The sequence below is a fragment of the Mercurialis annua genome, linkage group LG2, assembly GCF_937616625.2.
Source record: "Mercurialis annua linkage group LG2, ddMerAnnu1.2, whole genome shotgun sequence".
Lineage (NCBI taxonomy): Eukaryota > Viridiplantae > Streptophyta > Magnoliopsida > Malpighiales > Euphorbiaceae > Mercurialis > Mercurialis annua.
This window is the reverse complement of record NC_065571.1, coordinates 45,998,309-46,140,719: the sequence shown is the minus strand read 5'-3', so window position 1 is coordinate 46,140,719 and position 142,411 is coordinate 45,998,309. Positions and strand designations below refer to the sequence as shown.

General features: G+C 32.4%; 15 protein-coding genes across 23 annotated transcripts; 9 read left to right on the top strand and 6 right to left on the bottom strand.

Moving 5' to 3' along the window:
* Positions 1-15,323: 15,323 nt before the first annotated feature.
* Positions 15,324-19,702, top strand: LOC126668019 (uncharacterized). Its single transcript, XM_050361212.1, has 10 exons — positions 15,324-15,655; positions 16,326-16,500; positions 16,628-16,786; positions 16,877-16,970; positions 17,383-17,453; positions 17,950-18,001; positions 18,341-18,389; positions 18,489-18,623; positions 19,134-19,253; positions 19,335-19,702. Exons 1-10 carry the CDS (start codon positions 15,354-15,356, stop codon positions 19,468-19,470), a joined length of 1,293 nt encoding a protein of 430 aa, XP_050217169.1. The 5' UTR covers positions 15,324-15,353; the 3' UTR covers positions 19,471-19,702.
* Positions 19,587-27,972, bottom strand: LOC126668020 (uncharacterized). The gene is made up of 10 exons (XM_050361213.1): positions 27,682-27,972; positions 27,277-27,315; positions 25,090-25,216; positions 23,792-23,853; positions 22,331-22,398; positions 21,954-22,003; positions 21,526-21,595; positions 21,285-21,408; positions 20,151-20,267; positions 19,587-19,955 (listed from the first exon to the last, which is right to left on the bottom strand). Exons 1-10 carry the CDS (start codon positions 27,922-27,924, stop codon positions 19,857-19,859), a joined length of 999 nt encoding a protein of 332 aa, XP_050217170.1. The 5' UTR covers positions 27,925-27,972; the 3' UTR covers positions 19,587-19,856.
* Positions 27,973-43,190: 15,218 nt separating this feature from the next.
* Positions 43,191-43,571, top strand: LOC126668610 (uncharacterized mitochondrial protein AtMg00310-like). The gene has a single exon (XM_050361798.1). It carries the CDS (start codon positions 43,191-43,193, stop codon positions 43,569-43,571), a length of 381 nt encoding a protein of 126 aa, XP_050217755.1.
* Positions 43,572-43,582: 11 nt separating this feature from the next.
* Positions 43,583-44,764, top strand: LOC126668608 (uncharacterized). The gene is made up of 2 exons (XM_050361797.1): positions 43,583-43,767; positions 43,852-44,764. The coding sequence occupies exons 1-2, from the start codon at positions 43,583-43,585 to the stop codon at positions 44,762-44,764; spliced, it is 1,098 nt and encodes a 365-aa protein (XP_050217754.1).
* A 1,334-nt stretch (positions 44,765-46,098) lies between these two features.
* Positions 46,099-48,591, top strand: LOC126667890 (UDP-glycosyltransferase 87A1-like). Its single transcript, XM_056104681.1, has 3 exons — positions 46,099-46,618; positions 46,703-47,185; positions 48,176-48,591. The coding sequence occupies exons 1-3, from the start codon at positions 46,105-46,107 to the stop codon at positions 48,589-48,591; spliced, it is 1,413 nt and encodes a 470-aa protein (XP_055960656.1). The 5' UTR covers positions 46,099-46,104.
* A 9,322-nt stretch (positions 48,592-57,913) lies between these two features.
* On the top strand, positions 57,914-61,821 carry LOC130015122 (UDP-glycosyltransferase 87A1-like). The gene is made up of 3 exons (XM_056104680.1): positions 57,914-58,028; positions 59,945-60,427; positions 61,407-61,821. Exons 1-3 carry the CDS (start codon positions 57,914-57,916, stop codon positions 61,811-61,813), a joined length of 1,005 nt encoding a protein of 334 aa, XP_055960655.1. The 3' UTR covers positions 61,814-61,821.
* Positions 61,822-64,557: 2,736 nt separating this feature from the next.
* On the bottom strand, positions 64,558-69,954 carry LOC126667889 (uncharacterized). 5 transcript variants are annotated; one of them, XM_050361016.1, is made up of 14 exons: positions 69,647-69,954; positions 69,355-69,426; positions 69,018-69,185; positions 68,879-68,948; positions 68,112-68,308; positions 67,921-67,996; positions 67,750-67,833; positions 67,606-67,685; positions 67,315-67,441; positions 66,449-66,508; positions 66,291-66,341; positions 66,030-66,188; positions 65,090-65,222; positions 64,558-65,006 (listed from the first exon to the last, which is right to left on the bottom strand). In XM_050361016.1, exons 3-14 carry the CDS (start codon positions 69,173-69,175, stop codon positions 64,837-64,839), a joined length of 1,365 nt encoding a protein of 454 aa, XP_050216973.1. In that variant the 5' UTR covers positions 69,176-69,185; positions 69,355-69,426; positions 69,647-69,954; the 3' UTR covers positions 64,558-64,836. The 5 variants fall into 5 exon arrangements, with proteins under 5 accessions (XP_050216973.1, XP_050216974.1, XP_055960849.1 ...); XM_050361017.1 differs by having other exon boundaries at positions 69,387-69,426; XM_056104874.1 differs by lacking the exon at positions 69,355-69,426 and having other exon boundaries at positions 69,581-69,954.
* A 5,298-nt stretch (positions 69,955-75,252) lies between these two features.
* On the top strand, positions 75,253-79,300 carry LOC126668607 (UDP-glycosyltransferase 87A1-like). 2 transcript variants are annotated; one of them, XM_056104873.1, is made up of 3 exons: positions 75,253-75,763; positions 77,202-77,708; positions 78,803-79,300. In XM_056104873.1, the coding sequence occupies exons 1-3, from the start codon at positions 75,268-75,270 to the stop codon at positions 79,216-79,218; spliced, it is 1,419 nt and encodes a 472-aa protein (XP_055960848.1). In that variant the 5' UTR covers positions 75,253-75,267; the 3' UTR covers positions 79,219-79,300. The 2 variants fall into 2 exon arrangements, with proteins under 2 accessions (XP_055960848.1, XP_050217753.2); XM_050361796.2 differs by having other exon boundaries at positions 78,797-79,300.
* Positions 79,301-81,988: 2,688 nt separating this feature from the next.
* On the top strand, positions 81,989-92,541 carry LOC126670260 (uncharacterized). 2 transcript variants are annotated; one of them, XM_050363950.2, is made up of 15 exons: positions 81,989-82,168; positions 82,262-82,396; positions 82,662-82,748; positions 83,557-83,628; positions 84,475-84,676; positions 85,345-85,463; positions 86,067-86,453; positions 86,541-86,675; positions 87,460-87,597; positions 87,762-87,917; positions 88,385-88,624; positions 88,769-88,911; positions 89,077-89,191; positions 89,906-89,986; positions 92,194-92,541. In XM_050363950.2, exons 1-15 carry the CDS (start codon positions 82,040-82,042, stop codon positions 92,395-92,397), a joined length of 2,343 nt encoding a protein of 780 aa, XP_050219907.1. In that variant the 5' UTR covers positions 81,989-82,039; the 3' UTR covers positions 92,398-92,541. The 2 variants fall into 2 exon arrangements, with proteins under 2 accessions (XP_050219907.1, XP_050219909.1); XM_050363952.2 differs by lacking the exon at positions 81,989-82,168 and having other exon boundaries at positions 82,305-82,396; positions 82,684-82,748.
* Positions 92,542-97,342: 4,801 nt separating this feature from the next.
* Positions 97,343-101,061, bottom strand: LOC126666793 (uncharacterized). 2 transcript variants are annotated; one of them, XM_050359664.2, is made up of 8 exons: positions 100,838-101,061; positions 100,354-100,470; positions 100,201-100,261; positions 100,039-100,077; positions 98,981-99,093; positions 98,407-98,659; positions 97,921-97,967; positions 97,343-97,829 (listed from the first exon to the last, which is right to left on the bottom strand). In XM_050359664.2, the coding sequence occupies exons 2-8, from the start codon at positions 100,453-100,455 to the stop codon at positions 97,653-97,655; spliced, it is 792 nt and encodes a 263-aa protein (XP_050215621.1). In that variant the 5' UTR covers positions 100,456-100,470; positions 100,838-101,061; the 3' UTR covers positions 97,343-97,652. The 2 variants fall into 2 exon arrangements, with proteins under 2 accessions (XP_050215621.1, XP_050215622.1); XM_050359665.2 differs by lacking the exon at positions 100,838-101,061 and having other exon boundaries at positions 100,035-100,077; positions 100,354-100,398.
* A 2,242-nt stretch (positions 101,062-103,303) lies between these two features.
* Positions 103,304-107,102, top strand: LOC126669391 (zinc finger CCCH domain-containing protein 48-like). Of its 2 annotated transcripts, XM_050362849.2 has the most exons (8): positions 103,304-103,409; positions 104,008-104,608; positions 104,929-105,114; positions 105,201-105,308; positions 105,476-105,625; positions 106,228-106,407; positions 106,580-106,677; positions 106,755-107,102. In XM_050362849.2, the coding sequence occupies exons 2-8, from the start codon at positions 104,009-104,011 to the stop codon at positions 106,894-106,896; spliced, it is 1,464 nt and encodes a 487-aa protein (XP_050218806.1). In that variant the 5' UTR covers positions 103,304-103,409; position 104,008; the 3' UTR covers positions 106,897-107,102. The 2 variants fall into 2 exon arrangements, with proteins under 2 accessions (XP_050218806.1, XP_050218805.1); XM_050362848.1 differs by having other exon boundaries at positions 103,321-104,608.
* Positions 107,103-107,724: 622 nt separating this feature from the next.
* On the bottom strand, positions 107,725-112,754 carry LOC126669162 (uncharacterized). Its single transcript, XM_050362545.2, has 11 exons — positions 112,622-112,754; positions 112,323-112,454; positions 111,821-112,187; positions 111,581-111,729; positions 111,253-111,456; positions 110,994-111,161; positions 110,465-110,863; positions 109,763-109,842; positions 109,154-109,508; positions 108,642-108,854; positions 107,725-108,329 (listed from the first exon to the last, which is right to left on the bottom strand). The coding sequence occupies exons 2-11, from the start codon at positions 112,356-112,358 to the stop codon at positions 108,000-108,002; spliced, it is 2,301 nt and encodes a 766-aa protein (XP_050218502.1). The 5' UTR covers positions 112,359-112,454; positions 112,622-112,754; the 3' UTR covers positions 107,725-107,999.
* Positions 112,755-113,713: 959 nt separating this feature from the next.
* LOC130015175 (uncharacterized) lies at positions 113,714-115,301 on the bottom strand. The gene is made up of 2 exons (XM_056104852.1): positions 115,111-115,301; positions 113,714-114,481 (listed from the first exon to the last, which is right to left on the bottom strand). The coding sequence occupies exons 1-2, from the start codon at positions 115,183-115,185 to the stop codon at positions 113,858-113,860; spliced, it is 699 nt and encodes a 232-aa protein (XP_055960827.1). The 5' UTR covers positions 115,186-115,301; the 3' UTR covers positions 113,714-113,857.
* Positions 115,302-119,495: 4,194 nt separating this feature from the next.
* On the bottom strand, positions 119,496-122,524 carry LOC126669921 (CBS domain-containing protein CBSX3, mitochondrial). Its single transcript, XM_050363563.2, has 6 exons — positions 122,317-122,524; positions 121,592-121,861; positions 121,394-121,475; positions 120,360-120,433; positions 120,198-120,258; positions 119,496-119,918 (listed from the first exon to the last, which is right to left on the bottom strand). The coding sequence occupies exons 2-6, from the start codon at positions 121,853-121,855 to the stop codon at positions 119,776-119,778; spliced, it is 624 nt and encodes a 207-aa protein (XP_050219520.1). The 5' UTR covers positions 121,856-121,861; positions 122,317-122,524; the 3' UTR covers positions 119,496-119,775.
* Positions 122,525-136,051: 13,527 nt separating this feature from the next.
* LOC126670746 (uncharacterized) lies at positions 136,052-141,626 on the top strand. Its single transcript, XM_050364566.2, has 9 exons — positions 136,052-136,419; positions 137,178-137,301; positions 138,406-138,494; positions 138,607-138,745; positions 139,999-140,073; positions 140,275-140,396; positions 140,482-140,557; positions 140,822-140,881; positions 141,255-141,626. Exons 2-9 carry the CDS (start codon positions 137,200-137,202, stop codon positions 141,393-141,395), a joined length of 804 nt encoding a protein of 267 aa, XP_050220523.1. The 5' UTR covers positions 136,052-136,419; positions 137,178-137,199; the 3' UTR covers positions 141,396-141,626.
* The last annotated feature ends 785 nt before the right edge of the window (positions 141,627-142,411 follow it).

Here is a 142,411-nt window from a genome sequence, read left to right as displayed (position 1 = left end):
ATGAATAAATATTTTTAGATTTTTAATTTTTTTTTATTTTAGATAAATAAATTATTTTTTGATGATGGTTTATACTGGTTTTAAAGAAAAAAATTATCAAACCAAACCAAACTAATTTTGCTGGTTTATAATATATGTGGTTTGATTTTGGTTTGAAAATTTGCCAAACCAGTATAATTGGTTTGGACTAAAATATCAATGATAAACCAGTCAAACCAGACCATGTACACCTCTAGTATCAGCTATGTATCTGGACTGTGTCACTAATTCATTTTCTCATATTTTTAAAAACAAAAACAAATAAATAAATAAATATATGTGTGTATATATATACACACATATATTATTTTATGTACTATTTATATGTATATGTATAATATATTTTATAAAGATATATGTATCACATGCTTAAAAAACGCATAAATTACGTTATAAAAAAGTATATATATTATATATTATGTATTAAAAGTATATGTATCTATCATATATAAATTATATATGTAGATTGCTTTTAATATGTATTCGATATATGTAATTAAACAATGTGTCTTCCTATTAAATATTTGATGTTTGCTCCGTCCTTTTATTTTTTCATGTTGCACGAGATTTTGCTTTTTAGCTCAATTTATTTTTATATTTATAATGTATTTACGATGTATTGGCCATGTATTTACAGTGTTTGCAAGATGTAGATGATATATCGGTAATGTATTAAAATTTTACTATTAGTTTTTCTCCTCTATATCTATGATGTATCGATAATGTATTTATAATTTATCAGTAATGTATTACGATGTATCGATAATGTGTTGGTCATTTTAAAATTTATTTCGTTAAAATGATCCCAGAAATTTAAACATGTATCATCTATGTATCTATTATGTATCAGATATGTATCATCTATATATCACTAATAAACACATGTATCAGTCATTTTGAAATTTATTTTGTTGAAAATAGCCGACATGAAATATATTAAAAATTCATAATATAGAAGCGAATTTACAATATTTGTTTTGCATAAAATCAGATTTTAAAAATTGTTTAATTATATCTCAAAAACATATCATATACATTTCAGATACATTTTTGATACGTCTCAGAACCGGATCAGCTATATTTTCAAAATAATAAAAAAAAATAGTTTGATAATAGAAGAATAAATAAATTCTTCATTAGTTGACTTGTTTTGGAATACAAAAATATATTTATGAAACGTGTATGATACACATTATCAAACTTACTAAAAAAATGTCAAATACAATATATATACTACTCTGATACATTTTAAATACATATCATTCACTTTTTTTCTTACTTTTTTCTTAACCCTTCATGTCAATATTTCTAACCCGTTCAATTTCTTGACATAATCTTTATCGATATAACATGTAATAAGCTCCGAGAATAAATCGCATAATGATCAAAGCTTTATAGCATTCAAATCTATTTCAAGTTAATAAATGATAATCCATCACTCCCAGTCCCAATGTACATCAATTATAACAAATTGCCATGAAAAAAGATCAATTAATATCATAATTTGCAATAAATAACACTAAACCAAATTTTTCAAAAGCATGCAATGCATCAGAAACCAAAAAAGTTCAATAAACATTGTAATTTTGATCTTATTTTCAATTGTTTTGGTTCCACTTTCAATTAAATCTTCCCAACTGCTTGACAACTCCTTACAGTGTCTTCCTAATCATACCAATCACTCTAACCCAATATCTCAAGCCATCTATGCACCCCAAAAAAGCATCAGTTAACCATGTTTTTAATACCTGCAAACCTTAGATTTATAACTCTGTCAACACCAAAACCAGTTGCTATTATAACTACCTATGATATCTCATGACCTACCTATCTCTTAACCCACCGCCGCTGCTACCTCGACCATCGCACGCCGGTAGAAAAGGAAGAAAGATAAGGTAACAGACAGTTGCTGAATTGGCCATCAAGGTGGAGCCGCAGCGGCAGCGACACCAAAGGATGAGCGGCGAGGCAAAGAAATGAGTGAAAGATGGGTCTGATTGAGGCGGAAGAAGAAATATCACGGCAGCTGGATAGCATAGGAACGAAAGTAAAGGCAGCGGAGGCGCGTGAGAGGGAGATTGAGAATTTGGTGATGGGAAACGTAGAAGACTCCTTTTTTGATTTTTGACACAGAGAATAAATGGGTATAAAAAATACGCTAAAGATGAAAGGATAGAATCTATCCGGATAGAACAATTAATACTTCCATTAATGAATATACAAAAGACTAATATCCTTTTTAAGTCTTCACCTTTATTAGTACTCATTTTACGTGTTCCAATATACTCTTAGTTTATGAGCCAATCCAATAACACAGCTTTAATGCCATTAATGCTAACTCTTAATGATTCTCATATGTATATTAAGTTGGCCTTTACCGATGTAGCATAACATAACATAAACAAACAAATTGTTATCAAAAATATATTAGGTTGGCTATTTTATAATATAGCAATAATATGTAGTTTACAAATTCAAATTTTTAGAAATATAAATTCCATACCTTTTATAATAAATTAATAATTTTTTTATTTATTATCTATAATTATTTTCCGCTTGATAAATTTTTTTTTTTTTGATAAGAAACAATGTAGATTAAATTATTAATAATACTTTTCAATCAAAATTTTGTCATATTAACAACTTATTAGTTTTCAATAATTTTACAATAAAAGAAATTAATTTAAACACTTTGAAATTTGATTTTTCAAATTTTATATCTCTTATATTTTTATTAAAATACAAATTTTCATCTTTTATAATAGATTTAGAGTTAATCTCAATAAAATATCAAACTTCTGTTTCGTCAATTATATTCAAATCTTTTAAAATCGACTAATATTACCAATTTCACGCTATTTTCGAACGGAAAAAATTGCCACCTCATCATCCACATCGCTGCCAACTCAACAAAAGTCATTGAGTGAAGCTGAGTTGGCAGCACCTACAAACCCAACCAAACTAAAGACATCCCTAATCAAACCACACAACAAACAAACCAAAATCAAACCCGATATATAAATCAAATGAATTAGTTATATTATTAAAAAAATTATATATTAAAAATAATTAACATTTCTTAACTAACTAATTTAAAATCTAAATATATATTAAATATATTTTATCTCAGAATATAAATAAAATCTCAAGATAATAACGTTTAATTTAATTAAATTTATTTAATTTAGATTTAGATTTTAAATTAGTTAGATAAGAAATGTTAATTATTTTTAATATATAAAAAAATGTATTAATATAATTAATTCATTTGGTTTATAGATTGAGTTTGAGTTTTGTTTATTTGTCATGTGGTTTTATTAGGGATGCCTTTGATTTGGTTGGGTTTATAGGAGCTGCCAACTCAACTTCAGCCAATGACTTTTGATGAGTTGGCAGCGATGTGGCGGGTGAGGTGACAATTTTTTCAGTTCGATTCTACAAATGGCTAAAAAAAATTAAAATATCGTAAAATTGGCTATACTAGTTGATTTTAAAAGATTTGAATATAACTGACGAAACAAACAAAAGTTTGATATTTTATTAAGATTAATTCTTATATTTATTATAAGTTTTATTCTATTACACACGTTATAAATGTATAAACACACTTCATTGTTTACTCTTTGGTATTTTTATAATATAAAAATTGCTTCTTATATCTATTTTATAAAAGTTTAGTACCTCAAATAAAATTTAAACACTATTCATGTAATTAGTTTCTTAATATAAGTATTCAAGCACATTCATACAATTAACACAAAATCGAAATAATAATAAATAAATATATAATATTGAAATAAAATTTTAGTTTTATTAAAAAAACTAATTTCATTCAAATTAAAAACACATAATTACAGATGCATGTTTTTATTTTTAATTATAATAATATTTATTAGTTTGACGATATTTAAAAAATATAAAACGTAAATTAAGTTTATTATCATCCTATTTTATTCATTAATTTATTTATTTTAAAATAAAAAATATAGCTATAAAAGATTATAATCTTTTTTCAACAATTTTAGTTTAATAAAAAGAATGTACTATGATCCTATTTTAAAGAATTTAAAGTGCGCTGATTCAATTTTTATAAATAAGTGTATGAAATTTTAAATAATATATATAGACATTGAAGATGGAACTAAACTGATTGTTATGTTTTGAAAAAAAAAATTAGCCACTGGTATGTTTATATAACGATATAAGAAAAGAGAAGTATGACTTGACAGGAAAAAATTGAGACGAAAAAAAAAAAGACAAGTGAGGTAATGGAATACAAGTGAGGTAATGGAATGCTAAAATAAATAAGTGGATTAGTGGAGTATAAAATATTTCACCAAATAAACAGTTACGAGGAAGTTTTATCATCTTCCAAGATATTAATGTAATATATCCTACTATAAGGGTAAGACAATAAAGCCACATCACTCATTAATGCAAAAAATTATCTATTATACCCATTATACCCATTCTTTTTTTCTTTCTCAAAGGCTAAAAACTTTCATTAATAAAATGAAAATTACATAAATGAATAGTTCTTCGACAAATTGAAGAGCTAATCTAGAATAATGATGAGAGCTGTTTGATACAGTTATCGAATAGGGCTTTTCCAACCATCAAAAGGTTACCCAAATACATAAATATTGAAAATACGATCTTGAAGCCGCTTGATTCTTGAAAGCTAGATCTCTTGAAAATTCATGTTTTCCGATCTTCATCTTTAAAAAGATAAATTTTTACCTCACAACACCTTCAATCATCAAGAGCATTCAACAAAAACTTCAACAAGTCTTAATAAAATTCTAGATCTAGAAAAATGTATAAATCTAAAAAGACATAAATATAAAGAAAGCCGTAGAAATAGTAATAATTTGGGCGGAGAGAAGATGATTTTCCGATTAAGATCGGAAATCACCTTCTCCCACCCTCTAGATTAAAATGAAGAAAAAGTTTTAGAGAGAAGGGAGAGCTTTTTTTTTTAGAGAGAATGAGCTCTTTTAGCACACCCCAACTTAAAAATTACTATAATTCATTATACCCATTCTATCCGGATAGATTCTATCCATTTATCACTACTCTAAAAAATAATAATTTAGCCAGTTCAGCTATTTGATGTAAAACACCTTTGGTAGAAGAGAAAAATTGTTAATGTGTTGGTATATGAGTAAAATTTTCCCGCTTTTTCAATTATTCCGTAATTTTCTCATATTTTTAATTATTTAGACAAACTACCCCTATTAAAATGTATTGTTTTTTAATATATATATAGTTATTTAAATTATTTTTAAATACTCTAATTATTTTTAAATTATCTAATATTATTTATTTATATTAACAAAACTATAACTTAATTATTTTTTAAAATAAATCATAAATTAATCAAAAAAAAAAATCTAAATAAGTTTAACTAAATATTCCTTCTTATAAAAAGATAATTTTTAATATTTTTATTGAATATTATATAATATAATATATTTATAAATTAATAAATAAAATTAAAAATTATGCTCTTAACGATTATTTTATATATAAACAGCAATCAAAATATATATGGTCTATCAGCTAACAACAACAGCCAATTAGAGCACTTAACAGTACTACATAAGAACGTTTGGCCTGTTGTGAAAAAATTGTTTTTTAATTTGTCCTATTCTTAATTTGTCCTTTTGTGTTATTTCAAAACAACAACAACATAAATCCCACATGGGAAGTGTAGAGCTTCAATAATGAATTTATAAGGGTTTATACAATATAGGCTCATAAGTGTGTTGAGGGGAAAGCAATGGGCTCGCGCCCCCCCCCCCCCTCTCCGGAGTAGGCTTGTGGGTTGGGTTCGGGATGAAAGTCAAGTGAGCTTGTCCGAGACTTAACTAATCTTTTTGCTACCCGGTTTTATTATTATTTATTATTTATTAAATAATAATTATAGCCTTATGTGAGAAGGCCTTATTTTAGCATGTGTAAAATAATTTTTGGTTGAGACCTAAAAATCCGGTAACAAACTTTGACTAAGCTTTATTACCTTCAGTTTAATTAAAACGTTTTATTTAAAATTTTAACCACGTTTTATTACTGCTCCTCCACTAAGATTTTCAGTTTTGTTTAACTTAACCAATCTTATGTCTACATTCATTTACTTGATAATTAAGTTTGATTTTAAAACTTCAAATCGTGGCTTGCTGGATTAGGGGAGATACTTGATTCGTATCAAAGATTTAATACTGCTTCTCATGCTTCCAGTTATATAACTGAAGAGCTTGTTGTATCCTGAGAGATATCGCACATACTGCGAAATATTTCTTAAGGGCAGTGACATCACGCCTCAAGCAATTATCAATAACACTCTATTTTTACAACAATCTTAAGAAATATGTCTACTACTGAGAGTGCTGATGGTGACAAAAACGATGCTCCACCTGCTGTGGCTGTTGCCTCAGGCGTTGCTACGCCGTCTATGCTAACTGCTGTTCCTTATGCGAAGCCGTTCCCAGACATCTCAAAGATTCAAGTCTTTGATGGTGAAAACTTCAGGCGCTGGCAGGAACGAATCTTTACTGTTTTTTTTTTTGGTCAATCACCAAAAGAAGCAATTTTATTGCTTATAAAAGAATACAAGCCCAAAAACAGGCCTAGCAAGAGCTATTTACACAAACTCAAGCGCAACAAAGCTGCTCAAGACAGCTAAACAGCAGAAAAACACTAAACCAGCGCCCTCAGGCTTGAAACTCAAAACTAACTGGCAACAAAAACTCAAACTGCATTCTGCACAGCAGCTCTGATGTTAATGTAGACTTGATACTCTGAAATCTGAGTCTGGTTGAAAATCAGATCATTTCTTGACTTCCAAATATGGTAAATGGAAGCACAGAAAATGGCTTTTCTGAAAGTAGCTAAGGCAGACTTCCCTTTAGTCCTTCTAACAAAGAAACTAACCTCCCTTCTCCATTGAATCCCTTCTCTGTTAATTTGCATATCAACAAGTAATCTTCTCCAGATGGCCTTTGAGAATTCACACTCAAAAAACAGATGGCTTATAGACTCAGAAGCAGCTGAGTTACACAGACAGCAACAGTCATTCTGCACAACTTTCCATTTAAACAATTTATCTTTAGTGAGTAATCTATCATGTAAGGCTAGCCAAGCTATAAAGGAATATCTGGGAATATTTCCTTTGAACCAGACTATTGAAGTCCAAGGAATGACTGGCTCCACAGGATTAATAAACTTCCAGCAGTTCTTAATGGAAAACAGACCATTAGAAGATTTGCATCTAATTTCATCATCAACATTTTCCCTAATCTGAAAATTATTCTCAACAAAATCCCAAATGGAGAGAGTGTACTCATCCATAGGGTCAGGGAACTCCCACTTGTTATTTTTCCACATGCTATTAACAGTAGCTTTCTTATCTACTTCAGAATCTTTAATACTCACTTCAGGATATCTATCCACAATAGATTTCCCAAGAGCCCAGGGATCATGCCAAAAGGACATTTTAGAACCATTGCCTAGCTTGTACTCAAAGAACCCTGCAATTTTGGGTCTAATCTTCAAAATTTGTCTCCAACTCCATGAGGCTTCATGAGGTTTTGCAATACCCCAGAAACTCAAATTTTTAAGCTTGTTAGAGCTAACCCAGCTAGCCCAAAGAGAAGGTTTTAACGAGATAATGCCCCAGACATGCTTAGAGAGAGCAGCTATATTCCAATTATTCACAGCTTTGATGCCTAGTCCACCCCAGCATTTAGGTTTGCAGACCTTAGCCCAATTAACCAGACCACTACACTTGACAGAATTCACCCCATGCCACAAGAACTTCCTGCAAATTCCTTCAACCCCTTTAACAACAGCTGCTGGTAAAAGAAAAACAGAACACCAATAAATGTGCATACTTAACAACACTGAGTTAACTAATTGCAGTCTGCCTGCATATGAAAGACATTTTGCAGTCCATTGAGTAATTCTGGAAGCAATCCTGCTGATTAACCCATTGCAGCTTTCTTTAGTAAGTTTTGTAGTGATCAAAGGGAGACCAAGGTATTTGATGGGAAGAGAACCTTCCTGAAAGCCTAAAATATTCAGCAGATTAAGCTTATCAACTTCTGGAGATCCATTAAAGAAAATATGACTTTTTTGCTGATTTGGCTTTAGACCTGAGCACTTGGTAAAATCATCCAAAACATTTTTAATAATGTTGATAGACTTTGAGTCACCATTGCTGAAGAAAAAAAGGTCATCAGCAAAACAGAGGTGACTAAGCTTTAAGGATCTGCAGCCTTTGTGATACTGGAAACCAGTCCCTCTTTTGGTGTTTTTATACATCAACCTAGACAGATATTCCATACAAAGCACAAATATCATTGGCGAGATGGGATCACCTTGCCTTAGGCCTCTTCCACCACTAAAATACCCTTCTTGCCCACCATTTATAATTATGGAAAACTTTGCAGATCTAATGCAACTCATGGTAATCTTAATGAAGTTAACAGGAAATCTGAACCCAAGTAGCACTTCCTCTATAAAATCCCAGCTAACAGAATCATAAGCCTTCTGGAGGTCAACCTTAATAGCACAGGAAGTATCGTCTTTCCTATGATAATTTCTAACAATTTCATGAGCTAGCATAATGTTGTCTGCAATGTTTCTGTTAGGAACAAAGGCTGACTGAACTGGGCTGATCAGTTTATCAATCACTTTCCTAAGTCTGTTAGTTAACACCTTAGAAATGCCCTTATAGATCACATTACAGCAGGAAATAGGCCTGTAATCACCTATGCTTTCAGGAGCCTTGATCTTCGGAATAAGAGCAATAGCTGTAGCATTGACTTGGCTAAGCATTTTCCCAGACTTAAGGAAATCAGAAATTGCAGTTGTGATATCCTGGCCAATAATAGACCAGCTTCTCTTAAAAAAACTACTGCTAAAGCCATCAGGGCCTGGGGCTTTATCACTATTAATAGAAAAGATAGCTTCCTTTATTTCACCAGGATCAAAGGGATAGTCCAGAATTTCCTTATCAGCTTGAGATAAGATGTATCCTTCCTCAAAGACTCTATGGTCTACAAATTGTCTATTAGGTTGAGTGGACCCAATGAAGTTTTGATAGTGACTAAGGATATGAGATTTAATCTCATCAGGGTCATTGCACCAGCTACCATTACTGAGCTTTAGATACAGAATTTTTTGCCTATCCTGCCTTTGCCTCATACAGTTATGAAAAAACTTAGTGTTTTTGTCACCTGCCTTAATCCATAAAATTCTGGATTTCTGTCTAATAATTTCCTCTTCCCATGTCAGCAAGTTCAAGAGGTGATTACTGCAAGCTTTTTCCTCTTGATGAAGCAGAAGATTAAAAGGGTCAAGAACCAGATTACTCTGAAGGGAATTAAGCATTTCCTTAGCTCTGGAAACTCTAGCTTCAATACCATCATACTCTTTCTTATTAAGCTCTTTTAGCCTTCTTCTTAACAACTTAAGTTTCTCATAAACCTGAAACATAGTAACTCCTTTAACCTCAGTTCTCCACACATCTTGGACAATCTTCATGAAATCTTCATGAAATCTTTACTGTTCTTGATATGCACGGTGTGGCTTCTGCCCTTACTGATCCGAAGCCTCTTCCAACTGCTGTCAAGGAATCCGAAACATGGCTTTATGCCAATAAGGTTGCCGACACACAATAATTAGTACTTTATCTAATGAACTTTTTGACGTTTATTGTGCGTACAAGAAAGCAAAACAGATATGGGATTCGATGATCAGTAAGTACACTGCCGAGGATGCTGGAAAACAGAAGTTCGTGATTGGTAAATTTTACAAATGGGAGATGGCTGAGGACAAGGACATGATCGCTCAGATTAACGAGTACCACAAACTGCTCGAAGATCTTAAGGGCGAATCAATCACACTGCCGGAGGAATTTGTTGCTGGAATCCTGATTGAGAAACTGCCTCAATCATGGAATGACTACAAACAGAATCTTAAACACAAACATAAACAATTGACATTGCAGGAACTGATCACACATATAATAATTGAGGAAACGAACCGAAAGGAAATCAAGGCTGCCCGAAATAAGGCGCTGAATGCAAGGGCGAATATGGTGCAAAGCAAGGGGAACTTCAAGAGGTATGATCAAAAACCCCCTGTAGTTGTTAATACTGATTACAAACCCAAGATAGCTAACTCCACTGTTTTCAAGAGAAAGAGTACTTGTTTTGTGTGTGGAAAACCAGGTCACTTTGCAGCTCAATGCAGAAAGAGACTTAGAAATGGCAATCCTCCTAAGCCAAATGCGAATTTGGTCGAAGGAGATGATATTATTGCTGCTGTCATTTCTGAAGTGAATCTGGTTGCTGATGCGAGAAACTGGGTGGTAGACTCTGGTGCTACCAGACATATCTGTGCAAGCAGAGATGCTTTTACCTCCTACACACTAGTAGGGGATGGAGAAGAATGTGTGTTCCTTGGTGATTCCCGAACAGCTCCTGTTCTTGGAAAAGGAAAGGTTCTTCTCAAGCTCACATCAGGAAAGACACTGGCTCTGAATGAAGTACTTCATGTACCAAATATTAGGGCTAATTTGTTGTCTGTTGCACTAATGGGTAAGGGTGGAGTTAAGGTGTCATTTGAATCAGATCAGATTGTAATGACAAAGAATAATGTCTTTATAGGCAGGGGTTATTGTAATCAGGGTCTGTTTGTATTGAATGTTGCTGAAATAATGAAAAATGCATCCACTTCTGCTTACTTGATTGACTCTATTGATTTATGGCATGCTAGATTAGGACATGTGAATGCTAGCTATATTAAGAAAATGCAAACACTTGGTATAATAACTGGACTAAATAAAACGAACATAGATAAATGTCAAATATGTGCTGAAACTAAATCGACTAAGAAAACGTGCCATTCTGTAGTTAGAGAATCTGAATTACTTAGTTTAATTCATACAGATTTAGGAGACCTAAAACAAACCATGACTAGAGGTGGTAAAAAATATTATGTGACATTTATAGATGATTGTTCTAGATATGCTAGAGTTTATTTATTAAGAAATAAAGATGAAGCATTTGATATGTTCTTAATTTATAAGGCTGAAGTAGAAAACCAACTTAATAGAAAGATTAAAAGAATTAGATCAGATAGAGGTGGCGAATATATAGCATTTAATGAATATTGTGAAAAAGAAGGAATAATACATGAAATAACTCCTCCATATTCACCTGAATCTAATGGCGTAGCAGAAAGAAAAAATAGAACCTTAAAAGAAATGATGAATGCACTTCTAGTTAGTTCTTCTGCTAGTGATAACTTATGGGGTGAAGCTATATTGTCTGCCTGTCATTTACAGAATAGAATACCTTATAAGAAAACTGGAAAAACACCTTATGAATTATGGAAAGGTTATAGACCTAACCTGAAATATTTAAAAGTGTGGGGGTGTCTAGCTAAAGTAATGTTACCTGACCCTAAGAAAAGGAAAATAGGTTCTAAAACCTCTGATTGCTTGTTTATTGGATATGCTGAACATAGTGCTGCTTATAGGTTCCTTGTATTGAAAAGTGATGTACTTGATTGTAATACAATTGTTGAAACTAAGAATGCTGAATTCTTTGAGAATGTGTATCCACTAAAAACTGAGTCAATTTCTCATATGCCCACTGTTAATGAAAATGAAACTGAAAATATAACAGTGAACTCTACTGAGGAGTTGAGACGGAGCAAAAGACAAAGAATTAAAAATTCCTTTGGAAATGATTTTTATACGTATTTGGTTGATAATGAACCTTTAAATTTTAATGAAGCTGTTTCTTCTTCTGAGTCTGTTTTTTGGAAAGAAGCCATTAAAACAGAAATTGATTCAATTAATCAAAATAATACTTGGGTTTTAGTTGATTTGCCTCCTGGCGCAAAACCCATTGGCTGTAAATGGATTTTCAAAAGAAAAATGAATCCTGATGGTTCAATTGAAAAATATAAAGCTAGATTGGTTGCGAAAGGTTTTTCTCAAAAACCAAACATTGATTATTTTGACACTTTTGCACCTGTAACTATAATTGCTTCAATTAGAGTTTTAATTGCCTTAACTTCAATTCATAAACTTTTTATTCATCAAATGGATGTTAAAACTGCGTTTTTAAATGGCGAATTAGAAGAAGAAATTTATATGACTCAACCCGAGGGTTGTGTTGTTTCAAATCAAAAGAACAAAGTTTGTAAACTTTTAAAATCATTATATGGTTTGAAACAAGCTCCTAAACAATGGCATGAGAAATTTGACCAAGTTCTGATTAGTGATGGGTTTTCCTCTATTGAAGCTGATAAATGTGTTTATACTAAAGTGCTTGAAGGTGAGTCCGTCATTATTTGTTTGTATGTGGATGACATGCTTATCTTTGGTACTTGTCTTAGTATAGTACATGAAACAAAGGCTTTTCTTGCTTCTCAATTTGATATGAAAGATATGGGTGAAGCAAATGTAATTTTGGGTGTTAAAATCATAAGGAAGGGTGATAGTATAATACTATCACAAGAGCATTATGTTGAGAAACTTCTTAAGAAGTTTGGACATTTTGATGTCACACCTGTGAGTACTCCTTATGATGCTAACACTAAGTTAATGAAGAATAGAGGAGATCCTGTGGCTCAAACTGAGTATGCTCAGGTTATTGGGAGTCTGATGCATCTGATGAATTTCTCTCGACCTGACATAGCTTATGCTGTGTGCAGATTGAGTAGATATACTCATAATCCCAACCGTGATCATTGGAATGGCATTGTCAGACTAATGAAATATTTGAGAGGAACCATGAATTATGGTATCCTATACAGTGGATTTCCCGCTGTACTAGAAGGGTACAGTGATGCTAACTGGATCTCTGATTCAGATGAGACAAAATCCACTAGTGGTTATGTGTTTACACTTGGAGGAGGTGCGATTGCTTGGAGATCATCTAAGCAAACGTTAATTGCCAAATCTACTATGGAGTCCGAGTTTATAGCTCTGGAATTAGCTGGCAATGAGGCTGAGTGGTTGAAAAACTTCTTAGTCAGTATTCCTTTGGGAATAAAACCAACTCCTTCAGTGTCTATGCATTGTGATTGCCAAGCGGCAATAGCCATTGCTAAGAATAAAGCTTACAATGGAAAGAATAGACATTTACGTCTAAGACATGATGTGGTAAAGCAATTGCAAAAGGATGGAATTATGTCCATTGACTATGTGAAGTCAGAGCTGAATTTGGCCGATCCTCTGACTAAACCTTTGGGAAGGAAAATGATCCTTGAAACATCGAGGGGAATGGGACTTGTGCCAATTGAGTATTAACCGTGATGGTAACCCGACCTCTGTGATTGGAGATCCCATGAATTTGGTTCATACGGGTAATAACAAGTCATGTGTTAGTCCTGCTAGTACTAAATTCTGATTTAGTTCATTCCTATGGTGTGAGTTGTGCTAGAAGCAACTATTGTGAGGTTGAGTTTATAACTCTTAATGATTTCATAGTCCTTAAGGATAGTTTATATTTAGTTGCTATATAAACTTGATGAAATCACCTATGTGAGTGTGGAGTGGGGCCGCTCCTATATGACTTGTGGCTAAGTCGTTAGAGCACTCATGAATAAACAGGTACGCGCACGGCCTAAATGCGCACAACCGCGTTGAGTAGCAGTTTGTGAAAGTATGATGTGAGGGATGAGAATTATAGCTTACAAATGGAATTCTTGGTTCATAGAAGTTTAAAACTTCACCAGGCTTACCGTGAGTTATACCTCTTCTTTTCAGGTTTTGGTTCATAGTCCAAAAGACACCGAAACTGATGCATTTATATTTATAAGAGAAACTAATCCAGCAAGTGTTTTTCTGTTTTGAAATAAGTGGGGGATTGTTGTGAAAAAATTGTTTTTTAATTTGTCCTATTCTTAATTTGTCCTTTTGTGTTATTTCAAAACAACAACAACATAAATCCCACATGGGAAGTGTAGAGCTTCAATAATGAATTTATAAGGGTTTATACAATATAGGCTCATAAGTGTGTTGAGGGGAAAGCAATGGGCTCGCGCCCCCCCCCCCTCTCCGGAGTAGGCTTGTGGGTTGGGTTCGGGATGAAAGTCAAGTGAGCTTGTCCGAGACTTGACTAATCTTTTTGCTACCCGGTTTTATTATTATTTATTATTTATTAAATAATAATTATAGCCTTATGTGAGAAGGCCTTATTTTAGCATGTGTAAAATAATTTTTGGTTGAGACCTAAAAATCCGGTAACAAACTTTGACTAAGCTTTATTACCTTCAGTTTAATTAAAACGTTTTATTTAAAATTTTAACCACGTTTTATTACTGCTCCTCCACTAAGATTTTCAGTTTTGTTTAACTTAACCAATTTTATGTCTACATTCATTTACTTGATAATTAAGTTTGATTTTAAAACTTCAAATCGTGGCTTGCTGGATTAGGGGAGATACTTGATTCGTATCAAAGATTTAATACTGCTTCTCATGCTTCCAGTTATATAACTGAAGAGCTTGTTGTATCCTGAGAGATATCGCACATACTGCGAAATATTTCTTAAGGGCAGTGACATCACGCCTCAAGCAATTATCAATAACACTCTATTTTTACAACAATCTTAAGAAATATGTCTACTACTGAGCTCTTTTAGCACACCCCAACTTAAAAATTACTATAATTCATTATACCCATTCTATCCGGATAGATTCTATCCATTTATCACTACTCTAAAAAATAATAATTTAGCCAGTTCAGCTATTTGATGTAAAACACCTTTGGTAGAAGAGAAAAATTGTTAATGTGTTGGTATATGAGTAAAATTTTCCCGCTTTTTCAATTATTCCGTAATTTTCTCATATTTTTAATTATTTAGACAAACTACCCCTATTAAAATATATTGTTTTTTAATATATATATAGTTATTTAAATTATTTTTAAATACTCTAATTATTTTTAAATTATCTAATATTATTTATTTATATTAACAAAACTATAACTTAATTATTTTTTAAAATAAATCATAAATTAATCAAAAAAAAAATCTAAATAAGTTTAACTAAATATTCCTTCTTATAAAAAGATAATTTTTAATATTTTTATTGAATATTATATAATATAATATATTTATAAATTAATAAATAAAATTAAAAATTATGCTCTTAACGATTATTTTATATATAAACAGCAATCAAAATATATATGGTCTATCAGCTAACAACAACAGCCAATTAGAGCACTTAACAGTACTACATAAGAACGTTTGGCCTGCCCTAGAATTTAAAAGTTAAAAGTTAAAACCAATGCTTAGTAGTGCTGCAGCAGCAACAAGAACCAAACTTTTCATCAGGTGCTTCCACCAAGCGATAATGCAAGACCCACAAAAGAACTTCAAGTTCTCCGTAAAGGCATTGAGCAACACCGCAAGGACAGGACTGCTTCAGCTACAACTACCCACTTCATCATCTTCGTCAGCATTAGAGATTGAAACACCAGCTCTTCTCATTTCTACCCGTAAAGGGTTGCCCCATTTTATATCACCTGACCTTCTTTCTTCTCTCCCTTATCCTCACTCCGCTCTTCTTCAGTTCAGCCCTCTTCACTTGTCAGTACCATTAACTTGTTCTCTCGCTTTTCGCTTAATATTCGTGTGTTTTTTATAGGAATGTCGTACCGTATTCAATTGCATACAAGGTGTTTGTGTTTTTGTCTCTGAGAAAAAACACTGGCAGCTGAAAAATGACTTTCACCTTAGAAAATTACACCGGATAATGGGTGACATTTCAGCAAATTATATCCAGCGGCTGAACCACCCTATGGCTAGCTAGGCTTGGCTGCAGCCCTGACCAGGTCCAAATATTTTTAGAAATACAATTTTTTTTTTAAAACAGAGGTAAATTTATAGAAAGTTTCAGGTTAGATAGAGGTTAAGTTTGGACTGTCGAAAAATTACAGGTAAAATAGAAAGTAAGCCCAAGCTGAAAATAAATTATGATTCCGCCACTGATTACACCGGATTATTAGCTGGTGTATCGATTTGACACATGAAAGTTGGTGTGTATATTTGATATATTATAGTATAAATTATGTTAAATTAAGAAAATGTGTATAGTTAGTGAATTTATATGACATCAAACTTTTTTGTTATTTCAAATTATGAAATGGATTTTTTTTCTTTTTAGTGAAAAAATGTTTAAAATAACTCTTTGTTGAGAAGATTATTATGTTTCTATGTGATGATGAGTTTCTCTCTTTTACTTGCTCTTGTTTTTCAGCTTGGAGGGTGTTTCAATAGAAACAATATCAAAAATTGGAGGACTTCACCGCATGCTTGGATTACATGACTCTGCTTATGTTGCTGTTGCAAGGGATTCCATTCAATGCCTTCCTGAATGTGACTCCACCAATAAACTTGGTGCTTCTTTTGAGACTCCTTGTGGCCGTTGCCTGGTAATTGAACTTTGGCTTCCTTAATTCCTAAGTGTGTTATTGTGGGTATGCATTACTATCCTTTCTCAATGCTGTTTTCCAATAAAGAAATACTTTGTGACTGCTTCTGCCTGGCATTCTATTGCAGATGAAGCCTTCAGAATACATGAAAATGATTTCTTCAATGAGGCCAAATATTTGGGCTACCTTGGCTGATGAAGTGCCTGCATGGGTATCTGTTAAAAGGAACAAGACTTCTGTGGATCGGACTGTGAAATGGCTTGATGACTGCATAGCGCTTAGCCCGGTATTAATTCTTTTACAATAATCAGAATGAAAGATGGAAAAGATGATTTTTTTTCTCTACATTGGCCGTGTCTTGACCATTAAGTTTCAGGCAGGTGGGGTTATATTTGGAGCTGTTGTTGGAGGTTCTGATGTAAGTGAACGGAGAAGATGTGCTCAAGAAACAGCCAAGAGAAATGTATCAGGTGTGTAGTCTTCAAATTAATAATAGATAGTCAAGATTGAGAGAATGCTTTTCTAATGAATGAAAATATATTGTTTTACTAGCAACGACTTTAATTTCAATACTCGTTATATTCTTTTGAAATAGAACTGCGTGAAAATATATTGTTTTATTGGCAGTGACTTTAACTTCATTACTTGTTCTATTCTTTTGAAATAGTACGAATCAAATAACATTTTTTTCTGTTTTAAAATTGTTGGTATTCAAGAATTTAGCAATATGATTAACAATTGGACTTCATTGTAAGAGAAACACGATGAAAGTTGAAAGTGGGATTTGCTAAAGTTATTGCTACAACTATCAAATTTGGCTCTAAAATGATTTTTTTACCTAACATAACCTTTCTCAAATTGAAAAAAAGATTTCTTTTGCAGGTTACTGGATTGGAGGTTTTGGGCTCGGAGAGAGTATGGATGAGCGTCCTGCTTTGCTCGATGCTGTAATTGTAAGAAGCTTCAAGCATGCAACTCTTTGCATAATTTTGTTTTTTCTTCAATTGAGAAAAATTCAAGTGGGAGACAAATGACCACTTAAACTTCAAGTAAACTGACCAGACCAGACCAGACCACATAACTTTAACTAAAAAAATTATTATTGTAAGCAGGATGAGGAAAAAAATGTAACAGAACAGTAAATAGATTGTATTACATTCATTTCCATTTTATCCCCACTAAAACAATGCTAAGTTAATGGAACCCGCATTATTTGGTCAGATGTATTTGATTATGTTGCATTAATTTTGGATTTGTATTGGCATTATGTAGATTAGACTCTGTTGGAGGCATGTAACTTGTGAAATTTGATGCCACTATTATTATTTAGTAGGGCCTGGTGGTCGGGTGAAAGTTCATAGGAATTTTACGGGAGATTTTTTGATTCATTAACATAGTTAACTTTGTGCATTTCTTAGTAATGCTCAAGTTTAACACTTTCCTTCTCAGGATAGTCTACCAGGTGAAAAGCCATGTCTTGTCTGTGGGCTTGGACTACCAGGTATATTCGACACCCCTTCACATTACTGGCTTACTATACATGGGTGCCCTATAATAATGAATTTTTCACTGATTGTGTGTTTATGTTACTAAGTATGGAAATAAAAAGGCTAGAGAGCTCAAGGGCATGATAAACAGCTTTTTAATTTTTATGACTTTCTAAATTCTTGCTCATTGGTAGTGAGTTAATAAATAGTCCTATTTGAAGTTAAAACATTTTTTTTATGGAACTTTTTTCATATAAGAGGACGGAAGAAGTTGCCTGCTTATTGTTTATTTGTTTTTGCCTTTTTGGCAGTTTCAGATAACAAATGCATATTTGTTTTTTAATGTCTGACAGAGGAAGTGTTGCAGGGCGTTGCCGCGGGCATTGATGTATTCGATTCATCGTATGAATTTCACTTTTTAAATTACTTTTTTTGATTTTGCTTATCTTCGTTATTTGTCTTTGAAAGTTGTCATGTTTGATATTTTTGTGATTTTTGCAGTTATATATATAATCTTACAATTGAGGGCTTTGCGCTCACGTTTCCCTTGGACGAGACTGAAATGAGTACTAATTTTCAGTCAACTGAAATGGGACTTGACCAAACCAAGATTAATCTGAAAGCGACAGTTTACAGGTAATGAATTATACCATTTTGGCTTATTATACTTAGAGAAGAGGTAAAATAAATTATAGAGCTTTTTATACACCAATAAATAAGGACATAAAACCTTGTACGGTTTTGTGTAGAAAATTCTCAGTGTTTTTCTTGTGAAGAACTGCAACCAATCAGGTCCTTATATTAAGCAACGACCTAGCTTTCCGAATTCAGTTATCTTAGAGAAAGAAAAGGTCATCAATAGAACAAATAAGACGTGATTAGACATATTTAGTAGAAAATTATGATAATTACAAATCCCAGAACGTCGTACTCTATAAAACATCTGAAAATAGTCTGAACTGGCAATGAGGACAATCCTTTCATCTCCTTTTAAGGATCTTGCTTGATGGTCGTTGCTTGATATGTACAGAAATTTGAAGCAAACACAATAGCTTTATGTGCAAATATTGAGGATTACATAGATTTTATTCAAAATCATTTTGTGCAACACTCAACCTCTTCTGGGAACATTTTATTTTCTTTCAGGAAGGACGCTTCACCAATTCTTGCAAGCTGCACTTGCTATACTTGCTTGAATCATACTAAAGCTTATATCAATCACCTACTCAATGTCCATGAAATGTTGGCTCAGATTCTACTAGAAATGTACGTTTATTTCTGCACTTCCATGTTTTAATTATCATGATGATTCTGTTAATGACAACACTAAATGCTTCAATGTTGCAGTCATAATACTCATCACTATCTTGGGTTTTTCCAATCAATTAGAGAAGCAATCAATGATGGAAGATTTGAGATCTTTCGGAAGATGTTTGTTCAAAGAAGGCGTGATAATCTTAGGGCACTCGCTGTATGCGCATAACTTGTAACCATTCATATTTTCTGCCCTTCTTTTCTTTTCCCTTTACAACAAAAATTCCTATAATTGCACCACATAATGATCTAGAAAATTGTTGGCTGCATAAATGTACCATGAGCTTGTCCGAAAGATCTCATTTCAATGAATCTAATCATTAGAGCAACAAATTTTGCAGGTTTCTGAACCTGTTAATATGTCAAATAACTTTACAGTAATGTCATGATAATTGTCTTCAGACTTTTTCTCTTTCTCCGAAGCCCTAAAATTTCATACAACTTGTGAGGAAAATGGTGATTGCTAATCATCGATTTTTTTAACAATACCTACGAATCTGATTGAACAATAATATGTTACATGCTTCATGTACAAATAGCTTTAGAAGTTTAATACTATGTCGCAGCTGCTGAATATGTCCTGAATAAATATTCCAAGGCCTTCTCGTAGTCACCAATTTGAGCTCCGGTGTTTGGATCAACTAAGAATGGCACCTAAAAATATAAAAGTCAATTGCAATAAGCAGCATAACCTTTTCGAACTACACTATGCATTATAACCATTAAAAGTTTCGAACTATGGCATGCGCTACACAGTACAAGAAGTTGGCATAAGATATTTTGTGCAATGTCAGCTAGATCCAAGGGACTAAAAATATGAAATGTAAATATCATCTTAACAAAACTGACCTCCTGGGATCCTGATATCTCAAGCAGAATGTTTTTTCGCCGAGATCCTACTCCTACATTTTGAAGGACGTATGGGAGCTCCAATTCACATAGTGCCTCGCGCACGATTCTTGCATACTGTATCAAGACATAGATACAGTTCTGGATTTAAGAAATGTTGGCTACTTAAAGGAAAAGTCTCAGAATTGACCGCTTGCAGTGGTGAAAAAATATAGAACGAATCGAGGTAGCGCTGATTGCTAAGTTATTAGCAACCTCAATAATTATTAAGGCAGATTAAAGAAATTAAACTATATATTAAATATATCACTGCTTTAAATCTTAAAGTTTACATCTCACCCTGACATTTAGTGTGTTACAAGTCGAAGAATTCATTCACGAGGACATTTGCATAAGCTAAACATGTATATGCATAGTTAGTAAAGCTCACTAGTTAATATAAAAGCCAAAAGAACAAAAATGCAGGCACAAGCAGCACCGCTTGTTTTTTTACGTATATATCATCAGGGGCGGAGGCACGTTGATGGACCCCTCCCAATATTTGTTTTTCAAATAAAATTAATACTGAAAAATTCAAAAATTATAAAGCTTACAACACATTTGGCCCCTTCCATTTTTTAGTTCTTTATAAAATCTGTTATCATTATGGACCTATTAACAAATTATAAAGTCCATGCTTAAAATCTTAAAAACTATCATATCTAATTTTAGTATTTCACAATTGTAAAAAAGAATTAAACTATATTCGTTTATTAACGATTTCCGCAATCCGAAAGAGAGACGTTTTGTATTTTAATTATTAGTTTGAATTGTAAATATTTGTCAATTATTGGTTTATTATTTATTTTAAAATATTTATTATTACTAATGAATGTGATCAGCCCCTCCCGCATAGAAATTCTGGCTCCGCCCCTGTATATCATGCCATAAAAATAATTCAAAAGAAAGCATATCAAATCAGATACAGTCCACAAAAACAAAGTTTTGGATTTGCTAGAAAGAGTTGTTGCAAGGTATGGCTCCATCTATTAAACTCAGGCTAGGAGAAGTAGTACTAGTTTCTATCCAGCATACGATGCGACAACATTAAAATCATCAAATAAAGTTCTGCAGTATATGAGAAAATTTCCTTACAGGATCGTTCTCATATGAGAAAAGTTCCAACTTCTTAGATGGAGCATCCACTCTGGCCCTTTCCCATTTGGTCATTCCTCTTCCAGCTCGAAGAAGTGTTGGCATCCATCCAGTGAGCAATGTGCTGGAGATGAGTGAATGCAGGAGCGAACAAAAAAAGAGAGAAAATGAACTAGAATACAGCAAAAGAACAATGATAAAGAATAATGAACGATGATCGGTTAGAAATATGTAAAAGCACCTTTCCAAAAGTCCTGTTGAGGGGCTTCGCCCTTTACCGTATTGCTGAAATAGATATTTCACAATGTCACCTATCACGAAAATTAGTAGAAATTGTATTTTAAACAACTATCTAAAGAAACATGGCATTGATGATGGAGATAAAATATACATATCATTTCAATACACAATAACTTGTCATTAATGAAGTATCACTGACAAGCAAATGATTGGCCTAAAATTGTGAGGGATAAAAGAGTAGCATAAGCATCTACCCATAATTCCAATAAACAATAACAAACCATTTCATGTCATGTTGCCGAAAATTCATCCACAAATCCAATATCCGAGATGAATTCAAATCATAATGGAAATAAAAATGGAACAGTAAAAATAAAAAACAATGCAAGAAAAATGTAAAGGTGTGAGAAGGACGGTTGCATTACTTACCACTTTCATACATGGAAATACCAGTGTTTGGATCAATTAGGAAAGGAAACCTGTAAGGAAATAATTTGTAACATGCAAAATGTAGAAAGGGAGAAAGAAAAGCAATAAGCAAGTTTTAAAGATTTTTTGCTTAAACAAACATAAATGAACAGCTACATTAACGAATTTATCAGCATCTAATATTATCATATAGATACACCGACTGGCATGTAATATGATGTGGCGTGTTCCTAATTTGATGTATGTGATGAAATGGATAGGCATGATTCAAATAACATGGATAATCAATCTGACTCAGAGCAAATGCATGAATTCTTCTTATTTCTTAAACCACATTAATAGCTTAATACTGTAAGGCTACTGAAGGAATTACATACTGCTCATTGCCACCAAATTCTCTGACCATTTGCCTATGTCTTAAAGAGCCCTTTGGACAAGGATACACCTACACATTTATATTGAGATGGCAACATCAGGAATACAACATTAATAATGAAGCAGCATACGGGATCAAATTGTCAAAACTGCCATTATACTGAATACTCTTGGCCCTTTATTTTTCGACCTACATGAAAGTTTGACCTTAGTGTTCTGTTAGAGCAGTATCTGGTAAAAAATGGACGATATCCAAATTTTGACATAAGAATGTGGATACAAACTTCTCTATACGCTTTCCATTTAGGAGGCTACATGATTTTATACTTCTTCCTAATTTTGGTCGATAGATTAGTTGGTACTCTGCTACATAAATGATGCTTCTGCACCCTTTCATGGAAGGAAGAGAAAGGGAAAAAAATAGGAGAAAAGGCAGATATTGATGACAGGGAAAACTCCATAAGGTGAAACTGGAAACATGGATTAATGAGGACACATATTTTGAAACTCCTTTTCATTTTCATCAATATTTGAGCAACTAACTTGGACAGGTTATTTCTTGTGGTTATAGAACTATTTCGGTTACCCTCGTTTTACTTTGTACATTTTGGTAAACTAACTTTTATTTTCCTAACGGAAGGTTAGTCAAAGAATTCACACAAATTATCACTTATGTTACATAGCTATCCAACTTTTCCGTTGCCACATAAGCAATTTTTTGCCGGAATTGCTATAGTAACCTCCTCTCTTTGGGAAAATGGAAAAAGGTTTATCAAAATGTAAAAAATAAAATGATGGTAACTGAAGTGTTAAAAAGAGCCTATAGTTCACTAGCTTCAAAAAATGTTAACCCTAATTTGGACATTTAAATTACATCCATCTGCTTAATAACAAAGTATTAGGATGTGATTCATCTTTCCTCCTAATGACTTGCAAAATAACCAAGATCAAGAGTTAATAGGCTCAGAAGATTGTAGTAACATGTTATTTCTGAGAACTTCACACCAAGAATTCTTATATGATTTATCTCACACAATTTACAGAATCTCACACAATTTACAGATAAAATAATAAATTTGCTGATTCTGTAATTTCTAATCAGAGAAGACTGGCAACTAAGAAGTAAAACATGCCTTTTTATAATTACAACGATATTACATTGTTAGTTTGTCTTATGTTTCCAAAACATAAAATTCATTTGATTTTAACTGTGCAAACATACTTTCATGAATGTGCTCCAACACTTTGTTCCTAGGGAAAGAGGAAAATTTAAAGCACTAAAGGCCAGTATCAGAATATTGATGAATCTTACATTTGCACTCCACTAACTGTATTAGGAAACTAAAAGCTCAAAAACCTGTTTGTTTGTAACTGATTAGAGGGAAGAAATTACGCAGCTCACCCAATAATAATGGAAGTTCTGTAAAAATGATTTCTAATTTCTTCAACCAAGTATTGTTTACCTCTACTGATAGATCTAGCTCAGTCAAGGCCTCTCTGACTCTCCTGCAAAAGGGGCATGCTTCTGTAGAAAAATAACATCTTAAAACTTTAGCTTGAAAATTTCTAATGGAAGGAAATAAAATGACTTGTACTAGCTATTAGAAGGAAAAAATTATATTAAAATGTGTGAAATGCTAAAAAACAACATACATCATATATAACTCAACTCAACTATCCTTAATCCCAAATAATGAAAGATAAAAATCTTCTTATTCTGCTTCAGTAATACTTTACATCTATTATCATAAAACATTTAAGTACTATTTTTCCTACTGTATCTCCAATTACACTTTCAAATCTTAATTTAACGTCTTTTAACAAATTTTCAGCCAAATCTGCACATATTCAACTCAGCTAAGCGGGTAAGCCTTAATTATCACAAGTTACATTTATCATTGTTATAAAAGCGTATTGCATTATAAGCCCCAGCGCCTATGAGAAGAACTTTTTAATCCAAATATCCAATAATTGCAACCACTATTTCATTCCCGGCGGATGTTCCCCCGAATCCAAAATGGCATGAGAAATCAACCTTTGCAACATGCCACTAGCACGACATCACAATAGGAACTGCAGCTATGATTTAATACTTAAATATGGAAGACTCTAACAGCATTAGATTATTAGAATGAGTATTGTCAAATAACCATTCAACCCAAAAACTAAACTGTTAGGTGAAACTCCAGCTATAGTTTTATAATCTCTAACAGGTATAAACTAAACCATGAAACAATTTGAACAGTATGAGCTCCTGTTATATCAGCATATGATAAGACCAAGTCAAATTGGTGGCTGGATTCTCTATAAGAGACCTGATCCTTAGCAGTCATTGAGCCAATAGCTCTTACAAACTATGAATGACTTTTCTTCAATTAGGAATCTAACATTAAATTTGGTGCATGTCTAGTGGTGTTCTGAGACAGCAGATTAAAGGCATTGCTTCTGGGTTTAATTATCCTCATATTTGCAAACTATTTGTGAATTTAAAACAAAAGAAAAAAGTTAAATGTAAAACCTAAGAAAGGCCATTAGTACTTGCTGATAGAATATTATACTTTTTGATAACTACAAGATCGGCTACATAATCCTGAAGCAAAATATTTGTACTTCAAAACCATTTTTGAGCCACTTAAAAGTTAAAACTAAAAATATCAATAATACGAAAAAGAATAAAAGAAATAAAGTATTCCTACATGATATGAAGAATGTAAAGAGCAGTATAATGAATGTGGGTCGCAAAAAGCTGAAGCAACTTTACCGAATTCGAAGAGTTGTAAAGGCTTAAAAGAATCAGAAGTTGTCATCTGTCCATTATCATAACTTTCAGATAGTGTTCTTGATCCCCATGGAAGTCTTGCCAAGGTAGACAAGGAAGATGTTGCTACCTATAATCAGAAAAAGCATTGTGTCATCTAAACGGTAAAATCAATAATATACTAAAAGCTTTCTATACGCATTTTCAATCAAATATGACATGGAATCTTATATTTTGCTAGTCCGTATTTTTGAGCAATCAATGCAATAACTTTTTGAAGCCATTTTAATCCATAATGAGAAAGTAACAGCTCTCTTAAAAGAAATCAAGAAATACACTTTTCTTAAAAATTGTGGTTTGGATGACACCATACTTTTTCTGATAAAAATGGGTTCTGCATCTTTCATTTACTTGCCTTTCTTAAAGCTTCAAGAAAAAGACTGGCCAACTATAAGTATAAGCATCTAACGTTTCCAAAAGAAGCTCCTAAGAGTTCCCCAATTCTGTTTATGTTACAAAAAAAAAATGAATATATGTTGTCATCTAGGCCATGCACTTGATCGATCTAGAATTCTATTATGTTAGTTTAATCTGAGACCATTAATTGGGTCCTAAATAAGTTTGAAACAGTAAGTTGGGGGGGTACCACACTACCACTTGAGGGATTTGAAGAGGAACTTTGAAATTTTTGACGACATGAAAATGGAGGCATGGAATTAGCAATATGACACATTCTTTGGACTATGGTAACAATCCTGAACCTTGATGGGAGATAAAGGTAATTGGGTTAAAGAAAATTAAAAATTCTTCATTAGTGGAAAACAAATTTTTCTTCATAGGAATCCTTAACGTTTTTGGCCACCATTAGGCCGAAGTGTATAGTGAATGGAAGAGAAATTGCTATATTATGTTGATGGCATGCTAAATTCCAGGGAATGAATGATGAACAACTATCAGAGAAAAAGGCCAAAGTGAAAAACAATATTTTCATCAACCAAATTAAATTTGAAAATACAAGGTTAAAGTAGATCTCTAATTAGAAGTAGGCAAAAATACTTAAAACCCCCCCACCTTTGACTTTGTTTTCAATTGCACCACCACGTAGGAGAATTTTCAGTTACACCCTATTTAGGGTTTTCCGTTTTCGTCTGTACCCCAATTGACTAAAATGATCTCTTTTTATTTAGAAAAAAGTTTAAAGTAATCCTTCATATACTAATTTATTTGTTTCTTTCAAATGGAAAAAATAATGATACAATCCCTCTATTTAGTTGGTTTTAATAATTTTATCATTAAATTAATTAAATTATCAATTTTTTTATTTTTGTGGTACAGATGAAAACTGAAAACCCTAAATAGGTGGTGGTGGAATTGAAAAAAAGTTCAAAGGTGGGGGAGTTTTCAGTATTTTTACCTTAGAAGTATTTGGTGATTCAGAATCTGTACCAGGAGATTCCCTGCATGTGTAATTGCTGGTGGTCTTTAGCTACTAGGATAGGAAGTTAATTTCAAACTACTTAGTTTGCTACAAATGATGGGAAGTAAAGCTTTTCTCTAAGGTATGCCTGGACCAGTGAAAGGTTACAGAGAAGTTGGTTACAGGCTGAACTTACATGGTAAGAATGGTGGAAAATCTGAAGATAAAACAACAAGGAATTTTTTCAAGGATTCACATAAACAATTTGATTGACCACATGCCTTTCAAGTAGTCTAATCATCAAAAACTCCATCTCATATTTGAAAGGGAAAAAAAAAAGAAAAATCCCCATCTCTAAGAAATGCATGGTACAAATAAACATTCTCTAAAATTTCATAAAGTGCTTACTCAAAACTGACTTTTTAACATTAGCTGCTAGCTCTCCCTCCAAAGGCAGAGGATTTCATAAAGATTATAAGGGAGATGTAGGATGCCGGGAAAAATTCTCATATGTAGTTGAAGAGATATTCTAGGCTACATTTTAAGTAGATGGGCGCCCCTGCTTTGTCAAGCCCCAACATATCAGGTGTCAAACTGATGGGAAGCCCATTGCACATCAGGACACAATTCAAAAATTTAATTGAATGTACCAAGCTTCAAAGGTTTCAGCAGAAGTTATCCAATCTAAACTAAGAAACTAGGATGGGCTAAACATAGAAAACTAGTAAAACTAGTTACTGAGTGTGAAAATGATTACTCCTGAAAGGAATTACCTCCAAAGCGTGATTACGTTCTCGAGAGGGATCTCCTCCCTGGAAGAAAGAAGACAAAGCACATGCTTATTAGTGAAGCGGAAGACCAACATCAAAGTTGTACATCACATACTTTAAACACATGAAAATGTAAGCAAAAGAAGTGGCATTTATAACTACTGCAAATTCAATATGATACATAGAATAGTCCACCATCTCTCCCATCTGATTCAAACAATTAGCATTAAGTTTTCTTTGGATATAAACTGCAGTATTTCCATGGCTAACAATTAATTTTTTTGAGATCTCGTATAAGCTTGATTAAACAGAACAATTCAATTTCTAAGTGAATTACAAACATTCATACAATATAGATAAAAAATGATGCACTTCAAAGCAAAGCTGGAATCTTATGAGGACACTTACAGATAAGAGCTTGAGCAGGGGACAAAGAACAGACAAGAAACTAGTAGGTGAACTGGTGGCACCACTTTCCTGAGAAAGTTTTGACTCTGAATCAGATTCTGCATCTGGGTCATCAGATTTTTTTGCATAGAATCTGCTTCTGCTGCAGAATTTAAGAGATATGGGTGGAAATGAAGTGGTAGTAGCAGTAGAAGTATGCAATAAAGGGAAATTCTTGGACGGAATTAAAGATAACGAATACATTATGATTTTGTTATGTTGAGCGTTTGCTTTTTCTTTCTTTTTATTTTTATTTCTAGATTTATTTTCATATTATTAGAATAAAAAATGATGACCATCAATAACAAGTTTCCAATGACATAATATTATCTTATTAAGTATTTAAAATAAAAACAACTTATTTGAAATACTTAATAAACAGTGATGATAGTTGAAGTGGATGAGTGTGAAATAATAATAGTTTATTTTTGTTATTTAGATAGAAATCATAGAATAGTGAAAATTGAAAAGTGAAGAAAAAACGAGGTGACAATTCATCAATGTTTTTCTATTTACATTTTTAATTTTATTTTTTATGTTTAAAATTTTACTCCTCTCAAAAAGAAAGTTTCAATTTTTACTAGTTTGATTTTTTATCTTTATTATTTTAAAATTATATCTTCTATTATTTAGAGAATGTATATTTGCCCCATTATAAATATATTTTTATATTATAAAAATATTTAACTAATAACAATTAATAATAATTTAAAATTATATTAACCAAAAAGTTTATTGTAATACCCCAAAATATTAAATTATCTAATTGGACCATGTGTCCAGTCTGGATTTGCTAGAGTGGCAAAATCGGAAAGTTTTCCAATAAATAAGTTTTAGTAGGTCGGTTTTGGAAAGGATTATATGCGAGAAATTTAATAATATATTTCGATTCTAAAGACAGAATTGGAATTGAAAAGAAAAATGTTAAAAAAAGTCGCAAAATAAAGTACAGGGACTAAAATGGTAATTTAGCCATATAAATTCCGAAGTGAAAATTATTTCGCCAAGGTCCGCGAAATGTTTTATAATATATGTGGTAAAAGTTTCGGGTCAATCGGAGACCTTTTAAAATTTGGACGCGGATGTGTTTTGGGCTAAATTGCAACTTTTGAAAAGTTTCAAGGACTAAAGTGCAAATTAGTCAATTAAATCTCGAGAATAGTAATTAAAATATTATTGACGGAAAATAATAATTTTGGGTTAGTATTATTTATTTGAATATAAATAATACGTAAGTAATTGAGTTAAAAGGATAATTTAACCGTGTGGTTAAATTAGAAAGTTTAAAAGAGAAATAGTTTAAGTTAAAGAAATGAAGGATTAAAGAGGTAAATTAACCAAAATATATATAATCTTTCCTTTAGAATAAGGAATGAAGAAATGGTCCAGAAGATTGAAGAAGGTCTCAGAGGAAAAGAAAGAAATCGATGATCAATTCCGCTTCGCCGCCGCTTCGCCGTTTCTCGTCCGTTTCCGACGTTTAATAGCTCGAATTGATCGTATTCAAGAGGTGAATCACGGTAAGCTTTTCGTTTACCGTTTAAACGGATATATTTTAAGTTATATCGATTCAAAGTTTTAGGCCACGGAACGATTATATCGTTTTAATCGATATTAGAATTGGATTATAGTGTTTTGAGCTTAGATTAAGCGTTTCGGATGTGTTTGGAACATTTTTACGCTAGTAGCACGTCGGAATGGCCGCGGACGAATCTTACGAGGGCGCGTAACTATGTTACGCGGGCGCGTAACAATGTTACGCGGGCGCGTAACTATGTTACGCGGGCGCGTAACAAACTTGCGCGGGCGTGCAAGTACTTTGCGCGGGTGCGCAACAAGACTATGCGGACGCATAGTTTATGTGAAGCACCTATACGGTATTTTCACCCCGCTATGACCCCGTTTTCCGACTTTAAGAGTGTCGGACATCAAAAAGGAAACACGGACCCCAAAAACAAGAAATTTGGATATCGAACACGACGTATTCGATTAGGGTTTCGAGATATAAGAAACCTATAATTAGAAATCGATGGATAAGAGATATAACAAGTATCTCGACTAAGTATTAGAACACGATCAAAGTTAAAAGACATATATAGAATAGGATCGTGTTAACCTAAGTTTATAACTTAGGATTTTAGTATTCAGTTTACGTTTATGAATTAAACGTATGAGTAACGTGAATAGGTGAGCGACGTACCGACGAGCTACCAGGCTAACGAGCTGGAATAGCTACGAGAACGACGCATGGAGCTTACGTTTACGGGATTATAATAATGCGGTTTTGGATAGCGGTCACGGTGAGTTGCACTTTACTTTCGTGTATTATATATTAAAGTTATTTTATATAAATATATATACTGTTTACACGCATCGCATTATATATAATTGATTGCAATGTTATATGTTTACTTAATTTCTATATACGAGAACTAGTATGCGATCCGAAAAAACTAGCTACCTATTAGGTGTCAATAGGCTGTGTGATCACCAGTATTGAGTCAGTCTAGTGTGTTTGCATTTGAGAAATGATGTGACACAGCTGGGAGCTGATGATGATTATGAAATTTACGATTGGGTATATGATTTTGATACGAGTGAACACTCGGCTACGGTGTAGTCTGGAGTCCCCGTATCTAGTGGATGGGCCACCAGCGAGTTGGACTCGCAATTGATATTTACGATTGAGTTGAATGATATATGATTATTCGAGAGATGTGTCGCATGCTAGGATATTAGTTTCGTACGGATCAAATACCTGTTTATATGTTTTATATTATTGTCTTCTTAAGATGCGATGTTATATTTTATATTAATACCGTTAGTAACTTGCAAGCTCACTCAGTATTTCCCAAAATACTGACCCCCTCACAGTGTTTCCTTTCAGGTGACCGGAGTCGGATCAGACAGACCATCTCCTTTGTGTCGGCAGCCTTTTGGCTTACACAAAGTACGAGTTTTATAGAGCTGCAGTAGTCAGTAGGTGTCAGTATTAGGTTTATGATTCAATTTCAAACGGTATTTGAAAAGTAAACTCTGATATAATTTAATAAATGAATTGTCTAGAAAGATAGCGTTTATCCGTTTGAATTTGATACCAATTACCGTGAATGGAATTGGTGATGTTTGTGATCACAAACAGGGCGGTGCTGGATATGAGATATCGCTCGGTAAGACCCTGGTTTCTAGGAATTGTTTCGCGAATGTTTTCAGAAAAGGAATACGATATTTTTATAATTGAATTATATTATTTAAAGAAGATTTCTGATAATGTATTATATATAATAAAACGTTTTAATCGCGAAAAATTTATAGTAGTTTTAGGCTTGCTACGGGTTCCGGAGCTACCACTCCCGTTCCCTAGCGCCGGTCGCGGCTTAATAATTTGGGTCGTGACAATTGTGGTATCAGTGCAGTTGGTCCAGTTACCTCTGCTAATATGTGTTTTGTTAGTTAAGTGACCTAGGAACTACTGCAGCTATAGAGTTAAGTTCTGTCTGATCCAAGTAGTTTGCATTGTTGTTTTGCGATAAGTATAATTGATTGGTTTGTGAAGTGCTTGTTTGTTTGTTGCGACACACGTATATGAGATACACGCGCATATTTCGTTTTCGATAAGATATGCATACGTGATATGCATATCTAGATGGAACCTCGAGGAGATGAAATTCTACGATGAGGCAGTTCATGTTTTGGCACATTTAGGCTAGATACTGTCGAGAGGATCGATTGAAACGCCAGGAGGCGGATAACGAAGAAGTATAAAGCTACAGAGGTGAGAGAACTTGCCGGATACAGAGTTTAAAGGTCTAGAGAGCTTACAAAACTCAAAGTTTATAACTTTCTAAAGTTGTTTTGTTTAAACGATTTTGAAAGCATAATTGTGCCTAGACCCGAGATAGTCATTAATAAATGCCACGACATTGATAGAAGTGCATCACTACATACATTGCTAATGAAAAGAACAATAAATGAATACATGCATTAATAGTACATGCATCATATGTATTATGCTCAGATGAAAAGGTGAGATGTGGCAACTCTTTGGGGATGAGAGACGTCATCACCCTAGTGCACAATTTTGCTAAGATTTAAATAAAATTTCGATTTACATTTCGAAACGAGATGTTTTATTCGAAAGAGTTTTCAAGGAGTTTTGTTTTTAAGTAAGTATACCTAGACCAGAACTCTGTGACGGAAGTGAAATGCTCGCGAGCAAGCTGTGATCAAGGCCATGAAGCAAATGAATACGTATAATTACGAGAATATAGAAGTTATGCTTCTAGGATATGAACTTAGCCATGAGTTAACGAGCTAGAATATAGCTAAAAATCGCAGATGTATTGGAAAGTGACGCGTACCAGATTAGTGGTAAGCTAGAAAGTAAGTATCTCTTTGACAGGACATCAAAGATATTAAACTACGATATAAGGGAAGAAGTATATAAGAAGAATGAAGTTTATATACAAGAAGCGAATGGTAAGATGTATGTGAGTAGCAAAATGTAACTAATCGAACGATGAACTGGGATGTTCCCATCTTTAAACGAAGTGATTAGAGCATCATGTTACCACACCATAGAAGTAAGAAAGAGGATAGTCGAGCATAGAAATAGACTCACAGTTTATACCTTGAAGATAGAAGATTACTCTTATGAAAGGATAATGTGAATATTGCGTAATATTAGAAAGTTGTCAGGTTTAATAAGATCGTGACAACTCTTTATTGAACCGTTGGATCAAGTTGTCACTGGAACACAATGTCCCTAAGACGGTGACCTAAGTGTTAACTATTACAATCGGCAAACCAAGAACGTGAAGTAGATTTCATAAGAATATCGATAATGGATATATGTCGATAAAGTGACGAGCCAAGTAGACAAGTGACAAGAATATGAAGTACGGAGCATGGAATTGGATCAATTAAGTATAGTTAACATCAAGTCCGCATAGAATGTAGTGATTTGAGAAGCATGATAAGAAAGATCAAGAGGTAAACGACAAGAGTTGCAATAAATGAATTAGGAGTTGGAACTTCCACCACAAAGTTACGATTATAAAGTGGATGAAAAGAATAGAACAAGTATAAGTGTAAATGATGTGCGCGAAGCACGGGATCTTAAGTTTTAAGTTCGGCTAATAAGGAGTAGAGTGCATGGTGCGATTGATGTGAAAGATTAATAGTAATCCCTGAATGGTTAGGATGCAATATATAGCATCGAACGTATTTGATACATAGATGAATCTTCGTGCATCGAGGTAAGTGAAAGGATGTGAAGAAGAGACTCAATAACAAACTTGAGCTACATATATTGGATCAGTCGAACTATGACATGAGAGATGAAAGTAAGATACCTATGAGAAGGTATAAGAACTCAAACAATGAAGTTAGTTACGGAAATCGATATAGAGAAAAAAATTTGCTTGCGTACGTTGCAAGAAACTTGATAAGAGTGATCGAGGAAAGGAAAAGAGAAAGTCACACGGAAAATTAACGAGAGGATCCACTAGATTGGAATCTATGTAGTCACGGACACATAACAATGAAAAGAAATAAAGAGGACAGAGACATAGGATTGGATCCACTGACAGTTAAGTTGTCAGTAAAAGTACGATAAGACGCAAGTAATCAAGAACGTACCATGTCGAGGAATTCAGACGAAATAGGCTACGATCACCACTCATGCTCGAGGTTGTGAATGTTAAAAGAAGAAGTATATGATGTACAGGATGCAATGAAGAAGAATGCAAGAAATGTAACAAAAGATGATCGAGACACATGATAAGAGCGTGAATACGGAACACAAGAAAGGTACCATAGGGCTATAGCATTACGACTATTAATCCTATTGGTTGATTAGAAACAAGAAGTCAAGGAAAAGATATGAAGGAATATACCTACGTTATAGGTAGAAGAGTGAAGTAACAACTGTAAATAACAAGACTATAGATAATAAGGAATAAACCTCACACCACGCTATGGAAAAGAGATATAGTTTGGAAATTAAGAGTCAAACTAAGATACGATATTAGAAAAGAAGAATGGAATAGAATAGTGAATCGTGAAGATGAATGCTAAAAGCATCCTTAAGAGTCGTAAGACGATCAACGTTAAGAAGACGACGAAAGAAAGAAGAACTTAGGTAAAATGAAATGAAAAAGTAAATAAGAAGTTAAGGACAAAATAACCAAAGGTTAATACTAAGGTCAACATTTAAGTTTCAAAAGATGGAATACCATGAGGCGGATAGTGAGATACTCACTAAAAGAAGGAAGGATCAACTAATTGAAAGATTAGTGAGAGGTATACGCGATAAATGAAGAGGATAACAGTGACGACACTATTCAAGGCAATACTTGACAACAAAAGTTGAAAGGATCAAGGATCCTTATTAGAAAAGAGTTAACAAGGTACATTGAATAAGTCGGAAGTAAAACTTCAATGTAGCAACAATCGTTGCTCCCCTAGTACGGAGATTGTATACGTAACAGCTGTGCCTGAACCAAGAAGGTTCACAAAGAGATTAAACATCTCTTTCCTACAGGACATCAAGCATTGATGCACAGGCAACTGTGGTGTAAAGAGACATAATGTAAGAGGAACAATCTTTAAAAGATAATAGCAAGGATCGTAAGAGGAAGTACATGACATGATAACAAAGACAGTTATCCAAGGTTATAAAGAATGAAAAATAAGACAGATTGATGAAAAGAAAGAAAAGACTAGAAGTTTTAAGAATAGTGCATCACTCTTAAGAAAAGGAAGTAGATCGATGAATATACAATGAGTAAAGGAGTATACGAGAAGTAAAGACGCAAGAAAAAGGTTAAGTAAGCCCTACAAGAAAAGTGAAGACCTCATAAGGATACGTCCTGAGGACTTACCTCATGGATAACCATGATAAGTGACGTTAGCGAAAGAATCTTCCTACGAGAAATGAAGTAATGAGACAAAAGAGGATAACAAATGGTGGAATAAGCTTTTAGCACGACAACAAATAACAATCAGACGACGGCAACAGAGACTACGTAAGTAGTGAAGCACGAGTTGTTTGAGTGTCCACATCACTCAACAAGGAACGATGATAGGATTAAATATGTTGGACAACAAGAAAAGGATCGAGAACGAAAATGCATGTGGGTACGACTAACATCGTTATAGAAAGAAGACTTGGAGATCAAGATCAAGTCGTAACCACGATTAAACAAAGCAAAAGAATCTAAGAGTACGAACTAATGGATCATCTACATCATTCGAATACGAATGATCAAGCTTAAGAGTGGAGATTATCGTTAGTAATAATCAGACATTATTAGGACAAACTAGTATTGAATATCAGTATTAAACTGAAAATTCAATTACAAAGATAAAAGCTCATAGTATTGAATGTCAAACAAAGGACAAACACAACGATTGTGTTGTAAAATTAAGAGAAGCAATCAAAGGTAAGAAGTTATAGTACATAAGAAAATGGCTAAAAACACTATGAAAGACGGAGACGATATGAAAGGTCGTCAATGACGATTAACATTAATCTACAAAGAGTACAGAAATGGAGTGATGAATGAAGTTCAAAAGGTTAAGGGTTTAAGTTAAGTCAAGGAGTTATATGAAAATTCGAGGACGAATTTTTATAAGGGGGGAAGAATGTAATACCCCAAAATATTAAATTATCTAATTGGACCATGTGTCCAGTCTGGATTTGCTAGAGTGGCAAAATCGGAAAGTTTTTCGATAAATAAGTTTTAGTAGGTCGGTTTTAGAAAGGATTATATGCGAGAAATTTAATAATATATTTCGATTCTAAAGACAGAATTGGAATTGAAAAGAAAAATGTTAAAAAAAGTCGCAAAATAAAGTACAGGGACTAAAATGGTAATTTAGCCATATAAATTCCGAAGTGAAAATTATTTCGCCAAGGTCCGCGAAATGTTTTATAATATATGTGGTAAAAGTTTCGGGTCAATCGGAGACCTTTTAAAATTTGGACGCGGATGTGTTTTGGGCTAAATTGCAACTTTTGAAAAGTTTCAAGGACTAAAGTGCAAATTAGTCAATTAAATCTCGAGAATAGTAATTAAAATATTATTGACGGAAAATAATAATTTTGGGTTAGTATTATTTATTTGAATATAAATAATACGTAAGTAATTGAGTTAAAAGGATAATTTAACCGTGTGGTTAAATTAGAAAGTTTAAAAGAGAAATAGTTTAAGTTAAAGAAATGAAGGATTAAAGAGGTAAATTAACCAAAATATATATAATCTTTCCTTTAGAATAAGGAATGAAGAAATGGTCCAGAAGATTGAAGAAGGTCTCAGAGGAAAAGAAAGAAATCGATGATCAATTCCGCTTCGCCGCCGCTTCGCCGTTTCTCGTCCGTTTCCGACGTTTAATAGCTCGAATTGATCGTATTCAAGAGGTGAATCACGGTAAGCTTTTCGTTTACCGTTTAAACGGATATATTTTAAGTTATATCGATTCAAAGTTTTAGGCCACGGAACGATTATATCGTTTTAATCGATATTAGAATTGGATTATAGTGTTTTGAGCTTAGATTAAGCGTTTCGGATGTGTTTGGAACATTTTTACGCTAGTAGCACGTCGGAATGGCCGCGGACGAATCTTACGAGGGCGCGTAACTATGTTACGCGGGCGCGTAACTATGTTACGCGGGCGCGTAACAAACTTGCGCGGGCGTGCAAGTACTTTGCGCGGGCGCGCAACAAGACTATGCGGGCGCATAGTTTATGTGAAGCACCTATACGGTATTTTCACCCCGCTATGACCCCGTTTTCCGACTTTAAGAGTGTCGGACATCAAAAAGGAAACACGGACCCCAAAAACAAGAAATTTGGATATCGAACACGACGTATTCGATTAGGGTTTCGAGATATAAGAAACCTATAATTAGAAATCGATGGATAAGAGATATAACAAGTATCTCGACTAAGTATTAGAACACGATCAAAGTTAAAAGACATATATAGAATAGGATCGTGTTAACCTAAGTTTATAACTTAGGATTTTAGTATTCAGTTTACGTTTATGAATTAAACGTATGAGTAACGTGAATAGGTGAGCGACGTACCGACGAGCTACCAGGCTAACGAGCTGGAATAGCTACGAGAACGACGCATGGAGCTTACGTTTACGGGATTATAATAATGCGGTTTTGGATAGCGGTCACGGTGAGTTGCACTTTACTTTCGTGTATTATATATTAAAGTTATTTTATATAAATATATATACTGTTTACACGCATCGCATTATATATAATTGATTGCAATGTTATATGTTTACTTAATTTCTATATACGAGAACTAGTATGCGATCCGAAGAAACTAGCTACCTATTGGGTGTCAATAGGCTGTGTGATCACCAGTATTGAGTCAGTCTAGTGTGTTTGCATTTGAGAAATGATGTGACACAGCTGGGAGCTGATGATGATTATGAAATTTACGATTGGGTATATGATTTTGATACGAGTGAGCACTCGGCTACGGTGTAGTCTGGAGTCCCCGTATCTAGTGGATGAGCCACCAGCGAGTTGGACTCGCAATTGATATTTACGATTGAGTTGAATGATATATGATTATTCGAGAGATGTTTCGCATGCTAGGATATTAGTTTCGTACGGATCAAATACCTGTTTATATGTTTTATATTATTGTCTTCTTAAGATGCGATGTTATATTTTATATTAATACCGTTAGTAACTTGCAAGCTCACTCAGTATTTCCCAAAATACTGACCCCCTCACAGTGTTTCCTTTCAGGTGACCGGAGTCGGATCAGACAGACCATCTCCTTTGTGTCGGCAGCCTTTTGGCTTACACAAAGTACGAGTTTTATAGAGCTGCAGTAGTCAGTAGGTGTCAGTATTAGGTTTATGATTCAATTTCAAACGGTATTTGAAAAGTAAACTCTGATATAATTTAATAAATGAATTGTCTAGAAAGATAGCGTTTATCCGTTTGAATTTGATACCAATTACCGTGAATGGAATTGGTGATGTTTGTGATCACAAACAGGGCGGTGCTGGATATGAGATATCGCTCGGTAAGACCCTGGTTTCTAGGAATTGTTTCGCGAATGTTTTCAGAAAAGGAATACGATATTTTTATAATTGAATTATATTATTTAAAGAAGATTTCTGATAATGTATTATATATAATAAAACGTTTTAATCGCGAAAAATTTATAGTAGTTTTAGGCTTGCTACGGGTTCCGGAGCTATCACTCCCGTTCCCTAGCGCCGGTCGCGGCTTAATAATTTGGGTCGTGACATTTATATACTTAAATTTTTTTAAGGACTTAATAATTTAAAATGTTTTTTGAATAGTTAAATATCATATTAGCAATAATGAAAAGGTTGATATGTATTTGAACAATTATATTATACGATACATTAAAGCTAAGAGTCAAACGACATCATGCCCCACCGACAAAAGAAACAGCATAAAATTATAACTGATATAAAGAAAAGGTTGTCATTCGAAATAAAAGGGCTGTTGTTTGCCAAATAATATAGGCCAAATGTTGTAAAAAGGCCAAACCTTTCACAAAAGTTTCACAAAAGTCCCGACCTTTTAATTTTGTCGATTTTGGCCAAAAATTGATTATTTGGTTTCAAAAAAGTCCTGACCTTTCAATTTTGTCGATTTTGGCCAAAAATGGATTATTTGGTTTCACAAAAGTCCTGACCTTTCAATATTTGGCATGTCACATAGGCGTCACATAGGCTCCATATAGGCAAATTGAAATCAAATTAAGAGTTGGCCACAATTGAAACCAAATAATTTGTTTTTGGCCAAAATCGACAAAATTGAAAGGTCAGGACTTTTGTGAAACTTTTATGAAAAGTCTGGCCTTTTTAAGACATTTGGCCAATAATATAACACTTATCCTTATATGTGAAGTTGCAAAAGAAAAAGGCTTAATCACTGAAAATTCCCCCACCTTTAGCCCCTTTTCCAAATATACCCCGACGTATGAATTTCTCTAATTGTATCCTAATTTACCATTTTATGTTTCAATTGTACCCCAAAGCATTAAATTGACTTTTTTCACTTATAAAAAAGTTTAAAATAATTTTTTATTTTTTATATTATTAATAATATTAGAGTCTAAATGAAATATAGGTTAAAAATGGAGGATTATTTTAAATATTTTTTTAAGTGAAAAGAGATTAATTTAATACTTAAGGTACAATTGAAACATAAAAAGGCAAATTAGAGTAAAATTGGAGAAATTCCTACGTCGGGGTATATTTGCAAAAGAGGCTAAAGATGGGGGGTTTTAAGTGATTAGGCCAAAAGAAAACACACATGTAAACTAATTGGAGGAACACGTGATTGGAAGGACATTGAAGGAGAGAAAGGTTAATAATAACTCAAGTCCCTGTAGTTTTTTTAAATTTTAAAATCCCTATATGATGATTTATTTTTTTCTTTTATTACCTAATAATATCCATTATAATTTTTAAGGTCATTTACTTTACTTTTTCTTAAGCCTCATCAATTTTTATTTAAGATTATATTTATTAATATTCTTAAAATTCAAATTGTTGTGTTTATAGATATATTATTTGTTATGAATTTTTTTTTTTTAAAAAGAATATATTGCGATGAATTTTAATAAACATTATTATTTTTACTTGCTAAAATTATATAAAAGTGAAAAGTCGTGAAAATTATAAAATTAAAAAGAGTAAGTTTAAATATTTATGCAATTTTATTTAAATTAATAAAAATTATATTTCAAATTTTTAAAATATAAAGTTACTGATATCTATTTAATTTAGTTGTATAAAATAGTATTCTATGATCTGCATAATAAAAGTATATGCATGATAATTGATTTTTATATTAACAAAAGGTTTTTCAATTTTGATGATTACCATAAAATTAATAATTTCAATGTTATGAACAACTATATAGAGATCCGTACATATCAAGATTTAAAATATTTTAAGATTTATTAACATTTATAAAAAATTAAACAATTTATACATGGAATATAAACTTAATTAATATGAAAACAATAAAAAATGCACTTCAACCATTATACTGTATATTAAAGTGATATTATAATGATATATACGCGATAAATACTTTAAAGGACAGTAAAATATTTATGATATTGATGTTGTTAAATATAAAAAAACTACTTACTATTATTCTCACAAAATACAAAATTTATATGTAAATAAATACAATAATTCCATACATAGTAACATCAAATTACTTACTACAAAAATCTCAACATCACTACATAATTATTAATTACATGATTATAGATATAAAAAAACAATATTAAAAAAATAATATTAACATCCATATATTGAATATCAAAAAATTAATAATTTTATTATTAATACTTTCTGTGAATTTAATTTTATTGTACTTTGCATAATTAATACTGTATATAATTTTTAATAGAGTTACATTTTATCTACAATTTTATCTATAATGAAATATTTCAAAGAACTTTTCTAATACATAGTCTTGATTTATATTTTCAATTTGCACCTCAATCTAATAAATTTTATTGATGTCTCTTTTTAATGAAACCATCATTAAGATATTTTATTATTAAATTATATTTTTTAAAAATTAACAATAGTTAAAAGAAATTTAGAGTTTTCATAAAATATGTTTTATTTTAAATTTTTTAATTTAATATTAATTTTTTTATTATTGTTAATTAGAAATTTTCAAGACAATACTTGGCCATTTTGCTAGTAATATGTTTTTGATTTTGTGGAGCTATTTGCATTTATATGCGCAAAACAAAAAATTAAATTTAAATTTGGCTTTATATTCATAGGATTCCTTTTTCAAGCTTACGTTTTTTTCTCTTTTTTGATAAGGTCAAGCTTACGTTAATAGAATTAAATTCAGTTTGTCCGACACATACTTTTAGGGTGGCGATTTTCTCACTCCAATAATTTATAATCACACTCCACATTCATTTATTAGACTAATATACCCTTCAATTAACATGAGAAATATTCTTTTATCTTTATTTTATTATACCATTTAAATTTGACTTTCAATTGCTTGCTTAACAATTATGAATTGCATTTTTTTTTCATTTATAATTAAAATTCTTCAATTTTTTCTTAATTTTATTGTTAGTTTCATTGTGCTCTTAAAAAAATTATTATTTCTATGTAAAATTTACTATTATTTATACGCATCAATAGTAAATAATTATAGACACAAAATAAATTTTAAAATAATCAAAAATATAAAATCCGATACAAATCACAAAAATATATTATGCATGAAATTTTAATTGTTCAATGTTTAATTTATATTTTTATATGATGTTAGTATGAATTAATATATAGCACTTTGTTCTAAATTTTTGTTAGCATTTATATCTAATTTTATGTTTTTTATTATTTTTATATTTATTATTTGTCTATAATTATTGACACAGATATGAAAAAGAATTGAATAATAATAAAGTTCAATGAAAAAATAATACTAATAAATGTATATCATGTGATGTTATGCTATAGTCCAAAAAGTGAATATTTTCATAGAAATAGTGCATTGAACTGTCAAATTAAAAAAAAGAATAATTTTTTTTTTTAGAATAAATGACTAACTAAAATTAAATTTAAAAGTGAGTAAAATGAAGAAACTAAATTATTTGAAATTAAAAATTAATCTCTAAATAAATGAGGCATATTTAAAAAGTTAAAATAATCGTGATAAAAAAAGCAAATGTGAAATATTAAAGATAAAAAAAGTAAATAATATCTATTAAAGGATGTTATAGTCATTTACCATTAAAAATGGAGTGCAATTATAAATAGTGGAGTGTAGAAATCCTCACCCATACTTTTAAAGGAATCTGATTAATCTACCACTACTGTTTGAAAATAGTTATTGAATTATATCTTTTATTATAAATGGATGTCCATAAATTTCAAGACGTAGATAAGTCGGTAAGGCGCTTTTTTAACTTAAATGAGATCGTGGGTTCGAACCGTAGTCATCTATGCAGTCGTTTGAAATTTGGAGTCATAGCTTTACCTCCCACAAGGGACTTATCCGACTCGAGTGGAGATTAGTCTGAATATAAAAAGTTTAAAGATACCGTTTTATAGTTGGAATCCGTTCAGGACATCTCATGATCAGATAAAAAAATATGAGTGTCTATATAAAAAAATTGAATTTTTCATAAATTTTAAAAAAAATCACTAATTTATATTTTTTATTATAAAAAGATCGCTGAACTATGTTATATTTTGTATTTTTATGTAAGTAAAACGTTGTATTTTATATAAGTAATATTTCTTTATATCAAAAGGCATAGTTTTGTAATCATTTTATAATAAAAAAAAGTTTAGTGATTATTTTATAACTCTAGGTGCTAATGATCCATGAAGTTTAATAACCATTATTTGTACATAACATTTACCAAAAATCAAAGAGAAGTCAAATTTTTGTATGCAATCTTTTCTTTGACAACTAACCAAATTGAAATCATACACATGCAGTTAAATCAACTTTAAAAACAACAATTGAAGTGAGAAGTTATTGTCTCAGAAAGTTTCAGCCTACAGTTGCCTATGCAGCCCGATACTGAATCAGTCTATAAACGTGTTCTGATGTTTTCCGCTTCGTCTAGACTCTAAAATCTATTTGGCCTAATGGACTCGCGTTGGCCAGAAAAACAACTTCCATTCTGTATTAATATACAAGTGATAAACAACAGTTAGACACCACAAATAGAAGTTTAAAAGTATTTTTATTCTTGTATGTGTATCAGTATGAGCATGTAAAAAAATATTTATTGCTTTTAGATCTATTTTAATTGAGTTAATCAGAAAATTATCATGCTAATTAGCTAAATATTAATTCGATAGATATAAATTTTAGGACAACCATGAAATTTATAATTAGTGACTGCGTAAGTTATTCAAGATGGCAAATAAATTAAAATAGACACTTAAGTTTTATTTTATATTTCTAATTAAAATTGATAATTGCACTCTAAAATTATTTTAGACTTAAATCTTTAATATTGTACTATGTTTTATTTTATTGCTTCTTTAATGTAATTATTGGTAATAGTGAAATTGCATTCAAGTCGCATGATTGTAGTTAATTAGTCTAATTAACCAAGTTTGATGTTTAGATTAGACTATTTAACGCTCAATTAAAATTAATTTCACTTAGAAATATTAGAGTAAATTAGATTGTAATTAAAGGTTGTATAAATCATTTAAAATAGTAAGTTTTAAAATCATTATGCTTTTAGATCTATTTTTTCTCCTGTGGAGGAAAGGAGGTACTGTTAAAGGTTGTGATTGAGGGTATACCAAACTATTACATGAATGTTTTTAAGATTCCAAAGAACCTGCTTGAGGAAATTAGCAATCTTTGTAATAGGTTTTGGTAGAGTGGGACAAGAAACCAGAAGAGTATTCACTAGACTACTTGGAAGCAGATGTGTAAAGCTAAGTGTGAAGGTGGTATGGGGTTTAAAGACCTGCAAAGCTTTAACAAGGCTCTACTGGCCAAGCAAGGCTGGAATCTGTTGAAGAACCCTGATTCTTTGTTGGCCAGAATATGGAAACAAAGGTATTTCAAAGATGGGAATTTTTTAAATGCAGGTTGTCCAAGAATGGCTTCTTATACTTGGAAGAGTTTGATGTGGGCTAGAGAGGTGCTAGTAGAAGGCCTGAGGTGGAGAGTGGGCTCAGGAAGAGACATTCTCATTTACAGAGATAAATGGCTTCCCAGGGAGTCAACTTTCAGGGTTTTTAGCCCTCCTGTGTTGGGTTTGAATGCCAGAGTTTCTGATCTTATGGCAGGAGATGGGATTTAGAGATCCTTCGTATGGCTTTTCATAAGGAGGATGTTGAGAGCATTATAAGTATTCCACTGGCTAAATCTGAGCAGGTGGATAGGTGGCACTATGACAAAGAAGGAGGTTATACTGTTAGGAGTGGTTATAGGGTGGCAGTAAGCATGCAGAATAAATGTTCTAATTTTAGTCCCGAGGGCAATATTAGATGGTGGAAGTTTCTCTGGAAATAGGAGCTGCCTTCAAAAATTAAAATTTTCATTTGGAAGCTTTATTTTGAATGGTTGCCTGTTAAAATTAGGTTAATTAGTAGAGGCATGGATATTAATTGTAATTGTATGTGCTGTAAGAATTGCCCAGAAACAGTTATGCATACAGTTTGGTTCTGCAGGAAGGCCAGGGAAGTATGGGATATGTGGCCTGTTGTGCGTAAAATTTGCCCTAAGAAGGATTGGAATTCTAAAAATCTACTGCTTCAGGCTTATTCAACTCTAAATAAGCATGACTTTAGTATTTTTATGATCATCCTGTGGCTAATTTGGCATAATAGGAACTGTTTGTTATTTGGAAGGCAGGGGAAGACTGCGAGTCAAGTTCCTGATTGGGCTATGGCTTATGCTGAGGAATATATGGGGAAGGAGTTGAAGAAGAGTCAGGACCCTAGTTCAGGAAGTATTCACAGGAGAGGATCTGATGATGCAAGATGGATACCTTCAAGAGAATACTCCTTCAGTGTTAATGTGGATGCCGGGTTTAATAAGCAACAACAGGTGTTTAGTTCTGGAGCGGTTATCAGAAACTGGAGAGGAGAAGTTGTTATTGCTGGAAGCAGGAAGTATGAAGGTATGGTGGATGTGCAGATTGGGGAAGCTATTGCAATCCGAGATGGTTTATCCATGGCTTTAGAGGCTAATCTAACTCCCTTTAGCATTAAATCTGATGCAAAGGTAGTAGTGGATTTCTTCAACAACAAACAAAAGTCTTGGAATGAAGTTGCTCTCTTAAAAGAAGACTGTGTGAGGTTAGCTAGCAATTATCAATGTACTGGGTATCAGTTTGTAAGCAGAAATGCTAATAAAGTGGCTCATTTTTTAGCTAGGAGAGCCCTTCAAGGGAGTGAGTTTCAGAATATATGGGTGGAGTATGTTCTCCCTGAGATTCTTCAATTTGTATTGGCTGATTACAGCTTAGGCCATGTTTGGTTCATGGAATAGGTGCGGAATGGAATAGCTATTCCGTATAGAATGTCAATTCTTTTCTTTGGTTCATAGAATAGGTATTCTAAAGAATTTCTATTCCATGATTTTGTGGAATAAACACTCCTCTCAAAAACTAAAGAATGGCTATTTCATTCTTTATGGAATAACTATTCTATTCCATGCTATTCTATTCCATGAACCAAACATGGCCATAGTTTCTTAATATAATCTCTATTATCCTCAAAAAAAAAAAATAACAAAATAACATTAATATGTAATTAGATCAATCTTAAACAATAAAAATAGGTAGGAGTGAGCTACTGTATGTACACATCATTTATCGTTTTCAAATCAGATGTAATTAATTGAATAAATATGATAAATTAGAATAATAGTAAAAAATTAAAGTCTATACACAAATTATTAAATATTAATATTTTAACCTTTGCCTCTGGTTGGTCATGTATTTACTAGTTTTATGATGAAATCTGGTCACTGCTCGAATTCAGAAAAAGTATTTCGATTTCACCGGGTGATGACTTCTAATCTTCACTTTAATTTTTGTAAAGTCTCATGCTTTAATGAATAATAGTGTCGTGATCGCTAAAATATTAAGTGCGCGTTTCATCCCGCCTCTTATAATAATATAAATTCAGTTTCCAGTTAGGTATACTAGTATTTTAACCTCTGCCTCTAGTTGGTGTGTTTACTAGTATTCTATGATGAAATCTGATCATTGCTCGGATTTAGAAAAAATATTTCGGTTTAAGTAGGTGGTGACTCCTGACTTTCCCGTTAATTTTTGTGAAGTCTCATGTTTTAATAAACAACAGTTTCGTGATAAAACTTTGAGAGAGCGCTTTATCCCGCCTCTCATAATAGCACAAATTCAGTTTGCAGTTCGGTTCGAATTTATAAAAATTTAAATTAAACCAAATAAAAATAAACCGAAATGAACCTGTTATTTCAATTCGGTTCGATTCAAATTAGAAAAATTATTGCACACAACCGTTGCGCCATGTCATTCGTGCAACAAACCAATTGTGCGTTAGCCATGTGGAAAATTGAATGATAAAAAAAATAAGTAATAATTAAAACATTCCCTATCGCAAATGCTCATTGGCTTGATGTAAAAATGACGTGGCGCAACGGTTGCATGAGATAAACACTCTTCAAATTATCAGTTTCAGTCAGTTTTTGAACGCCACCACAAGAAAGAAACACCTCATCCTCAAGTAAATTTATTATGAGAGTCATGACAACTGACAAGTAAGTGAATGAAACAAAATGAGAGCCCAAAGTGTAACCGCCATCACATATATATAATTGAATTCTCCGCTTCGAATTGTTCACCAATGGTAATGGCAATGGCAATGGCAATGGAGGTTCCTGTGAGCTTAAAATCATCAAGCCCCATTTTTCACATAGTAGCTGTGCCTCATCCAGGCCAAAGTCACATCAACGCCATGTTCAACCTCTGCAATATCTTAGCTTTCAAGAAACCTCACAATAATAATCTTCTCATCACTTTTGTTCTTACCGAAGATCGGCTATCTCAGTTTAACAATTTTAGCTCTAACACAATCCGTTTCGAATCAATCCCTAACGTTCTTCCGTCTGAATCAGCTCGATCCTCGAATTTTGAAGTGTTCTTTGATGCAGTTCAGACAAAAATGGAGGCTCCTTTTGAGCAACTTCTGGATCAGCTTCAGCCACCGGCGACTCTTATTGTGGCGGATTTTGTATTAAAATGGATGCCTGATTTAGGATCTCGAAGGAGTATTCCGGTGGCATCCTTCTTTTCTATGTCTGCTATGTTCTTTTCGGTTCTTCTGTTCCAAAATGAACACCACCCTCTGCATGCATACGGTAATATTTTACTTTTACCAGCTTGTTTTGTTTAAACTTTCAATTAAACAATATGAGTCATATTTGGTCATGGAATAAATGTAGATGAAATTGTGAACAACATCCCTGGAGTTTCTTCATTTCGTCGCAAGGATCTTCCAAGTTTAACAGCCCGATACGCCAGTGTTTTCAACGAAACAATGGACGCAATCTCATCCATTAGTCGAGCGAAATGCCTGATACTTGGCACTATCTACGAATTCGATCCTCAAGTTATTGACATTTTAAGAAGAAGATTTTCATTTCCCGTCTATACAATTGGCCCTGTAATACCCTACATGAACCTCCAAGATCATCATACCGCAACTTCAAGTGTAATCTACGATGATGGAACCGACTACTTCACATGGCTGGATCGCCAACCTAATGATTCCGTCTTGTACATTTCTTTCGGCAGCTTTCTTTCAGTTTCCAGTGTTCAAATGCAGGAGTTTGCAGCTGCTTTAGCTCAAAGTGGTGTGAAATTCTTATGGGTTGCTCGCCAAGAAGTTTCAGTGTTAAAAGAAAAATTTCATGATAATGATAAAGGTACATCATGGTTTTCATTTGATTGGTTTAGTAAACTGTTGTTTGTATTGGCGTTATATAATTTGTTTTAAACCCAAACAAAACCATAGAAATAGGTTTTGTTTGTTCTGGAACTTATTTCTTTAAACTTAGTTTGATTTGAACCCTGATTCAAATAATTATTTCATTTGTCATACAAAATATAAAATTTTAAATTATTTATTTATCATAAACATATATAATAAATTACCATAATAACTAACTAATGAAAAAATATATACTAGAAAATGATTTTTTTTTTTGAGATAAGAAAATGATTTTTTTTTTGAGATAAGAAAATGATTTAATCATTTTGCCTAATATATTTCTAAAAAAATATTTTAGACCTTTTGTAAATTTTACAAATCGGGACAAATAATTAAATAAAAGCCTCAAATACCGACCTTTGAAATTTATTTTATAAATTTTTAATTATATGGATGATTGTTTTCAATAATTTATCTTTAATGTTGGTTCCGAAAGTATTATTTTGGTTTAAAATGAGAATAACGTGCCCAAAACTAGGTTTAAATTGAAGGTTAGATACCTTCGTCTCAATTCGCAAAAATTGAGAGACCATAATGTCCGAATTATATTTTAGGGATAAATTTATTAAAATTGTCAAAATTGAGGTATAAAATAACATTTTCTTGAAATAATGTCCTAATATTATTGAAATCAAAATTTATCAATCTACAATAAATATATAGATGAATATTAAAAAAATTAAAAAATAATAATGACTGATCAATACAAATCGCCTGTGAAATCATAAAAAAACTCTCGTAATATTTTCATAAACTATAATTGTAAAAACATTGTACTATTAATTAATTTGAAACCGCACACCAAACAAATAATTATTTTCGTTTATTTTTTCAAATCGAAACTAAATTGATATTTATACAAACCATATAATTTAATTTGATTTGGTTGAAAAGTTTGATTTGAATTTTTTTTGTAAAATGCTAGATAACGGGTTGATAGTGTCGTGGTGTGATCAATTAAAAGTGCTTTGCCATCCTTCGGTTGGCGGATTTTGGTCCCATTGCGGTTGGAATTCTGTGCAAGAAGGAGCTTTTGCTGGTCTTCCGTTTCTTACTTTCCCCATTGCATTCGATCAACAATGTAATAGTAAGCTGATTGTGGAAGATTGGAGAACTGGTTTGAATTTGAAAAAATATGTTGGATCGGATAATTTGGTAGGAAAGGAGGAAGTTGCTAAGATTGTGAAGGAGTTCATGGATTTGGAAAGAGATGAAGGGAAAGAAATGAGAAAAAAAGCTAAAGAGCTTCAACAAATATGTCAAAGTGCAATTGCAAAAGGTGGATCTTCAGAAATTAATATCGACGCCTTTTTTGATGACATATCATGCCAAGTTCTCTAAATTTCTTTCGAGGTGAATTTCCTTTGTGTTTGTCTTCATTCGGTCATTTTATGAGGATGTAAGATTAACATAAAAATTATCTATTTTGTTTATGTTTGGTTTGCTAGGTAATATATGAAAGTTTTTTATAATTGTTTATGCTTACTTTAAAGGTTTAATTATAGATGTTATAAAGTTTGATTTTTTGAAAATCTATCCAAAGTTTTTAAGAGATGTAAATCTATTATAATATTATAAATTTGCTAAAATATTTAATTAATTTTTTGAAATTGATTTAATTATTATAGTATCTTGATGGAGATTTTAGAGATGCGATAATGCCAAAGATGATAGTCACAGAGAAATTGTCTGACTTTTTTTTTTGATGAATAGAAAATATATTAAAAGCCACAAGAAGTGGCAAAACCGCTACACAAAGCTTTCGCACAAGAAGTGGCACATGTAAAATGGCACACTAGAGGCTTAGGCAATTGTCTGACTTAGAATGAATGATTTTTTAAAAATAATTTTTATTTTGAATTAATTGAACATTTTCGAAGTTTATAACTAATTTGTAATTTTACAAAAGTGATTTTAATCTTTTGAAAAAGTTTATGGGTCAAATCAAAATTTTGTGCACCTAAATACAAACTTCTTTTTAAATGGCAGTTAATTTGTAATTGTATGGATTAAATTACAAACTTTAAATATATGTGATGAGTCAATTTTAAATTATTAAATGTCCGAAAATATTCTCTCCTTTTTACTGACTATTATGTCACGACCTGAATTTCATCTGAAATCTCGAGTCAAGACCGACGTTAGGGAATGAGAGTGGTAGCTCCAAACCTCGTTCAATCCTAAAAACCTCCTTAAATTTTTCGCGTTTTGAAAAATATAAAAAAAATTGCAACTGATTTGCAGAAACACTTTAAAACTTTTATTGAAAATGCGACTGTAAAACCATGATTGTATTTTTAGAAACCAATCGTATAAACATGAATCTCTTATGACGCGATACCTCCTCTATTTCTAATACAATGCTAAAATGCTAAAAACATAAAATCAGTGTAAATCTTTGAACAACTGATAAAAGCATTTTAGATGAACACGCAACTTTTCAAATATATAGCATATACAGTAGTTCAAATTAGAATTTATCAAAATATAGTGAACTACTGAAAACTAAAGACATAAGTAGCAATTAGCCCCTTTAACTTGTAAGTAATGAGCAATTAACACATAAATTAACTTTGTTGGCAAATCAATACACGAACTTGATAATTATGGGCAATTAACCCATTTTGGCAAGTTAATTTACAAGTTAAGGGGGCAAATTGCCAATTTAGGAGACAATTAACTTACAAATTGAGGGGGCCAATTTCCCATAATTACTAAGTTCGTGTACTGATTTGTCCACAAAGTTAATTTATGTGTTAATTGCTCATTGTTTACAAGTTGGAGGGGCATATTGCCACTTAAGTCGAAAACAAAATGACAGACTTCCCAATGCCCAACTACGTACTTGCAGCTCTAGAGTTAACGTTGACATTGACTTCTGGAGTTATTATGGAAGGTCGGCCTCATAACTTGATAACCTGAAAGGGGAGACATTAGGGTGGGGGTCGGAAATATAAATATATATGAGTGATTTCACTTTACTAATGCATATTAAATAAAATAAGATCGCATATAAAAATCATTTATAATCATAGTCAAACTAGGTCGATGCATGCACATTGCGCGAGTTTGATAATAAAATCTACAACAAATTTATTTTCTTATACTATCTTATTTGATACATGAAAAATTGGAACGGTAAAAAAAATTAAATAATTTTTTTTCATTACATGATCATATATAGTTGTAAAGCTAAGAATATATGTAGAATATGATTCATGCATATCACCACCAAATAAAAAAAAATCATTCGAACATGCTTCTAACTATAAATTAACAATCTGCATGTATTAATTTCTCTTACAATGAAAAGATAAGAATTACATATCTTATTTTTACTCGCAAAGTGCACACATTATATAAGATAAGAAATTAGTTACAAATTTGATTAATTATAAATTTTTAAGGTCATTTATTATGAAATTTAAAAAGTCTTGTATACTATAAATATTTATAAATTATGAAATATTAAAAAACAATTTATTTTATATATAACTGAGAAACATCAATAAAATTTTATACACATAATTTCTTATATTTAATTAAATTTATAGTTATATATTTTATATCATACTTTATAAAAGTAAATAATTAAACCAAACTCTTTAAAAAAAATTATTTATATTAAACTTGTTGAATTTTATAACTATATATTTATGGTGTGTTTATAAAATATTAATTAAATTATATAAATAAGAATCATAATGAATTTGAATATAGTTGTACAAGTGAATGAAATATAGGAACACACTTGGCGAAATTATATGAAAGCTCTTTTAGAGCTCAAGATTATAATATATATAGATAGATATAGATAGATATAGATATAGATATTCAATCCGATCAAAACTCTATTCCCAAAAACACATACTATACTCATATTATACCGTATCAAATTAACTTGAACCAAGTGGCATATTCCTAAAAATATCAACAGAGTTATCTATACTATTTCTTAAATTCAAATTGTGAGTCTCGAGAATCTATATCGAGTTATTCACTAGATACAGATCCCGAGAATTTTACTCCTACCGAGACCCAATTCCCGAGAGCCTCTACCGAATTAACCTCATATCAAACAAACGATGTCCAACTTATACTATTACGGTTCACTGGACACGGACACATAAGATTTAAACCAACATTGGTGATCACACAGTGCTGTTGACACCTAATAGGTAGCTCGTTTCTTAGGATATCAATATAGATTTTCATACTACTTTATAAAATACGATATAATAAACATATGTCACGACCCAAATTCCACCCTAATCCAAGTCACGACCGACACTAGGGAATGGGAATGATTGTTCTGAAACCCGTAGCAAGCCTAGAACCTCTAGAAATTTTTCGCAAATATTGTTACTGGAATGTACCTCGCGTACGATCCGTTTTCAGAAAACACCGTTAAAATTTTTCCCGTTTAACGCAGACACATTTTTGAAATTATACATATAAGCGAAATCTGGTTTTCAGAAGTACTGGTTGGATAACCTCGTTATCTCAACCCTCGCTTCCTTCTAAAAACCTGGCGTAGTGATTACTGGAAACCAGAGACTTATCTTTCGCTTGCCTTAACACACAGGCAGCCCTGTTCCCAGCCAAACACCACTGTTAATATGCTTAATAAAATAAGCGGACACCTTGCGTCTCGCAACGGTAGTATTATACATATTAAAATACACAGCGGACCAGTTACACGTAGCCGGCGTATATAAAACATACTGTTTTTGACCCTCACAAAAACACACGAGGCCGACTCGGTAACTAGATACAATATGCCGCTAAGCAGCCACCCAGAAGGTATACACACGTGCACTAGATCCTATCAGAGTAACTAAACAAAGGACTAGTGGCACGGCTGCTGGCACATTACACTTATACTATTGCAGCATACTAAGAGTACAAAATCCTATGTACATTACCAAAGAAGAGCTTTCCTGAAGAAGGGATGTGGAAGCTCGACTGACCACAAAGCTCGTTTTCTAAAAAATGGGAAACAACAACGGGGTCAGAAATATAAATATTTCTGAGTGAGTAGACAGTTTATAGATAAATACCAAAATCGCATAATATATATAAAACAGTTATATGTATAAAATATTACCAATACGTTGATCCATATGAAACCCTAGTCCACAATTTTCCTAACAGACACACTCATCTCACGAGCTTATAGACAACAGAATAAAGACCGTGACCCGAGTCACTGCCGTCCAATTCTGTATCTATGGTACCTGGACCGTAATCATGAAACTGCCATCGCGGTTTGACCCGCGACCGTAACTGTATTACTGTCGTCTCAGGGTTTACCCATGAAGTCAGGGCATCTACTTTCCCAATGACTTACACGACAGACATACCTCTATACCTCGACAGAAGTACATCTAGAAATCGGTGTTGGTGATCACGCAACCCTATTGCTGCCCAATAGGTAGCTCGTTCCAATGGACCTTTCTTGGCTAAGTTATACTACTGCGATTATGGATTTAAAATAGTTGAATACTGATATTTAAAAGTAAACACGTAAGCTCACAGTACTGCTAAGTTACTACTTAGCACCGCCGTATGTGTGACAGACTCCCCTAAGTCCTGGTCTGACTGCTGGACAGCTAGTCGGATCAAACATACAAAACACACAATACAAACATCAATACTTATTTCTGGTATAAACAACTAAGTCCTGAAACCTAGGTCCCGACAATTCATACAAACATATAACACATCTCACGTATGGTCTTTTTATTTTTAAAAACCATATAAATCGTTTTCACCTCGAGAAAACGTTTTGACTTCTCTTAGAAGTCATTTTAGGTATAACAATACCTAATTAAAATCATTTACTAGTATTGACTTGATTGCCAAACCAATTCACAGTCGACTACTAATTATTTAGCAACATCGTTTGCTAAATCTTTTAAACCGGTTAAACGTCGAGTTTAACTCTTTTAAAGTCCTTTTTAAACGTTTAACTTTACTTTTAAAATCATATTTTAAAAGTCTTTAGTTTAGGTTTAAAAACTCTTTTCACTTTTTTTCAAAAGAAGTTATCGTTTTTAAACGTTTTAGTTCGACGAAACTACATCAAACGGATAGGGCAAAAAGTCCGAAAAGAATTTGCCCCTTTGGCGTCGGCATGGTGCACGTCCGTGCACCTTGGGTGCACGTCCGTGCACCCCTTACTAGTGCACGATCGTGCACCATTGTGCACGATCGTGCACCCTGAATGGTGCACGTTCGTGCACCTCCAGATTGGTGCACGTTCGTGCACCATTTGTGCACGTCCGTGCACAGCCCCGGGGAAACTCGATTTCCGGGGCATTCCGACGTGTTACAACCTCATTTTTCCGCTCCTAACACGTAGATACAATCAAATCTATCCATATTCACATTCGGAACGTAAAAATAATAGGTATACGTTCGATTCGATACAGTAACTGTTTATAAACGAATATATATTCGAATTATATCAAAATATATTAAAATATACGTTTAATACGGGTTTAATACCTCGATTATTTGAGTAATCGTAGAAGAAACGGAGTTAGAATCGAGAAACGGACAAAACAGTTCGGAATTGCATAAACCCTAACTCTCTCATGTTTCCTTCTTTGAAAGAAGGAAATGAATTTGCTGTGCAAATTCTTTAAATGAAGTTGTATATATATAAGTTTGATTAATTTCTCACTTTAACTCAAATTCTTAAATAATCGCCCGTAGCTTAAATGGAAATGACTTTCGAATTTTGTGAAACTTTATCCAAAAATCTAATAAAATATAATGAGAATAAAAATATAATTTTTATTCTCATCCGACTTATATTTTTATTTTCAATAAATCTCGGAAGATTTATTAGGTCCAAATCAGTCCTGTTTGATTAAAATTACGACGTCCAAATTTCATGAAACTTTGACGGTAGCTTCGTCAAATTATTTCGCGAATAATGACACCAAAATTATTCGCTCGGGACTTATAAATCTTTTTATCTTAATTTTGACTAATGAATAATATTTAATTAGTTTATAACTAAAACTAATAAAAGTAAAGAATCCAAGGATTAAAGGAAACATTTTTTCCTTCTTATCATCATTTCACCACCGCCTCACACATTTCTTCTTCTTATCATCAGTTTTTTCTTTTTTAATATATATATATTAATTTATATTCGTTAATATCTCGTCGAAACTTTCGAATTTCGACATTTTTAATTTCGAGGTTTTATCCGAAATATTTAACTCTTCGATAAGAGTGGTATATTGATATATTAATTATCAATATTTTCTTTATCTTACGACTCCAGTCGTATTTCTTATTCTATTAGTACCGTTCATATCCTTTTATTAAAATTTTAATCTCCGATTTAAATTTTAACTTCTATTATTACGATATATTTTTAGGGATACTTATAAATTAAATTTACACTTTGATTTAATTTACGTATTCCCGGCTAATAAAATCTTTATATGTAGCTTATAAAAATAGGGGGTATTACAACATAATATATAATATCGTGTGATATGCGATGCAATTATTATAATAATATAATAAATAATTTTAATATTAATACGTAAAAGTAAACTGTAAACTCAGAACACCGATATCCTAAAAACCGTATGCTCATGATACTTCGTTAGTCAAACACCTTGGTGTCTTGACTCGATAGATCGACTACTCGTCGGATCTAATTAAGATTATAACGTTAAAACATAATCAAGTATCGAATCCCTAACTTTAACCGTATGTATAACTTATAAACTTAAACAAAAACAAATCCAAACTCAGCTTGGCATTGAACGAACACCTTATTTAACTTTCTAAACGTCCTCATTTATGTTTATTTGTCAGTTATACTCAAACTCGAAAGTTCCGTTTAAAACGTCTACTTTTTTTACTTTTAAAACCTCTGTTTATAACGTTTTCGGATCTATGGAAAACACGTCAAACTGCTCGGACAAAAGCCCCCAAAAGTCTCTGTCAAACCCGCTATACGTCCGCACAGCGTCATCTAACGTGTCTTGCCAATAGATCATGATTATGTGAATAATTCAATTACCATAAACGGCCTAGAAGACCCAGATCTCACGGATCTCACAATTACATTTCTACTTGGAAACATATTCCTATTTGGAAGACTAGTCTTATTTAGAAAGACATTCCTAAATAGGACTCTAGTTAAATAGGAGTCATTTTCCTATTTGGATTCATACAACTGAATATAAATCTCTTTTATATTCAAACTAAAAGGTATTATTCCATGATTACTATAAAAGGGACTTGATGTATGCTTATACACATAACTACATTGAATAAGCATCGTAAAGCTCACCGGACAATCACCGTCCGATCAGCCATCTACTCTATTTTGCATCTCAATCACCGTTGAAAAGGCAGACACCTTAATAAGGCTAATTGTAGACACCTTTTTCGGACAATTAAAAATTGATAAGGGATTGAAGTGTGCGATGATGGGTTTCAAAAATTCTCGTTCGGATGACGAGCTAGCAATCCGCATATTTGAATTCAAGCGGACTAAATCACTGCACAATGATGAACTTAAGGGATAAAAGCGCAATAATCGGCAAAAAGCCAATAAATGTCCAAATGAGTCACAATAAAAATCCAAATAATGGACTAATTTCAATGTTTTAAACGTTTATGGGCCAATTTATAGTTTGATGGACTCAATTGACCATACCCAAGCCCTTATAGCTATAGAAGTCATTTTTGATACGTCCAAGCACCAAAATAGCCATTTAGCCGCCTTTTTTTTGGCACTTGTCGTTTAATATGAATTTAATTGATTAATTATTTATGTTAGACTTTCAACCTAATCTAAACTCTCTATAAAACACTCCTAACTTAACTTGAATGTTAGATAACCCTAGACCTAATAATCCTAATCCTGTATAAAATAACCTTAACTCCCTAATTGAGGTGGGACGAACAAAAAACGCATAAACCCTTGGCCAAACCATACACCCTCCAAGAACATCAAACCGCATTTAATCTCAGTTCAAAATCAAGCTAAATACAATGCAATTATGATTTTTTAACCAAAAATATGATTTATTAAATATGATTTCTCGACCATAAATAGTTTTTAAAATATCTCAAAATCAGGATTATAATTATTGTAACCATAAATATCTCTTAAAATATCTTAAAATCAAGCTAAATATGATTTTTTAACCAGAAATAGTTTGAGGCGGAGGATTTGCCACTTTAAGGTGGCCAACTGTCCATAATTAAATAAAAAAATTCAATTTTTTTCGATTTGATATATTATGAGTCCAAAAACAACCCAACGAAAAGTTATTGTCTCATAAAGTTTCTGTCTGCAACATCCCACAACAACCCAACGCTGAATCGCGTTTCTTGCTCTATTCGAAATCTGAAATCTATTTGAACCAATGAACTCGTACTGATTAGAGGAACAACTTTCGTATTTTTACAAGATCCTAAATCTACCTATTTTGACAAACAAGTAACAAACAACCGCCAAACACCATTTAAGATTTAAAAGTATTTTAAACTTATAAGTATGTCAACTAACCAATGAGCTCTAGTTCAAATGGTATAAGCGCTAGGCAGCAAACTGTTAGGTCGTGGGTTCGATTCCTCCCACAAGCGTCCCCCCCTTTCAATTATCAAAAAAAAGTATATCAACTATTGTATGAGCATTAAAGTTAATATACAAATTATTAAATATTACTATCCAAACCTCTGCCTCTGATCGGTGAGTTTGCTAGTATTCTATGATAGAATCTGGTTCGCTCGGATTTAGAACATATATTCCAGTTTCATTGGATAGCGACTTCTAACCTTCACGCTATTTTTGTGAAGTCTCATGTTTTGATCAATAACAGTATCGTGATCGCTAAAATTTTGAGTGTGCCTCATCCCGCCGCTCATAACAATATAAATTCAGTTTTCAGTTTTGTTTGAATTTATAAAAAAATCGAACCAAATAAAAATCACAACCGAACTGCACCTACTATTCTGGTTCGGTTCGATTCAAAATATCAATTTCAGTAAGTTTTTGAACGCCCCTTGATGATCACAAGAAAGAAATCTCATCCTAAAGTACATTTATTATGAAACTGACAAATAAATCAATGAAATTAACATTCGTCAAAAAAAGAAAAGTCAATGAAATTAACATTCGTCAAAAAAAGAAAAGTCAATGAAATTAACAACCAGTATATAAGAGCCCAAACAATAAACACCATCACATAACTGAACTCTCAGCTTCGAGTTCTTCACCAATGACAATGGCAATGGCAATGGAAGTTCCTGTAAGCTTAAAATCATCAAGCCCCATTTTTCACATAGTGGCTATACCTCATCCAGGCCAAAGCCACATCAACGCCATGATCAGCCTCTGCAATATCTTAGCTTCCAAGCAACCTCACAATAATAATAATCTTCTCATCACTTTTGTTCTTCCTGAAGATCGGCTATCTCAGTTTAATGATTATAAATCGAACACAATGATCCGTTTCGAATCAATTCCTAAGGTTCTTCCGTCTGAATCAGTTCGAGCCTCGAATTTTAAAGTATTCTTTGATGCAGTTCTGACAAAAATGGAGGCTCCTTTTGAGCAGCTTCTTGATCAGCTCAGCCACCGGCGACTCTCATTTTGGCGGATTTTGTGTTAAAATGGATGCCTGATTTAGCAACTCGAAGGAATATTCCGGTAGCATCATTCTTTTCTATGTCTGCTATGTTTTATTCTGTTCTTCTTTTCCAAAATGAACACTATCCTCTCGATATTTCAGGTAAGCTCTGATTTTACTTCTGCATGCATACACTAGTAGACTAGTAGTATAATTTATTTAACTAAAAAAATACGGCCAAGTGCATATTCGGGTCCTTGTACTATTACTTTTTTTCAATTTGGGTCTTTATATTCAAAAATATTAAAAATATGTCCTACACTATAACAAACATCTATTCTAAATCCTTATTATTGCGCGAGTTAATGAAATGTGGATGACTTTAACAATTAATAGAGGAAAAATTTATATTTGGATCTTTACATTATAATTTTTTTTCAAATTGAATCCCTGCATTAAAAAACTTTTAAATTAAATCCCTACACTATTAGAAACATATTTTAAGTCATTCTGTCACATAATTCAAATAATATTAATAATTTTTTTTATTTAATTTTATTTAATGTTGTTAATTATTTTTTAGCATTTTCAACGTTAAATCTGTCTCCGACTATTAATTAATTTTAAAAAATCTAACTTATAATTATAATTATTTTAAATTTATTAATTTAATTAAATCAAATAAATATTTATACATATACAATTAATTTATTTTTAAATTAAATATATTAAAAACCGTTCATCTTTTCCGAAACTTGATCTTGATTGGTTTCGAGGAAGAATAACCAGATCTGGTTCACACAAACCAAATCTGGTTCGTTTGTTCGTCTTCCTCCCATGGAAGACTACACGAACCGGATCTGGTTTGTTTGTCTTCCATGGGAGGAAGATGACTCCATGAAAGACTACACAAACCAGATTTGATTCGTGTGAACCGAATCTGGTTCGCCTTCTTCGAGACAAATCAAGATCGGTTTTGAATTAGACGAACAATTTTAATAAATTTATTTTTTTTTAAATTTAAAATTGAATAAATTATTAAATATATTTATTTTGATTTAGTTAAATTTAATTTTGATTTTAGATTTTAAGTTAGATTTATAGTTCAGGGACTCAGTTGGAAAAAAGTTATAGTTAAGGACCCAATTTAGCAAAAAATTACAATGTAAATACAACAAGCAAAAAAAGTCTTTAAAAGAAATCTCATTTGCCATTTTCCCAAATGAGATTTCTAAAACAGGACAGAAGACTGTAGATATTTAAAGACTTTCAAAAAAAGTCTTTAAAAGACGATAAGACTGCAGATATTTATAAATTTTTATTTGTTGAAAGAAAAAATATTAATAATTAATAAGAAATAATTGAATCGATAGTCAGATATGTAATCTTTTTAATGATAACCATATGTTAAAGATTAATTAGCAACATAATTTAAGGATTAATATCAGAAAAAAACATGAATTTTAATTTTTTTTTTCATTTTAATCACGCGGTTTTAAATTTTGTCATTTTCATGCACGAACTACCACTTTTTCCCAAATTCATAAACGGCGCTGAGGTAGCACTCATTCATTGGTGTAAAATGACCTCCACCCAATAGAGTCGTGACACTTCAGCACCGAAAAAGTGGTAGTTCATGTATGAAAATGATAAAATTTAAACTGCGTGATTAAAATGAAAAAACATGTAAAGTTTGTAATTATTTTTGACATTGTCCCTAATATAAAGTATGTAAAATAGGGCTCAAAATACATGAACCCTAGAAAACAACATCAGACATATAATTTGATTCCCGAGGTAAGATGTGATAATCATATTTGCTGATTTTCTAACAAAAACTATCAACATACTGATTAATTAAACAAGTTCTTACAATTTTAAATTATACATTCTAAAATCGATAATCGGAGGGCAACATTTTGCATTGGAAAAGAATTAGAATGCTATGTTAACTCATTTACTATTTTTTTATGATAACTTTAATATAAAAATAATGTTGTATTGGAGATGTGACTTTCGTTAATGTTATTATTATTATTTTACAGCTTTAGTGTATATGTTATAATTGGTTGATGCAGAAAATGGAGATGAAATGATGAACATCCCTGGAGTTTCTTCATTTCCTCGCAAGGATCTTCCAACTTTAACAGCCGAAGACTACAGTCTTTTCGACGAAATAATGGACGCAATCTCATCCATTAGTCGAGCACAATACCTCATATTTGGCACTGTCTACGAATTCGATCCTCAAGTTATTGACATTTTGAGAACAAGATTTACATTTCCCATCTATACTATTGGCCCTGTAATACCCTACATGAACCTCCAAGATCATAATTCTTCTTCAAGCGTCTACGATGATGGAACCGACTGCTTCGCATGGCTGGATCGCCAACCTAATGATTCCGTCTTGTACGTTTCTTTCGGCAGCTTTCTTTCAGTTTCAGGTGTTCAAATGCAGGAGTTTGCAGCTGGTTTAGCTCAAAGTGGTGTGAAATTCTTATGGGTGGCACGCAAAGAAGTTGCACTATTAAAAGAAAGTTTTCATGATAATGATAAAGGTAAGAACTTACATGATTTGATTTGATTAATTTAGTAATACTGTTGTGCTAACCGAAATTAATTTATTGGCGTGATAATATTTTAAACCGAAACCAAACCAAATAAATTAGAATAGTCATAAGTGTTGTTTGTTCTGATTTTTATTTCTTTAAACTTAGATTAAACCCTGATTCAAATAATTATTTTATTTGTTATACAAAATGTAGGATTTTGAATTATTTATTTATCATAAACATTTATAATAAATTACCATAATAACTAATTAATGAAGAAAAATATGCAAGAAAATAACTTTTATATATACAACTTTGGTCATTTTGTCTAATATATTTTTAGAAAGTATTTTGGATGTTCTAGTCTACATAGTTTGCAAATTGGGACAAATAAATGAAGAGAAAAGGGTCATCCATGCTTCTAACGTTCGATTTCAAGTAAACTCTCAACGTCCGAAAAGGTTCAAATATGCCTACAACGTCTTAAAAAGTGAACAATCAGGTCTCGATTTTGACTTAAAAATGAGACGTCGGGGGCCTGGTTGTCGAAATTGGAGAGACGGTGTCTGGTTGTTCAGTTTTTAAGACGTTGGGAGCATATTTGAATCTTTCCGGACTTTAAGGGCTTGCTTGATCATATAGCAAATCTTGTGGGTATAAATGATCCTTTTCCGATATATTAAAGCCTCAAAGTATACCTATTTTGAATTTATTTTTGTAAATTTTTAATTTAATGAATGATTATTTTACATAAGTGATCTTTAATGTCATTTTTTTAAAAAAGGGTTATTTCGGTTTAAAATGAAAATTATGTGCCTAAAAATAGGTTTAAATTGAGGATTAGATATCTGTCAATTAGTAAAACAGAGGGACCATAATGTTCATATTTTGGTATAAGAATTTTTTTTTATTAAAAACGAACTTAATTTGAAGTATAGCTCGTTGGTATTTGTTTGAAATGATTAATTTGTAAATTTTTTTATAGATAACGGGTTGATAGTGTCGTGGTGTGATCAATTGAAAGTGCTTTGTCATCCTTCGGTAGGCGGATTTTGGTCGCATTGCGGTTGGAATTCTGTGCAAGAAGGAGCTTTTGCTGGTCTTCCTTTTCTTACTTTTCCGATTGCATTCGATCAGCAGTTTAATAGTAAGCTGATTGTAGAAGAATGGAAAACTGGCTGGACTTTGAAAAAATATGTTGGAGCGGATAATTTGATAGGAAAAGAGAAAATTGCTGAGATTGTGAAGAAATTCATGGATTTGGAAAAAGATGAAGGGAAAGAAATGAGGAAAAGAGCTAAAGAGCTTCAACAAATATGTCAAAGTGCAGTTTCAAAAGGTGGATCTTCAAAAATTAATATCGACACCTTTTTTGATGACATACCATGCTAAGTTCTCTAAAAAAAATTGAGGTGAATTTCCTTTGTATTTGTCTTCATTTGATCATTTTATGAGGATGAAAAATTAATATAAAAGCTATTTATTTTGTTTATGTTTGGTTTGTTAATTAATATATGAAGTTTTTTATCATTGTTTATGCTTACTTTAAAGGTCTAATTAAAATGTTATAAGTCTTGTCATTTAACGTAATTTTAGAGATGGATTGGTTGGCACAATATTATGCTAATGTCGATTGTGGGAAGAAAGTGGTAAGTTTTAATTTTTCTAAAGAGACGACATTTAAGTCAAATTGGTAACTTGGATTCGACTTTTAGTCTTGTTTGAACAATAAGAGCATGGCGAATGTGAATAAAGGATGTTAAGGATTTCTAGCTGTAATTAGAGATGTAACGGTTGAGAAAGGAAGTATGGATATTGTACTAGTGGTATTGGAATTCCAGATATTTTTCCTGAAGAGTTGTGTGGATTACCATCCGAACGAGAAATCAAATTTTGTATTGATATAATACCTAGAAATGTTCTAATATCTATACCACCATATCGGATGGCTCCGGCAGAATTGAAAGAGTTAAAGATTCAATTGGAAGAAATGTTGAACAACAGATTTATTTGACTAAGTATTTCTCCTTGGGGTGCACCGACATTATTCGTGAAGAAAAAGGATAGTACTTCTCGACTCTGTATCGACTTCAAACAATTGAATAAAATGGCCATAAAGAATAAGTATCTTTTACCCTATATTGACGATTTATTCGATCAATTACAAAGAATTAAGTATTTTTTAAAGGTTGATATACGATAAGGATATCATCAACTTTTGGTTCGAGAGGGCAATGTTCCAAAGACAGCGTTTAGAACCCGATATGGGCATTACGAATTTCCAATAATGACATTTGGTTTTACGAACGCTCCAGCAGCATTTATGGATTTGGTGAATCGTGTATTCAAGCCATTTTTGGATTAATTCGTAATTGTGTTCATCGACGTTATTCTCATATATTCTAGTAGGGAGGAGGAGCATAAGTATCATTTACGTTTATTACTTCAAACGTTAAGAGAGCATTAACTACAAGCGAAATTTTCAAAGTATGAATTTTGGTTGGATCAAGTAACGTTCTTAGGGCATGTAGTGTCTAAGGATTATATATAAGTTGATATTCAAAGAAGATAGAGGCGGTAACGGAATGGAAGCGACCCACTACAGTTACGGAGATCAGAAGTTTTCTGGAATTGACTGGTTATTATTATCTCTTTATGTAAGATTTTTCAAAGATCTTTGAACCATTGACTATCCTAACTCAGAAGAATGCTAGATTCGTATGGACGGATAAGTGTGAAGAGAGTTTTCTCAAGTTAAAGGAGTGTTTAACAACAGCTCCAGTTTTGACACTTTCGAAAGGTACAGAAGGATTAGAATTTTATTGTGATGCATTCAGAGTGGGACTTGGATGTGTGCTAATGCAAAATGGTCGAGTTGTAGCATATGCTTCTCGGCAATTGTAAAAGCATGAGGTCAATTACCCTACGCATGATTAAGTTCGGGAGGGTAATGTTCCAAAGACAACATTTAGAACCAGATATGGACATTACTTATATGGTTCAAAATAAATCTCTCATATTTAACATATATTTATAATAGTTTTCAATGTTATAAATATAACAAAAGAAAACTTCTTCCCCAAAAATTCAATAATTAATACTAATACTCTTTTTATTATTCAACCCGACATTTTAACACCTCAGAAAATTTTAACGCTTCCGACTTCGCCGCCGCCTATCCCGCCACCTTGAGGAAGACGAGCAAATCTTCTCTGTTCGACGGCGGGCAGTGGCAGATTCGAGGAAGGCGGGGCCGATTCAAAGTCGGAAGTTGACACATGTCAGTTTTAAATTTATTTAAAAAACTAATTAATTATATATCTAATTAAATATTCACTTAGGACTTATTAAAATTTTTTAAAAGATAAAGGACTTGTTCGAATTTGTCCAAATAAAAAAGAATATGATATTACCCTTAAATTTAGTTGTTTTGAATGTTTTCATCCTTATAACAATAAGATCGTTTAAATTTTTCAATTTAGGATGCAATTGAAAATTAAATATACGATATATGGTAAAGTTTACTGGTTTTCAACGTTGGAGCGCAATTCAAAAAAAAAGTTAAAAGTCAATATTTTTTGACACGTTGCGTATTACTATTGCACATTTAAATTTTGTGAAGTAAGATAATATAAGAATGTCATTTTGAAATGTTTATGGAAACAGCCCTTTCTTGTATACATCGACGCTTTTATTCAGATAAATCCTACTCAAAAAATTTGGTCCCTCTACTTGTGATTTTGCAATTTTGATCCCCTTTTCTATGTTTTTCGATCTCACCTATTTTATTTTTCTAGTCACAGAAAAGGGCATCAAAATCAAAGAAACGACAAGTAAAATGACCGAGAAAATAAGTTTTTAGAGTTCAAAGCTCACTGAACAAAAATGTAAAAGTACAGAAGACTCGGGATGAATTTTATCTTTCTTTAATCTTAAATTCAGCATGGAAAAACATACAGCAAAAGAAAACAACAAAATACAAAATTATTATATTTAAAATTGAAACATATACAGTGAATCGATGCACTAATGCCAAATATGTTACATAACAGGATACATAATTGATAGTCTATAAAGTGATGCATAATTGTTAGTATATAATTCTTTTATTTTGTTAATTAAAATAATAATTGAGATATCTTTAAACGAAATATATTATGAGCCACGTGTTCACATATAAACTAAGAAGCTAATTATAGGGTGATTTTAATATTTCTTTTATCTATTATGTACAAGGTATTTGACTATTAATAAACTATTTACATAAATATTGCAAATGCCATGACTAATATCCTGTGTCCTATGGTAATGTTGCCTAAAAAAGAAGCGTCTTCTAAATGAATAAACAATGGTAATGTCCGCGTGACTTTGCAAACCAACTGACCGAAGTTAGGCTGGAAACAAGCAGCACATTGTCACTCCAGAAGTGGTTCCGTCAAGGGCTTGGGATGCAACGTGTGGAGGTTCATGTTGTATGTCACAACCACACCAACAAGCGAACAGAAAGCTGGAACCAGGCCTAAACCGCATCTTGTGACTGAGATATGTTCCGTGGAAATAGAATCGTGGACTTTCGGTGAGATGGCTGCAACGACATCGCAGTGACAACGAAGTACTTAAGTTGGGCATTGCATGAATTAAACAAACATGATGTAGAAAGCAACTTACTTTGGAATGACTGAAGAGCATAGAGAGCAAGCCCACATGAAATTTTGTCTAAAAAGCTTAGTGATCCACAAACAAATGCACACCCATCAAGATCTGACCCGACTAGAACGCTTTGCATGCTTACTCCAGTTACCTGTTGCCGGCCATAGAATTTTAAGTCATCTGCTATAACATGCTCACACCCAGAAACACAAAAACCAAAAGGTAGATATAATAGAACAGAAGCAGTCGATCCAATTGTTACGATATTCATTTGATTACTAAAACCTATGTGGGTAATAACTAATTCCATTTGCTTCTTAGAATCAAGAACTTTTAATTTTACCAATATCTTTGAAACCACAAAAGCTGCCCCACTGTCAATTGATACTAAATTAAAAAAAAAATGAATTTGATTCCAGTTCAGCACAGTTAGTGACAACCCCTGATTTTATTACTAGTTAACAACCACATTGTTAAAGTGGGAAATCCCACATTGGTTGTGTATGTGAGTGGACATGTGTTTATATATTGGTTGGGCACCTCCACTTAATACCAATTGGTTTTAAGATGGAATCTAACATGGTATCGGAGCCTTGTCCATTCACACAATTTGAGTTTGGCCCGGCCCACGTGAGATTTACGTAAGGGGGGACTTTGTTGCTCGGCCCGTACACGCTACGCGTGAGGGGGAGTGTTAAAGTGGGAAATCCCACATTGGTTGTGTGTGTGAGTGGACATGTGTTTATATATTGGTTGGGCACCTCCACTTAATACCAATTGGTTTTAAGATGGAATCTAACACACATGACATACACAAAAATGGAAGGGAAGGAGACGGGCATAATAAAAAGCTTACCCTTGCAAAAACTAAATTAATAAAAGAAAAACGAATAAATGATTGGAGTTTATCATCATTCATCATAAAGCAAATGTAATGATACACAGTCCAAAAACATACCGCTGTCAGAGCATTCGCTATCCCAATAAATATAGATATGATGTACATGAATCCACTCATGTTGCTAGGTAAAAGAACGATGCTTGCACCACAAAACATCCAAAGAATGCCACCAGCAGAATAATAGGCTTTCAGGCGTTGTCCAGTCCAAGATATTTCCTGCAATTATAGATCATAACCAAAGCATAATTATTGATAAAAGCATCAAATAAGAATAAATAACTAGAAGATTTAAATAAATATTCCATAGTAAAAGAGCACCTGCATAATGACAGATAATATAAAGCTGCTGATGTAGATGACTGCAGGCACCTACCCCCATATTTAGAAAAGATATTAGCCTCATTCAAAACCCAGATCAAATGTATTTTCATAAGAACACAAGTTTGAATATTAAAACTTAATGTATGTGCACCTACCAAAGCTTTGGCTGATTGGGCCATTCGCAAGTCATTAATCACATAGAACGCGAGATATGCCTAAGGAAAAGAAGCACTTTAATGTAAGAACTTCTTTGAAGGAACACCAAATTCTTTTGGGTACATGGATTTGAAATTCAATTTTTTCAATTCAAATTTTATATTTCAAATTCATGAATTTCAAATTTCTTGTTTGGAAAACCAAAAAATACTCTCAATATAATTGAAAATTTAAGGATTTTTATGCTGCATATAAAACTGCGGAGAAATATTTTCCTCCAACCCAAATCATTTTGCTTATGATTTTTTAAGTGTTTAAGCAATGATTAATTATAGAGCAAATTACTCTAAAATCCCTCACATTTATCATAATTCACACTTTGGTCCCTCTTATTTGAAATCAAACAATTTGATCCCTCACTTTTGATTCTATGAACAATTTAATCCCTCCATGAGTCCGTCTATTTTTGGTGTTAGTCAACCAAGTCAAAAAACTTGGCGATTAATTAATTTCAAATTTGAGGGACGAAATCGTAGATAAAAAAAAAGTGGGGAACCATATCGTTTTTTTTAAATTAATTTATTTTTTGATTTAGTCCTTTGAAACGGTTGACTAACACCAAAAATGGACAGAAGGACTAAATACGGAAACAAAAGTGAGGGACCAAAATCAAGAGGGACCAAAGTGTAAGTTATGACAAATACAAATCCAACAAATTCTATAATCCAAATCCACCCTTATCCAACCAGACTCTAGAAGGATTAAGCTTTTCCCAAAGATACATATTTGCATAATAATTTTTGAGGGAAAGTACTTATAGGAAATTTAATGAAATATGTACCATGTGATAAAAATATATGCTAACCTGTGAAACATTTTGTACAAGTCTGGTAAGAACGTATACAAGTCCAACTTGATAGTATAATATTTTCTTGAACCAGTAGGTCCATGCTATCCTTGTATAACTAGTTCCAGATACACACAGCCTTAACCTACAAGTAAAAGGGTAAATCTTCAACATTGAAGAGAATCATGAATGGTGAACATGATTTTTTTAAAATACAGACCGATGAAAATATTAAAATCCAACTCTATAACAACTTCCATTGGTCGTATGCTCTTATCAATAAGGTTTATGATGTGTAGCAAGCAATACCTTGGCTCCTTGGTTCCAAGATGAAATATTCCTACAAAGCAGCACCCAACAAAAATCGACAAGTATGCAATCCAACGGTACTGCATGTTTGAAACCAGTGTCAAGAGGAGTATAAGAACTTCCTAAGTGTTAACGAACATATACCTGATTCTTGACATCAGCAGGTGTGCTTGCTTTAATGAAAAAGAAAATTACTAAAGCAATAGCATAGAGACTGAGATTGGCAACCTACAAAACATTTCTCAAGTGAGCACCATTTTCAATATGATATTATATAACTGAATCAATAAATAATAAAAACAAAATGTCATTCACCATTGTAAAAGCATTTCGACAGCTTGCCATCACCACCCTGCTTGTAGAATTCAGGGAGATGCAATTCACCATAGACCTTCAAAAATTTAATAAACCATATGCCTACTTTAGTACATGGGATTTTATGTCAGTAAATGCAAGCACTGGGTTTACTCTGCTGGTTAAGCAACAAGAATTACACTATATATTACATGTGTGAAACTTGAGTAGCAGCCCAACCCACATTGAAAATTGCAGCAAAGGTGCTATAGGAAACTGTCTCCATTGTTAAGGTATTAGTACCGAAGATTTTACATGGTAAGCAACCACCAAAAACAGAAGAAAATGATATGGCAACCAACACAGATCCTGCACCATGCCATAATTTGAAATGTCCAAACCTGTCTATCTATCAATTCAAACCATAGAAAATTATTAATTCCAAAACACAGTTACCCAAAACTATAAACATCCAAAAGCTCATACTACCATGAAATCTTATTAGGAAGTTCTCAAAATATTATAAAGAAGCTCTTCTCTTTGTTTAAGTAACTAGAAGTCTAGAAGCTACATTTTTCAGGCACAACAGAAGTTTCATAACTGTAAACACTTTCAGAGAGTTAGCCTCCATGAGTCCATGATGAAGGATATGGAATCTGAAATTAGGATTTCAATTATTAATTATGGAGGTAAATAATTTCCTTTAAATTATTTATGAGGCATTAATTATTGGCTTATTTTACAGCTATTCATAATCACTTCCCTAGTTAGTATTAGTTTATATTTTCCTAGTTCTAGTTGTATTAGGTTTCTTTTGAATCTATAGAAACCTAGCCTTGTATTGATTTATTTTGCAGATAGAGTGAGACCCGATAAATTGGACTTGGACCCCTTTAAGATTGATTGCCTAAGCTATTATTCTATTCCGGACCTATTCCATGAACCAAACATAGCCAAAGAGTTATGATGAGTGTGATACCAGTTCAGCAGCGAAAATGGTTGCGAATCCATCAGCTATCTGACCCGAAAGCATTACGACAGCGGCATCTCTGTGGAATTGTGGGATGTCAAAATTAAGAAAAATAAGAGATAAGCAAAGCATAGCATTTGATACATACTTTGGGGAAAGTCCAATCTGAGTTAAGAACAGCAAGAGATAAGTAAACCAACAGGCAGAAGTGATGTCGTTGAGCATGTGGCCGACGCCATAATAAAAAACACACCATCTTCCAACAGGCTGGGGATAAGAACAATCATCTTCCATATCATCACCCATTTATACTATCCTGTCAATTCAGATGAATTGATTTCAAACAGCAAATTAAGAAACCACCATAGCAGTAATTCAACCAAAAAATGGAATTATGGAAACCTAATCAAATCTCTAATTGACAATCACAATCAACCATACAACAATGAAAAATACAACAGAAAAAGAAGGAAAATCTCTATTACAGAGCAGCAACGGAAGTTTAATTATCGAAGACCTTTGAGTTTTGATTGGGTATCAACTTCTCTGTCGTACCGCTGTTCCAATGAAGAAGAAATAGCAGGCGGTGAAAGAGGATTAAATTTTTAGGAAAATTGAAAAATACCCAATTATATTAAAATAATACCAAAAATAATGATGTTTTTTTTAACCGGGAACAATAAAGGTAAATAAATTGCAATAATACGTTACTTATGAAAATTGAAAATTATTGCAACAAACACGTGAATTGAGATTTCTTCTCAAACGATGGGATACCCAATTCAGATCCAATATCAGCAAGTGAGCCGCAGAACAAATCACGGAGCCGGCCGATGTAACATCGGAGATAATTTTTCCGACGTAGAGTCTATATCAGTCAATAACAGCACAGTGGTAGCTTTGAATAGATTTTGTAGCATGTGTTAATGGAGGGAGGCCGTCGACTTATCCGGAAGATGATGAAGTAAATGTTGGGTTGAGATGCAGCGAGTGATTGGATATATGGAATTGAGAAATGGAATAGTGGGAATCTTCATGATAATGATGGTGATAAATAGATGATCACACCACCTATATTCATTTTCTGCTCCATTTGTATATCAAAAAATACATAATGTTTTACTTTATATCTATATTATTAGCATAATTGATTTTAATTTTAAATTTATATTGTTGAGTAGAAATTTGATATACATTGTCTATAATTTATATGTGTTATTTTTTATATAATTTAAGTATTAAATTATACATTCGGTAATATTTTTTGTTTTCGATAAGAATGTATTAATAGAATTATGTTTATTTGAGTAAGAATGTACAAATAGATTCCAGATTTTTTGCATAATTTATGTATATTTTATATATATCGAAATTATGTAATCTCTGTATATTTTATGTATACCGAAATTATGTAATCTCTGTATATTTTATGTATACCGAAATTATGTAATTTCTGTATATTTTATGTATATCATAATTATGTAATTTCTGTATAATTTATGTATATCATAATTATGTAATTTCTGTATAATTTATGTATATTTTATGTATACCGTAGTTATATTTTTATATATATTTTATGTATAGTATAATCATATAATTTATGTCTATTTTATGTATATCGTAATTATATAATTTTTGTATATTTTATATATGCCGTAATTATGTAATTTATATATATTTCTGCCAATAAAATGTGAAATAATAAATATCTCAACTACGAACAAAAAAAATTTATAATAATTAAACAACCATTTTTTTATATTAAAAATATATTAAAAATTAACTATTTTTATATAGTTGTACATTGTTTGTGTACTTTTTAGTATATTTTTAATATATATTATTTGTATATGTTTAATATATCTTATGTATACTTTATGCATATCTAAAATATACTTTTTACTTTTTTAGTTTATATTTATAAAGTGTTTGTATATTTTATATTGTATGGAGTTTATGGTGTCCCATTCTAATTGACAAAACTAACATAACTATAATTGTTTTCTTTAATTTTCCATCTTCACACTCATTTAAAGTCATGTCTTTTATGGAAAAATGGTGAATATTTAATGAAAATTTGACTAATAGCATTAATTAGCTCTATTATCAATAGAAAGGTATACAAGTAACTCTCTATGTCATTTATTAGTTTGTATTGGTTATTGTAATTTAGTTATTTTGTCAATTAGAGTGCGACAGAGGGAGTATAATTTATGTTTTTTTTTAAAGTGTAAATTTCCTAATACCATTTAATACAGATAGGGCTAACAAAATCACATATATTTATTACAAAGAATGAAAAACATACTTTCATATTAAAGTTAAAAAGGGGACATGCACATCCAACACGTTCCAAGTGTATAAAATACTATGTCAGAATGCAATAGGAGCAGTCCTCTCTTTTTAAGTTTATGAAACAAGAATTGCTCATGATAAACTTTTACTACCTCTCAAGCATTTCACCAAACATATTAAGTGCAACATAGAAGCCATGAAATCAAATTAATATGTTTGTTCATATAAACATCTTATTATACCAAATACATCATGACATAGGGCTGGCCATGTGGTAGTAGCGGCGGCGGATGAAGATTTTTGTGGATACTAGGTTAGGAGGCGGTGGCGGTTGCCGTGGAAGGAAATGATCAAGAGTAGGTCTTCCACTAATGAATTGTCTGAGATCTATATTATACGGGTTATGATGATTGTGATGATGATCTTCCATTTACATTGATTTTCTTAATTCTTGAATTCAAAAAATATCAAGAACAAGAATAAGAAAGAGAAGAAATATCAAAAAAGATAAGAACAAAAGGATTTTGAAAGAGTGAAAGGAAGCGGCAGAATCAGGTCGGTAAATTAGTATGTGTTCTTGCAAAAATAAAAGATCCAGCACGTCTTTTTACAAACTTGAAAGTTTCACTTTTTAAGTGCTTTGTGTAATTACCTTTTAAATTTTAGTTTAATTGCAAATTAAAACAATTTACTTTGATTTGCAATTACAACACAAATTTTAAAATTTGATAATTATCACATTAATTTTTAATTTTTTAGCAAATTGATACACCGACAAATTATACAACAACATGTGGCTATATATTAATATATCCAGTTAGTGTTTTTTTAGTTCAGTGTACCAATTTGTCAAAAGATGAAAGTTGTTGTGGTAATTGCATAATATTAAAGTTTGTGTTATAATTATAAATTAGGATAAAGTTTGTGTATTAGTTTACAATTAACCCTTAAAATTTTAATTAGGGTTAATGGAAAAAATTCCAAAAAAGTCCTCTAAATTTTTAATTTAATATGAATATGATATTTGAACTATTAAAGTTGTAAGGATGAAATTATTATTTGACAATTATTCAGTGTTAATTTGATAGATAAAATAGAAATAGAAATTATTTTGATTTTTTTATTTTATAATGGAGAGATTGTTTTACTTTATGCGGTGAGAGTTGGAAAGGGGAAACTTTAAACGATTTGACATAGTTATGGATTGAATTTATCCATTTTTACCAACTTGTACTTTTTTGATATTTCGTGCCAAATTAAAAGGTGAATATCCTTTATTCATAAGATTAAATTATTATAAATATCGGCACTTGGATGGAACCACAATACAATTCATTATTTTTTTGTTTTTATAGATAATATTTTTTATAGTAAAATTAAATATATATTATATATTTTTTTGGTGGAAACTCATAAATTATATAAATAAATAATTTATATAAATTGAAATTATATAAAACTTGATTATTAGTTTTAATTTTTATAGAAATAATAACTATAATAAGTAGTTTTTTTATAATTGTGGAGGGTGAGTGCTTTTCGGAGAAACTGAACCCACAAATAAGCAGGATGTTGCCTAGTGCTTATTTCATCAGAACTATATCAATTGGTTAAACTAAGTAATTTATATGTGGACGTCTTTTTTCCGGACAGGTAGAAAAGTGATAAGAGACTGAAGCGTAGAATAATATTTTTCAGACACCCATCCGGATAATGAGTTAGAGATTCACATGTTTGAATTCAAGCGAGTTAGATCAGTGCACAACATCAAAGTTGAAGAATTAAAGCATAATTTGCCGCAAATAACCTATAAAATCCAAAAGGATGATGATAAATTTATGAGAAATTGGACCAATCACAGTGTCTTAGAAGTTTATGACCAATTTATAAATTTAGTGGACTAAATTAACCAAAAGCAAACCCTTAGTGGTCTTGAAAGTCCTTTTTGATATTTTCAAATTCCAAAACCGACCTTTTGCCACCTTTTCATGGCATGTGTAATTAATTCCGAATTTAATTAAGTAATTACCTATAAATATGTACGAAATCGAGCACATCAACTTTACAATCTGTTCCTCCTTCAACAAAAATAACTTAAATCGAGCACATCAGCTTGTTCTTATCTTTCTTGATTTAAAAAAAAAATTACAATCTGTCCCTCCTTCCACAAAAATAACGATAGAAACCACAACATATTAGGCAAAATGCTCACTTTGTCTTTTAAGATCAGACCTAATAAGACCCTGATATCGAAGTTTGTTCAATTACCACCCTAAATTGGTCCAAATTAGCTCAATTATCACCCTCAAATTGTCAAAAATGATTCACAGAACACCGAACGCTGACACCGTTTGTTTTTTCCGTCTATGGCACCTATAAAAAAAGTTCAAAAACATCCTTAATGTTTAAAATACTTACCAATTTTATATTTATATTCTTTTAACCATTTCCACCCTCTTTTTCATTTAAATATCAATAATTAAATAATATATAAAATTAAAATATTTATTAATATAATCGATACTCAATTAAACACTTCGAAACTAATTAAACACTTTGAAAACCAATTAAACACTTCAAAATCCAATTAAACAAATCGAAACTCAAATTAGATCTAATTAAAAAAAAATTTAAATTAAAATATTTATTAAAACAATCGAAACTCAATTAAACACTTCGAAACATAATTAAATACTTCAAAATTCAATTAAATCAATCGAAATTCAATTAAACCCATCGAAAATTCAGATTAAAGCTAATTAAAAAAAAATTAAAACTAATTAAATCAAATAGAATTAAATATTCTTAATACTTTTAAATTTTATTAGAAAAAATTAAATGTTTTTTGCATCGGATAAGACGAACGGGACGACCCGTTCATCTTCTCCAAAGAACAAACCCACGAGTCTGCTCTTCACTCTTAAAAGAACAAACCCGTTGGGTTAGTTTTTCTCTGGTGATTGGGTCTATTCTTTGTCCCGTTTATTTTTTTCGATGAAAAAAATTTCAGAAATAGATTCGGTAAAAAATCGGCGGTGATTTAAAATATTTAATATTAATTTTAGTTGATTAAATTAGAATTAATTTTAATTTTGATTGGTTTAAATGAATTTTGATTGGTTTAATTGAATTTCGATTTGTTTAATTGGATTTCGAAGTGTTTAATTAGGTTTAGAAGTGTTTAATTGATTTTTGATTATTTTAATAAACATTTTAATTTTAAAAATTATTTAATTATTGATATTTAAATGAAAAAGATGGTTAAAATGGTTTTAAAAAGTTATAAATATAAAATTAGTAAGTATTTTAAACATTAAGAATTTTTTTGAACTTTTTTTATATGTGCCACATCATCATTAGACAGGAAAACTAACGGAGTCAAAGTTTCAAGTTGATGTGAACCACTTTGGACAACCTCAGGATGTTAATTGAGCAGATTTCGGCCTCAGAGTCTTATTAATTCTTTTAAGGGCTAAAGTGAGCCTTTTGCCTATATTTGTATATATGGTACTTCATATTAAACATCAATTCCACATTATAGAAAATGAAGTAGATATTTAGTAGATATTTTGCAAGCACAATAACAACGGGTTGTATCAGTCGGTTCGATTATTGGACCAATTATAAAATTAAAACTGGTCGAATTTTTAGACTCAAAAAAATTGAATCAAAATAAAATGAAAAATTAGTTTGGTTTTGTTGATAACCGATCATTCTAACACGTAGTCATATATTTACCGTAATTTTTATACAATACAAATTCGATTTTCAATTCGGTTCGCATACATAAAAATCAAACCTAACAAATGAAAATAGCAGTCTAACTGTACTCACTATCTTAATTCGGTTCGATTTAATTCAATTCGATTCAAAAAAAAATCTATTTCGATCAATTTTTGAACGCCACTAATAATAACCACAAGAAAGAAACGCTTCATCCTCAAATACATTTATTATGAAACTGACAAGTAAATCAATGAAATTAATAACCAATGAGTATGAGACCCCAAACTGTAACCACCAGGCACCATCACATAATTGAACTTTTGGCTTCTTATTCATAAAAAAAAAAAAAAAAAAAAAAATTGGCTTCTTTCCCAATGGCAATGGAAATTCCTGTAAGCTTAAAATTATCAAGCCCCATTTTTCACATAGTGGCTATGCCTCATGCAGGCCAAAGCCATATCAACGCCATGATCAACCTCTGCAATATCTTAGCTTCCAAGAAACCTCACAATAATAATCTTCTCATTACTTTTGTTCTTACTGAAGATCGGCTATCTCAGTTTAATAATTTTATCTCTAACACGATCCGTTTCGAATCAATCCCTGATGTTCTTCCGCCTGAATCAGTTCGATCTACGAATTTTAAAGTATTCTTTGATGCAGTTCTGACAAAAATGGAGGCTCCTTTTGAGCAGCTTCTTGATCAGCTCCAGCCACCGGCGACTCTTATTATGGCGGATTTTGTATTGAAATGGATGCCTGATTTAGGAACTCGAAGGAATATTCCGGTAGTATCATTCTTTTCTATGTCTGCTACGTTCTTTTCTGTTCTTCTTTACCAAAATGAACACTACCCTCTCGATATTTCCGGTAAGCAGTGATTTTACTTCTGCATGCATACATGATACAGTATAATTTTACTTTTACAGCTTGTAAGGTTAGGTTTATACTGTTAATTAAAAAATATGAGTCATATTTGGTCATGAAATAAATGCATTAACTAATATAGTTTGGTATGTAATTATATCAAATAAAGTTTTCTTTTTACTAATATTTAATTTATATAAACAAACCATTCATTTTAGTTTTTGTTTGCTGAAAGAATTTTTTTTATAATTAATAATAAGTAATTAAATCCATAGTAAAACAATTAGTTATTTGGTATGCTTATAATATATAATTAATGAAAATCTATATAATTAAATTAGAAATGTACTTGGAACATAACAAAAAATATCTGATTAGCCATTATTTTTAATTTTTTTATGAATTACGTGCAAAATATATTGATAAAATCCATTCCGAGGTCTATACTTTAACACTTTTGTTCATGAAGTACCTACCTCGAAAAATTTATCTTTCCAATCTCTTTATTTATCGTTTTCGTGTTTGAAGTGGGGATTTTCTAAACAAAATTGTTAAAACATAGGTGCCTCGGAATAGGTTTAGCCAAATAGATTTTATCTATCTTTATGGATTGGAGGAAGTAGAAATACACAAGCGGAGATAAATTCACAAAAAATTTAAAATAAGATTATTAGAGACTTGCTTTATTTGTTAGAGTGTTTATCAAATGCAGATAATAAGGCAATGAGCACTTGTGACAGATAATTTTTAACTATTATTTATTTTTTATCATTAACACTTCTATATATGATCAAATGCATCATTTGTTTGTTATACGAATGATATGGCAAACCGTTTGTATAATTATTTTTAGTGTTACTATTACTTTACAATTTTAGTGTATATTATAATATAGGAATAATTACCATTTGTCCCATGAGTTTAAGTCTGCAATACTACGTTTTCTCATGACATTTTAAAACTCAATTGTTTCCTTCCTTGATGTTTGATCAAATTCATTATTTTCCCCTTTATTAGTTGATTTGGTGTCAAAGCGTCCAATTGTTAAAAAGTATGGTCAATTGAGCCCCTGAATTATTATTTTTTTCAAAAGAAATCCATAAACTCGTTTCACAAAATTTAAAAAATATTAATAAACTATAATATATTTACTATGATATATATTACTATTAATATGTATAGGGATTTTCAATGATCTTATGGAGTTTTTTGAAAGAAAAATAAAATTAAGTGTTATATTAAATTTAATTTTTAACAATAAGACACTTTGATCAAGTCAACTGATGGAATTAACCGATAGAAGGGGAAAATGAAGAATTTAAGCAAACGTTAACGGATAAACAATTAACCTTTTAAATGTGAGGAGAGTAATAGTATTTCACACTTAAACTCGTGGAGTAAGTAGTAATTATTCCTATAATTATATAACTGGTTGATGCAGAAAATGGAGATGAAATTGTGGACAACATACCTGGAGTTTCTTCATTTCGTCGCAAGGATCTTCCAACTTTAACAGTCGGAGATTCGAGTATCTTCAACGAAATAATGGACGCAATCTCGTCCATTTCTCGAGCACAATACCTCATATTTGGTACAATCTATGAATTTGATCCTCGAGTTGTAGACATTTTAAGGACAAGATTCTCATTTCCCATCTACACCATTGGCCCTGTAATACCCTACATGAACCTCCAAGATCACCATAATTCTTCTTCCAGCATCGCAACTACTAGTGCAATCTACGATGATGAAACCGACTACTTCACATGGCTAGATCGCCAACCTATTGATTCCGTCTTGTACATTTCTTTCGGCAGTTTTCTTTCAGTTTCCGGTGTTCAAATGCAGGAGTTTGCAGCTGGTTTAGCTCAAAGTGGTGTGAAATTCTTATGGGTGGCACGCAAAGAAGTTGCACTGCTAAAAGAAAGTTTTCATGATAATGATAAAGGTAAGACCGTATATGGTTTGATTTGATTGATTTATTATACTGTTGTGCTAACCAAATTAAATTGATTTGATAATCTTTTAAACCGAAACTGAACCAATTATAGATTAGAATTTAGTATGTTTTGTTTGTTGGGATAATTTTTTCTTTAAACTTAATTAGTTTGAGTCGTTATTCAATTAATCATTTTTTTTTGTCATATATAATATAAAATTTTAAATTATTCATTTATGGCTAAATGTACAATTTAATTTGATCTCATGTTTTTTGGCTCATTTTTTAATTGGACCTTACTTTATTTTATTTTTATAAAGTGGTTTCCAACTACACAAAAAATGACAAAAAAAACTCTCCTTTAATCGATGTGGCTCAAACATGGAATCTTTTAATTAGAACATGAATGATTTATTTCAATTTTGAAACTTGACGTTATAAAAATATATACAAATTGGACCCTATGTCAATGTCACGTGTATATCACGCATTATCCACGTCAACATGAGTAGCAGTTAAAAAAATATGTTAAAGGACTCCACTTTGTTCTTTTTTAATAATGGTAGGTACCACTTTCAAACAATATTTTAAAGGTACAAATTGAAAACCGAGTCAAACGGAAGGGTTTAAATTGTACATTTAGGTTTTATTTTTTTTACCAAAACTATCATTTCATTTTATGGATATCACTTGTCGAAAATTGATGTCAGGTTATCATTTTTTTTTTTGATTTAAAATTTTAGTTTATTATTATTTTTAAAATCAAAATTTATAATTCGATGACCTTTTTGAAATTAAATTTGAAATTAAAAAATAACTTTTCAGTGGGTACCTTTCTAGTGAAACGAAATGATAATTTCAGTAACCAAAAAGAAAAAAAAAATGCTCATTTTGTAATTAAGTGAAAGTTTAGTAAATTACAGAATTGAATACCCGTTTGGTTTATTTTGCTTTTAATTTTTAAAACTGCATAACAGACTAAACTTTTTTTATTTTCCTTTTCAAATCAAAACCAAATTGATATTTATTCAACCCATGATTGAATTTTCTTTGGTTGAATTTGTTTGAAATGATCGATTTGAACATGTTTTGTACAGCGCTAGATAGCGGGTTGATAGTATCATGGTGTGATCAATTGAAAGTGCTTTGCCATCCTTCGGTTGGCGGATTCTGGTCGCATTGCGGTTGGAACTCTGTGCAAGAAGGTGCTTTTGCCGGCCTTCCGTTTCTTACTTTCCCGATTGCATTCGATCAACATTGTAATAGTAAGCTGATTGTGGAAGATTGGAAAACTGGTTTGAATTTGAAGAAAAATGTGGGAGCTGATAATTTGGTAGGGAAGGAGGAAATTGCTAAGATTGTGAAGGAGTTCATGGATTTGGAAAGAGATGAAGGAAAACAAATGAGGAAAAGAGCTAAAGAGCTACAAAAAATATGTCAACTTGCAATTGCAAAAGATGGATCTTTAGAAATTAATATCAAAACCTTTTTTGATGACATTTCATACCAAGTTATCTAAATTTGTTTTGAGGTGAATTCCATTTGTGTTTTTCTTGATTTGGTCATTTGATGAGGATTATAACATTTATTTATTTTATTTATTTTGGTTTGTTAATAATTCTTTGAATTTTTTTAAAAATTGTTTATGCTTACTCTAACGATCTAAAGATGTTAAACGGTCACATCTTTTCAATTCCTTAAAAATCTATCAAAGGTTTTTAAAAATTATAAATTCATCACAATTTGATATATTTACTGAAAATTTATTCAATTTTTCAAAATTGATTTAATTATTGTAGGCTCTGTCATCTTGATGCGGATTTTAAGGATGCGGTGATGCTCAACGATGACAACTAGAGAGAAATTGTGCTACTTAGAATGAATGATTTCTTAAACATAATTCAATTTGAACTACGTTTTCAAAATTTTTGATTAATTTGTAGTTTTACAAAGTTGATTTTAGGTTTTTTTTAGAAAGTTTAGGGGTCAAATTGTAATTTTGTGTACTTAACTGTAAACCTCCTTTTAAGTGGGAGTCAATTTGTAATTTTTTAAATTTAATTACGGGCTTTAAAATATGTGATGAGTCAATTTTAAATTATTCTCTTTCTTTACCACTAACCTAATTTATTTTTCTATTTAAATACATTAATTACTCATTTAATTGTTCGTTTGGTTTTAAATTAGGATTATATGTGATTGGTTAAAAAAGATACAAGATTGAACTTGTTATCCAAAAGAAAAAATATATTCTTTTTAACTAATTAATTAATTGAATAATTATATAATTGCTTAATTATCTGTAATTTATTGATTTATTGAATTAAATATATAGTATTTGCTAACTTGATCTCATGTCTTTCTGTCTAGGAAGCAGAGCGACCTCGTCTTGCTTGCTTCTGGCGGAGCTTTTGTAAATTATTATTAATATTAAGCGATTTTTTCTATTTAAAATTGAAATAAAGTGAATTATATTTTGATTTGGTTTTTCAATATCCATTTTTTTGTGATTTTTTTCATTTTTGTAAATGTATTTAGTAATAAATTTTACGCAGACGCGAGTGTTGTATTTTTATAGTGGTCTGGCACCACAGTTTGGCATACCAAGTGAAATACATTGTAGGAAAACACTCCCTTTCACTTATTTCGAGACTTTCAGTTCCACTCAATCAAAAAGAGAAGGGGGAAGAATTTTTTAAAAGATACAATAAAGAGAGAAAGTATAATTTTCCACAAACAACCAAAAATACCAAAACAGCAATTATGTATTTTTTACTATATTTTCATCTCTGCTCAAAACAAAGAGCAACAAATCTTCATTCTGATGAGCATCTCTGGCGCCGTTAATCGAACGACGGCACCGCCAACCATGACGATGGCACCATCGTCTTGTATTTCACCGTTGTTATTAACGTGGTTGCCTCACGACGGTGCTGCCATCCAAGCCATCGGTGACGCAGCTCCTCCATGGATGATGTCATCCGCCCGACATGCTTCCCTCTAGCCATTGTCCGCTTCTAGTCCGCCGCAACCGATTTCCAACATCTCCGCAATTTCGGTTTATTTTATTTTTATTTACTTTTGTAAATATATATATATATATATATATATATATATATATATATATATATTTGTGATATAGTAGACAAACCAATGCATGATCGATTTTATTTTAAATCAATTAATTTAAGTTTGTGTCTAGGTTAGACAATCTGAAATGTAATTAAATAAATTCATTTAACAACAATTAAGTTTAAATCAAAAATATAATTAGTGGTTTTATAGGTTATTTAAGACGATGTGAGTGGAGCGGGTTCTGGGGTCGCTCGTCCAGACTTATGGCAGAACTTTATTCTGGAAAAAGGTTTGTAAAAACATCTTATCGCCACCTATCTCAGCTAGAAATGCCTTTTTATATCAACTGAATGGTCACCCGTTTATATGTGAGATTATCGTACGACAGAACAAAAGACCGGGTTCGTGTACATTGTACCAAAACTCTTATACTTGACTTATTTGTTATGTTTATTTTAGAGGCTGAATTCGTTTTATATATCATGCAGTTCATAGTATAAATTGCGGAAATTTAAACACATATGAAAGCAGTAAAGAAGCCCAATTTAAGATGGGCATGTGACTCGATTCTGACGTGTGAGGCAAGCAGCAGATATTCTTATACATTCATCTAACCTTAGAGGTTTCTAACCAGTAGCAGATAATGGTTGGTTTGAATTCATTTACATGCATAAACCTAAAAACTAGATGCCTACTTTTAATTATCTTTTCATTGCAGTTTTATGATTTTTAAGTGGTTTGCTGGTGTCGATTGATTTGATTACTAAATTAACATGGATAATTTTTATTTTTTTATCCTGTTAATATTAGATTGGATCATGCTTTTAGAAAGCGTTCTAAGCAGTATTAGCATACACAGGGATAATTGATATACATATAAGATTGGAAATACTTTTTAACCTTATAGAACGTAGTATCTTACATTCGATGCGATTTAGTCATCAGAGCGGTCGGAATCTGAACTCAGTCATAATACAAATTGATCTAAAAAATTAAAATAAACTTTTTTAATAGAAAAAACACAAATTTTGATTGTAATTGACCTAAATTTTTTTAAAATGGGAGGCATAAATTTGAGGGCTGCGTTGACTCTTATTAAAAAAAAATATCCAAAAAGCTATATAAAAAAAAAAAAAAAAAAAACCCAAACGGATAAGCGTTTTGTCGATTTCTTATCATACGGCACTACAAACAACGATGGCGACTGATTAATGTGGGAACCTTATTTATAGTTCAATTTTGAGTGTATAAGCTTACATACGCAAATGGAGAGACTCAAGCTAATGATTCCCGACAGTATTAAACAGATAATCACAAACAGCAAAACTGATGATCTTACATCATCATCGTCTGCTCTGCTCCATTTCCTCATAGATTTGCCACTCTTTCACCAGGTAAACTTTATTTTTTTATCCTATTGTTCTTTAATTTTCCCGCTGGCCTGTTTTTTTGGTTAATATGTTTCCAATTTTGTGTATTGTAATTAGATGAATAGTGATTTGGTGGATTCAGAGGCTGCACTCTGTGCTAAGAATAAGAATGCAGCTATGGAACTGAAGCTAAAAGCTAATAAATGCTATGTCACTGGAGATTATAATTTGGCTTTGTCTTGCTATTCACAGGTACCCTTTTATGCTCCATTATGTTTCTTCTTCGGTGGGCATCAGACACGGCGAAACTGTGTTATTTTGAGGTTTCCTTTGTAAAATATGAAGTTTTTTTACGAAGTTTCGTGTCCGAAATGTCAAGTGTCGGGCACATTTCCGAAATGGGATACATTGATTGAATGAAGTGTCCATGCTACCTATGTGTATGGTTTCTTTTGTAACTAACTCTTAGTTGGATTTGCTTATATATCTGTGTTTTCTCTTCTCCACATTTAATTAGGCATTGCGTGTTGCTCCAGCAGATGCTTTTGACATGGACAAAAATGTGGTTGCAACATTGTATCTGAATCGGGCTTCTCTGTTTCATGTGAGTTTGATAACTCCTTTTTATTTTGGTTTCCGTATAGCGAAATATTGCTTAGCTCCCATGTCTAGTCGCTGCACAGATCATGTAGCAAACGGAATTTATGGTACATGGAAACTTAATTGAGTCTTACTTTTCAGTGTGTCATTTCTGTTTCTAGAAATCTTCTGAAACTCCCAAAATTTATTTTTATAAGCCATTCATGTAAAAATGCCCTTTCACCATTTCACATTACAAAATTTTTCGCTTTAACATTCCATTTCCGTGCAGCAGGAACAGAATATACCAAAACCAAGTTAGCTTGGTGTAACGTTTTACTTTATGCAGCTCCTTTCAATATGTATAAGTTCTAGTTGTATTGAGTTTGGTTGTATTGATATTTTTTTCAACCGAAGTCAATGCAATTTATTGCCGATTCATGTTATTTCAAAAGTCAAATCAAAGAAACCATAGTATCCAATTTTTTTTTGAGGATAAGATTGACATATGAAAAAAAGTTCTCAAAATGCTAAGCTTGTGGTTGTGGCGTTGTAATTGCACTTGTGACAGATTGTTTTTGGTATAGGCAACCATAAATATGCAACTCAATGATAGAAATACTAACTCTAACACAGTACGGAAATCTCACCTAAAACTTCTTACATGAATATGCAGGTCCACCTTGTTTAAAGTAACTATAACATGATTACTGAGATATTAATTGTAAAATAGAAAAGAATGCTTCTGCAAAGTCGCATATTTTCATTGCATTGCATGCAGAACCTAAAGAAATTCATCTTTCTATTCTATTAATACTTCGATGTTCCAACAGAAAATGGGACTTCTGCCGGAATGCATTAGAGATTGCAACCGTGCGCTGAAAATTTCTCCAACCTATGCAAAGGTCAGTATACTTATCTTGCAGCTTGAATTCCATTTCTTAAAATGATTATTAGCGATTGTTTGAGGTTTATTTTTGAATTTTTTGTACTATGGCATGGACTTATCTTCAAGTAAACACATGCATAAATAACTAATTTCATGTACTCGAAGTATTTTTGCTTCAGCTGGCTCCTCTCTGGTCATTGAAGCTTAAATTTTAACTATACCAAAGGTATAGTGTGAAAATTGAAAATCAAGTGGGAGATAAGAAAACTTTTATTATATGGTTAAGGGGAGAAAAAAAAGGATCAAAAATAGAGCCATCTAATGAATGCACTGTTACTCTAGTTGTAATATTTTGTATGCTTGATCTCAAGTTTATGTGGGTGAGTTATATATTCATTTTATTGGGTTTATGATTCTATTCAAAGGCTCACAGAAGAATTATATTCCATTGGCTTTTCCTTGGACAATTATGTATTAATCATGCTAATTGTGCATTAAAGGAGTTTGCAACTTAATGGACTATCTGGATATAAATTAATGCTGTTAGGTGCCAATTTTCCACCTCTAGTGATACGCTTTGATTACCTAGTATAATGTTAATGTCAGGGTAGATCATACTCAATTTGAGGACTTGTGGATTTTCTTTTTAGATATTTTATTTGATTTTTGGACAATCCTGGACCTGCTTGATTGGGAAACCAGTAATTATCATGTGGTTCTGTGCTTGAGAGTATGTTACATATGCAGTTGCACATCCATTTATCCAGTTACAAGAGGTGAAGAGTAATATGACATTACAAGTATTATGTTCTGGATACTTTGTTACATTTGTCATTCTGAAAATTACTTTACTGTGTTGCAGGCTTGGTACAGGAGAGGCAAGGCAAATGCAGCTTTAGGCAACTATAAAGATGCAATTTGCGACTTAAATGTTGCTAATAATGTGGAGTTGTCATCCAGCGGAAAGAAACAAATAGAAAATGAACTGATGATAATTGCAGACCGATATAAGGGCACAGCCAATAGATCAGTTAAAAATACTGAGAATAAATTTGAGAGTTTCAGTAAGACATTTATAACCTTTTTCACTAGCCAGCTACTTTAATTAGACCTTTCAGTACTGTTCTGGCTTTATCAAGATCCGTACTTGCATCTATTGAATTCACTTATGACATATCTAGTCAATTGGTCACTGTATCCCCAAGAATGACATTATGCTATCTAATTTTCTTTTTTTCCTTATTTCCTTTGCTTTTTCTTTGATAAAAATTGTTTTAAGTTATAAAATTGATGCCAAGTTAAAATTCTGTAAAAATCAAATATTTTGCTTGTATCTATGTATGGGGTTCATTTGGTGGGGCGGGATTGCATTTAATCCCTAGTGCATGAAAGTGGCAAGAAAGCTCGTATGCTATTTCTCTCTTTCTTCCTTTATTCTTTTTTTCTTTTAAGGAAGATGCCCATGTAAAAAGATAAAATGAAAATAGAAATAAATGAAGCTTGCTAGGAAGATAATCTGAGTGTGAATTGTTGATATGTAAGTCATAAGTTTGAAATGAAATGTATTGAAAATTGAAATATTTAGTGCATTCTTTACATGTACTGTTTAAGCATCTTTAGTTTGTAACTTTGAAATGAAATGTGTATTAACCTTTAGGGTATTTTGATCTATATCTGAGAGGATTTTTAGGTTTTAAGTTTGAAATGAAATTCGTATAGATATTCATGTCAGATGACCCACACCAAATAAAGATATTACGTGTCACCACACCAGACAAAGGAAGAGGCATGGCTTCAGAATCTGACATTCCTCAAGCTTCATTGGTTCATTCAGAAAAACCTTATGCATTGGTACAAAATGAGTTTTTCCTGTTGATGTTATTATACATATGCATGTATGATTTTCTCGTGTATTATATGCTTGTAAAGTACCATCCAGTTCATAAATTTCCAATAAGCTAGGATCCTTAGTTCTGACAATTCCATTTCCCTATACCCTCTCCATTTTCTAATAGTGTTGCGTTGTTCCTTAGGCTATTTCTTGCAACTCCAAGTTTGCCGTTGTCAGCAATCCTCGACTGTCTTTATTCTAATCCCTCTCTTTTACCTCCAATCCTTGACAGTTTTTCCATTAGGCACCAATAACATTTAATTAACTAGTTGCATTACCATTCTCTAGATAATTAAATTACCACAGTGAGAGAGGAACTCGACTCTCAAAAAAGCTTGCTGTGCATTTTCTTGAAATCGTAGTAATAATTTTGATAACCAATGTATTTATTGAGCACTTCCTCTGGCTCCATCTCCTTTTTTCTCCATGTTTTTCTCTTTTGTTCTGTTTTGATTTTTTTTTTCATTTGGCTAATATTTACTTGTACTTGGAAATGTTCATGCATTTGTCATCATTACATTTCTCTGATAAGCAGTACGATTTGCTTGTTCTTTGTTTGGCAGATTATTTTGAAGAGTTGCCGAGAGACACACTGTCATTACTGCTTGAATGAATTGCCAGTAGACACAGTCCCCTGTATGGCATGCTCAATACCAGTTTACTGCTCCCAGCTTTGCCAAGTACAAGCTGGAGGAGAAACAATCAGTTACTGCAGAACTAACAGTGTAATTGATGGAAGTCTTCCTGAGGATGCTAAAGAGCATATTGCAGAGGTCACAGTGTCCAGTAATTCTGATCTATATGCTGAAAGCTTTTCTGAACATAAACATGAATGCCTAGGTGTGCACTGGCCTGCGGTATTGCCAACTGATATAGTTTTGGCTGGCCGTATACTAGCAAAATCTGTATCTCAAAGAGGTTCTGTTGATTCTAACATTCTTCAAACTGTGGTAATTTTTAAACCATATTGTATATTTCCATTGTATATGATAGCTGTTTATATAATATATTTGACTTACGAGTTCATGGTCTTGTAGGATCTTTCTCACAGTTACTCACACATTGATCCAGAAGGCAAATTGGAATTGCACGTATATGCTATTGTATTGTTGTACTGTCTTCAACGCTCTTTTGTGTTTGACCTTCCAATAGATGGAGTCTTTTTATCACAGGTTCTCTCTCTCTCTCCCTCCCTCCCTCTTTTTTGTAGTCCGAGTCAAATCTTTATTCTCTTCGTCTCTCTTATCTTGCTCCCTTTTTAGTCTAAATTGAATGCTTCAATTTCAGAATTTTTTTGATCTAAAACCAAGAGAGAATGGACCTCAGCTTGACCAAGTATTATGTTTCCTCATCAAGAAACTTCCAGATCAGTTAATCATCTCATTTATTCTATCAGGATTTTCAATACAGAGTTAGATTCCATCTTAAAACCAATTGGTATTAAGCGGAGGTGCCAACTAATACATAAACACAAGTCCACTCACACACACAACCAATGTGGGATTTCCCACTTCAACACTCCCCTTCACGCGTAGCGTGTACAGGCCGAGCAAAAAAGTTTCCCCTCACGCACATCTTACGTGGGCTGGGCCAAACTCAAATTATGTGAATGGACAAGACTTTGATACCATGTTGATTCCATCTTAAAACCAATTGGTATTAAGTGGGGCTGCCCAACTAATACATAAACACTAGTCCATTCACACACACAACCAATATGGGATTTCCCACTTCAACATAAAGGAATGAAAAAAATTCAAGACTTAAATTAGGGTCATGAAATGAACACGTGTAATTGTAGAAAGTGTTAACAATTTCAATTGCAAAAGATGTGGCCCTCAAATGTTTCCTTTTTTAATAATTTATTTCTTAATTCCAATTTGTCTTTGTTAAATCTTTTGTTTTACAATTTGATTGCTTTCTGGTTTGAAATTCCCTGTTCTTCTGTATTTGCAGACCATCATACTTGTATCTCAAATCAGAGTAAATGCTATGGCAGTTGTCCAAATAAAATCTATTGATGCTCATTGCATATCAGAGAACTTGGTGAAATCTTCTCATATTGGAGATGCTGTAACAACTAGTTTGGAGCAGGTTCATGCTTATGCTTTGACTGTTCTTGACTCCTTATATACGTAAACCGAGTAGGAAATTTTCTACACACCATTTCAAAGTACTCGTGACTTATGAGTTTTTGAAGTTGAGACTGAAAAACTCCTATATTCATGCAAGATTGACTATGCTGTAATCTTTCATAGGTTCCAGTGGGTCAAGCAATTTATACAGCTGGGAGTTTGTTCAACCATTCTTGCCAGCCAAACATCCATGCATATTTCATTTCTCGCACTCTCTTTATTCGCACAACAGAATTTATAGCCAAGGGCAGTCCTCTAGAGTTGTCCTATGGTCCTCAGGTACATTTTTAAGATTGCTTACTAGCTTATGTGTGCATTGTTATATGATCAATTATTATCAATGAAAGTCCAATTTACTACTCTGCCCCATTTTAGAAGTCCAATTTACTACTCTGCCCCATTTTAGAAGTCCAATTTGCTTTTACACAAAAATTAAGAAAACATTTATTACCCGTCTTTTCATGTTTTGCCCCTATTTTAATAGTGGAATTTTCAATAGAGTTTCTTTAAGATGACTAAATAATGGGTAAAAAGAGAAGTTCAATTAAATATTCTAAAAATAGAAATGGGACTTTTAAAATGCGACATCCCAAAATGGCAAATGGGACGGAGGGAGTATTAACTATTCCTGCATCCATCTTACAGAAATTTTAGCTATTTGAGATTTTGTTTGTGTCATGAAGTATGAACACAAATTTAATGCAATTAGCCAGTCCAATTGGTGACTGTACAATTATGTTTTACAGGTTGGGCAATGGGACTGTGAAGACCGCCTTAAGTTTCTACAAGAGAAGTACGCATTTAGATGTCAATGCAAAGGCTGTTCGACACTAAATCTATCTGATCTGGTTCTGAATGCTTTTCATTGTGTCAATCTGAATTGTGATGGAGTAGTCTTGGATAGCAGCATGAGTGACTCTGATTTAAATAAAATCAAGAGCTTAACCAGAGTTCAAGACACACACAGCTCAGACCCTTGTTTGCAGGTATTGGGTTTTCTCAATATTGTTGTATTGTTCTGTAACAATCACTGCAGTCTTTTGTTAGAGGTACAAAAGTACTGATACATCTGTAAGAGCTATCAAATGTTGAAGCTTTATCTGGAACCCAATATTGTTGTATTGTAACAGGTTGATGATTTAGCAGTCGTTGCACCTAAACTAAGAGATAGCTCTGTGCAAATTCAGCCTGGATATTGTTTAAATTGTGGTTCTTATTGCGATCTGGAAACTTTAGGGGAAAGCCAGAGGAAAGCTTGGATTTATTTCAAAAGGTATCCTTTTATTTCACTCAAAATTTCCTTTTTGTGTGACTGCAGCATGTCTATTCTTAACAACAAGCTGCATAAGAAATACAATGTGGTAAAAAATGAAATCACACATGCATAGACAAACTCGTATATTTCGTTCTCTGATCTGAAACATGCAATTCTAAACAGATTGCAAGATGCAATATCTTCAAAAGAGATTTTGACTACTATTCTTTCCGATGCTTCAAGAGCTCTTGGTGTTCTGAGGTCAATATTGCATGCGTATAACAAGCACATTGCAGAGGTGAGTTTCCAGTTCAAGCTAATACTCCCTCCGTCCCACAAAGTTAGGCAAAGTTTGGTTTTCACAAGGATTTTGTTAACTTTCCATTGTATCATGAATTTAATTATCTAGATATTCTAAATATCATTAATTATATATTTTGAAAATACCAATTATTTTTTTAGGTTAAAATAAATTTTGAAAGCTAAGTTTGTTTTTGTATTGGATAAAGTGACAATTATTGATGATTAAGAAAATATAACAAGTGATTGAAATTAATGAAGGAGAATATCGGTATTCAAGTTATTCAAACTAAAATAGTAAGTTTGCCTACATTTTGGGGTATGTGCAAAATAAAAAGTTTGTGTATCTTTATAGAACGGAGAGTAATCTCTAATTTTCCAAGGGTCAATTTGTTTCATGATTATATCATTTCCAAGGGGCACTTTTTTTGCTTTGTTTAATTTTGTAGAATTTTGTGGGGGCTTATTTTCTGGGAAGAGCTTAATAGACATGGATATATGTGAGCCAACTACATCTAGATTGGGACGGGGACTGTTCTGTTTATTTTTAGGAGACATTGGATCTATGGTTTTGTTGGAATATCAAATTGTCTGATTAGTTGGATGCAAAAGTGTCGAATGTGAAAAACAACTCCACCTGTTTAAGCCAGTAGAAAATGGGTAGAGTATAACCGGTACTCATACCAACTATGGCTACTGATGGCATTTGCAGGCTGAAGACTGTCTTGCACAAGCGTTTTGTCTGGTAGAAGACTTTGAATCTGCAAGAGAACATTGTAAAGCATCAATCAAGGTACTTATGTGACAGCACATTTGCATTTCTCCTTGAGCATACATGAATAGAATTGTTTTTCTAATTTTTCCTCCAACGATTAAAAAAGTCTCCTCTTTTGCTTCTGTCAATGATATCTCCTTGGACCATGATGCTCTCTGAATTTAGAAGAGATTACTAATTTTGTATAGCATGTAATCTGAAACAAGTATTAGATTTAAAATTCTAGTTGGACTGCAAATTTGCGACTATTCATAGTTTGATGTAGTTATCCACCCACCGATTCTGAATCCAAAGATTCAAATGTCAAACTAGTCCTTAGTTATGGAGCATTGCCAAATTTGGTTGGTGAATTTTGTTCATATACTTTCATGTCACCATTGACGAACCCTCTATCTATAATATAGAATTTCTAGGTAAGTGTACCTATTATTTTTTCTAGTGTAGCATCTCCTAGTACTCGCTCTCTTTCTGTTATCTAATAGTAAAAAAAAATAGCAAAATGGAAACAGCCTAATCTAAAATCAAACAGAAGGAAGGAATTTAAATAATTCATATGAAAAGCAAGATCTGGACGTAGAACCGTCCTAGAATTCGCTTGTGTTGGAATAAACATAATCTGATACTAATTCAACGTTTTATAATCTGTGCGATAACCGATAAACAGTGGCTAGCTCCTTGTACTATTTCTTGATGTAATTTTGACCACATTGCTTGTGAGATTCAAAATATAGTAAGTTCTAAATTATACAAGTTTTCATCAAATAATGCAAAAGACGGGATGAATTGATCATAAAAGACACATGTAAGTGACATAATACCAGTCTGAAACTTTGAAGTCATGTCGTCTCTAATTTTGTTTATATAGAATATTTCTAGATGATCCTGATTAGACATTAAAAGTATATTGAGATCTTTCTCCAATAACCAAATACTTTTGACTGTAAATATTGCATATTTAATTCCATCCTTAAATTTATTTTTTTCCCTATGAGTTCTGGTCTCAACAAGGATGCTAGTTCTTACTGGCACTATAAGTTGTAAAACTAGTTGTCTTTCATATCGAGCCATTGAAGTAGAGCATCAGGCTATAATAGGACAATTCCATCTTGCTATGAGTGGACAACTCCAAATCCAAAGTGAAGAAAATCAAAAAATGAATTAAAAACATATAATTCATATTTCTATCTCTATAGATATTATATAGCATTTCATCTAAGTTCTAGTAATCCTTTTTAGAAATCGAATACAACCGGTCTTATACATACGCAAGATTCAGGTTTGAAAAAAAAATTGAAATTCATGAGAGTCTCCATTAAAACAAAATTAAGCTTTTAATAGAATGAAATTATTGCTGTTTAATTCAATTTTCCGTCCTGTTAGTTTCATAATTTTGTTGAAATTTTATTACTGTTTATAGGAAAAAAAATGAATTATTTGGGTCTAAGTTGATTACTTTTACTGTTATATTTTATCAATGATGACTTGCAAAAGGATTTTGTTTTTTCTGAAATCATTTTGAAGTTAAAAATGTTTTGGAAGTCAGAAGCAGCCCTAACTGTAAATATGCGGATTAAGTTGAACATTGGTGCTAGGGGTGTGCAAAAACCGAATTGAACCGAAAAACCGAACCGAACCGAACCGAAGTTTCAAGATTGGTTCGGTTTTTTGGTTAAAACGGTTTAATTTGGTTTTTGTCAACCTAAAAATTTGATATTCGGTTTTCAATTTGGTTTTAGGTTTTTACAAACCGAACTGACCGAAAAACCGAATAACAAATTATTTTTATTTTTATTTTGAAAAATTTAAAATTTATATGTTTATTTATACTTTTTTAGTATTTATTCTTTAATAATATGTAATATATAAGTTAATAAATTTATTATAATAGATAAAATATACAAACAACATATATAAAATTATTATTAATCAATGTTTTTTTAATTTTTTATATTAAAAAACTGAAAAAAAAAATTAAAAAAATTGGTTTTCAACCGCTTTTGGTCTATTTCGGAACCGATTCGGTTTTGGATTTTGGCCTATTTTCGGTTTCGGTTTTTTCGGTTCGGTTCACCGAACCGACCGAAACCGACCGATGCACAGGCCTAATTGGTGCAATCAAATGGACAGTTCTTAAGATAATCTATGAAATATAATGTGTAATTAGCTGTAATATTGATGCACAGTCTAGCTAATAGATAATTAAATGATTTTATGGGAAATGGCAGATACTTGAACGGCTTTACGGGCAGAATCACATTGCCATCGGATATGAACTAGTTAAGCTTTCGACCATTCAGCTATCAACGGGAGATGCTTCTTCTGTGCACAGCGTAGAGCAGTTGGACGCGATATTTCAGCGGTATTTTGGATCACACGCAGACTTCATTTTTCCATATCTTCAATCACTGAGAGAGAAGCTTGTAACTTAATTGAATAGAAAGATAACACATTGTTGTGATTTTATCTGAACTAGTTTTGTGTTTCCATAATCCAAGCCGGTACTGTTGTTCAATGTACAAATCTTGCCTAAGCATTAGATATGGAATAATTATATGTTATTTTTCAAACTTCAATTCTGGTAGTCCTTTTATAATTTTTTTTTCTTCCATTTGATAGCTTATTGATTAGCTTCATGGAGGTAGTGACCAATATCCTCCCTTAAATCCAACTATCATTCTCTACTAAAGCTAGCCAAATTATTTTTAAGCTATATCCATATTGTCAAAATTAATTCTCTGTGCTTGATTGATTCTATATAGATTATGACTATGATTTTGAATTGCAACTCCCACCGTATATTGTCGATCCAAACATAGTCGCACTTGAATTCTCCTTCTACGAACTTCTTCAACGCTATATTCATTACCCGCCTGACCAAAACAAAGATTTTAGGCTTTTTCCATAAGATCTATTTCTAGTCGGAACAAACCAAATAAATATTACAATCAATCATTCGGCGAATACAAATCAAAAGGCGATGAAGGAGCATGCAATGAAATAAATTTACAGTTTGTATTTATGAGATAAGAAAGATGGATGGGAAGGTAATTATGAGGACTACGAAGACGAAGAAGAATTAACAACGGAAGAAACAGAGTCTATAAGAGACTGAGATATCCATAATAAGAATAATAATACTGCTACAAAATCATCTATTGATAATTTGAAAAGGGTGGTGTTTAATGAGACTGCAGATTCGTTGAAAAGCTGTATAATCTGTATAAAAAGAGATTGAAGTGGGGATGGAGGTGATTCGGATGCCGTGTTTGCATTTTTATCGTAAAGATTTCATTGCGGAGTGGCTGCAGAAGTATAGTTATTCTTGTCCGCTTTGCCGTTACTAGATGCATGTATAACAGCAAAAATAGTAGACGTTTTAGCAGTAGAAAATAAATACTGTTTTTGTTATGAGACTGATCAATTTTGCCTAATGAGAAACTTCTAGTATTGTTAAAGATAATCCCACATTACCAATGGGAGTTGGTCCAAGTGGTAAGCGGCTTGGTATCGCTTAAGCAAGGTCTCGGGTTCGAGTCCTTGTGAATGCAGAAAATTCCCACTGGAAGACTCACCCACCATGCTAGGTGCGCGACACGGGTCGGATCCGGATTAGTCAGGGTGGAGCCTTGGAAACCGGATGGGCTTACCAAAAAAAAAAAAAGATAATCCCACATTGCTTAGGAGAACAAATATAAATAAGTTTATAAGTGTAAAGGTTCAACCACCTATTAACTAGTTCTAGTTATTAAGTTATGGTTGAACCTAAACACTCTCATAAGCATGTGGGTGGATTGCCACATTCTCACCAATTAATAATTAATTACTCCAGCCAATATTTCTAATAAGTATGCTTTGTAAATTTTATTTCACCACTACAATATCATTGTCATTCATTTAATGGATTCTTATTTATGAATTGTTTAGTGGTTAAACATGCACTAATTATCCATTTATAAACTTAAAGCACATCATTTGATCAGGAGATATAACCAAAAAAAAACGAAATTTGTGCATTGTCATTATCAAAACGATAATATTTTCACACTATCATTATGTATTTATCTTCACACTATTGTTATCTATTTTCTCACATTAACTTTATTGTTTCTAAATTTATATAAATAACCTGCATTACTTATTTTTGTATTGTTTTCAAATGAAATGTAGCTATACGTTTGCTCTTTTAAGAAATTAATGAGATTTTGGAGCAAACTAATTTGTACTCTCTCCATTTCTAAATAGGCACACAATTTAATTATATTTTTAAGATTTTGATTTAATATTTGCACGTCTAATCTGAAACGGGTTTGATGCATAAAAGGATTGACTGCCAACATGTTGGGTGAATGGTGCAAGCGCCATCACGTATTGGATGTTGAAATTCTGAGGTGCTTGTTCACTTCAAATATATGAAAAACCCTGTTATAGGCTATAATCTTGTCGGGAATGACAATAATAAGAAGAAACTGTAATGATATGTATTTCCATGGATTTTTGATATTTGGGTGTCTCATAGACGGGTTTTTTCCTAAACAATTCCCCTAAAAAAACATTATTCCTAAATAGTTCCTTTGCATGGAATCCGCAACTCATTGTTGCGGATCCATCATGAATCCGCAACTCAATGTTGCGGATTGCATGCAAATCGTGATTAAGGGGTTAATCACCCTAATATATATAAACTACCAACAAAACTTCTAATATATATTAAAAAAATCAAATCATGCCAAAATATATATATATATATATATATATATATATATATATATATATATATATATATATATATATATATATATATATATATATATAGTCTAGCAAAAATCATTCAATTATTGAATATACGAATTCATAAAGATATGAATTATATTTTTGAATACACTTTAAATTAGATAATAATTTCTTTATAAACTCTCATATTATTAAATTTTTTAGTGTTTTTAAAAAAGTTAGAAAAAAACTATTATAGTTTAAAGAATTTAGTGTTTAAAAATGTTAGGTAACTTAAAATTTTTAGTATTTTATTTTAGTGTTTAAAAATGTTAGAAAACCGTAATTGTTAAAATTGTTGATTTATTATTTAGTGTTCGTAAAATGGTAAGCATTATTATAATTTAGCGGAATTTTAAATATTATAAAATTTATCATAATTTAGATTAATGGTAAGTATTATTAAAGTTTAACAGTATTATTGTGACTGATACCTCACGCCACCGACGGACTCAGCAAGGTTATGACATGAGGACCCGAATGCGGTGACCGGGCATACGCTGTATTTTTTTTCATCATTTTTTGACATGAGGACCAGGCATGCAACGACAAATTATAATAAAGTGGGGTTTTATTAAAATAAATTAAATTTTATAATATTTAAAATTCCGCTAAATTTTATTAATACTTACCATTATTCTAAATTATGATAAATTTTATAACATTTAAAATTCCGCTAAACTTTAATAATACTTACCATTTTACGAACACTGCATAATAAATCAACAATTTTAACAATTACAGTTTTCCAACATTTGTAAACACTAAAATAAAATACTAAAAATTTTAAGTTACCTAACATTTTTAAACACTAAATTCTTTAAATTATAATAGTTTTTTTCTAACATTTTTAAAAACACTAAAAAATTTAATAATATGAGAGTTTATAAAGAAATTATTATCTAATTTGAAGTGTATTCAAAAGTATAATTCACATCTTTATGAATTCGTATATTCAATAATTGAATGATTTTTGCTAGACTATATATATATATATATATATATATATATATATATATATATATTTTGGCATGATTTGATTTTTTTAATATATATTAGGAGTTTGGTTGGTAGTTTATATATATTAGGGTGATTAACACGGGGATTTGCATGCAATCCGCAACATTGAGTTGCAGATTCATGATGGATCCGCAACAATGAGTTGCGGATTCCATGCAAAGAAACTATTTAGGAATAATGTTTTTTTAGGAGAATTGTTTAGGAAAAAACCCCCTCATAGACACCCAAAATTCCAATCCAGTGCCTCTTTGGAATTTAATTCCAATCCAGTGCCTCTATGGAAGTCCGGCTTTATACTTGATAACCTGAAAGATGAATATTTGGGGGTCAAAAATATAAATATTTCTGAATGACTCTACACATTTACAATTGAATATTCAAATTGCATATATATAAAATATTTATTTTATATATATATATAAAACATTTATATATATATATATAAAAAAAATATTACCAATTAATCGATTCAGATGAAACCCTACAAGGCAGACTATTGTATGGGTCTCAACCTACACAACATAGGCCTTAGACCGTGAACTGAATCACTGCCGTCTAAGCCGGGTGTCTGCACCGTAACCATGAAACTGCCATCACAGTGTTACCTATGACCGTAACCGTTACTGCCATCTCAAAATGTTACGTCAAGGTCGCTAGCACTTCCAACGCCCAATAACTTAACTGATCTCTATGTCAGACACAGGCTCATATTGAGAACACTACTGGTGATCACATAGTTCTATTGAAAACCAATAGGGAGTTTGTTCCAATGGATCTTTCATGGTCTAATTATACTATTGGATTTCTTAATTAAAAACAGCTCAAATATATATACTCGAAAGTAAAAACCACAACGTGAACTCACAAAACCGTTGTGCCCCAAAATGTATGCTCCTCGTAGCCCACTAGTCAAACACCCTGGTGTTCTGACTTGGCAGATCGACACTCATCACATAGTTAGAATTCAAATGTCGAAACAACATCAGATATCGGATTCCTAATTTTAGTCCCATCGTATAAATGATAGACTTTAACTAACTCTCGTATATAAACGACTATTTTATTATATCTATTTATTAGATTGTAACATCCCGTATTTTTTAGGGATTAAATATTGCCACGCGTCTAATGTTTTATTAGACAGGAGTACATAAATTAAATTTAAAGATAAATTTAATTTAAAAGTGTCCCTAAAAGTATATTGTGGCGATAGGATTTCAAATTTAAATTTAGAAAATTTAAATTTGGATATTTATATAGTTAACGGGGATAATATAAACTTATGAATTGGGTGCAGAATAATTCATAAGTCCCGAGCGAATATTTTTGATGTCAATATTCGCGAAATATTTTAAAAAGATTATCGTGAAAATTTGATAAAACTTGGAAGTAGAAATTTTATCAAGCGAAGGATAACAGTTGCAGTAGAGACCCGACAAGTCGCTTACCACGCAACCAGTGCATCAGAGTTGCATTTCATGAAGCCAGCAGGTGGCGAGGTAGATGAAGGAGATGAGACACAACTGTATAACAAACTTGATCCGGAGAAGCACAAGACCCATTCCACACACATTCATTACATGATTTCCAGATCATGCTTTCATTTTCAATTACTAACTCTATATCTAACACCTGCAAATCTTTCTCCAATTTGTTTTAAATATTAGTATCTTTAAATTAAATAAGAATTTACATTATTTAGAAACAAAAAATAGGGCATCTACAATGTAACTTTAGAGATTCACACCAATTTAGTGTGAAAATTGGTATCCGGTTGGACACCAATTTTACACCAAAAATGGGCGTTTAACGCCATTTTTAATGCCACTTTTGGTGTTGATTGCAGATACCCTCCATTCTTAGGGCAAAACTAAGCACATAGTAGTAGTAGATGCTAAAACTTAAACAAATTCTTGTGAACCTTCAAAACTGTTCGACAAGTTAATGAAACTCTGCTCCTAGTCCGATGGATAACCTTGTGATCTCCATCTTCCACTGTTTGCACATCTTGATCCAACCCCAAAGTCTGATCAACCTTGTTGATTACCAAGTCGTCTACATGATTTACAGCCTGAAAAATGGCATTTGTGATAACACCGGGTTCAGTTAGCCTGCCACCTCAATTAGGAACATCTACTAACTTTTATCTCATCAAATTTTACCTCATCATATCGATGCACCTGACAATCTTTTATACCATGTAGGTAATCTAGAAAACACAGAATAAAAATGTCAATTGCGAGCACTTCGTGAAAATATGGACAATTAAGAGTGTAAAAATCAAATTAAACCAAATAACTCAATCAAACCGAAAAATTTGATTGGAATCCGGTTTGATTTTATAAATTCTAATTTTGCAGCTTGGTCAGTTTGAAAAGTAAAAAAAATCAGTTAATTTTTAGTTCAAACCGAATCGAAAAACCAGCCAAACTAACTGGTTTGTTTTGGTTTGGTTTGGTTCGGTTCGGTTTGAAATATTGTAAATTCTTATAATATTCAGATCGATTCAGTTAAAAAAATTCAAAATTTTGAGCCAGTTCTATTCAGTTCGAACCAAATGCACACCTCTATACACAGTAACAAAGCTAAAATGCAACCAGAACTGCTCCTACGCAGCCAACATAAGCAAATTCAAAATAGGCACCCACCTGAATAGGCATTAACCTTGAAAATCAGTAGACTACGAGGCATCAAGACAACAGAAAAAGCATGGTGATTATCCATAAATTTGTCTGTCTCAGTTGCTAAAGCTTTTTCACTGGGTCCTTTATTTGCAAGGTTACTTGTTAATGCATCCACGGACTCTCTTAACCTTGCATGTGGAATAAAGTCCATGACTACAGGCGATTCAAGAGAGAGAATAGCTACTACAGGAAAATATGCAGGCCCATCCTGGTGTGGCTGTATGAGAAACAATGGCATAATAAGCAATAAAGTCAGCTACTATATTCAAAAATGCATGAGAAACTTCAATTGCGTTAAGAGATTCGAATCTTTCTGAATCAAATAAAAGACATAAATGATCATACAAGTGAAAACACAAAAATGTTAACAAAAACAAGAAACATAAAGAGTCCAAAGTGTTAGCCATATGCACTTTGCAGGCTTATAATATGCTACTAAACTTGCAGGGCATTTTTGAATGAGGCGGTGGAGGAGAAATTCAAAACATTATAAGAAAAATATAGATTTGTTAGAATATAAAAGTACTTTAGTACACACCATGATACCCTGATCAGGAAGGTACTCATTAATGAGAACATGATTGATGGCTGAGGGAAACAGCCCTGCTTCCTCACGTATTCTTTGTGTAATCTTTGTTAACCAAGGGGGCACTGCCATAGAGTTATATCAGTGGATTATGAAAATAAAACATCACTTAAAAAATAAAAACTGAAAAGCTGAAGATTAACATATAAACGCATCCCAATTTTCAGGCTTTTGTAGCGTATTTGATGGTGCATCTAACCAGCATAATTCAATAGCAGAGTAAATGCATTGAGATGTAATGAATGCAACAGCTACTAGGACAAAAAATAATATAGCTAAAAATTAATTAGTAAGAATTACACAAAATCAAAATCAACAAATGGATGACAAGACCATCATACAAAAACGAAGTAATCACAATAATTTATCATATCTATATGCTTAATATCCAGGGTCCTTCGAGATGCTGTGCTACTTTCAAAAAAAAATAGTAGGAAAATGCAGTAAACAATGTCTCATTTAATCGTCCAAAAATTTCATTTAAATGGTTCAAACGGGCAAAGGAACTACCCCGTACTATATGCAACCCATAAGAGTTGCAAATATGTATGAATAGTAGATTTGTATTGCCCAAATCCAATTAAAGCCTTAACTATGACTAATAAAAGTACTGTCATTCGTAGAAAAAGAAAACATACTGATAATAATGAAATACAGAACTAAAGATAATGAGAACCAGACAACAAACCAAACATGTACTATTTCTCAGTTCATGGTTAAAGATTTAGTTTGTGTATTCTAAATTCCAACCAGAACAAATCAAAGGTTGCAAACACTTTCTACTAATAGTGTCAACGAGCACATGGAAGATCCGAATCAAACCCACAAATTTGAATGATACTCTGAAAGAAAAGTAAACCAGTAGCACACAAAGTGATTGCATTATAACATAAAAGACACGTATCTAAACATAGCATACTTTGAAACTTTTCATGCTTAACTAACTCAAATGACTAACATCACGAGATTTTAAAAAAAAAAAACCTAGATAGATATATTTACTCACTTACAATCTTGCGGTAGAAGACCCTTCTCATGAACAACACCACCTGCAAATTATCAAAAACCCGGAACAGACAAGAGCAAAGAAATCACTGACAATGTATAGAAAAATCTTATGCATTTAAGTTGTTCGAGTATGCTGTGAAAATTTCAAAGAGCCATCTGCATACCCCAATTTTGAAGTCTCCTATTCTTCAAAGATTTCCACTTTGATTGTGGAGCTCCATAAATCTGTATGACAGAAAGAGACCCATTTTAATAAAATTAAAAAAAAAAGTTCGAGGAATAAAGAACGAAAAGAAAAGAAGGTATCAGATTAAAACCTTTTCTAGGAGATGGGATTCTTCAGTGGCAGTGATGAAGTCAGGCTTGTATATAACGGTAGGTAAATCTCCTACTCTAAACTTATTCAAGTTTTCTTCCATTTTGATTACCTGAGGCTGAATCAATATGATTCAGTATCAACAGATGCACAACACCTTTAATTCTACTCTAGAATTCATCACACCAGAAAATAAATTCAATTTAATAGTTCATGACAATGAAAGTTATTTTAAGTTTTCCATGTAAAAATGAAGTTTTGTGTCCGAAACCTTCAATTCTAGTCCAAAATTGATTGCATTAGAAAATAAATTCGATTCAAGAGTTCATCGAAATTAAGCATGAAGAATTCTATAAAATTACAAATTACAAATTTTTGACAACAAAGATTGAATCAACGTTTTTCTATTGAAAAACAAATCAATAGCAATGATAAGATAATTAAAGAGGATTAGAATCATAAACACATTAATGCTTAAAGCTTACCTTATGAACTGAAGCAATTGCAACCAAAAAAACAAATATTAATTTGTTTCTTCTTCTTCTACTACTCTACCGACTACTGGCAATGATTCCGTACATCATAGTATAAAAAAGATGGGAATAATTACGAAAAAAGAGCCCCTGAAATTAAGTCAAAATAACTAAATCACTCCCACATTTAAAAATTATAGCTTTTTCCCTATCTGATCCAATTCACCAACCCTCCATTTTGCCAGTTAAATTACGTCAAGGCTCAATTATTAAAAATAAAAATTTAATCTAATCTTTTTTACTAGGCTTAATCACTCTTTTTCAGTTGCACGCTGACGTTGTAATTTTGTCAGTTGCACCCTAATTCGAACCTTTGGATTTCAATTTCACCCTCAAAATCAAATTAGACTTTTTTCACTCGGGAAAAAATTATAAAAACCTTATAAAGTACTCGTTTGAACTCTTTTTCACATGAAAAGTTAAAAATTGATGACTTATTTTAACTTTTTTCAAATGAAAAAGAAATCAATTTAGTACTTGAGGGTGGAATTGAAAACCAAAGGTGCGAATTAGGGTGCAACTGACAAAATTGCAACGTCAGAGTGCATTTGAAAAGGGGTTAAAAGGTGGTTTTTTTTTGTGATTAAGTCTTTTTACTAAAAGTAATGTTCAATTTCAACTCAATCAAAAAATTTAACTTTATTTTTATAAGGCTAATCACCTCAAAAACTACCGACCTTTCATTTTTTTTTCAATAACACCCTGACCTTGCAATTTCGTCAATTGCACCCTATTTCGTATTTTTACATTTCAATAGCACCCTAAAGTATTAAATTGAACTATTTTCATTTGGATAAAGTTCAAAATGAATCCTTCATATTTTTTAAAAACTCTAAATATCATATGATGTTTAACATTATATGTACAAACCCTCTTCTCTATAATAAAAAATAATTAAACTAATAACAAAAAATAAATAAATCCGTTCGAACGCCGCCGCTCTCCGTCACCACCTCCGTTCAAACGCCGCTCTCCGTCACCGGTCTTCCATGGAAGACGAGCTGCGCGTCTTCTATGGAAGACCTTCCTTTGGGGAAGACGAGCTGGTCTTCCCCAAAGGAAGACCAGCAGCTGGTCTTCCCGGCCATGGAAGACCAGCAACCAGCAGCTGGTCTTCCCGGCCGTGGAAGACCAGCAGCAGCTGGTCTTCAACAGGAAGACCAGCAGATCTGCTGGTCTTCCACGGCGAGAAGACCAGCAGATCTGCTGGTCTTCCACGGCGAGAAGACCAGCAGATCTGTTGGTCTTCCACGGCCAGAAGACCAGCAGATCTGTTGGTCTTCCACGGCCAGAAGACCAGCAGATCTGCTGGTCTTGGTCTTCCGGCCATGGAAGACCAGCTGGTCTTCCACGGCCAGAAGACCAGCAGATCTGCTGGTCTTGGTCTTCCGGCCATGGAAGACCAGCTGATCTTCCATGGCCGGAAGGAGGCCAGCTGCTGGTCCCGGAAGCGGCGGTGGGTGGTCGCGGATTCAGAAGCGGCAGCGGGTCGAGCAGAAAAGATGTCGGGGAAAATAATTTTTTTTTTAATTTTGAATTAATGGAGAAGATGGTTTATTTGAACATATTTTAAGTTAAGGGACTTGTTAAAATTTAGCCAAGTAGAAAATAGTATAAAATGATCCTTAGATTTGGTTATTTTATAAAATTTAATCCTTATAATCATGAAATCATCTATTTTTTTTAATTTAGGGTGCTATTGAAATGTAAAAATACGAAATAGGGTGCAATTGACGAAATTGCAAGGTCAGGGTGTTATTGAAAAAAAAATGAAAGGTCGGTAGTTTTTGAGGTGATTAGCCTTTTTATAATTAGCAAAGAAAAACGCTTGTAAGAGAAATTGAACCCACAATCTAGCCGTTTTTTCCCAGAACTTATACCATTTGAATTATAATTCTTTGATAAGAGACTTAATTAAAAAAAATTAATAATGCCGTTAAACTTATTTTGATATAAATAATTGTTTAATACATACAATTCAATTGATTTTACTTTTTTAAAAATATCTTTTAAAAAAATTAATTTTTTTTACTTCATTTATATTTTAAAACTAAAAATAGAAAAAACAAAAAAGGTATTCTTTTCAAAAGATTAAACATTTATTAAAAGATTAAATTACTATCAATAAAATATTAAATTTTATATAGTACAGTATTTATTTATACATATTAAAAATTCTATATTTAGAGATTAAATTAAATTTGAATTTATTTTTTTAATATATCCTTTTGATTAATAGTAAAATTGAATGTAAGGATTAAAATGTTAACAAAATTAAATAATAAAAAATCAAAGAGGATGAAAGTGTAAAAATAATTTGCTCGTAAACCACTTGGATGTGTGGCACTCTATCATTGGGTGGCTCTACAAATGTACTCTTCACGCAACCTAATTCATGTCTATATATAATCAGTTTTTTCTTTTTGCTCAATTTCCTTGCTGTTGTATTTCATAAAAAAATTCTTCGGTTTTAGGTTATCTCTGCAAAATAAATTTCAAGAGTTTCAGATTTCAGTATTTTCAGGTTTGTTTCTTCAATAGCACTCGTCTATTTTCCTTTAGCGGTATCGTCTTCATCATCATCGTCTGCTAGGGTTTCAGCTATGGCGTCGACGATGATCGGATTCGGTTTATTTGCTACTCTGCAATTTTTAGGGTTTCGTCAGATATTATTCTTCTTGTTATTATTTTATCTTTAATTTTATTCAGCTATTGGATTTCCTGTGGCTTATTTGTTCATCGAAGCTCGACCAGATAGATGCGATCGTTATTATTATTTGAAAAAATTATAGCTTATTAATTGTTGTGTTATATTTACGGGTTTCTCTTGATATGAAGATTTTACTGCTGAGAATCAGTGAATTAGTAATTTCTGCATTTGGATAGTATAAAAGCCGAGATCAATCAAAGGTTCTCGTGATTTGGATTTTCGATTGTTATGTTATTGTTATGCTTTCTCTTGCTCAATTCCTGGGGGATGGAGTGTCAAAGAAATGGAATGAAATGAGCTACTGGAGAGTTTGGATGTTTGGATTAATTGAATTACCGTTGTAGCGTGGTACTGGAGTGGTTCCTCATAGTAATGACGCTGCTGCTGCTGTTGTGTTTTTGTGTTTCTGTAGTATGGATGCTAAGATGGCAACAAAATCAACCATTCATGATCGACTCGGACGTCAACCTGTTCCTGCGAAGCACAACTACTACATCAATCGTAGCGTTTGTAAATACTGGTTGGCTGGGAAGTGCAGTAGAAATCCCTGTAAGTTCATGCACACTGAAGTACGGGCTCCTAATAAGGTTTACCGGAGACCTGATTACCAATCCAATGCTGTACTGGAGGAGGTAAAGAAACATAAGAAGAGCTTTAGTTGTGGCCCCAACAATTCACTGGCTTTGAGTCATCAGACTCGGAGTATATCTGATCATGTCAACAAAAATCTACCTGGGAAACACAATTCACTGGCTTTGAGTCATCAGACTGGGAGTGTTTCTGATCATGTCAACAAGGACCTACTTGGGAAACAGAACAATATGAAGACTAATATAGTCTCAACCACTGTCAGTGGTGCATCTGAAGATATATCAGTTAAGGAAACTACAGAAAAAGCTTGTGTTCAATGGATGTCAGGCACCTGTGCTAAAGGCGATGGGTGTCAGTTCCTGCATACATGGTTTTGTGGTGATTGGTTTTCGATGCTGGCTAAACTTCAGGGACACACTCAGGTAATAATTTAGGTGATATATTTCTCTTTTACTTTCTAGTAATCTAGATCTGTTTATTGATGATAGCTTAATTCTATCTTCTTTTACTAGCCGACAAGATCATTTGCTCACTTGCCTGCTTTTATAAAACTATGTAAATTGGTTGCGATGGGACAAACTTGTAGATTGTATGATTGTGCAACTGGAAACCATAGTTTACGTACTTTGTTTTGGATTTAAATTTTATCAAGCTTTTGAAAGAATCTTTTGTTGGTTCTTCAGTTTTCATATTAACCCAGGTCATATTTATATGATTTTGCTGATAAGATTTTGTTTTCCAGGCTGTCTCTGGAGTAGCACTTCCTGCAAACTCCGACAAGCTTTACTCAGGTAGCAGCGATGGAACTGTACGTGTATGGGATTGTCATACTGGCCAGTGTACAAGAGTGATAACTCTTGCTGACAAAATTGGATCTGTAATTAGTGAGGGTCCGTGGATTTTTGTTGGCCTGCCAAATGTTATCAAGGTTAGCTCCTAGATGACTTTGAAATCTTCATCTAGCTGGAGTGGTTTTATTCCGGATCTCATAGGGTTTTGTGCATGATCTTGCAGGCATGGAATCTTGAGACAATGACTGACTTCAGTCTGGATACACCTAAACCATGTGGGCAAATTTATGATATGGCTGTTGGTCAAAATATGCTGTTTGCTGGAACCCAGGTAGTTACTATGATTAATTCTACAATTTCTTTTGCAACCATCCAATTGGTGTTTAATTGCACTTTTATATTAGTTATGTAGATTTCTTCAGCCTAATCATTTTTTTATCATTATGTGTTTTGATTTCAAATAGAGTATTGAAATCTTTTTCATCTATGGAAATGCAGGATGGTTCCATATTTGTATGGGAAGGCAGTGCTGAGAACTCAAAGTCTTTTCAATTGGCCACTTCCTTGAAAGGCCATGCTAGTGCTGTAGTATGCTTAATTGTTGGAGAAAACAGATTGTATTCTGGTTCTATTGACGGAACAATTAGGGTAAGGTTTTTTGATCTTTTTTTCATTGTTGCTGTTTCATGTTTCGCATTGTGATCCTTAAAAAGAAAAATTCGCAATTTTCCTTTGCTCTTTTATTCTGTTGGGATTTAGCATCGAGGATAGCTTTTGAATTTTTAGTGATTTGATGTTCAATGTCATCTGTTTTTATGCTAATTTATGTTTCAGTTTGTTTACTGTACAACTTTTTCATTTTCCTTTTGGGGGGTTTGCAATTGACCTCAGACACACAATTGTATAGTTCTGTTAAACTTTCTTGCTAAACCTTAGAGTTCATATATGACTTCAACTGCTTAACACGCTTGGATTGAGATTGTGTGTAATTTTGTTAGCTTGAGGCTCACATGCTGCAAAAATAGTATTATTACATGCTACAACAATAGCCTTTGACAGATAGAAGAAATATTTGTCTAATCTGATATATCTGCTTTTATTTTCTTTGAGTTGATAAATTAAATAAGCTTTTGTGCATTTGTTGATTGGGATCGAAGGAAGTATTACTTACTGCTAATGGTTTCCTCAGATTTTATCAAGTTGTCCATTTTCCCTAAATTTGAAATTCATTCTTATTTTACCTTTGGCAGGCGTGGGACCTCACCACTCTACAATGTGTGCATACACTGAATGGGCATACTGATGCTGTGACGTCTCTTATCTGCTGGGAGGAGTATCTTATATCTTGTTCTTTGGACCGGACAGTAAAAGTCTGGGCTCTTGGAGTAGATGGCAACTTGCAAGTAGTATATACACACAGTGAGAAACATGTAAGTTGTTTCGTATCCATTTTGTGATAGACTTGCTTGGATATCTTTTGAACCTTATTTGCTAATCTTGGAGATTGACCAAGTATGAAGCATATAAATAAAATACTCTTAAATAAGATGAGTATATACTGCTGTAAGATACAGTGAACTAATTAATCATTTATTGCAACAGGGAGCTGTTACTCTATGTGGGTTATATGATTCAGAAGCCAAACCAATTCTCTTGTGCTCTTACAATGACAATACTGTTCACTTGTATGAGCTGCCATCGTAAGTGACTGATACTACTCTTGTGTAATTAAACAATTTTTCTTTTTCTTTCAATTTATAATTCTTTTCTTTTTCAGATTTAATTTGAGGGGTAAGATTTTTTCTAAACAAGAAGTTAGAACGATAGCGGCAGGACCAAGTGGTCTGTTTTTCACAGGCGACGGAACAGGAGCTGTTAGTGTGTGGAATCTGACAGAGCAAGGCAAAAAGATATCGTAATAATGATATGCAATCACTTATCCTGTAAATTTTTGTCTGAGTAGAATCTTTTCCAATGGTGCTTGGAGGTGCATCTCGACCTCGTGAGGGCTCTTTTTGGCTGGGGTTTGGGGGTACTTGTGTAACAAATGTTGATTCTTGAGGAAAGTTGTATTCATAATTATCACATTTAAAATCAATGAAATTGATTTCTTCTTTATCTTTAATACTTTATTCTATTTCTATGTCTTGATCTGAAACCCAAGTCAAAATTTGACTTGATAAATAGAGGATGTATTATTTCTTTCTTTGGGTTGTCAATTTTGAATCCGCACTGTAATAAACTGGACATAACAGTTTCTTTTTTAAAAGGTTTCTAAACTTGTTATCAGGTCAATAACAGTTTCAGATATACCGTCTTAATGTGATAATTTTGTAAGTAAAATTAGTTGAATAGGGATGGTTGCTGCAAAAAATTGACTTATAAAATAGTAAGAGCTTTCCAGTTCAAATATGTGCAAAATTGAATAAAACTTATTAAAAATGGTATCAAGTTTGAACTCAGTTTTGATAGAAATGGAATCCAAAAAATCAACACAATGGATTTGGTTCAATTCAATTATAAGATTGATCTGATGAAAAAAAAAATTATATACATTATATAGGTACACCAACATGAGTCAATTCTATGGATTCTTCCGAAAAGTGAATTCCTAAAAAACAGTTAATACAAAAAAATTAGCAGTTAATAAAAAACATAACATTTTTTTTTTGGAACAAAGCTTATATACAAAAACTAATACATTGGTAGATGGGATGTATTCCTAAAGCCAAAGGCTGTAAGGAGCATTGTATGAAAATGATAACGCGATCTATCAAAAGAGAATCGAAAAAAAAATAGGTAATTTACATACAGATATGTCCCCTCCCGTCTAATCTTAGTAGATTCAGCTGCCTGCTAAGTACATTTGTTTTCATGTAATATAAGATAACTAGGCCAACACGGTCAAAATCATAACTACCCGACCAGACATTTAACATTGGTGGCCATCAAGGAACGAGTAAGGTGGAACTACAGTTTGATCAATGGAAAATTGTATGTCACCGCTAAGCTTGAATGTTTGTCAGTCGAGCTGTTTTGTCCAGTCAAACGATTCCCATTCCCGTGCAAAATTTACAACGGCCTGCTTTTGTGACTCCACTGATTCATGTCTCCGGCGACGGTACATGTCCTCATCTGCCAATTCTAACATTCCTCGTATTACATTTAGGCCCAGGCTGCTTTTAAACTGTGTCTCGTCATCAATCACATGGACAAATCCCTTGTTTAGACCAAATTCGACATGGAAATAAGGGAAGTCCTTGGGAATTGAACCCCGTAGCCCCTTTTGGCTTGTATCAATCAACTTCTTTGCATTGTGTTGGCTCCATTCATCTTCAGCCTCATCAATTGCCTGAAAAAGTATTATTTAAAAACTTGTCCAAGAATATCCAGACTGCCTACATTACATTTCCCTAGAATGTATGGACACAATACATGCAGCTGCTATATGGAATACCAGGGAGAAACCAGTAATTTTGACCTAAGTTCAGAGGTTGTAGTAACTATCGTATCAAAGAATCAGAATACTTCCAAATAAATTTCTCCTATCCATTGAATTCTGGCAAAGTCCCAATATCTAGTCTAATTCGAAAAGTAAACAAGTCGATGATGGATTATTGCAGCTCAGAAAAAGAAAAGAAAATATTAGAAAAAGAGAAGCTACCTTTTTAAAATAGAGAGGAGCCTCCTTAGCAATTTCTTGTGGCAGGGGAATGCACTCAATTAAACAGTGGCGGCGTTGTTGTGCTAAACCCATTACTGTTTCAAGAAACACTACATCCTTCTCTTGCTTTGCAAACATCATTATAAGGCATTTCTTGAAATTGCGAATTTCTTCCCATATGTTATTGTCAACATTTCTTGTGGCCGAGTCATGCTGCAAACAGAATATAACAGAGAATCCTTTATCAAGGTGATGAATAAATTTAACAAAATACTTAGCCTTATCCTAATATTTATGAAAACGATTATGTATAATTTCATTTTACCTCCTAGGTATCTAAACTACGATTTTCTATGTTGTAGATGCTTTCAAGATGTCTTAATTCAAAAAGTTCTCAAATATCATATCTAATCATGCTGAATGCAATTGAATAAGTAACGAAGTTTCGCTAAAAAAACAAATAATGGGCAAGCTGAGCATATTCTATCATTAAGCATATAAATTTAGCTTACCTGCATTGGTAAGATACAGCAATGACCAGGAACAACAGACTGCCACTGAGGCAACATCAAATATGTGAAATTTGCTATGGACACAACAAGATGTTTCGGCCTATTTGGATTCTCAAAGCAAAAAAGACATCGCTCTTGCTGGGTCAAGATGCGCTTGGTGAAAGTATTCTTCTCTGTGGACTTCTGATCATGTTTCGTCTCCTTCTTCTTTGACTTTCTGCTTGGGCCATCCTCAAAATCATATTCATCATCAGCCCGACCAGATAAACTATATTGTTTATTCTGTATTATCTTTTGTGCCAGATTCCTATCAGCATCTTCCTCCCTTCTCCGGGCAGAAATATCTTGTACGTGCCTATAAAGAAGAAAAGGAAAACAAACTTAATCAAGTGAGGACCAACATTTGCAATATAGTCAGAATAAGGGCAAAGAATAACTGGAAATTGAAAATGTCACGGAACTTGGCAGAACTGAATCAGGTTAAAAAAATGTTCAAACTCATTTCTGAATTTGCATTAAGAAATCAAACAGGAATAGTCACAACTAGCACTACAGAGCACAGAGTATGCAGAAGAAATTGCAATGCAGATTCACAAGTTCCAAGATTACCTGTTGGTATTCAAAACCCTTGGGGTTCTACTTGAACTTTCTCCTGCATCCTGATTAACCTTCAACTTCTCAGCTTCTTCCTAATAAAAGAATGCAAAAGAAAATGGCTCCTATAAGTCACTGACCAAAAGCTCACATACTAAAATACACATTTGTTTCTCAAATAAAGGCAAAAACTTTTCCTCGCATGCACCAATGAAAACGATGCTAGCTGCATTTTCAAAAAGGTAATGGAAAATCCTAGAGGCTTCAACTGATGCAAAATTAGGTCTCAACCAAAATCCAGTTCTTATTCTCAATACAAATGATACCAAAAGTTGACAGGTGGAATTTGACCCAGGTCTGAGTGATGCTTAAGCAAAAAATCGAACAGAAGTAATAATTGGCACCAACTAAATCTACATAAGAATCAGAAGAAAGACATCTTCCTTTCTCGATCTTACAACATAAGCACAAAACAATCAGCAAAAGAAGTGTTTTCTTGAGGTTATACTTATAGCATCACAAGAAATATAAAACAGATTTTAGCATTTAATTTTAGACGACTACTTTGAAGTAAACAATTCCAAGATATACAAATAGCAAATTATTGGAGGAAGTGCTAATTACTGACAAATTTTATAATCAATAGTTAAAAGCACAGAAAAAAAATAAAGCGAAACAGTATAGCAGAAAATTAGAGCAAACAGAGGCATGTCTAACCATAAGTTTATCAGCCTCTTCATGTTTTCCCTTCATGCGCAGCTGCAATGCCTTGGCAGCAAGTTGGTTTGCACTTGGTGCTTCTTTAGCTACTGCAATGCCTTCACCAATTCTGCTCCTTTCAAATGAAGTAACTTTTGACTCCAAGTTTTTTTCTAGGTTTGTGTGGGAACTAATTGGACCAACAGGACCATCCTGCCGATTAAGAATGTTGCTCATAAAACTTCCATCATCAGAAAACTTATTTAAGCTAGACACTGCAGCAGAAATGAGGCTTGCATCCTCAGAAGACATTTTTTGACTTTTTCGTTTTCCCCATATCAACGAATCATGAGCCTTGGGAGACCTCATTTCAGGATGTCGGGCAGAAATACGCTTCAAGTATCCTCGATCTGCATTCTGTGCAAAGCAATCAATGTTGGAAAAAAAATTAATATCCTTTAACAAACTTTAGCTCTCAACAAATTCATGAATTCATGAATTCATGAATTGTATGAATAAAAACAAAATCAAAGAGTTGCACAAATACCTTCTCTAGATGTCTCTCACTTTGGCCATCCACATTAGATTGGGGTTCCTCTACTCGGCCCCTTTGTCTACTTTTTATGGCATGGAGATGAGCCCGAGCCGGGGCAGCAGTACGAGATACTGCAGAAACAGTCAACTGACCAAGAGAATCCCATCTTTCCTCTACAACCTGGAAATTTTATTATATTAAGATAAAGTCAATAAAGGGTATAGTCAGTTATTAAAATTAGGTAATATAGTCAATTATCTAAAAAAACCACCTGTTCGAGCTTCCTTCCTTCTCGAGCTGCTTGCTCTTGCGCACGTTTCAAAGCTTTTAGTCTCCAGCTTGCACCCCCGTCTCCAACAACTGAAGAGGAAGGTAGTTGTTTTGTCCCTGCTCTTTGTTCTTCTGCTTCATCAGGGTACCCAGATCCATCATCCTTGAGATACGGATTCAACTCCCTGGGATTCACTTTTTTTACCTAGTAGAATTTGTAGGGAATGAGGGAAACATGAATAGGTCATGCAAAAAAGATCTTAAATCCTTAAATAAAAAACAGAGATAATCATTAACAAAGTAAGAATGAACTATAAAAGAGCCCTTACCTCCTCCTTATGAGGTTCCTCTGGCTGATCATCAACATTATCGGCAGACTGTTTATCAATCTTGTCCGCAGGCCTAAGCATCCAATCCAACCCCAATTCTTTCCTCATAACTTCTCTCTCCTCTTGAACACCAGAACTCCTAGCATCCTCTAGAAGGCAGTAATTAGAAACACAATCAATTTTGAATCCATCAGGTATAAGAAATGAAACATTAATATAAAAACTCCAAGAATTACATACCGGATAAATGAATACTCGAATCTTTTTCTATTTTTCCCTTTTTCTTCTTGCTTCCATCCTTTTTGCTCCTCCCTTTTCGACCCTCATCTTCAGAGGCAGACGACGAATAATCCTCAGACGAATATTCTTTCTTACGATTCTTTCTTCTACTCTTGTGTTTCTTTCCCTCGTTTTTGCTACCACTTGAATCTTCTGATGTATACTCATCAGAAGAGTACCACTTTTCCTTCTTCTTCTTCCTCGACCCTTTCGTTATTTTCCCGATATCATCATCTGAACTACTATTCGTTTTTCTCCTATTCTTTTCTCTTTTGCTACTCGAATTCTTTCTCTTTTTATTAGAACCATCCTCAATTACACCTTCTGCCTAATGCCCAGCAAAGTAAAATCAGAAACATGTCTAAAATTGAGTAATTTAAAAAATGAAAAGAAAAAACTGTACATTATACACTGAAGTGCAGTTAAAAGTAAGAATAAAGTAGAAAACTCAAGATTTACGAACCTGATCACGAGGTATAAACTTGACCCCAGAAAGCATATTTTGGATTATCTAGTAACCCGATTTGGACGAACAAATCGAGAGGCGCCGAGTTCTCAGGTGGGCGATTATTGGGCGGCTCTTTTCAGTCTTATTCTGCGTAAATTTGATTATTTAGAAAGATTTAGGTCTAAAAGGCGGTGGAAGTTAGGTTTTGGGTTTTACAGCACTGGTATGATAAAGATGGGCATACTACAAATTATTGAATGAAATTAAGAAATAATGTAGAGCAAAAATGGGAGATAAATTGAGATTAGTCTGACCTGCAATAGCAAAATTAGCAAGGACGAGGTAACTCCACCGTTAGAACGTGCCTGAAGGGAGCAAGAGCTTGGGGTTGGTGGTTCAGGACATTGATGCAGATGGTTCTTTGTTTCATGGACTGTTTCATGCGATCCCTCAAGTGTTTTCAGGCGATAAAATAAGTGGACTACTATTTACCGCCCCAAATTACTACCCACCGCCCCAATTTTGACCAAACTACCCCTAATCCTTTTTCAACTCAAAAAACAAAAAAATCATCCTCTCAACTTCCTCTCAAACAAAAATCCATTACAAAATCTCAAACAATAATCGAAGCCGATTTATGTCGGAATTGGCGAAAGATAAAAGACGGGGACCTCCGGTAAGTAATTTAATTTCAGTTTTCAATTTTTTTAATTTTTTTTTTTACGGAAACCGGTCATCGTCCGGCGATGGCGATGACCGGTTGCACCATCGCCATCGCCCGGCGATGGTCTGCTGCACCATCGCCATCGGCCGGCGATGGTGCACGCCATCGCCCGGCGATGGTCTGCTGCACCATCGCCATCGCCGGGCGATGGTGCAGGCCGTCGCCTGGCGACGGCCAGGCCGTCGCCGGCGATGGCCAGGACCCGCCGGCGTCCGAGGGCCGTAAATCGATTTAAATTTTTTTTATATATATTTTTTAATTTAAAAAATTAAAATTAATGGATTTAATAAATAATAAAATAACCTAAAAATTAATTAAAAAAAATTAATTGAAAAATACAATTAAATTTTATTAGTTATAGGTGTAATTAAATTAAATTTTATTAGTTATAGGTGTAGTTAAATTAAATTTTAGTAGTATAATTTTAGGTTGTATAATATAATTTTTTATTTAATTAAATTTTATTATATAGATTTAATTAAATTTAATTTTGATAGTGATATTATTTTAGATTTTAAGAAATAATCTTTAATTTTACGGACTAAATAAATTTAGGTATTTACAATTTAGAATTTTATTAATATATTTTTATTTGCTTAAGTTTAATAGTATAATTTAATTAATATTATTGATTGTAAAATTGATAATTGCAGAAAGAAGGACCCGGTAATGGTGGCAGGGGAAAGAGTAAGCCTATTATAGCTGAAGCTGATTTTGAGGAGTCGGGACAACGAAATGTTCGAAAGCGTGGTGTGAGTGCCTCAGTCCGACGACACAAGAAGGGGACTCCTGCTATTGAGGGAGCTAGTGAGACGCCAGTCGATGATCAGATACAGGATGATCGGATGGAGGATGATGACATGGAAGACCGTCGGATAGACGATGCTGATTTTGAGACTTCTGAGGACGAGAGTTTAGGACCAATCGTGAACATTCGGCGGAAAAAGGGGAAAGATGGACGGTTGTCAGATGGAAATTTTTCTTGAACAGCCGCCAAAATAGCACACGGCTTAGCTTGTGCCGCACTCATATCCCGCACAATCATTTTGGCCGCAGCGCTCAGTCCGCTCATCTGACGGTGTCCCTCAGGATACACAGCTAACGCATGATTGTGCATACTTGAAATCCCAGACTTCGCAAGAACAGTCCATGTGCCATTAATAAATTTCACCACAATCCTGAAAGGGCATTGGCAGGCCTTCGTCTTCGTATTCTTTCGTGCAAAAGAATCTAAATCTGTGTGTGACCCTCTATATCTCTCACCCCGACAACATCTCAAAAGTTTTACCAACCCCCCTTTCTTGTGAGACGAAATAACCAGCTCAAACCCAATCTGTATAGCAATTCCCTTTGCCCAATTTATTGCTTCGGTATCACTTTCAAATCCGTTTTCATAAAAAAACCGTTCACTGTAATCGATACCGTCACTGCCATAATCTTCTAAATGAACCTGCAAAACGAAAATAATTGTAACAATTTTCAGAAAAATAAATTAAAATTACACTAGTTAAATAAAATCACAATTATAAAATAACATTAAACACATGAATACAAAAATTCGCTAACAAAAAAAGTTAAATTTAATCGAAACTCTAATTAAAAACACTAACAAATAAATAGTAGTCCACATAAAATTTAATTAAAACACTAAACTTATATTATAACTAATAGAATTTAATTGATCTCTAACTAATAAAAATTAATTAATTTAAAGACATTTAATTATTTATTTCATTAATTAAATTCATTAATTAAATTCATTAATTAAATTTTTTTTTTATTTATTTAAATTAAAAAAAAAAAGAAAAATATTGTCCCTCAGGGACGGAATCGTCCCCGAGGGACCCATGGCCGCATGGGCCATCGCCATCTTTGGGCGATGGCCCATATGGTCCATCGCCGAAAGATGGCGATGGACCATATGGGCCATCGCCCAAAGATGGCGATGGCCCATGCGGCCATGGGCCATCGTTGGGCGATGGCCCATATGGTCCATCGCCATCTGTCGGCGATGGACCATTTAAAAATATTTAAAAAAAATTAAAAAAAAATAAAACGAACGTAAAATAGATAAAATACCTCGGCAAATCCGGATACGCTAGTTTCGGATGGTGGATATTCGTTTCCGGACGAATTACGAGCGTTATCCGTCATTTTAATCGAATTAGTAAATGTGGACTACTATCATTTGAGAGAACACATTTTTTTTTTGGTTCAGAATTTTTTTTTTTTTTACAATAAGGGTAAAATGATAATTTTTGGGGCGGTGGCCAGTAATTTGGGGCGGCGAATAGTAAACATGGCTAATCACCTTAAAAACTACGAACTTTCATTTTTTCTCTAATAACACCTGACCTTACAATTTCGTCAATAAAAAATAATTTAAAGACCGGATAAAAAAATATATACTACTAATTATTGAATCAATAACTCATTTCTAAATCCTTGAACAATATATTTTTTTACCCGGTCTTTAAATTATTTTTTATTCTTAGCTGATCTTTCAATTTAGTGAAAAATTATTTTCGAGTCCTTGATTGACAAAAACGATACCGTTTAAGGTAACAAATCGCATTTTCAAAAATAACAAAATAACGTCGTTTTTATTGTTTAAGGACTTGAAAATGATTTTTCGCTAGTTGAAAGACCATATAAAGATAAAAAATAGTTTAAGGACTGGATAAATAAAATAGGTATAGTTTAGGGACCTGAAAATAGGTTATTTTTTTTATATTTTTTGATGTTTCAAAAAGAATGTTGCTTGTATTTTATTAAAGTTGTTATTTGTTTACCCTTAACATCAATGAGTTTGCTGAATAGAAATTAATAATGAATTTGACTATATTATACTATTTCCAAAACAAAAAGTAAGTATATGAAAGAAATTTTATCTAGATTTAAAATAGGTGTGACTTATGGTCATACGAGAGAGTGACTCTAAAATTTAAGGTTTTGAATTGAAAAAATAATTGTCTTACGATTTACTTGATTAGGATTGATAATTTTTCGAAAGCTAATAAGATCGGACCTAAAAAGTAAAGATTTTCAAAATGGGAATTAAAAACTGGATAGAAAGTTGGATAGAGTTTTTTAAGTCCGTTTTGAAAAGCTAAGAATTTCAAAATCTAAATCTGTTCAGAAAAAGCTGATTTTGAAATCACATTTTGAAAATGACCTTTGGGATCTTACATTGATATTAACAAAACTTGTATTTACCTCAGCAACTCAGGATGCTTTCAGCTCACACATTCAGCATGATTCTACACATGCTGCATCTGCTGACTTTGAAGATCACAATACAGAAGCCATGTCAGCAATCCAAGTGTTATCATAAAAACTCATGTGACAAGTGTGTATAGTTTATTAGCTGGCAATTAGCTATCAATTAGCTGTCATTAGTTGTAGTTAGTTTGAAGAGAGCAGTTACTCTCTTGAGCTTGTATAAATACTGAGCTAGTGCTCACTTTTCCAATTAATGAAAAATTTGATTTTGCTCTCAAATGTTCTAGTTTCCATTATGGTATCAAAGTATCTCCTGGTAGAGGTCTGTTCTTTTCCTCTTCATCAACTATTTCCTTACAAAGTTTTGCTGATTCTGAATGGGCTGCCTGCACTGAAATAAGAAGATCAGTTTCTGGTTTCTGTATTTTTCTTGGAAAGTCTTTGATTTCATGGAAATCCAAGAAACGGACCACTGTATCAAGATCTTCATCAGAAGCTGAATATAGAGCTCTAGCTTCCCTTACTTGTGAGATTCAGTGGTTATTGTATTTGTTGCGTGATCTCCAAGTTTCTCATCCTCAAGCTGCTACAATTTTTTGTGATAACCAATCTGCAATTCAGTTATCACACAATCCAGTGTTCCATGAAAGGACTAAACACATTGACATTGATTGTCATGTGATCAGAGAAAATCTAGTCAAGAAAGTGGTTCATCTCTTGCCAGTTACATCTGTTAATCAGCTTGCAGATAGCTTCACTAAGGCTCTTCCTCCTGCTTTGTTTTCACTTGCTATAGCCAAGCTGGGCTTACAAGACTTGTATGCTCCAGCTTGTGGGGGGATAACAAAACCTGTATTTAGCTCAGCAACTCAGGATGCTTTCAGCTCACACATGCTGCATCTGCTGACTTTGAAGATCACAATATAGAAGCCATGTCAGCAATCCAAGTGTTATCATAGAAACTCATGTGACAAGTGTGTATAATTTATTAGCTGGCAATTAGATGGCAATTAGCTGTCATTGGCTGTAGTTAATTAGAAGAGAGCAGTTACTCTCTTGAGCTTGTATAAATACTGAGCTAGTGCTCATTTTTCCAATTAATGAAAAATTCGATTTTGCTCCCAAATATTCTAGTTTCCATTAGATATGCCTCAAACATAAATAGTATATTGTATATTTTCTTAAAGGAAAATGATTAGAGTGAGATTCATGTGGGCTGAGTCAAAGAGTATGGTAGTAACCAGTTTAGATCTACAGTAAATATATCTCTGATAGATCTCCTCAATCACGAGTCCATACTTCTTTTTAGTCATTGAAAATCTAATAGAAGATACACGAGTTGTAGATTGTCGTCGATGAAAGATTTCAAACAAATCTCTGTCCTCAGATCGGCGCCCTTATCGTGGCTCACTGGATCGTTGTTCATGTCGTGGCTCAGATCGTTGACCCAATGGTTTCAACGGTGATGGGTTATGAAGGGATGGTAGCAACTGTTGGGACTGGAGGGGAGGGTGATTATTGTTGGGGGGAAACAATCATGGATCCAGGTGATAGTAGGTGGTGGCGATGGTTAGATTTTTAGTTTTAATGTTTTAAGTGTATTTTGAGTATTTTGAGTTTTTGAATTTTATGATAATGTGTAAGGTGATAGAAATTGATTGTATGTGTATTGTTTTATTAGAGATTAATTGCAAATTTAATCACAAATTTTAGAGTACTTGCAATTATAATGTAAATTTAAAATTTGGCAATGTCGGATACCAAATTTTATCTTTTAGTAAATCGAAGCATCGTTTGTTGTTCAATGTAAAATTGCTGAGTTGGAAGCCGAAATTGCCATGTATACTAACACACTGAATTTTAGTAATTGCCACATATGCTAACACGTTGCAAATTAAATCGCGAACGTAATTTGCAATTACAATAAGGACTTTAAAAGTTTTATAAAATCAAGCATCAAGTTTCACTTTTTGGAAAATCGAAACATTGTATATTTTTCAGTGTGCCTGCCTACGTGGCAATTTCAATTTCCAACTCAACAAATTTATATCGGAAAGGACCGGTATTTCGATCTGTCAAAAAGTGAAAGTTGGTATCCAATATTGTAATTGTAAATTGCATTAAAATTCATGATTTAATTTGTATTTAGCCGTTTTACTAAACACCACATCTTAGATGTTTAACAATGTTAAAAAAAGACAATAAATAATTTACCGACTCTAAAATCAACTCAGAAGGTTAATTAACTGAAGTTGAAAATAAAAAATTTAGGAAGAGAGAGACCAAAAATCATAGCAAATGATTCTCTTTCTACTTGAAAGCCACGATTTGCAATATTTTAGCCCCTTTTAAATAATAAAGGCCTCCTCTTTCCAACCAAGAAAGTCTCTGTTAAAAGTCAGGTTCAATCATGTAAAATTTGACAGTTCGAAAGTACATAACTAAAACTGATAAGAAGTGAAATACAAAATGAACGAATATATCTCTCTCTCTCAAAAAATTTACTCTCACTTCTCTTTAAAACACCTCTTCTTCATCTTTATCCTTTAAATGATGTGAGGAGATGATTTTCCGATTTGACTCAGAAATCACCTTTTCTTCGCTTATAAATAATAAATATGATATAGTTTTAATCTTCCTTCCAATAAATCTCTTCGATATGAAGTTTTATCTATACGTAATGGATTTTATCTCTTTCTTTAAAAGAATTTTTATACTTGTTTGCTTATTTTATGATTTGTTTTCTCCGGTCGTTCAAAAATCTCTAGTGATCGTTCGGACTTTAGTGTCAGTTTCTTGTATATCTAGATTTGAAAGGTTGTCCATCTAACTTTTACGAATCTTATTTTAAATCCTATAAAAAGAATCGAAATTAAGAATTTAATCAAAAACAAAGAATATAATTATGATACATTTAACAACTTACATACAATGAAAAAATTATTTTACATTTTCTAAAAATGTCATTTAATATTAGATCTTTTTTTTTTTTGAAAATTCAACTTTAAAAAAAATTATACTTAATAAACCTCACCGACCATCTTTTCCATAGGGTTCACTTTATTTCAATTAGTTTAATTCGGTGCACAACCAGTTACCTCCCCCCCACTCCATTGTAATAAAAAGAGATTTTGTTAACAAAAACAAAATATTTTCAGCCCTGTGAACTCAAAAATGAAAATAAACCAATTCCACAGAAATTAACAATATGAACATAATAATAACCTTCTCTGCAATATAAATTGGCATTAAGAGGCCATGATAGATCTTCAAAATTAAATGTTTTTGAATATCATAAGTTTGCAGCCATCCATAAGAAGGCACTGGCCATGTACATGAACCACATGACAATGCTTATTCTTAAGTCGTTAGTCCACATGATGTTATTAAATATCAGATACTCTGATATGGCAAGTAGGTAAAAACCACATAACGAAAGGCGCATACGAAACGCCATATTTACAGGGTGTGCATCGAAACGAAGGGGCATCACCGGCATTTCATCATGTTTGTCGTCATCATCTAGTAACCTCCTTGTATGTAAGCATTCAAGCGGTCCAACTCCTCCCGGTGCTCAGCCACCACAGCACGGACAACATCTCCAATGGAAACCATACCCATCATGTCCTTGTCATGAATGACTGGAATGTGCCTGATACGGTTATCTGTCAAACATTTAAAGAAATCCTGTTAATATTATCCATATAATAAGAAGCTTTGCAGCACAAAAACAAAAACACAGAAACGCAAAACGGCGAAATGGAAAAATGACAGACAGGAGAATATGTTATAATTATAGAGTTTTGGAGTTTCAGAAACATTTCAAGAAACAGAAACGAAATCTCAAATGATAAGATTTGAGAAATTTCTGTCGAATAAAGATATAAGAATTGAATGGAGCTGGCAACTAAAAATGTCAGGTGTAGATGAACATGGCGTAATACCTGTCATCAGTTGCATAGCTCGCAGAACTTTAGTATCAGGAGTGACCGTGATAAGCTTATTCTGCAACAACCATATACATTTACATAAATCTCAATTTGCATGCTTGCTATGGAGATGGAAGCCAAAATTATGAAACTCTTAGAAAGTCGACAGCATTTTACCTCTTCGGTCATAATATCCCCAACCTTAGTTGACTTGGATGATCTTCCTTGTACTATGATCTTCCTCAGATAATCTACAAGTTGTAAACATAATTAACAGTAATATTTTGAAATTCATCGTTTGGGAATACAATTGCACCACCAGAAAACAAAAGGCATAAAAATTTATCAAATGGACAAAAGCAAAGCAGTAGATCATTATTCTCATAACTTGTTTTAAATGAAATATATTCTCGGTATATATCCAAATTTTAATTGTCGGAATTAGATGAACAAGTGCTCCATGTGTGCATGAGAGAGAAGTTATCATTTATTAATTCCACCTGCCTTTCTACCCTCATCTCAAAATTCTATAGGGACCGCATCATAGGCAGCCCTGAGCTAGTAGCTGACTGCCTCTGCTTCTAACAGAATACAATTGGATTTCAGTTTATGAAAACTATAGTGATGAGTGCTTAGGAAAAATAAAAAAGGTCACAGCTGACCTAAGTTCGGTGATTATCAGCTACAACTATTGGATTACTTCATGTGTTAGGCCTCTAATATGCCAATATGAGTTGATACTTGATCGATTATAGTTGCAGAACCTTAAAACTACGAAAAACAAAAGATAACTGCCGTATTTTGGGGTTCTGCAGTTCATCTATCATTTCCTTCCGAAATGGACTAGAAACAAAAGACAAGATACCAGAAAATGAGAATTGGATCATGTGAAATACACATTCACTGATCCGCAAGGAAAACTAAATTAGTATGCAACATAGCAAAACAAACCATCCGTGAAGAAAATGTACGGTAACGAGAGTATAATATAAACATACAAGTTATAAACACTTCTAGAATGAAAATCGAGTGCAGTGATAACGCTGAAGGACAATTCATATTTAAGAATATCATAGAGCTGTCTTACCAATTGCTATTGGAACTACTAAATTGATCACAAAAGATGCAAACGGCAATCATGCTTTAGATGTTAAAATTTTTAAATTCACATATATTTCTTATTTACTAGACACTTTAATAATTCAAAGTACCTCTCTCTGTGATAATTCCAGCAATAGTATTCTGCTCTCCAGGTTTCACCACCACCAAAGCTCCAACATTGTGCTGAGTCATCTGCAAGAAAATTACTCTAATCAGAACAAATATCACTCAGAACACAAATCCGGTTGTAACGAATTCTTCTAATCGACCACAACAACAACTAAATAGTAATAGCGGAAGATTCATACCGATTTGACGGCGTCATACACAGAGTCATCAGTAGTACACCAAAGCCAAGAACCATCAGCACTTTTGCCTTTTGCTTTCAAAATGTCAGCAATAGTAGTGCTTTCAAAGCTTTGCTCTTCCATTCGGGCCGATGACACAGATTCAAATCTTGAAAAAACAACAGGCCTTAATAATGGAACAGCAACATTAACACGGACATGTTGCAAAACTGCATTTTTGACTACATTTCCACGGCTCATGAATGTATTAGCAACCCTTTGCATCTTTCCCTGAAATTAAATAGCAGATCAAATAAACAAACAAAAAAGTGAATCCTGGTCTCTATAGCATAAAAATAATACAAAGTTATGCATTAGTACTAAAACAGATAAATTTGTTACTAAAGTCAAAGTCTTTGAAATGTTGAAAATCAGTTCAAGGAATTAGAAAAACAAAAAAAAATACATTTACTAGAAAGTCAAGAGCATAAATAGGGTCACATAGAAAGAAAAACAAGAAGTGAAAATACAAAATAAAAAGGGAAAAGATCTAAAAAAAGGTTACAAAAATAAGCAAAAAAAAAGGTGAAATATTTTTCAAGATTTCCCATCAACTAAAACATAAATCTTGATCATCATCATCATCATGAACAACAACATCAAGAACAATAATACCATGATCAAGAATATTAAATATAAACCTAATGAAAGAACAAATAAAAAGAAACTATAAAAATTAAAGATACCTGATTTGGAGAACTGAAGCAAGAAACTGAAAACAAAGAATCCCAAGAACAAAGATGCTGCAACTGAGAAGAAGAAGAGAGATGAAGAAGCCCTAGAAGAAGAACAAAAACTAGTTGTTGAAGTTGAGACAAAGTGACAGTGAAAGGTGATGATAAGTTTATATTAATATTTCATAGTACTATAGTATTATCTTACTATTTATCCATTCATTCACCTCACTCACTCTTGTCTACTTTATTAATTTGATTTGTTTAGTTTTGGATAAACATCACAGAATAGGACAATGCAACACACACCTGACTCTAAATCTGTGGGCTATCTTTTAATTATTTAATTAGTTTCGATCAATTTTGTTAATTATGTATTAAAACTGTTTTTAGTCAAAAGTATAGTGTGTTTATTTATTGATATTTGATAACAACTTATGATTTGACTATATAAATAAAATCCAAATTCAGTTAAATAGTTAAAAATTACTTTAAATGAAAAATTAAAATTATTAATTTTAGATTTATTAAATAACTTTTACATTTTTAATTTTATTTTAAAATTATTACTAATAAATCATTGTTGTCTCATATTAGCCCACTTCCCCTAAAGGCCCTTCTCCACTAAATGACCTATTTCCAACAAAAGCCCATAGTCAAGATAAAAGTCCATAACTATAAATTATAAATTTATACTATATAAAAATACGGAAAAAGGAGACATACACATCTACGTTAATATTTTTTTTACTTATAAAATATTATTATAAATTAAAAATCTATTAAAATAATTATTAAAATTAAAATATTAATTAAAATAAACTATTTATAATATCATGTCAAAGTAATTATATATAGTAATAATTAAAATAGACTATTTTAAATATTTAATAATTTTTATTTTAATTACTATTTAATCATATGAAATTTGAATGAAGATATACTATTTTTAATAAATTACTAATTTAATTATTATTTGATATTTTTTATTTATATTCTCTATAAATAAGGTAAACTATTTCTAATTAATTATTTTTGACATTTTATACTTTTTTTATGAATTGACATTTTATACTTAGATACAAGGCTAATAATCACCCATGGCACCTCAATTTTAGGGGTACGGGCGCTAAATCCCTGATGTTTAAAAACGGGCGCTAAACCCCCTGATCTTTGTGGCGGCGCTCACTAAACCCCTTTTGGACGAAATATGACCAAAATACCCCTGGCGCCGTTTTTCCTGGTCAACTGACTTTTTTTTCAAAAAAAAAAATAAATAGTGCTGCCACGTCACCAAACTACCCTAAAAAATTAAAACACCTAAAATACCCCTAAAACACCCAACCCAATCAAATCAACCCAATAACATCCAACCAAACCACTTTCACCCGAACCACCACCCCACCGCTCTCCGGCCACCACGTCCGACCACCGCCATGGACGAAACATTTTCCGGCCGGTCTGTTCTTCGTGATCCCAGGCCTGTTCTTCCACGAAGAACAGACCTTGGATCTGTTCTTCGTGGAAGAACAGCGTCGTCTGTTCTTCCACGATGACCGGAAAATTTTCCGGTCATCTCGGAGAAGATGACCGCAAAATTTTCTGGTCCGGCGGTGGCGGCGGTGGCGGCGGTGGCGGCGGTGGTTGGGTGGTGTTGGCGGTTGGGTTGGTTAATTAAATGGTTAAAAGTGGGTTGATTTGTTTTGTTTTTGTCTTTTCTAAATTAAATTAGGGGTATTTTAGGTATTTTAATTTTTTAGGGTAGTTTGGTGACGTGGCAGCTGACGTGGCAGCACTATTTATTTATTTTTTTTTTGAAAAAAAAGTCAGTTGACCAGGAAAAACGGCGCCAGGGGTATTTTGGTCATATTTTGTCCAAAAGGGGTTTAGTGAGCGGCCCCACAAAGATCAGGGGGTTTAGCGCCCGTTTTTAAACATCAGGGGGTTTAGCGTCCGTACCCTTATAGTTGAGGTGCCATGGGTGATTATTAGCCTAAATACAATTATAAGTATAGAAATAATTATTAATTAAATATTAATATAATACTTGACAAGTCACACTATGAGCCACGTGTGAAACACTTAAGTGAACTAGTTTAATAAAAAACGTGGAAATTATTTGAGCAAATTGTGCATTGGAAATGATGGAAACCGAATCCTATTATAACTAATGGAACCGAGTCGCAAAAGTTGCAACCTCTGGGAGAATATCAGTTCTCGCCTAAAATATAAGAATCTGATAATATCGGTGGCTTATGAGATTCGCCATGTCTGAAGATCAAATGAAGAATCATCTGAATTCCCAGGATAAGCCGGAATTCCCGAGGACTCAGAGAAAACGCATCGCTTGAGGGATTCGCCTAAAGATCAGATCTAACAGAATATCTTTCCTATTTGGATATAAACTCCAACTTAGGAAGATAAGTTTATTCAGGGAAATATTCTTGAACAAGACTTTCTCTTGAATAAGGATTCTCTTTTCTATTCAAGCTCAATCCCTATTAAATAGGAATCACTTTCCTATTCGAAGTCTACTAGGTATTCTCTAAACTACTATATAAAGAGTTTGAGGTATGTCTAAAAACACAATTACATTCATATACTCAAAACGATACTTAAGCCTAAACTGACTTTAGCATCAGAGAGTTATCCGGACCAAAACCGTCAGATTAGCTTCTACCATGTTTTGCAGATTACAAACCGGATCAAAAGGCAGACTCCATCAAGAAATTAGAAAAAAATAGGCCATTAAAAGCATGTAGAAGGCTAGATATGTGGAAAGTTAAATTTATTGAGGTTGAAAACTTAAACATGTACAACAATTATAATAATAAAGATGGAAATTGTATTGAACTTTGCTTGAAGCTAGAGTAGTAACTGTCGTAGGTTGTTTGAGATTTCAACTGCCACTGTAGCTGGTATTAAAGGAAGATCAAGGAAACATTAAAAACTCACAATCAAATTTTCAATTTTATGAGTTTGAATTCAATTCTCTTTTAACATTCAATTCTCAACTATTTGCCATATTTTGAAGTACTTGTGTAAGGTTAACCAAGCTCGCAAATTTCTTGATTGAAGTCAAGATCACACGCTTATAATCAAAATTTGTTTCCTAGCACGCCCGCAATTTGCATGAACTGGTATTTCTCTCCAAAAGACATAATAATTTGGCACGTCCAGTGTGACGCTTGAGTTATGCCGAGAACTCGAGTGAAAAAGAAAAGGATGTGATTGTATCTTAGGATACGATGGATGGTCCTACTACTACAAATATAGGACATGAAGGCTCTGTGGCTCATATGGTCGAGAACATTGAGAGGGAGAACTCGCCTCTTCATGGGCAAATTCACGAAGAGACAAGTTCAGACCTATTGCGTAGATTTGAAGCGCACTGGACACCAGCATGGCGAAACTCTGAACCAAGGTCGGCGAAGGCGCTCTAAACGTTATCAAAATCAATGGTTGAAATGAACCAAAAACAAGTCGAAATGGCCAGAATATGGAACACAATATGGTTAAGTTGATAGTTGAGTTCATATTTTTGTCTTAAAAAGATGAAGTTGTATCAGAGGCCGTTAACAAGACTAAACGTGGAGTCAACCACAAGTTCGGTGGGTACTCATTTGTAGGAGTCCAAGAGGTTGGGGATACGAGTCATATTCAACTTTCAACTTCATCCGCTCTTGATGAAACATACATTCTACCACAAAAAAAGGGAGAAACTTGTGCAAATTAATTCTACCAAAATAGGTTATCAAATAGACCGACAAAACCCAAACAATTTTATAAAGCAGATAGTGGGTATATTACTTTTGCTAATTAGCAAGAGTCAACCTATAGTTTAACTCTAGGGCTTCGGGGGTAATCATATACATGTAGGGAGGATCCAACCTCAAATAGTGCAGCCTCAACCTTAGGGGAGGTCACTAGATATGGAGGTAGTAAAAGAAGCGGTACATGATTTGTATGGACCAGACTTGAGACAAGTCGACCGACCTCAATTCCACAAGCCATCAGGACTTCATTGACAAGAAAAATTCTTATCCTAAATGACATAAAATCTCAAGTTTTTCTTTATTTTCCAGAGAATATGGCCAATCCACCATTGAACATGTGGCAAAATTCTTATTTCAATATGGAGTATTGGCCAACCTAGATATTATTGCTAACTCTAAATTAAAGTTGTTTCCAAATTCTCTAATATAAAAACTTTTACGTGGTATGCCACTTTAACTAGGGATTCAGTGCTCACATGGCCAGGATGGAGTGTCCTTTTCACACTCAATTTCATCTAGCCAAACTAGAGGTATGCATTGTTGAGTTGTCTAGAACCACGTAAAAGAGTGAAGAAAATGTCGATGTATACATATACCGGTTTAAAAGGATGAGGAGCAGATGTAAAATCATCTTTCCATAAACGGGCCGTTATGTCAAGGTAGCACAATGCGGTCTAGATAGTGAACTGTATAAGAAATTTTAAGGAATGAAGTTTAAAGACTTTTATGAGTTAGCCACCAAGGTATCAGAATATGAAAAAAAATCTTACGAGAAGAGAGCCACAAGAAGAAAGTGGCCACTACGTATTACCAAGAGGTTGGAAAATATGAAACTGTGGTGGCTGATATCATTACTACGGGTTCATGTACATGTCCTATGCTGATCAAGAAAGTCTCAAATCCATGGAGGAAGCAGTAAACCTATAATGCTCAACCTTTTTATACGTTTCAAGTAGCAAAAACTAAAAAAAAAATCTTTGATTTTCTATTGAAAGAAAAGTTAATTACTCTTCGTCCTAATTACAAAATGCCTTTAAAAAGAAATTAAGGAGAAACAATACTAAAATTTTCATAAATCTTGGAATTATTCAACAAACTCTTGTTGGGGGCTCAAAAATATTGTACAGGACCGCATTAGTAAAGGGATACTAAAGTTCCCAGAGAAAAAGGAAGAAATGGTGATACACAAGCACCCTTTTTCTATCATAGCTACTGTCAACGCAAGCGAGCTCACTGAGTTTGATTTATGTCTTGGACATCTAAAGAAAGCTCAAAATCAGGGAGAAACACGTTGAGAAATCCTAACGTGGAGGAATGAGGTTAACGCACAAAAACGTCAAGAAGAAATAGGTTTGGAGACCTAAAATTCGTAGTCATTTTATTTCTACTGATGGTGTTGCTTTGGAATATCAAAATGGACCTTTATCCCAATCAAGACGACACATGAATTATAATTATCCAAGGAAGAAAGCCTATGTCTAGAGGAGAGAGGAAGACCTCAAACTTCCAAATTTCAATGAGGCCAACTTATATTTTTTGTTCAATCAGTGGTTCCTCCTAGCCGCCAATGGCAAAAATATTATCGCAGAAAGTTTCCCCCACTTTAACGAGAACCCAAAAATGTCATTGTTAGAGACAAATAGATGCGTTTAGAAAAAAAAACAAGAGCATGTACTTTATGGAATCAACAAAGAAAATTCTATAAAAAGACACCACCTCTAACTCAAGAAACTTCCAACAACATGGAAGAAGAGGTTGAACAAAGTAATGAAGGAGATGGCGTGAAGATGGACATGGAACATGATCCCCTTCAAAAAGATCAAGACAGACCCTTTCCTAAAAAAAAAGTGCAAGGTTTAAAAGAAATTCAAAAGATTATAGTGACACGGAATCCGAGGAGGAACATATACCAAAGAAACTCAACAAAATGGATGAGATAGAAATTCCAATCATATGTGCTGCTTCACTTTAATTTTTCTTACAGATTTTAAGTGATCGGAGCGTGTAGCTAAAAATTTCAAATAATCTCAGCAAGAGGCTGAAAAGGTCCGTAAAAAAGAGGTATCATAACCCCAAGGAAACATGTGTCGTAGTTAGGTCACCATTCATGAGGCAACCGATGGAGGGCTAAAGAGAGTGATTTTTAACAAATCAGCTAAGGCAATGGTGAGACACATTAAGCCTTTATACATAAAGGCTCACTTCAATAGGAAACCGACCTCAATAGTATTCATCGAAAACAAATCCATTATATAAATTATGTCATTCAAGATGCTACATGCTTTTAAGAGACTTCCAGCTGAGGAGGTTCGGATATAGCAGTTAAGAACAGCGGGTTGGAAGTTGCGTATGGCGGACATAAAGGAGAGACAATTGTTGATGTGACGCTTTCAGAAATACCACGAGAAGATGATAAGGGACTATATACGCCACGCGCCCATGAGACTATCTATCCCTCAATCCACCATCAACGGAGGACGATTATAGTTTTTCTTTTTCACCCTTTCACTTTATTTTTCAGTTTTCTTTTATTTTTCTTTTGGTGCATTTGGGACAATGTATGTATGATTTAGTGTGAGAGTGGTAAGAAAATTTTATGCTTTTATGTTTGTGTTTTATGTTTTATGTTGTCATATCTTTGCTGTCTTGTTTATGTTGCTGTAACTTGGCGGATATGTTTTCGCTTTATTGGTTGGTATTTATCTTTATTTGGTTGTATTTTTGATTATTGGCTATGTTCAAGTTTATATTTTTTTATTCTCTGTTAGTGCTAATACTATGTTGATTACGATGTCAGAATTGTTAGTATTTTAATATTTTCTTTTTTCATATTCGATGAGTTAGTTAAAATTTGCTTTTATTTGTGAATAACAATTTGAGAATGACAATCGAGCGATAATTTTTTATTTTATTTGAAATGAATCAATAAGACCAAGGTGAAATTATAAGTTTAGGAAAATGCTTTCTTTCTAATAACTAGTGTGAACTTTGCATGTGATTCATGATATAAGCAATTTTGATATTTTTATAAGTTTTGAGTAATTGTGACATGTTTTGTTATGGTGAATTACATGGTACATACACTCCTCTTTGTGAGACTTTTGAGCCTTAGTGAGCATATATTCTTAATGTTTCATGTTTATTGCGGTGTTATTTGATATATGATTTGATTCTCTGGAATTTGCCTCATGTCCATAGTAAAATTGCATTATGAGTCAAAGAGGCTGAATATGATAAATGACATCTAGAATAATCATTTTTTAGACCACTTATAATAGCCTACTATTTTTCTTATGTTTTAACCTTGTTATTATTTTTATTTTCAAAACTTCAAAGAGAAAAGTAACATATAATAGTTTCAGATTCAACTCTAATAACATTAAAGTTTATTATTGTCATTTGGTACTGTTGTTATTTATGCTTTTGCTGTTGTTTTTGCTGGTTTATGTTTCTAGTTTCTGTTTCTGTTTTGCTTTCGGTTTTAGCTGATGTTTTGTCGTTACGCTACTAATGTCCGATATCTCCAGCCGATGTCTGATATCTCCTGCTGCTGCTTGTGGTTGTATTTCATGGTGCAAGCTTATTTTTTATAGGTTCAGTTCATAATATATAGGTTTAATACATTTAAATCGTTGACTTTGTTTTGCTTCTTGTAGTAGACAAATATTTATAGTTTATAATTTTACTTTTTTTTAATTTTAGCGTTCATTTTTTTTAACAAATATTTTGTTTGAAACTTGTATTGACTAATACCAATTGAGATAGTATATACTTATTGGTGTATATATCTTTTTGTATTGGCTGACATTTCAGCTTCTATCTCTAAAAAAAAACCCAGGAACAAATTGAAAAAATAATCTCTATTAATCAAACAAAAATGTCAATATTCATACATTAATTTTTATAATGAACAGAAGAAAAACTCATGACTCGATCATAATACTATGCCATATAATGTAGAAGCTTTCATTCTCCCTGACGTAAACCATTTAAAATAACAAACAAAAAAGAGACAACTTGTGATTGTGGGGTCTTACAAAAAATTGACCCTGTTCTGTATGGCAAAATCCATAACGAGTCCCTAAATCTTTACTATTTTTACAACTAAGTCCTCAAACTTTATTTTCATTAAATTAGATTCCTACCTAAAAGTAGCTTCATTAAATAATGAAAGGCTGTTGAGAATTGTTTTTTTTTGGATAAATCTGTTGAGAATTGTTTATGAGTTGATCTATCTTAACTCTAATTATTTACTTAATTGACTCCCTCAATTAACTCCTCAATAAAAAATCATTAAATATCAATATTTTAATTATAAATATCCTGAAATATTAGATTAAGTTGTCTAATAAATTAATTAAAAAATTCAATCTGTTACAATTTAAGATGCATGTATTTCTTACAAAATAATAATCTAAAAAATAAGATAATATTTCTTTAAAATAGAAATAATAATAATAATTTTTACTACTTTATTATTAGAAATACATAAACTATACATTGATTCATGGATCCTTAACTAACAAAAATTTAGAAGTGTGCATTACAAACATATAAATTATAAAATTACAAAATTAAATTGTCATCGCTTTTATAAGTAGATTTTTCAACTTTAGTTTTGTAAAGTCGGCTAACTTAACTTTTATTTTTCAAAACTTTTAATAATATTGACAAAGATTTAAATGCAAATTACACCACCAAATAATTAATAATTAATTTTTCAAATTTACTTTATTATAAATTTAGTGGATAAATTATTTTTAATTTCTTAAAAGTAACATTAGAAATATGCCAATAAAATATGCTATGTGATTAGTTCAATGGTTGCTATATTATATGATAATTTATTTCATCTGTCAAGGAGTTGAATATAATAAAAATAAAAATTTAAAAATCTTAAAATAAAACTAAAGTTGAAGTTTAAATAAAAAAAGCAATACTCCACCTATTTTCATTAAAATTTAAAATACACAATTATTTTTTTAATTATTTTTTAATAAACATTTAAATGAAAAAAAAAAAATTAGTAAACTATTTTTGTTTACCTGCTTCTAGACATGCTCATGGGAATTCAAGCTGGATTGGTCGAGTTTTTTTTTGTTTTTTTTATAAAAGCCTAAGTCAGGCCGGAATCCGAATTGAGCTTCATATGTTCTGCTAAAAATCGGCCTTTACCTTTATATATGTTAGTTAAGGCTAAATTTTTGCCCTTACATGAAAAATTCTAGAAAAAATAAAAGTTTGAACCTGTCTGTAAAATGGGCTTTTTATATAAAATACTGTTTTTTCTCTAATATTTACTTTTTTACTACTCTTTTTAAATCTTTATTTTTCATACCAACTTTATTTTCTTTTTATGCTACTTTTTGAAAAACTTTACTTTCTATATTAACCTTTATTTTTCAACATTTTTTTTATTATTTTTAATTTATTTTTTCACCATTATATTTCTGCAATTAATATATATGACATATTTAAATTTTAAATTTTTTTATTTTTTTATTTATTTTTGACTTTTTTGAATTTTGACTTTTTTTAATTGTTGATATTTTTCGTTATTTTTTATATCAACACAAAATCAACACAATATCAACAACATTTAATAAACTAACTAATTTAAATTTTTAAATTTTTTTCATACTTATTTTTATTTTTTTCATCATTTTTTCAATTTAATTTAATTTTTTTATTTTATTTCACGTACAATGTGATCTTTTTTGTTAATGCTAAAATCAACTAAATATCAACATAACATCAACATGATATCAACACAATATCAACATTGTAATATTACAATAATTCAACATTATTATTTGTTTTTCACCAATGCTAAAATCAACACAATATCAACCCTGCAACATTACAATAATTCAACATGATTATTTGTCTTATTCCTCAATGTTAACATATCATTATCCAATCTCAGTTTAATTTTTATATTTTTAGTTTATTTCACGAAAAGTATTATCTTATTTGTTAATGTCAAAATCAAAAAAAATATCAACACAATATCAACATAAAATCAACAACATCGTAACATTACAATAATTTATCAATCAACATTCATCAACAAATCGTACTGCAGAATTAAAAAAAATGCAGAAATACAACAAAACACGGTAAAAATGCAGAAATAACAGATTTTTCTTCCATAAAACCATAAAATCATTTTATATAACATGAAAAGATAATCTTTATACATGTTTTATGATGAAAACTTACTATTATATAAAAAAATTAAACAGAAAAAAAAATTGCAGATCTGAAACGAAGAAAAAGAATAGAAACGATGAACTTCAGATATGATGAAATCGAAATAAAAAACGGAGATAGTAAAAACGAGCAGAGAAAATGACTTCGTTGACGAGGTAAAGGTGTAACGACGGAGATGGAGCGCGAAAAACAGATCTGAAGATGCCGATCTACTAAATTAAAGATGCACAAAGATGATTATGGAGAAGAAGAAGAAACTTCGTAAAAATTTGAGTTGAGAGAGAGCTGAGAGAGAAATATGAGGAGAGAGAAAATAATTATAATTGTGAGGGTTTGTTTGAGAGGAGAGGTATATATGTGAACTGTATAAAAGATATTATTTCACCCGTGTACCGTATTTTAGAGATACAAAAGTTAGACCTGTATAAAAGTAAAATATTAGAGAAAGTTGGTTGTTTGTGTAAAAAGTCTCTGTAAAATAGCAAGCTTTTTTCGGGTCGGGTTCGAATTTGAGACGGATAAAAAAATAAAAAATTACTATTAAATTCTGAATCCTAAGGATACGGATAAGAAATAAAAAATTACTAATAAAACCCGAATCCTAAGGAGACGGATTTGGATGGCCCGACGAGTACCCAAGCACATGAATAAGTCTACATTCTTCTAACATCACTTAGTAAGGATCAATAAAGACAAAATTAAAAGTTGAGGAACCGCCGGGTCGCGGTTCAAGAAAAAGTGAAACCGGTCCGGAACCGCCAAAGAGACGGTTCCATGACGGTTCGGAACCAGACAATTCTGGTTCTGATTCTGGTTTCGGTTTAGTACGGTTTAGAAAAAAATTGAAAATAAATTAAAATTTAATTACAAAAAATGTAATTTAACAATAAAATAATTTACGGAGATAGTATTATAAGAAAATAAAGAATTTTGTTTTTGAAAATAAAAAATTAACCAAACATTTAGTGGTAATTTCCTGAAATACATGTTTTGATAACTTATTTACACCTTTACCTGCAAAGTTTTGATTTTTATATTTTATCTTTTTTTATTTACGAAAAATATCTTTTTATTTTTTTTTTAATTTCAACAATACCTTTTTTCTGTTTCCAATTTCGGTTTTCAGTTTTTTCAGTTCGGTCGACCGAACCGACCGGCAGTTTTTTTTTATATAATGTAAGATTAGTGTATATATAGTGTTAATTTTTATTTTTATAGATTTGTTTCCTGGAATTTTTTTTATATAGTGTAATAGTAGTGTATATATAGTGTTTTTATGGTGTTTATAGTGTAAGATTAGTATATATATAGTGTATATATATAGTGTATAAGTAGTGTATATATATAGTATATTTTTAGTGTATCTATGGTATTTTGTAGTGTTTTGTGGTTTACACTGTGAAACACTGCAAAATACACCATAAAAACTGCAAATACACCATAAATATGCTAAAAAAACAGCAGAAATACACTATATATACACCAAAAATAAACTAAAATGTAAATATATTATAAAATTACTACAAATGCACCATAAATCAATTTTTTTTTTACAAAATCAGTAGCAATCAACAAATTTATGAATAAGAGAAGACAAAATAAATAATTATATGAATAATAGAGCAATTTTATAAACAAAAAAGTATAGATCTACAATAATTTATTTATAAAATATTTAAATCATTACAAAAAACCTAAAAATTACACAAATCTAAAAACGAGTCGAGAAATCCATAGCGCGAACGGAAGAGACGAACGGAGTAGCGCGAACGGAAAAGACAAACGGAAAAACGACCGGAAACGACGAGAAATCAATCGGAAGTAGACGAACGGAAGAGCGACTGGAAAGACGAACAGAAAAATAATCGGAGGAGATAAACTGAAAATCAAATGAAAAAGAAGAAGAAAAAAAGAGAGAACTTTGAGAGAGAAGAGAGTTTAGAGAGAAAAAAAGATGGCTATGTAAAAGTTTAACCTAAAATGAGAGATGGCTTCTTTATATAGTGGGTATTTTTGATAAATAAATTAGCTTATTAGATAATGTAGGATAAGAGGAAAAGATAGGCCAAAATGGGCTAATAATCACCCATGGCACCTCAACTTTAGGGGTACGGGCGTTAAACCCCCTGATGTTTAAAAACGGGCGCTAAACCCCCTGAACTTTGAGGCGGCGCTCACTAAACCCCTTTTGGACGAAATATGACCAAAATACCCCTGGCGCCGTTTTTTTGGTCAACTGACTTTTTTTCAAAAAAATAAAATAAATAAATAGTGGCGCCACGTCAGCTGCCACGTCACCAAACTACCCTAAAAAATTAAAACACCTAAAATACCCCTAAAACACCCAACCCAATCAAATCAACCCAATGAATTCAACCAAACCACTTTCACCCGAACCGCCACCACAACCACAACCACCACCACCGCCACCACAACCGCCGCCGCCGCCGCCATCATAACCACCACCGCCGCCGCCGCCGCCGTCACCATAACCACCACAGCCACCAAAACGTTTCAGGCTTTGAAAGAGTCATTCAAATTTTAGATTCCAGAATAAAGAGTTCAGATGCCTTTATACAAATGAAGTAGTAAACTTTCAATTTCTAAAAGTAAAATAAAAAATGGAAACGTCGATCCTAACTCCGACTCAGAAGTACGCAGCGGCAGCTCTGTTCTCACTGGCACTTCACCACTCTCAAATTCACCAGACGCGACCTTCAAATTCTCTTCAGTCTTTAAATGATGAGCCGATGGGAGGAGTTATAAGCTTTGCTGATAAAATCTCCGTCTCCGACAATCCTCACCTTTGGATCCATGAAAAATCAGGCTTGCTTTTGCCTGTTCTCCGGTAAATTCAAACAACCTAAATAGCTTTGGTGCATTCAAAACAATTAAAAGAAATTTTAGGGTTCTTAATTTGTATCAGAATGTATGTACAGCTTGCTTGGCGTTGACGATCAAGCTTTGGATGGGTTGAAGGAGACTGCTGGTTCTTCTTCGCAAGTCAGGCATCATGTTGCAGCGGCGGCGGCGGTTGTGGTGGCGGTGGTGGTGGTTGTGGTGGCGGTTCGGGTGAAAGTGGTTTGGTTGAATTCATTGGGTTGATTTGATTGGGTTGGGTGTTTTAGGGGTATTTTAGGTGTTTTAATTTTTTAGGGTAGTTTGGTGACGTGGCAGCTGACGTGACGCCATTATTTATTTATTTTTTGAAAAAAAGTCAGTTGACCAAAAAAACGGCGCCAGGGATATTTTGGTCATATTTCGTCCAAAAGGGGTTTAGTGAGCGCCGCCTCAAAGTTCAGGGGGTTTAGCGCCCGTTTTTAAACATCAGGGGGTTTAGCGCCCGTACCCCTAAAGTTGAGGTGCCATAGGTGATTATTAGCCGCCAAAATGATGTAAATACTTTACCAAAAATAGGTATTTTGAAATAATCCCATATTAAAACAAATATAATCTATATTTTATTGCAAAAATAAATATATTATATCATAAATATATAATATTTATTTATTTTCAACGGATTGGACTCTTGAACCGTCGGTTCACGGTTCAACAAATTTGGAACAGACCCGAAATCGCCCTTTCTACGGTTTCGGGTCGGTTTTGGTCCGGTTCGGACTGGATTTGACCGAACCGGTTTACGGGCTGACCCGGCCCATGTCCAGCTCTAGATAAGTGAATGATTAAAATAGTAAATGACAACATTAAAAGTTGAGGAACCTAAAGATGAAGTTAGATGAGTGAATGATTAAAATAGTAAATGTTGAGGGACCCATTATTGTGTTTGGCTACTGTATGGAATTGGGTATGGTGGCTACCATACGCCACGGTATGATGGTGTTGAATGCAAGAAATGAATCCAAAGTCAGACTCAGAGTCAGACTCACTCACTGACTCGCTCGCTCTTTCTTTCTGATTTTGAATAACTGACTGACTCAATGCTTCTGTTAAATCTACCCAACGTCTTTTCATTCATTATTTAATTAGTAATACCCATTAATAACCGTCACTGACCCTTCTTCTTCTTCATTTTCTTCTTATTGAATAATCGTAACCTCCTTTCCCCTCCATTAATACCCTTTTCTTTGCTTTTTTTCTTCTTGTTTCTTGTGGTCAATCAGTAAATGTAAGTACCCTTTTGCCTGCTCTATTCGTTGCTATGATTTTCTTTGGTTTTGTTTGATATTTGGTTTCATGCCTAGCTTTTCTTTGGATAATCGCATTTCTAACTGATTTTCTTGATTTATGCTCGATTTTTAGTGTGTGTTTTGTGTACTATAATGGAATGATTAGGATGGAAGTTTTGAGTCCTATTTGATCTCTCCTACTTATTATAGTAGTTTTGTGAATATACTTCTTTATGTGGATCTGAGGTGGATAGCCTGCCATGTTGCTTCAACAACTACTAGTTCTACTTTTGGAAATTTATTTGTTCTCTTTGCTTTTGTACTTAATTGGCGTGTTTTTTTTTCCTAAAATGAATTGCCATGTTTTGTTATTCTTGAAAGTGAAATGTAAATGATGAAAACTAACATTTAGTCGCCAACAATTTTATTTCAAGTTTAATTTCAAATGCTTAATAAGATTTGTTGATAATACGATACTTAAAATTTTAGTGCTTTTCTTTTTGTTATAAATTTAAGCCAATCTGATACAAGAAAATCAACAAAATGTTGATTTGTGTTCGAAACAAAACAAAATGTATGATATGGTGTTCCGAGAATTGCATGCCATTCTCGATTGTAGGGATAGTTTAATATTTATGGTATGCTTAATTATGTTTAAAGGGAAAAAGGAAAGTTCATTTTGATTGATGGTCATCTTACGAGGATATCAGGATCAGTTCTTTTTTATTAACATACCCTGGATGGGGATTTTTTGTAGTTTTGTGTTCCAGCAAACAAATATGGGGGGTTCATCTTTTCTTCCAAGTCTTGGACCCTTTATGGACAATGTCAGTCCAACTTGGCTGGCGTCCATCCTTTCGGGTATCATCATGTGCATAACTGTAAGTATGCCTGTTCAATTCTGTAAATTCTTGTTATTAGTCACTGAAACCTTTTAAAAGGCCATAATAAGTATGTATATGTTGCATTTAGCATAAACTATGCTTTCTACTTTGACACTGGAATAGGTTGGACTATATCTTCTTAAGAGGTAGCATATCTACCTCATTGATCGTCTTTTAAGATCACTTAGGGATGTGATGGTGATTGTTTAACTATAGAATAAACACTAATTATTGGCCTAATACATAACTTACCCCTTTATCTTGGTGAAAATCTGCTAGCACTTGGATTTTGTTTCAATATATCACCCCCTCCATGCAGTTTATTGAGTGTCGAGTTTAAATTTATGTAATTTCAAATATTAAAGAAGGAAGATAAAGGGTGAATTGATACATATAGAATGTGGTAAGTGAGAAAATATCTTAAAATATATTAGAGATATAAATGAGATTTAATTGTGAAAGTTGATCTATAATTTATGGCAAAAAGTAAATATTTTTTATTAATGTAAAATTATGTATAAGAACTACCATTCCGATATCCAGAGTTTTAATGTTGCTAAAATGTAGATTTTAGGTGTGTAATAGGCTGAAACAGAACTTTTCAGAGTTTCTAGATTCCCTCCAAGTACAATGGAAACTTAATATTATATTCTATCAAGCCACAGCAAATCAAGAAACATTCATTTAGTAGAGTTGACTCAAAATATTTCATTGTTTAAATGGATTAGTTTCAGGACTTGTGATGCAGCAACACCTTAGTAACTCAGGTTACTAATTTTACCAATTTGAGCAATTCCTCTCTATTATTATTTAAAGTAACTATTGGCTTATTGATTTTCAAATTGTTGAATGCTAAATCTAGTGCATTTCTGTATTATTGACGAATTTTGGACCCTTTTTGTTCATATCTCCTGAAAGATGATGTTTATGATTTTTTTTTTGTGATTTTATACTGTGAGACTCATTTTCTTGCATGTCATGTGTCTTTTTCTTGTACTTTCCAACATTATTCGAAGAAAGAACAAGAAATGAGCGCTAACATTTATATCAATGTCTTACATATGATATATCTTCTAATTTTGTTTACTTTACTACTTGAAGGTGTATCAATTAACAGGTTTTGTTAGCGCTTTGTGCTTTAAAGGATATGGGAAGCTCACCAAAGTGCAAACAATGGAATGGAACAATCGGTAGAATTCTTTTTTTGATGAATCTTTTCTTGGTTTTGAATTTTTTTTCTTTTTTGTAAAATTATGTTAGGGGTTCATAAGGGCATGGAAATTAACTGCTTTAATTGTGCAGGGGCTTCTCCACATTTCATGCTCTTTTTGTGGCGTCAGCTTCTTTCTACCTCTTGGTATTATCAGGTCTTTTTGATGAAGGTTCTCAAGAAGAGTCGATCCTTTACAGAAACTCGGTCGTATCAAACTCTGTATTAGGGGTAAGCTGCTTCAAGCAATATGTTATGTTATTCTCTTAGATTCAACATCTTTGACGTGTTTATATTTTGCTGAACTTTGTGCAAGAATGTTGTTGAACTGCCATGCCTCATGCCTAGAAATAAGTCTCTAATAAGCTAATTAAATTTATATATCTGGATATTCATGATATTTCTTACTTGCATGTCTATGTTTGTGTTCCTGCACAAACAAAGTCAGTGGTGTGCTAAGTTTTTTTTTTTCTTACAAGGCATGCATGTCTAGCTAAAAGAGTTATTACAGGTACATGCAACAAGAATAAAAGCTCTAATATAGATCCAATAATTCTTAAATTGTGAAGTCATTCATCCTAAATGTGTTGAGATACTCGTGCTGTTTTCCTCTGCATTTAACTAGTTATTACAAGTAAGCTTAAGATAAAGTTGGTGATGAGATTAATCTAGTGGATTAAATTTTAAAATTACAGTTGAAGGTAGTAGGGGTGAGCACACAGCCAGTTTAACTGTATTCTCCCATTATTTCGGTTTATTTCGGTTAAGTTTTTGTTTAATTTGGTTGGTTGGATCGGTTGGGCTAATGAAAAAATTGGTTTCAGTTACGGTTAAGAGTTTTTAAAAATTTGGTTAAGCTTATATATAAGTTTCATTTATTTTTAATTATTATTCATTATATTTTGTCGGTTTTAGTCAAGGTAGTGCCACAATGGCCCCATACTCATCTTACAATTCTGCAGGGGCAGTGTTTCCAGCCGATTCAACTGTTCTGCTGGTAGTTAAAACTTAAATGTATGCTGTACTGTGCATTAAATAAAATTCAGAGAATCCTTTTTTAACTTTGTCAGTATATCAAATACATCATCTATCACTTATTATAATACAAAGAGATTTGAAAGCAAAACATACTGTTACTATGTATTATATAATTTGCTGAAATCTTTTATATCTGAAACATGTCCAAGACTCTTATAAAGATTAATTATGTGTTATATAATTTGCTGAAATGTTTTATAGCTGAAACATGTCCAAGACGCTTATAAAGATTAATTATGTGTTATATAATTTGCTGAAATGTTTTATAGCTGAAACATGTCCGAAATGCTTAAATAAACACTATATTCAGAAGTAACAAATATCTCCATTTGGATATTGCCATTTTTTTCTCCGTTCTTATATTCTTTGTATTTTTCCTCAGTTCCTTGTGCTACGAACATTTTCCTGATTGGTTTCGCTATTCTTTTCTTTGGCACTTTTCACAGATCTCTATTGGTTATTTCCTGGCAGATCTGGCAATGATCATTTGGTATTTTCCAGCTCTAGGTGGTCTTGAGTATGTAAGTAAGAGATTTTTATAACTATTCTTAGTATCCAAATTTGTATTTGTTTCTATTAGTAACTTGTTCTGGAAGCTTTTTTTTCAACTGTCATTTAGCTTCTTCTCCAATCAAGTCAAGTTCAGCTGAAACGGCTGGTTTTTGTTTTCTGCTCATACAACTTAGTTTACTAACATTATTTATGTTTTTCTTTTCTTAAAGGTTTTGCACCATGGGCTATCAATGTATTCAATAATTCTCTCCCTTATAAGTGGTCAAGGACAGTTTTATATTCTAATGGTTCTGTTCACAGAGAGCACAACTCCTTTTGTAAACTTAAGATGGTACAACCACTATTAGAGAGTTTCTGTAGGTCCATGGTAATTTTTGATTGTCCATATTTGCTCATTATGTTAAATACAAATTCAGGTACTTGGATCTTGCTGGTCAGAAAAACTCTAAAGCATACGTCTGCAATGGAATCCTCTTGTTCGTGGGCTGGCTGGTACTGTCTAAACTCTCGGTTATTTGACTTGGCTCGCATTGTTTTAAGGGTGTGCAGAAACATAACCAAACCGACAAATTCTGTTTGGTTTGATATTATAAAACAATCAGTTTATCGTTCGGTTTGGAAAGTAAAAATGTTCAGTTCACTCTTGGTTCAAACTGAAACTTGAATTGTTTTTATGCAATTCTTTAATGCATCGTCCTCTGTTCTTAAAACTTGATTTTTTTTAATAACTTTTATTTCTTATGTTTAATGTTTTAGGTGGCAAGGGTTATCTTGTTCGTATACTTTTTCACGCACATGTTCATCCACTTTGATGAGGTCAGTGGTAGTACATTTTTGCTCGACTCTTTAATAGATGAGTACAGACAATGATTGCCTTTGTCTTAATAGTAATACTGCGAAACAAGGTTCCGGGGTCTTAAACCTTATCGGTTTGCTTCAATGTGAATATTAAAATACGCCCATGTCGGTTATTTCAGGATAATGCTTTTGAGCAATTCAAAGCAGTTATTTGCTCTCTTTTTTTATTTAAATCAAACAACTTACATACAAATTTTAAATATTTCTAACATAAATAGTTGGTTGGCTGGTTATATCGGTTTGTACCTAAAGCGAAATGATTTTTTTTTACTTTCAAATACGAGTTGAACTTAAATCATTTCACTAATTCATCTGTTTTTATCTGTTGTAGGTGAAAAATATATTTCCCCTGGGTTTCTACAGCATGCTTGTAGTTCCACCTGCGCTATCAATAATGAATATCATCTGGTTTTGGAAAATAGCAAGAGGCTTACTTAAAACTCTTTCAAGACCTAAAACACACAGTCAGTGATCTGCCATTCGACTTGATCATCGGATTTTGACGTCGGAGCGTTAAATACAGTGCACAGGTAATGTTAATTGAAATAGTTTTGAACATATAAAATTTTGTTCTACCAAAATGTATATTTCAATTCAATTGTACATTAGATTTTGATTGAGGGACAACGAATGTGCAAATGGATCAAATGTTCTATTTTTCTTTTATCAGAAAGTTGACCGGTCTATATCAGTTAACAACATACATAGCTACTTCAGAATAAATTAATATGTCCAAAATTGTTAATATTGATAATTCCATTCTGAATGAAAAAATAATGAAATTTAATGTGTCTATTCTGCGAAAAATAATAAAAATTACTAATATTTTAAAGAGGACGGAGGAAGTAATGATTTTTATAAAATTTATTGAATTTTAAAAAATATTTAAAATATTTAAAATTTTATTAATTTTATTAATTTTATTAATTTTATTAATCTTTTTTATAAAACTCATTAGATTTTTAAATCTATTTTAATTTTTTGAGAATGCTAAATGAATTCATCGAAAAACTTGAAAATGCGAGAAAAATAATTATTTATAAAATTTTCTTACTTTGACACAGAAAAGGGTTAATTGCAAACAAATAATGAATTTTACGTTATTTTGCATTTTTAATATAAATATTCAATTTTGATAAATCAGAATACGAATTATCATTTTTTACAATATGGAACATTGAATAATTTTTCAATTAAAAAAATTGCTCATATATAGTTCAAAAGAGGCCTAATCGAGCTCTATGTTATTAATTCATCCAAACTTTGCAATTGAATAAACATAAATTTCTAAGGTTTTGAAATTCGATTTTTCGAACTTATATCCACAACTGTTTTTGAATTTTTATAGATCAATTGTGACAATTACTATTCAATTTCTTAAATTTACCGCTATGTGTCGATTTGATTCTTGAATTTTCTCAAACGGATTAACAGCTCGTTAGTCATACGTATTTTTAAAAAAAAAATCACAATTGCACGCTATTGATT

Coding starts and splice junctions, on each gene's coding strand:
- LOC126668019 (XM_050361212.1), top strand. CDS start 15,354: ATGCTTAGTAGTGCTGCAGCAGCAACAAGAACCAAACTTTTCATCAGG. Junction 16,501..16,627: donor CTCCTTGTGGCCGTTGCCTG/GTAATTGAACTT, acceptor ATTCTATTGCAG/ATGAAGCCTTCAGAATACAT. Junction 18,002..18,340: donor CTGTGGGCTTGGACTACCAG/GTATATTCGACA, acceptor AATGTCTGACAG/AGGAAGTGTTGCAGGGCGTT.
- LOC126668020 (XM_050361213.1), bottom strand. CDS start 27,924: ATGTATTCGTTATCTTTAATTCCGTCCAAGAATTTCCCTTTATTGCAT. Junction 22,004..22,330: donor GAATTTGGTGGCAATGAGCA/GTATGTAATTCC, acceptor ATTTCCTTACAG/GTTTCCTTTCCTAATTGATC. Junction 21,596..21,953: donor TATTTCCATGTATGAAAGTG/GTAAGTAATGCA, acceptor TTTTCGTGATAG/GTGACATTGTGAAATATCTA.
- LOC126668610 (XM_050361798.1), top strand. CDS start 43,191: ATGTGTAAAGCTAAGTGTGAAGGTGGTATGGGGTTTAAAGACCTGCAA.
- LOC126668608 (XM_050361797.1), top strand. CDS start 43,583: ATGGCTTTTCATAAGGAGGATGTTGAGAGCATTATAAGTATTCCACTG. Junction 43,768..43,851: donor GGCAATATTAGATGGTGGAA/GTTTCTCTGGAA, acceptor TGTTAAAATTAG/GTTAATTAGTAGAGGCATGG.
- LOC126667890 (XM_056104681.1), top strand. CDS start 46,105: ATGGTAATGGCAATGGCAATGGCAATGGAGGTTCCTGTGAGCTTAAAA. Junction 46,619..46,702: donor CCACCCTCTGCATGCATACG/GTAATATTTTAC, acceptor GAATAAATGTAG/ATGAAATTGTGAACAACATC. Junction 47,186..48,175: donor ATTTCATGATAATGATAAAG/GTACATCATGGT, acceptor GTAAAATGCTAG/ATAACGGGTTGATAGTGTCG.
- LOC130015122 (XM_056104680.1), top strand. CDS start 57,914: ATGCCTGATTTAGCAACTCGAAGGAATATTCCGGTAGCATCATTCTTT. Junction 58,029..59,944: donor CTATCCTCTCGATATTTCAG/GTAAGCTCTGAT, acceptor TGGTTGATGCAG/AAAATGGAGATGAAATGATG. Junction 60,428..61,406: donor TTTTCATGATAATGATAAAG/GTAAGAACTTAC, acceptor ATTTTTTTATAG/ATAACGGGTTGATAGTGTCG.
- LOC126667889 (XM_056104874.1), bottom strand. CDS start 69,175: ATGGGTGATGATATGGAAGATGATTGTTCTTATCCCCAGCCTGTTGGA. Junction 68,949..69,017: donor CAGATTGGACTTTCCCCAAA/GTATGTATCAAA, acceptor ACAATTCCACAG/AGATGCCGCTGTCGTAATGC. Junction 67,686..67,749: donor CTGCTGATGTCAAGAATCAG/GTATATGTTCGT, acceptor TCAAACATGCAG/TACCGTTGGATTGCATACTT.
- LOC126668607 (XM_050361796.2), top strand. CDS start 75,268: ATGGCAATGGAAATTCCTGTAAGCTTAAAATTATCAAGCCCCATTTTT. Junction 75,764..77,201: donor CTACCCTCTCGATATTTCCG/GTAAGCAGTGAT, acceptor TGGTTGATGCAG/AAAATGGAGATGAAATTGTG. Junction 77,709..78,796: donor TTTTCATGATAATGATAAAG/GTAAGACCGTAT, acceptor TGTTTTGTACAG/CGCTAGATAGCGGGTTGATA.
- LOC126670260 (XM_050363950.2), top strand. CDS start 82,040: ATGGAGAGACTCAAGCTAATGATTCCCGACAGTATTAAACAGATAATC. Junction 82,169..82,261: donor ATTTGCCACTCTTTCACCAG/GTAAACTTTATT, acceptor TATTGTAATTAG/ATGAATAGTGATTTGGTGGA. Junction 86,676..87,459: donor ATGGAGTCTTTTTATCACAG/GTTCTCTCTCTC, acceptor CTGTATTTGCAG/ACCATCATACTTGTATCTCA.
- LOC126666793 (XM_050359664.2), bottom strand. CDS start 100,455: ATGGAAGAAAACTTGAATAAGTTTAGAGTAGGAGATTTACCTACCGTT. Junction 100,078..100,200: donor TAGGAGACTTCAAAATTGGG/GTATGCAGATGG, acceptor GATAATTTGCAG/GTGGTGTTGTTCATGAGAAG. Junction 97,830..97,920: donor AGGTGCATCGATATGATGAG/GTAAAATTTGAT, acceptor GCCATTTTTCAG/GCTGTAAATCATGTAGACGA.
- LOC126669391 (XM_050362849.2), top strand. CDS start 104,009: ATGGATGCTAAGATGGCAACAAAATCAACCATTCATGATCGACTCGGA. Junction 105,309..105,475: donor TGCTGTTTGCTGGAACCCAG/GTAGTTACTATG, acceptor ATGGAAATGCAG/GATGGTTCCATATTTGTATG. Junction 105,626..106,227: donor CTATTGACGGAACAATTAGG/GTAAGGTTTTTT, acceptor TACCTTTGGCAG/GCGTGGGACCTCACCACTCT.
- LOC126669162 (XM_050362545.2), bottom strand. CDS start 112,358: ATGCTTTCTGGGGTCAAGTTTATACCTCGTGATCAG. Junction 109,843..110,464: donor AAGAGGCTGATAAACTTATG/GTTAGACATGCC, acceptor TTCTTTTATTAG/GAAGAAGCTGAGAAGTTGAA. Junction 108,330..108,641: donor CTCCTCTCTATTTTAAAAAG/GTAGCTTCTCTT, acceptor ATACTTTTTCAG/GCAATTGATGAGGCTGAAGA.
- LOC130015175 (XM_056104852.1), bottom strand. CDS start 115,185: ATGACGGATAACGCTCGTAATTCGTCCGGAAACGAATATCCACCATCC. Junction 114,482..115,110: donor GCGTATCCGGATTTGCCGAG/GTATTTTATCTA, acceptor TTCGTTTTGCAG/GTTCATTTAGAAGATTATGG.
- LOC126669921 (XM_050363563.2), bottom strand. CDS start 121,855: ATGCAAAGGGTTGCTAATACATTCATGAGCCGTGGAAATGTAGTCAAA. Junction 120,259..120,359: donor GGGATATTATGACCGAAGAG/GTAAAATGCTGT, acceptor TGGTTGTTGCAG/AATAAGCTTATCACGGTCAC. Junction 119,919..120,197: donor AGCTATGCAACTGATGACAG/GTATTACGCCAT, acceptor AATGTTTGACAG/ATAACCGTATCAGGCACATT.
- LOC126670746 (XM_050364566.2), top strand. CDS start 137,200: ATGGGGGGTTCATCTTTTCTTCCAAGTCTTGGACCCTTTATGGACAAT. Junction 138,746..139,998: donor TATCAAACTCTGTATTAGGG/GTAAGCTGCTTC, acceptor CACTTTTCACAG/ATCTCTATTGGTTATTTCCT. Junction 140,882..141,254: donor TGTTCATCCACTTTGATGAG/GTCAGTGGTAGT, acceptor TATCTGTTGTAG/GTGAAAAATATATTTCCCCT.